At 37.2% G+C, this 144,179-nt stretch overlaps 2 protein-coding genes and 1 pseudogene across 8 annotated transcripts; 2 read left to right on the top strand and 1 right to left on the bottom strand.

Annotated features, from left to right (window-relative positions):
• Window positions 1-18,067: 18,067 nt before the first annotated feature.
• On the bottom strand, window positions 18,068-18,326 carry LOC124987683 (dynein light chain 1, cytoplasmic-like; annotated as a pseudogene).
• Window positions 18,327-47,218: 28,892 nt separating this feature from the next.
• On the top strand, window positions 47,219-56,200 carry Camlg (calcium modulating ligand). 2 transcript variants are annotated; one of them, XM_047555905.1, is made up of 4 exons: window positions 47,219-47,513; window positions 49,203-49,660; window positions 51,332-51,397; window positions 55,479-56,200. In XM_047555905.1, the coding sequence occupies exons 1-4, from the start codon at window positions 47,342-47,344 to the stop codon at window positions 55,668-55,670; spliced, it is 888 nt and encodes a 295-aa protein (XP_047411861.1). In that variant the 5' UTR covers window positions 47,219-47,341; the 3' UTR covers window positions 55,671-56,200. The 2 variants fall into 2 exon arrangements, with proteins under 2 accessions (XP_047411861.1, XP_047411860.1); XM_047555904.1 differs by having other exon boundaries at window positions 47,224-47,513; window positions 49,200-49,660.
• A 3,560-nt stretch (window positions 56,201-59,760) lies between these two features.
• On the top strand, window positions 59,761-143,435 carry Ddx46 (DEAD-box helicase 46). 6 transcript variants are annotated; one of them, XM_047555911.1, is made up of 24 exons: window positions 59,762-59,940; window positions 62,779-62,802; window positions 63,694-63,882; window positions 66,004-66,147; window positions 70,618-70,714; window positions 71,780-71,945; window positions 73,652-73,803; window positions 74,830-74,943; window positions 75,765-75,930; window positions 76,482-76,602; window positions 77,355-77,530; window positions 78,469-78,590; window positions 82,335-82,413; window positions 84,137-84,219; window positions 95,972-96,136; window positions 96,869-97,031; window positions 105,759-105,952; window positions 108,069-108,206; window positions 108,478-108,627; window positions 111,962-112,138; window positions 113,770-113,988; window positions 114,510-114,654; window positions 139,261-139,334; window positions 141,634-143,435. In XM_047555911.1, exons 1-24 carry the CDS (start codon window positions 59,924-59,926, stop codon window positions 141,679-141,681), a joined length of 3,123 nt encoding a protein of 1,040 aa, XP_047411867.1. In that variant the 5' UTR covers window positions 59,762-59,923; the 3' UTR covers window positions 141,682-143,435. The 6 variants fall into 6 exon arrangements, with proteins under 6 accessions (XP_047411870.1, XP_047411867.1, XP_047411869.1 ...); XM_047555912.1 differs by lacking the exon at window positions 59,762-59,940 and adding an exon at window positions 61,102-61,136 and having other exon boundaries at window positions 74,833-74,943; XM_047555910.1 differs by lacking the exon at window positions 59,762-59,940 and adding an exon at window positions 61,102-61,136 and having other exon boundaries at window positions 111,962-112,135.
• The last annotated feature ends 744 nt before the right edge of the window (window positions 143,436-144,179 follow it).

Genomic DNA, 144,179 nt, shown 5'->3' with positions numbered 1-144,179 from the left:
AATGTCAACTTCACCAGTCCTTCTGGGAACAGACACACCCAAAGGACTGCTGCTGTATGAGGAACTTGGGGTCTGAGCAGACAATGCTTGTCCTTCTCAGTCCCAAGAAATCCAACACTTACTTTCCTGTTTCAACCTCCTGAAAAACCAGAGCAGTCTCTGTTGAAATATATAAATTTTTTTTTTTTTTTTCAGTTCACCCCTTCTGGCACAGTCTATCAACCCTTCAGAAAACTTGTATCTAAGAACAAAAGAGCCTAGCCATGCTCATCCATCCCCCAGGCCTTTCCTTCTTCTGGAATGTGGAAAGAGATTGGGTGGGCCAGGTAAGGATCCTCATTCCTGGTCACTCCTTCTCCTCTCCCACGCTATGCCCCCTTCAACCAAACACGGACAAGGAGATTTCATGTTACAGAAGTGCCCGTGGGCCCCCAGGCTACAAATAAGAGAAAAGCTCAGTGAGATGCCGGATGGGATTAGCAGCTGTTTCTCCAGATGGATTTCCTTGCTCATCCTCCACCTTTTACTGCCCCCTGGTGGGCATTTGTTTCTCGTAGAGTTTTCTGAAACTGATTTCCCACCAAACCCACCGCATCACTGGTGAAAAAGTAAGTTGGACCTTCAAATCTTGCACTAGGACACTAGGCCAGTCTTAGATGAAAGGGAGACATTTAGCTCTGTGGTGGAAAAAAAACTTCCTCCTAAAGCGTGCTATATATGAGTATGTTCCAGTCAGTTTCTTAAAAAAAAAAAAAAAAAAAAAAAAGGGTTGAAAATTTTTAAAGTAAAAAGCTAGGGACTGGAGGTGTAGCTTGGTGGTAGCTTGGTGCCTAGCATACATGAGGTCCTGGTTTTGATTCCCAGCATTACAGCAAAACCAAATCAAAACACTGGGGAGAGAAGTTTTCTACTCTGGGAAGATGGCAGAGTAGGAAACAAAGAACTCATCTCTTGACCTAGACAACAGTCGCACTGGTGGAATCTGTCTGACATAACTATTTTGGATCTCTGGAGTCTATTAAAGGCTTCCAACTCCTAGGAAAAGTCTTAGATGGTGTTTTGTGTTTAATTTTGGTCAATTTCAGCTCGTGGTTCAGGAGCAGCTGCCCACCTCCCACTTGTCAACCCTATGGCAGGCAACCATGTGTGGGTTCCTGGAGTAGCGACTGGTGGGAGCAAAGGTGGGCAAAAAGGACCCTGCCCTCCAAATATCGGGGATCTGTGCTGTGATTGCTGCTTCCGATCACGGAGGTACAAAGAGGCGGTAGCCACTGCTTTTCTACTTTCCCCTATTATTGCAAGTTCCCTACCCCTCCTGTTGCAGTGACTTCTCAGGGACTTAAAAGGTCAAGGTCTTTGGTTCCCCTTTTACTTCCCCTTTTTCTCCTTTGGGAAGTCAGACACTTGAGACTAGAATATTCAAAAACAACTACACATATGGTGGAAATTAGACTCATTATGCACGCCTAGAAGGCAGAATAGGTTCAAAACAGACTTGAGAAGAACTTCAGGTTATACCTCAGGTTGAAGCAGTATATGAAAGTTAACATTAAAAAATTAAGGCAGGGGGATCACTTGAGCCCAGAGCTGGAGCAACACCCAACACCCCCCACCTCTTTTTTTTCTTTTTCTTTTTCTTTTCTTTCTTTCTTTTTTTTTTTTTTTTTTTTTTTTTTTTTTTTTTGATACTGGGGATTGAATCCAGGGGCACTTTACGACTGAGCTAAGCCCTTTTAAAAAATTTTTGAGATAGGGTCTCACTAAGTTACTTAAGTCCTCACCAAGTTGTTGAGGCTGGCCTTGAACTTTCAATCCACCTGCCTTAGCCTCCTGAATAACTGGGCGGGACCCCATTTCTTAAAAACAATTTTAACTAAAACAAATGAAAATAAAAACCCTGAGGAAGGGGAGAATGTGTTTTCCAGAGTTATCTGATTGTTAGAGTAAAGTATCCAGTTTTGAACAACAATAACAAAACTCCTGAAGGCATACAAAGAAATAGGAAAGTAGTCCACCCAAAACAACAAAAAAAGTAAATCAATAGAAAATACCCCTGAAAAAAGCCATGACATGCTGGGCACAGTGGTACATGCCTGTAATCCCAGTGACTCGGAAGGTTGAGAGAGGAGGATCACAAGTTCAAAGTCAGTCTCAGCAACTTAGCAAGGCCCTAAGCAATTTAGAGAGAATCTGTTTCAAAATGTAAAATTAAGGGGGAGATCCAAGATGCAGAATAGTTCCTGACTGCTCTGTGGAGTGAAACCAAGAAAGGCAGACAGGCAACTTCCCAACAAGGTGAAAAAGGGGGCTAAGAATTGACTCCCCCATCACACAAGTGGAACCCAGGGATGCCCTGGGGTAAAGTCTTCCAGCATGGACCAGCAACTACTGGATGCTGGAAGTGTGCTGATTTAAAATCTCCAGACCAATTGGCATTCAGCGAAGAGCCTGGAGCCCACCTAAGACCAAACCCTGCCTCTAGGAACTCCACCCATGGGATTGCCTCCTCACTCCACATTCCACAGGATGGAGCATCACACTCCAGAAGACCCCACCTGAAACTGCTGAGAAAAGAAGCTGAGAATATTTTGAGCTCCGACAGAAAGAATACTTGAACTTTTCCTCAAGTTTTTTTCAATTCTTTTTCACTGCCTAATTGCAACCTTAATGGTACCTGGACATTTTTATACAGTTTTTTTTTTTTTTTTCCTTCTCATCTCTAGTTTTGTTTGTTTGTTTGTTTGTTTGTTTGTTTTTTTCCTGGTGCTGGGGATTGAACCCAGGGCCTTGTGATTGACAGGCAAGCACTCTATGATCTGAGCTACATCTCCAGCCCTCTAGCATTTTTGAAGCCAATTATTTTACATGGATTAGTTTTTTGTGCACTAGGATGTTTGATTAGTATATTTTAGTTTTGTTTTGTGTTCTTTTATTTTTAGTTTTTATTTAAAATTTTCTTTATTATATTTTTCTCCTACCTATCTGTCTCCCCTGATTCTCTTTTCTTCTGCTAACAGCCAATCTCTATAGTTCTCTTTCACTCTTCCTTTAATCTCTTACTTGTGACTTCTCTCCTCCTCTCTCATAATCATCACATCCTATATCACTTCTCTTCTCTCCCTGTCCACATTTTGAAAATGTAAACCCTTTTGCAAACTTGCTGTTTTTATTACAGGCATAACTGATCATATCATTTCTCTTTATTGTGATAATTAACATTGTAGACATCATAATAGGAACTATTTGGTTTAATGCTATAAATTGTTTGCATTGGTTGTTGTTATTATTTGTCTCCCCTTAAACAGTGAGGTAAAGGAAGCCTTACGGAACACTCTAAGTTCACAGGCTAGAAACTCTACTGCCTCAGATCCATAACTGTTAGATGGATAGACACCCAAACAACATGAAAAAGCAAGGGAACAAATTACCCCAAGAAAACCAAGATACACCAATATCAGAATCCATTGACACCACAGTGGAAGAAATGTGAGAGAAGTAGTTTAGAATGTACATAGTTAAACTGATCTGTGAAGTAAAGGATGATATAAGAAAGCAAATACAGGTAGCAAAAGATCACTTCAAGGAAGAGATAGAGATTCTGAAAAGAAACTGAACAGAAATCCTTGAAACAAAGGAAATGATAAAATTAAAAATTAAAAATTAAGGCTGGGGTTGTAACTCAGTGGTGGAGCACTTGCCTAGCATGTGTGAGGCACTGGGTTCTATCCTCAGCAGTACATAAAAATAAATAAATAAATAGATAAATAAATAAATAAATGGTATTGTGTTCATATATATATATGAACACACACACACACACACACACACACATATATATATATATATATATATATATATATATATATATTTAAAAAGAAGGTTGAGTATGTGACTCAGTAGTTAAATGTCACTGGGTTCAATCTCCAGGACCCCCCAAAAAAGACCTGAGTGATGGTGAATCTATTAGATGAATACTTTAAGCAACTGCTTTAAAGATGCCAGAAGAACTAAAGGAAGAAAGTCAAGAAAATAGAAATATCAATAAATGGATGAGATAAAGTGATATCAATGAGGAGACAAAAACTAAAAAGGAAACTCATAAGAAATCCTGGAGCCAAAAAGTGTGATAACTGAAATGAAAAATGCACTACAGGGATTCAAATGCAGGTTTGAGCAAGTAGCAAAAAAGAATCAGCAACCCTGAAGATAGAAAAATGTGAACTACTGAATTTAATGAATTGAAAGAAAAAAAGATTGAAGAGCCTAAGAGACCTATGGGTCATGATCAGGTAGACCAACACACACTGTGGGAATTCTAGAAGTAGCAGTCCTGAAAGCTATGTTTTCCTAACATTTCTAGAGGAAACCTTGTCTTTCTAGCTCATGCTGCCCCAGCTATCCATTCAAGATCAATCCTAGAGCCTCAGGGAGTGAGGTGGGTACAGGGAAGAGATGCTTGAACTGGTTGCTAGAGGGTCCAAGATTCAAACCCCAGATGCCCAGTTCTGAAAATGATTTCACATCCTTGGGACTATGACTTTCTTTACAAAGCCTCTTTTCCTCATCTCTAAAAGAGAGTGAACACCAACACCCACTGCAAGCAGCAGGAAGGAAGTACGTGCATGGAGGATCAATGATAGCTGAGATTTATTTTTACCACTACTTTTACTTACTTTTTATATTTTGCGGTGATGGAGCTTGAACCCACAGTCTTGCACATGCTAAACAAGCACTCTACCTCTGAGCTACACCCTCGGCACTTATACCACTACTAAAATGTGAAAGAAAATGTAGTCAACTGAATCTTCACAAGCCACCTGGGTGTTGGGGTGTTTATCAAAACTTTAACTTTTCTGAGCACCTTTCTTTTTTGGGGGGAGGGGTGTACTTGGGATTGAACTCAGAGGCACTCAACCACTGAGCCACAACCTGAGCCCTATTTTGTATTTTATTTAGAGACTGGGTCTCACTGAGTTGCTTAGTGCCTGTGTTTTGCTGAGTCTGGCTTTGAACCAGATCCTTCTGCCTCAGCCTCCTAAGCTGCTGTGATTATAGGCCTGCACCACTGCACCAAACTCTTCTGAGCACCTTTCAAAGTTCAATTTGAATTAGGGAAAGTTTAAAGAGTCTGTTTTGAAGAACAGTCTCTTATAGGAAAATGTTCCATCATTTGGATAGAAATGTTATTGGATCCCCTCCTTGTGTATCTATTGCGGATGACATGATTCTATATTTAGAGGATCCAAAAACCTCCTCCAGAAAACTTCTAGACCTCATCAATGAATTAAGCAAAATAGCAGGCTATAAAATCAACACGCATAAATCTAAAGCATTTTTATATGCAAGCGACGGAACAGCTGAAAGGGAAATGAGGAAAACAACTCCATTTGCAATAGCCTCAAAAAAAAAAAAAAAAAAAAAAAAAAACCTGGGCATCAATCTAACCAAAGAAGTAAAAGATCTCTACAATGAAAACTACAAAACATTGAAGAAAGAAATTAAGGAAGACCTTAGAAGATGGAAAGATCTCCCATGTTCTTGGATAGGCAGAATTAATATTGTCAAAATGGCCATACTACCAAAAGTGCTATACAGATTCAATGCAATTCCAATTAAAATCCCAATGATGTACCTTACAGAAATAGAGCAAGCAATCATGAAATTCATCTGGAAGAATAAGAAACCCAGAATAGCTAAAGCAATCCTTAGCAGGAAGAATGAAACAGGGGGTATCACAATACCAGAACTTCAACTATACTACAAAGCAATAGTAACAAAAACAGCATGGTATTGGCACCAAAATAGACAGGTAGATCAATGGTACAGAATAGAGGACATGGACACAAACCCAAATAAATACAATTTTCTAATACTAGACACAGGTGCCAAAAATATGCAATGGAGAAAAGATAGCCTCTTCAACAAATGGTGCTGGGAAAACTGGAAATCCATATGCAGCAGAATGAAACTAAACCCCTATCTCTCACCCTTCACAAAACTCAACTCACAATGGATCAAGGACCTTTAAATCAGACCAGAGACCCTGCATCTTATAGAAGAAAAAGTAGGTCCAACTCTTCACTTTGTTGGCTTAGGTTCAGACTTCCTTAACAGGACTCCCATAGAACAAGAAATAAAAGCAAGAATCAATAACTGGGATAGATTCAAACTAAATAGCTTTCTCTCAGCAAAGGAAACTATCAGCAATGCGAAGAGAGAGCCTACAGAGTGGGAGAAAATCTTTGTCATTCATACTTCAGATAGAGCACTAATTTCCAGAATATATAAAGAACTCAAAAAACTCTACACTAAGAATACAAATAACCCAATCAACAAATGGGCTAAGGATATGAACAGACACTTCACAGAAGAAGATCTACAAGCAATCAACAAACATATGAAAAAATGTTCACCATCTTTAGTAATAAGAGAAATGCAAATCAAAACTACACTAAGATTCCATCTCACCCCAATTAGAATGGCGATTATCAAGAATACAAGCAACAATAGGTGTTGGAGAGGATGTGGGGAAAAAGGTACACTCATACATTACTGGTGGAGCTGCAAATTAGTGCAGCTACTCTGGAAAGCAGTGTGGAGATTCCTTAGAAAACTTGGAATGGACCTACCATTTGACCCAGCTATCCCGCACCTTGGCCTATACCCAAAGGACTTAAAATCAGCATACTACAGAGATACAGCCACATCAATGTTCATAGCTGCTCAATTCACAATAGCCAGACTGTGGAACCAACCTAGATGTCCTTCAATTGATGAATGGATAAAGAAAATGTGATATATATATATACAATGGAATATTACTCAGTTATAAAGAATGATAAAATTATGGCATTTGCAGGCAAATGGATGAAATTGGAGAATATCATGTTAAGTGAGATAAGCCAATCTCAAAAATCCAAAAGACGAATGATCTCACTGATAAGCGGATGATGACACGTAACGGGGGGTGAGAGGGGGGCAAGAATGGAGGAAGGAGGGACTGTATAGAGGGAAAAGAGAGGTGGGAGTGGTGGGGGGGAAGGAAAAAAATAACGGAATGAATCAAACATCATTACTCTATGTAAATGTATGAATATGCAAATGGTATGCTGTTACTCCATGTACAAACAGAAACAACATGTATCCCATTTGTTTACAATAAAAATAAATTAAAAAAAAATTGCATATGTGTGTGTGTGTGTGTAATGAATAATTACTAAGCACAGAAAGCATCATTTATTCCACACATGGTGGCACATGCCTATAATTCCAACTATATGGGAGATGGAGGAAGGAGAATCACAAATTCAAGGCCAACTTCAGCAAGTTTGTGAGACCCTGTCTCAAAATGAAAAATAAAAAGGACTTGGGATGTGGCTCAGTGGTTTAGTGCCCCTGGGTTCAATCTCCAGTATAAAAAAAATTAATTAATTGACTGATTAAATAATTAAATAAAAGGGCTGTGTATGTAGCTCAGTGGTAGCATGCTCCTGGTTTCAATTCTCACACACACACAACAGCAGCAGCAGCAGCATTTATTGTGGTATATCTGCTAAAAAATAATTGATCTAGTGCTAACGTATTCTTTTTATAACTGATGGAAAATACTGAATATTTTATAAGATGAAATAAGAGGAAGGATAAATATTTCATGATATGATTTGATAAAACAGGTTTGAAGCTGGGCACAGTGCCTATAGTTTCAGTTACTTGGGAGGCTGAGGTAGGAGGATCATTTGAGTCCAGAAGTTCAAGATCAGCTTGGACAACAAGGTGAAACTCTATCTCGGAAATCAATCAATCAATCAACCAATTAAAGGAAAAGAAAAAGAAAACAAAAAGCAGGTTTGCCTTCATTCATGAATATCACACAGAATATGAAAGAAGTTGCATAAAATATCGTCTGTGAGTTTCAGCCAATGTGTCTTGAATATGCTGGTGGTCTCAGGACAGGCCAGCTAGGCAAAAGATTGTATCACTACCCTCTGCCATTCCTGTTGTGCTGATACTTGTCCTGCTAAGGACCCATCCTAGCAGTATTTATTGAGAATAGGTGAGATAAAAATTTGGAGATACAGGAAAAGAAAGATATGCTGAATCTCAGAAGAGAAGCACCCATGGCCAGGCACGGTGATGCATACCTATAGTCCCAGCAGCTCAAGAGGCTGAAGCAGGAGGATTGAGAATTCAAGGCCAGCCTCAGCAACTTAGCAAGACCCTGTCTCAAAACAAAAAATAAAAAGGGTTGGGGGGGTGTAAGTGGTTAAGCACTCCTGGGTTCAATCCCTGGTAGAAAGAAAGAAAGAAAGAGAGAGAGAGAGAGAGAGAGAGAGAGAGAGAGAGAGAGAGAAACAAAGAAGAAAAGAAGTGCCCTTGAACCACTGGAATGCAGAAAATGCCCATGAACTGTTGGAATGTAAAACAAGCAGCAAGCACTCCTGAGCAACCCACACTGCACTCTTGGCCTGTGTCATTGCCAGCAAAAGGTATCATGATATGAGGGCAATGCCCACGTTCAGGAAAAACTGGTGAGAAGTTGTGCTACTGCACTGTGACTCCACTTCTAGTTCAGTCCTTAGCTACTGAACACCCCCAGCAAAGGGGTTGCTTCTTCTTGCTCTCAATATGTCCCAAATTCTTCCTTGAAATGTACAATACTTTTTTTCACTCCCCAAACATCTCACTTTCCATATGGCCTTCATTCTCCCTTGAATGTGTTTCTGCTTTCCTAAATAAATTTGTCTGCCTCTAACTGACATGTTCTTAAATTCATTTCTGTAATGTTTGTCAAGACCCTTGCTCAGTCTGAGGTGAGGTCTCTCTCGCCCAGAACTCCTAGGGACTGGAGCTGCTTCCTAATAGTCTATATTAGTCAGGGTTCTTCAGAGGAACAGAACCAAAAGAAAACATATAGTTGTTAAAAGGAGTTTTCTTTTCTTTTCTTTTTTTTTTTTTCGTGTGTGTGTGTGGTGGTGGTTTTTGGGTTTTATTTGTTTGTTTGCTTTTTTGTTTTTTTGAGATGGGGTCTTTCTGTGTTGCCCAGGCTGGGCTTGAACCGTTGGACTCAAGTGATCTTCATGCCTCATCCTCCTTAGTAGCTAGAACTACAAGCATGTGTCACTAACCCCAGCCTAAGAAGGAATTTATTATATTGACTCACACAATCAGAGGCTGAATAGTCCCATAATGACCATTTGCAGGTTGGTGAGCTGGAAAAACTGGTAGCTGTTCAGACCAAGAATTCAGAAGCCTCATAACAATGAGGACCAATGTTGTAGCCCTGTCTAGTGCTAGAAGTCTGGAAGCTCCCTGGAGAGGTCACTCCACCAGTTTAACTGACCCACATGCCAGTCTTCTCTGGAAATACCATAACAGATACATAGATATTTACTGCTAACTAGGAGGAATGTTTGTCCCAAAACACTTTTTCTACTTGGACTGTCAAAGGCTCTTTATATGTACCAGACTTTACATAAAGTACTTGGGGACCTGCCGACAAACTAGACTTGTCCTTTTCCCAGAGTGCTAATTTCATAAAGCTTGTGATGAACTTCTTATGCTTCTCTTTTTATTTTTTGTGATAACTTCACTACAAATCAAATACTCTTGGTAGAGTTAATAGAGATAAAAAGAGAAAGAGAGCAAAAGTACAGAGTTTGGGGTAGAGCACATGCTTAGCATGGGGCTCTGGGTTTGTTTCTCAGCACCGCAAGAGGGAAAAAAAAAAGTAAGAAGATATAAAATGAGACCTCAAAGTCAGGCATGGTGGCGCAAACTATAATCCCAGCTATTGGGCGGCTAAGGCAGGAAGATGGCAAGTTCAAGGCCAATTTTGGCAATTTAGTGAGACCCTATCTCAAAATAAAATAAAAAGAACTGGAGCCAGGAGTGTATCCCTGTATCCCAGCAGCTCAGGAGGCTGAGGCAGGAGGATCATGAGTTCAAAGCCAGCCTTAGCAACAGTGAGGCACTAAGCAACTCAGTGAGACCCTCCCTCTAAACAAAAAAAAAAAAAAAAAAAAATAGGACTGGGGATGTGCCTGAGTTCAATCCCTGGTACTACCTCCACACTGCCCACCCCCGCAAAAAACAAAAAAAAACAAAAAAAACAAAGGGCTGGGGACATAGCTTAGTAATAGAGCACCTCTGGGTTTAATCCCCAGTACCACAAAGAGAGAGAGAGAGAGGAGAGAGAAATCAAACTTAAATTCAGTGTGTCACACTCCACAGCAACTGTTCCTTCTCCTTTTCCTTCTCCTTTTGCAATGAGGTCTTGCTAAGTTGCCCAGGCTGGCCTTGAACTCACAATCTTCCTGGCTCAGTGTCCCAAAGAGCTGGGATTACAGGCACGGTTACCAGAGACTGGGGGATGTGGGTTAACAGGAAGATGTTGGTCAAAGTGTACAATGTTTTTAAACATTGTTAAACAGGAGAAATAAATCAAAGATAGTTGAGGTGTTGGATTGTTAATTAACTCTATTCAGTCATTCCACATTATATACAATATCATATCACTTTTTAAATTTTTTTTAGCCTTAAATTGCATAACTTTTAAAGTACAGTTTAGAATCCAGAGTGTAAGTTAACAATAATTATAGGTCTGCATGAGTCAATAAAAATCAAAGGATAACCTTAAATTTTATGTATTTATCAAGCAGTGCTAATCATCAGAAACTGACTTAGTCAAAGCAAATGGATATAAGGTCTCCAAAAGACAGTGTGGTCCTTCTATGTCAGATACAATGTATAAAAGAATACTTATTGGTTGTCTTGCCAGTAAACTTACATAAACTTTCTTTTTAAAAATATTTTTTAGTTGTAGATGGACACAATGCCTTTATTTTATTTATTTATTTTTAGGTGGTGCTGAAGATTGACTCCAGTGTCTCTCACATGGCAGGTGGGCACATTACCCACCTAGCCACAACCCCAGCTCATACTTACATAAACTTTCATTTTATAAACTTTTACATAACACTTAGACAAGGATTAGACAGATAGTTCTCAGATGCATACATATACTTTGCCACATATATTTTGGGTGTCAGCAATATTGTTATAACCTAAATAACCATTGTTTGTTTAAGCAGTTACAAAGTAATCATTTAAGTAATCATTTAAGTAATCATTCAAAACAGGTACAAACCCTAATTTCTTTAAGACTTAGTTTCCCCAAGGAATAAGACCTAACAAATACAAGGAAATTATTGATAGATTAGAGCAGATCAAGGTTTCAGGCTTTGCTTTATGTCAGCACATTAAAGTTCAAGTAACTTTAATTGACTGAGATAGTTATAGCCAATTTAATCACAAACACAAACTTTTTGAGATTTACCTTCCACAAACCTTCTGTGGCTTACTTAGACATTCACAAATTTACATTCTTAGTTTTGTCCTCTTTCATCTTAGTCTTTAACCCAAGAATATTACTTTACCAGACAAAATATTTTCTCATCGAGAAACATTTATTTTACTTTCTAATTTTCCATACTAAAGTATTTCCATACCTATAACTTTCTTTTATCTTTTTTAAGTTTCAGACCTCTTCTTTATTTTATTTTTTTAATATCCATGTACATTTTCACATACATATTCCAATATATGTTTATATACATTCATATATAAATGAATATACCCTAATGGCAACCAAATTCCTACTCATGAATTTTCATATATATTCAGTTACATAATCATAAACTATAACCAAAACAAATTATAAATATCCTTCTCAAAAGAAAAATAACTATATACAAATTTATATTCATTTAAATATTTTCATCCTCCTCACTTTTCCACTCTTTAGCATGCGCCCTTTCTTGTTCCCTTTCTTTTCCTCTCATTTTCTCTCTTACCCTGCAGGGAGACACTTTGCTTAATAAACTACCTTATGTGATTTTCTGTGTCCAGCGTGGTTTTCATGGGATCCCTTACATTGGTGCCACGACTCGGGATGGTTTCTTCCACTGTCTCTTAAGTGAGTGGAACCCCATCTGAGCCCCAGTACCCCCCGGACACAGCCCCACCTTCCATTCGCCTGGATGCTCAGCTTTTTGCATGCAGCACCGGACTTCAGATTGGTGAGTTCCCTTAGACAGGTCCCCACTCCAGACCACTTAAACACACCTCTGCTGACCTGAGAAGCAACCGTCAAGTGTCCGGGGCTCTCAAGGCAGCTGAGGTGTGGGGGTACCCCCAGCCACAACTTTTATAGTTATGGCTGGCCCCTATAGTCGGTCTTATCTGCTGGGTGGATTCCTGATTTTATGGTGGAGATTCTCTCTCAGGGTTGAGGCTCATCTCGCGTTCACACACTCGTACTTGAAAACCCTGATATCAGGTCCTCAAACCCTTCTCGGCTTTTGCCCAGCACACACATTAGTGCTTGTGTGATGACACAATCAATGTGCTGCCCCTCATCTCCAGCCCAGTACTCTGGCCTTGGGACACCCTGGCCACAGACTCCGCTGTATCAGTCCCCACCATGGGATCTGGGTCCTCCAATCTGGCAGATTCAACCCTGGAACCCTTTGCCCAACCCCCTGCTTAAGTCATCAAAATTCATTTGTGTAATGGCACACAGCTTCCATGAACGAGCGGGCAGATGGAAAGGGATTCCTTATCTTCAAGTCTCTTCTTTCAGGGCTGGGGAGATAGCTCGGTTGGCAGAGTGCTTGCTTTGTAAGCACAAGGCTCTGGGTTCGATCCCCAGCACCCAAAAAAAAAACCAAGTCTCTTCTTTCTTGCTTCTTGGCTCTTCCTGTAGGCTCAGGCGCCTCTGGCCCCTGTTTCTCCGTCTTCCCCTGCTTCTCTATCTCTTTTACTCCGTTCTGTTTCTGCTTCCATTCCCCGGCCCACCTAGTCCCCCTACCACGAGGTCCTGCATATGCCAGTGTGGAGGGAGTAACCAGCCCAACCATCAGTGGCATATCCCAGTAAGGAGTATTATATAGCAGCCCCATTCCCCACAAGTAGTGGGAGATAATTGTTTCACAATTTTCTGCGTCCAAACCTGAATTGATTACTAACCAGGAAAAAGGATTAAAATGCCCTAGGCATCAAGTTTCTGCTAGAATATTTTAGCCCCTTTCAGATCCAGTTCTCAGTCAAGGCTTCCATTGAAATGTAAATGGAGTAAACCAGAATGCTCAGTGGGAAACCAGTCTCAAACCCAAGGAAAAAAGTGTCCATTTTAAATTTCTCCTGGTCTGCATCTCAGAATACTTTTTCTCTCCCTTTTACCTTTTCTCTTTCTCATTTTCTCATGCTATAATTAATGACCATTATCATTTTTCTTCTAGGACTTTTGTTTTTCTTAAATGTTATATTTTTGAGCTCACAATTTTGATCCTACATACCTAGGTTAATGATTTTTGATCAGTTCTTTTTATCCAACTCTAGAGTTATTTTTGAACATCTGTTACATTGCAATGGAGATAAGCATTACAAGGCCTTTGCTTTTGTGTTAAATATAAGTGCACATAAAAATTAAAATTTTAAAAATGGATCCAAATATTTTTAATTCACATGATTTAAAAAGGTTCAATATAAATTGGGTAAACCAATAGAAGTAAAATGTTCTTAAAATTAACTCACAAGTCTCTAGGTGGTCAAACTAATAAAATGTTGATGTTTATAAAATGTCTAACATCAATTTTTCTAGGACTTTTCTTCAACAGGAAAGAGACAGCAAATACTGTTTACACTTGTCTGACATCTTGTTTTTTTTACACTTGTCTGATATCTTGGTTTTTTTATAATAAGATGAGTGAATTAGAGTTGACATGTATGGGATTACTCAAACGTGTTTGTTAGAGACATCTGATTAATTTACAAAGTTATTCCATGGGGTAACATACTTAAACATTATTCTTTGTATATTAAATGTGTTCATATTTTCCAGGTATAAAAGCCTTTAAAGCAGAAAATTTATCAAGCTGCTATTCTTCAAATTAAACTTGTCTGTAATGGTAAACCTATCATTTAATGCTCTATATAGGACCTATCATCAATAGGGTATATGTAAAATTTGTTAAATGTATTTCTAAAAGTTATTGAGAGCCTGATTTGTTTCAAGGTTAAGCATGAAAGCATTTTACCACTTTGCCACACAAAAGGAAACTTAAAAGCTCTCTCAGCCTTTCTTTAATTCACATTTTAGATACAATGTTAAATTGTGTTAACTAATGTTCATATAGACTCAGGAGTCAATATATGTAAACTTCTTAAAATGACATTTAAGAAAGAGTGTAATGCGCAGTAGCAAAAATGGGACAACAGTGACTGAGATTGGGGTCTCTGACCTCATGACTGTGGCATGCCTGGTGCCTGGGAGTGCTCCTGTGTAGGGGCACAAGATGCCTAACTGCTGTAGCAGTACATTGATCTCAGGCACACAGCTCTTGGGCAGGAAGGAATTCTTTTGCTAGATAACCAGTGTTTCATCAGCTCCCTTCTCTGGTTCCTGCCCACCTTACAGTAACTTTGGAACCTAACATTGCACATATATAAAAATTGCTGACATAACTCTTTAGATCTGCACTTCCATCAGAGAATAGAGCTAAAAGCCCCGCCTTACCTGAGATAAGACTCTGCCTCACAATGGGGCTGCACATTAGAATGGCTCAAAAGTAAGCCAGACTTTAACTCATTTAAAGTTGTGTTCAAAAGTTTGATGTTTGTCGTAAAGATTACTGTGATCTCAAACAGGGTATATAATGAATAACTCAGCCAAAATTCAAGATAGCTATTGCACAAGCTGAATGTTTTACTGTTGGTGATTCCATTTTGTATTTTCCTTATAAACTCTAATTGTAGCCTGATCAATATTTTGCAGAAGTATTGCTTCAAGAGCGAACACCATAAATTAAGTTGGAAGAGTAAACCCTCACCTATAGGACAGGTAATGTAGACCCCAATTAGATAAAAGGGGGTAAATAACTGTAAAGTTATAGACATTGAAGTTAAAGCCCAGGACTCTTGCTTTATGACTGGTGAGACTCGCTTGCTTGATGGTTAAGATCATACTTAGAGATTGAGATTAAATACAGAGGTCAAGAAAAGTCCATATTTGGGTCTTGCCCTCAAAGTCAGTCTGAACCCAGGGAACAAGAGGACTTCTCTAAGGAACTTTGCAACTCTGGGTCACACAACCTCCTGATCAAGGAGATTGATGAGGCCACTAGAGGAAAAGCCACTCAGTGCATCTGCTGCAGAGGAGGGTCAAGGAAAAAGGGAGACATCCCCAGTGCTTTCAAGGGAAGCCACCTCATCGAGGAGACCCTGCCTAACCAATGCCACTAAAGGAGCTAAGAAGCTGCTCTTAAGTTCTCTATGAGTGACCCCTGTGGGAACTCAGCTGACTCTTTAACAGACAGGAACAGGTCACTTTGACCAGTTTGATCTTAAACACCTAGCAAAACAGTTAAAACCAAAATATAGCCATTCTTGGGCATTTAAAAGAAATAATACTTAAATGTAACTTAAGATGTACACTTGTGTTAGCCCACAAGAATAAAGACTAAAAGCTACAAAAGAGAGATTCTTAGACAAATTTGCCTGATAACTATCAAGAGAAACTGCCAGAGTCAGAAGTTTTAGTCAGTTTAAGGCCTACAGACACAGGTAGGCTTAATCTATGTTTGCTAGTATCTCTACTAAATGTTGTGTTTACATTCCTGATAAGCTGGACAATATTAAAGTTCCCAAATAAAGGCCTTGTCCTCTCTAGCCTTTGCTAGGCCTTGTTATGGGAACAACTTCTCAGTTCTTCCACCCCCTGGTGAGAAATTATTGACTTTTGTCATCTTTATGATATTCATTGGCATGTTCCAGATTCTGCAACATTTATATTGTTATCAATCTCATTTCAGTACTCATGTCTTTTTGTTCTTCTCTCATAGAAGCACCCATCCCCAGAGGCCTTTACAACCTGCTCTTTCCCAACCAGACTTCTACCATGGACCCCTCAATTGACCCAATTTCTGAAAAGGGAACTCCAAACTGCTTGCCCCATGCTGCCCGCTTCCAGCTCGAAGAAGCCAGATCAGTCATCACCCCCTTTCCCTACAGCAGTGAAGGAGCTAAAATTAGAGGGGTGAATAAAGCCAGAATTGGGGACAGGCAGTTAATGTAGAAATAGGGGATCAGTCAAATCGAGGAAATGAAGCCCATGAAAACCATCTGCCTTTGGAAGTCTGGAAGGAGAATGGACTTTTTACATCTCACCTGCAAAACCAGCCCCAGTCTCTTAGGCAGGAAGGGGAGAAAAGGCTTCGGAAAGAACTGGAGAACAAAAGCTTTTCTTATAAAAACAGAAAAAGGGGAATGTAATACAAAGCTGCTCTTTCCGGTGCAGCCATTTTCCCTGCCTCCCAACCACTTGTCAATCTGTGAACATCCTAGCTAGATATTGGTTCATCAGTCAGCTTGCAAGTATCCTTCTCTGTTATTGGTCCCCTGTTAGCCCGGCAGAATTCAACTGCTTCACGGTAGCTACCCCGCCATCTTTTCTCATGCTTCTCTCTCTCCTACTCACTTTCTCTATCCTTCTCGCTTTTCCACTCTCTCTAGCATGTACCCTTTCTCGTTCCCTTTTCCTCTCATTTTCTCTCTTACCCTGCAGGGAGACACTTTGCTTAATAAACTCCCTTATGTGAAAAAAAATTCATGTGTATTTTTACATATATATTCATATTTGTATTCCTATCTATGGATAAAAAAGTTCAATCCCTAAACTCACCCTAACTGTTTTTCTATATTAGTACTATACCTTCCAATACACCTAAGAGTAACCTCTATACATATAACCATAACATTTTACATGAATGTACCTATGTATTTGGGGAGATAAATTCATAAATTCACATAAAAACCCATAGATATTTTATATATACTCATTTCCATAGACATAACCCAGATTTCACATGTAATATAACAATATTGCTTACCTGAAAACTATCCATGGAAAAAATTATATATGTATAAATTTTGATATATAATATTACCTCTATATTCATATATATTGATATATATGTTCCAAAGGTCTCCCATCCCATAAACCAAAGCCATAACTCAGAACTAAACCAGATACTACCCATAATTGTGAGTCTTTTAAACAAAAATTATAAATATTACTTTGAATATCTGTATATATTTTCACATATATATTCTGTGTATGTTTATATACATTCATATATATATGTATGTATGTACCCTAAGAGCAACCAAAATCCTACCCATAAATTTTCATATATATTCAGTTACATAATCATATCCTATATCTTACCAAACTTGTAAATATCCATCTAAAAAATAACTAGGTACAATACAAATCCATATCTATTTAAATATTTTTATGTATATTTTTACATAAATATTCATATTTGTATTTATATATATGGATAAAAATATTCAAACCCAGTATTATTGTGTCGTGATCTATTTGATTCTTGAAGTTCTGAAGGGTTTGTTTGATGTATATAAATACTCCATTGTTTGGGACATAAATATTTATGATTGTTATGTCTTGTTGATATATAGTTCCCTTAAGCAGTATGAAATGTCCTTCTTTGTCCCTTCTGATTAACTTTGGCTCAAAATCCACTTTTTCTGATATGATGATAAAAACACCTGCTTGTTTAAGTGATCTATGTGAGTAATATATTTTTTCCTCTCCCTTCACGTTCAGTCTGTGGATGTCTTTGTCTTTAAGGGGAGTCTCTTCAAGGTAGCATATTGTTGGGTCTTGTTTTTTAATCCAATCTCCCAGTCTATGTCTTTTTTTTTTTTTTACATCTCCAACAGATTTACTTTTTAAAGGAATGAATTGAGAGAAAAAAACATGGGGTACAGAAGTATGGAATATAAAATAAATACAAATGTAAGCTGTTTTGCTAATTTATTTTATAACCATAACAAACAGAGAATTCCCTGTACAAAACACAGTAAATGTTCAAAGATCAAGCTGTTCCCTTAGCAAGGCTAAAGATTTCAGTCTCTGGTATTTGGAATTCAGGCTGCAGTCTTTATTTTTGGATGGATCACTGGGTGTGTGGCATAGTCTATACTTTTAACCAGATACGAACAGAAGAATGGCCACCTGGCCCAGGTAGAAGTAGATGAAGCGTTTGTGTCACATAACTACCAAAGTTCTGCCCCACAATGCAGTGCCAGGTGGGATTGTACTTCTTATCACACTCCTTGATGTGGGCTGCAATATCCTTTTCTATGTTATATTTCTCCAACACCTGAGTAGCGCACTCCACGGAATCCTGTTGCATCTCTTTTGACATGTCGGCATTTTTTATCACTGCCTTTAGGTCGCACATGGTTACCGAGGGGCAGTGGCTAGGCGACTGCAATGGTCTCCTGAGGGAGGGGCTGGCACAACTCAAGCTCAGAGGGAGTTGCTATCACTACTGCTACTGAAGTCATGGCGCACCTAAGCAGCCCCACGCCAGCTGCCACTGCCTAGTGCTCAGGCCCTGCCCCAGTCTGTGTCTTTTGATGGATGAATTTAGGCCATTAATGTTCAAAGTTATTATTGAGAAATGATTTGTGTTCTTGGTTCTTTTGGCTTATTTCTAGTTTTTAATCTGAATTAGTCTCTCCTTTGATTGACTATTCCATTAGAGTAGTTCCTCCCTTTGCAGGTTTTCACTTTTTTTTTTTTTCATTTCATCTTCATGGAATATTTTGTTGAGAATATTCTGAAGTGCAGGCTTTCTGGTTTCAAATTCTTTTAATTTTTGTCTATCATGAAAGGTTTTTATTTCATCTTCAAATCTGAAACTTAATTTTGCTGGATATAGGATTCTTGATTGGCATCCATTTTCTTTCAGAGCTTGGTATATGTTATTCCAGGACCTCCTAGCTTTGAGGGTCTGAGTTGAGAAATCAACAGAGATCTGTACTCGTTTCCTCCTATATGTAATGTGATGTTTTTTTCTCACAGTCTTTCAGATTTTATCCTTATTCTGTATGCTAGGCATTTTCATTATAATGTGTCTTAATGTGGGTCTATTGTAATTTTGCACATTTGGGGTCCTGCAAGTCTCTTGTATTTGATTTTCCTATTCATTCTTTAGATTTGGAAATTTTTCTGATACTATTTCATTGAAAAGATTGTGCATTTCTTTGGTTTGTATCTCCGCCCCTTCATCTATCCTGATAAATCTTAAATTTGGTCTTTTCATGTTATTCTATAATTCTTGGAAGTTCTGTTCATGGTTTCTTAACATGTTCTCTCTGTGGTTGACTCTATTTTCAAGATTATGTATCTTGTCTTCATTGCCTGAGGTTCTGTCTTCCAAGTGGTCCAGTCTGTTCGTGATGCTTTATATTGAGTTTTTAATTTGGTTTTTGGTTTCCTTCATTTCAAGGATTTTTGTTTGGTTTCTTTTCAGAATTTCTATCTCTTCCTTGAAGTGATCTTTTGCTACCTGTATTTGCTTTCTTATATCATCCTTTACTTCACAGATCAGTTTAACTATGTACATTCTAAACTACTTCTCTCACATTTCTTCCACTGTGGTGTCAATGGATTCTGATATTGGTGTATCTTGGTTTTCTTGGGGTAATTTGTTCCCTTGCTTTTTCATGTTGTTTGGGTGTCTACCCACCTAACAGTTATGGATTTGAGGTAGTCGTTTCTAGCCTGTGAACATATAGTGTCCCTGAAGGTTTCCAATATCTCACTGTTTAAGGGGAGACAAATAGTAACAACGACCAATGCAAACAATTTATAGCATTAAACCAAACAGTTCCTATTATGATGCCTATAATGTTAATTATCACAATAAAGAGAAATGATATGATCAGTTATTGCCTGTAATAAAAACAGCAAGTTTGCAAAAGGGTTTACATTTTCAAATGGTGGACAGGGAGAGAAGAGAAGTGATATAGGATGTGATGATTATGAGGGAGGAAGAGAGAAGGCACAAGTAAAAGATTAAAGGAAGAGTAAAAGAGAACAATAGAGATTGGTTATTGGCAGAAGAAAAGAGAGAATCAAGGGAAACAGGTAGGAGAAAAAAATATATATAGAGAGAGCAAAAATTAAAAATAAAAATAAAAGAATACAGGACTGGGATTTTGGCTTAGTGGTAGAGTACTTACCTAGCATGTGTGAGGCACTGGGTTCAATTCTCACTACCACATAAAAATAAATGAATAAAATAAAGGTCCTTCAACATCTAAAACTATATATATTAAAAAAATAAAAGAATACAAAACAAAACTAAAATATACTGATCAAACATCCTAGTTCACAAGAAAATAATCCATGTAAAGTAACTGGTTTCAGAAATGCTAGACATGATAAGAAGAAAAAAATAGGAAACTATAAATGTCCAGGTACCATTAAGGTTGCAATTAAACAGTGAAAAAGAATTTTTAAAATTTTGATGAAAAGTCCAAGTATTCTTTCTGTCGGAGCTCAAAATATTCTCAGCTTCTTTTCTCAGCAGTTTCAGGTGGGGTCTTCTGGAGTGTGATGCTCCATCCTATGGAATGTGGAGTGAGGAGGCAATCCCATGGGTGGAGTTCCTAGAGGCAGGGTTTGGTCTTAGGTGGGCTCCAGGCTCCTTGCTGAATGCCAATTGGTCTGGAGATTTTAAATCAGCACACCTCCAGCATCCAGTAGTTGTTGGTCCATGCTGGAAAACTTTACCCCAGGGCATCCCTGGCTTCTACTCGTGGTGGGGGAGCCAATTCTTCATCCCCTATGCCACCTACAGACCCCACATTTCCTGGGCTCAGTTTCAGTCTCCAGTCTCTCCCATCCCTGCCCTTCCAAGTTCCCAGCCGGACCTGTCTCTCCTAGCAGGTCCTGCAAACAGTAAGATTGGAGGGGAGAATTAGAGCTGGGTGGGTTTCTGTGACCAGTTGTCTCCTGTGTGAACCTCTCTTCAAGTTTGATTTTCTTCTGGTCACTTAAGCACACTATGTCATGCAATGTGCATTTACTGGGCCTGGATTTCAGGCAAACTTGGGTTTGCCAGCAGTCGGGTTTCTCAGTTGCTGGCCTCTGTGCTGCCCCTTTCAGCAGCTGCAAAATGATTCCTTCCTTTGTCATCCACACACCCTGGAGAGATGGTGATCTCCTCTATTCTGCCATCTTGGATCTCCCGTCATATCACTTTCTACCTCATAAATATATACAATTATAATTTGTCAACATTGTAAAAATTAAATTTTAAAAGAAGGGGGTGGTTTCTGGGCATAATGGCATATGCCTATAATCCCAGCAACTCAGGAGGCTAAGGCAGGAGGATTACAACTTTGAGGTCAACCTTTTCAATTTAGTGAGACCATACCTCAAAATAGAAAGTAAAAAACATTTTTTTAAAAAAGGGAGGAGGTACATATGTGATTCTATCTTTAGCTCTTTTCTGCTCCCTCCCTTCAGCAACATTAAACTTCTTAATCTTTAGATCTGCTTTCTCTCTCTTTCTCTCTCTCTCTCACTAGGGATTGAACCCAGGGGCATTTTACCACTCAGCTGTATTCCCAGCTCTTTTTCTTTTTTTAGTTTGAGGAAGGGTCTTGCCAAATTGCTGAGGCTGGCCTTGAACTTGCCAAGGTTGGCCTCAAACTTGCCATCCTCCTGCCTCAGTGTTCTGAGTCACTGGGATTACAGGTGTATGCCACTGCTGCTAGCTTGTCTAAAGATATTCTTTTAACAACTGACATTAACAAAGTTCTGGTGTTTTGTTTTGTTTTGCTTTGTTTTGTACTAGGAATTGAACCCAGGGGTACTTAACCTGAGCCACATCCCTGACCCTTTTTATTTTTAATTTTGAGACAGGATCTTGCTAAATTGCTGAGGCTGGCTTTGAACTTTCAATCCTCCTGCCTCAACCACAGACTATGGTCATGTGTCACTGTGTCTAGCTGCATTTTTTAAAAATGTCTTTTCCTGAGGGGTGGGAGGGGTTGGGGGAAGGAAAAAATAACAGAATGAATCAAACCTCATTACCCTATGTGAATGTATGATTACACAAATGGTATGCTGTTATGTACAAACAGAAACAACATGTATTCCATTTGTTTATAATAAAAATAAATTTTAAAAAAATTTCTTTTCCTGAGGATATAGGGATTTAGTTTTTGTAACACAAATCATTCCAGGTTGGGACAAATGTGCATCTAAAGAAACACATTTTTGCTATGTGTCAAATGTAAAAGCAGCCCTTGGTCTGACTTTGGGGAGTCTCACAGATCAGATCAGGCCATTTACCCCAGAAACCAAACAGAAAAAAAAATAATGGTGAAAGGTATGAAAATAATTTATTCACTACAACTGTATTAGGAAGAGAAGGGGGATCAAACATCTCTGGTCTTATTTTCTGGAGTACTGACATAAGCTTCAGAATTAAATAGAGGAAGATTTGGGGCATGGGAAGAGAGGCATATATAATTAAGCAATTCTATTCAAACCGTGGTTTTGTTGAATTATCTCAAGTCTGGTTCTGTGGGTGGTTGCAGAGAAATCATTATTGCTTGAAGGGGCAATTCAGGTTTCATCATGAGATTGAGATGATTATCCTTCAAGGAGGAGGCGATCTCATTTCCTGTCCTGGACTGATTGTTCCCAGGTAGGCAGGTTATCTGGTCATGGGGTGATCTGCCTGCAAGGCTCTGCTGTTTCTGGAACGTTTAGGGCAATGACTGGAGACTTCTAGGCACCACTCCAGGGGTGTGGAACAGGCCCTGAGAAAGTTGGCAGTTGACAATCTTTTGATTATGATGTCCCTGCAAATCTTGAAAATACCTTAATTATTCTTATCTTGGTGTCTTCAGGCTTGAAGGCAGAGGATCATCAGTTTTAGATGAACACTCCTGAAAGGATTAGCATGCCTATGTGCAGAGTTAAACAGGAATCTGATGTAAAGTTGAAGATAATAAAGAAGACAGACACAAAATAATGGCAAAGATGCAAAGCTTTTTATTCTCCTTTTTAAAAAATATTTTATTTAGATGTTGATAGACCTTTATCTTATTCATTTATTTATATGTGGTGCTGAGAATCGAACCCAGTGTCTCACACATGACAGGCAAGCACACTACCACTGAGCCACTAACCCCCAGCCTTTATCCTCCTTTTAGTTACCCACCAGACAGCTGTGGGTCCAAAAGAAGAGTCTGTTTTTTAGCAAAAGCAGCCTCTAAGTCCCTCTCATAGATTTATTTTATGTACAGAATGCACCCCAATTTGTATAGAGTTGACAATCTCTCATCTGAGGTGAGACTGATTCCTTTTTTAGTTACTTTTCCTTGAAGGTTTTATGCTTGATCATATTCAGTCCCTTACACAAACAAGGAAGCATTTGTTTATTATTTAAAACTTTATACTTTGTTTCTTTTCTAGGTCTCTGTCAAGAAAGTTTGGTTTAGGGATGCTTCTGAAAATAGTGCCTTCATTTCAGTTTTCTAAGACTTAACAAATCTCTAAACAAATCCAAGAAATGAAGGTCTTGTCAAATTAACCAAAGCAAACTGTTATTTGTTTATTGAAGTGAATTGATCTGAAAGAAGTATCCTGAGAATCTAATTACATATAAACACTCTAGGTCAGTGTTAACAGGGTCCTTGAAATAATTTGTAATAAATTTTTTTGCTTTTGCTAGGAAATTTATGAGGGTTAAAAACTTAAGCATTAAAATGTTAAATCATAATATTTTTTTCTAAAATTATGATCAAGTTAAGATGCATATACAATGGCTATTTCAGTTAAAATCTCTCAAAAATGTAAAGAATTTAAAACACATGGGGACCTGGGGTTGTGGCTCAGTAGGATGCTTGCCAGCACGTGTGAGGCACTGGGTTTGATCTTCAGTACATAAAAATCAATCAATCAATCAATCAATGTATTGTGTTCACCTACAACTAAAAACCAACCAACAAACAAAAAAACAAAAAATATATAGCACACACCTGTAATCCAAGCTACTATGGAGGTTTAGGCAGGAGAATCAGGAGTCAAGGCCAACCAGGGCAATACAGTAGGCTATTATCTCAAAAAGAGAAAAAATGATGGGCTGGGACTGTAACTCAGTGGCAGAGCTCTTGCCTTGCACACACGAGGCACTGGATTTGATCCTTAGCGCCACATAAAAACAAACAAATGAAATAAAGGCATGTTGTCCATCTACAACTACAAAATTTTTTTAAAAAAGAGAATAAAAAAACTTAATACTTTGCATATATATACATTTGTGTCAGCCATTTGCTGTCTCCGTAGCTTCCTTGTTTCATGCCATGCATGAAATAGCTTGAACTTGCTCTTCTCCTGCCTCAGCCTCCCCCATCGCTGGGATTACAGATGTGGGCTACTGCACTGGGTCTCCTTTTGTTGTTTTAAAAATTACTTGATGGTAGGCTCACTATTAGGCTATCTCTCCAAATAATTTTATTCCTGTTTACAGGTATTGCTGCTTTGGGTTGGAAAGAACTGTACACAGAATTTCTCAATTAAGTTGTAGGAATCCAAAACTATGCATGAATTCCGCAGACTATGGTAAGAGACTTATTTTAGTGACTATAGAAGACTTAAAAGACATTTCAAAAGTGGCAAAACATGAAAATACCAGTTTGAAATTGAAAATGACTACAGTAAATTTTCCAGAACAGAAAATATTCCCATAGATTGTTTTTCTTCTAGATAAAAATACTCATTTTATGTTTTGGAGTGTTGGGATTTTGTTTGTTTGTTTTGAGGTAGGGTGTCACTATGTTGTCCAGGATGGTCTTGAACTCATAGGCCTAAGTGATCCTTTTGCCTCAGTCTCCCCCATAGCTGGGACTAACGTGTTTCACCACACCTGGCTCATTTTAGGTCTTAATGTCATTCTTTATATTACTTTGCATTGTTGACTTGTCTGTCTGTTCTTATGTGTTTAAGATGGTGTTTTGGGAATAAAGCAATGATATTAGTTAATGACAGAAAGGGGGGTCTGCTACAAATGGCATTAGTGTTGTGACTTTTTTATTTTTCAGTTTTTGGCAAGTGATTTCTTGTTCTTTGGTAGGATCTTAAACTGCTGCTTTAGAGTAAGAACTAAATTAATTGCCACAGTGGTTTGCCTGGCAAATAACAGATGGTCAGTCAGTTAAATTAATATTTGTTTTAAATTTGTTTTTTATTAGAGATGGACACTATACCTTTATTTATTTATTTATTTATTTATTTATTTATTTATTTATTTTTTATGAGGTGCTGAGGATCGAACCCAGTGCCTCACACATGCTAAGCAAGCACTCTACCACTGAGCTATAACCCTAGCCCCTTGAATTTATATTGATTTTTTTTCCCTGTGGTGCTGGGAATCAAACCCATGGCCTTCTGCTTGCGAGGCAAGCACTTTACCGACTGAGTTATCTCCCCAGACCTATATATTGATTATTGAAGAAAGTAACAATGGGCTCCAGTCTATCCCTAGATGTGTGATCTTAGAAAAGTCACTAAATCATCTTGTTTGTAAAATAAGAACATTCTTACTTATGAAGGAATAATTGAATAATCTATGAGAAACCACTTATAAAATTGTATAGCATTTGGATAGTTTGAATTATAAAGTTAGAATTATTAATATATGGTCTTATTTAAAGTCATTTTTCAATCCCTACTTCCAGTTTATAGCTAACTTTCAAAATGTGTTTTATTTCATCATTTTTACATATTGATGGGTTCTGTGATTGAATTCATGGAAGACATTAGGGGATTCATATATTTAAAAAGACATGGTGTACTAGTTTTCAATGACCAATATTTGGGTGAGTAATTATTGTTAAGTTTTAAGTAATAAGGAGATAAGAAATTATCATATTTATAGTAATCAACTGAATGAACCAATTGTTTTAGTCAGGTTTTTTTTTTTTTTTTTTTTTTTTTTGCCATTGTGATCAAAAGATCTGACAAGAACAACTTTAGAGGAGGAAAAGTATAGTTGGGGCTTATGGTTTCAGAGGTGTCAGTTCATGACAGCTGACTCGTTGCTGTGGGCCCAGGGTGAGGCAGAACCTCAGGGTGGAACTGTGTGATGGAGGAGTGCTGCTCAGGACATGGAACCAGGAAGCAGAAAGAGCTCTGTTCACCAGGGACAAAATACATACCCCCAAGGCTTGCCTCCAGTGACCTACTTCCTCCATCCATACTGTACCTGCCTATAGTTATCACCCAATTAATCCATTCAAGTGAATTAATGCACTCATTGGGTTAAGGCTCTCATAACTCAATCATTTAACCTCTAAAGTTTCCTGTGTTCTGTAACACATGAGCTTTTAGGGGACATCTCATATCTAAACCATAACACTAATTAATTCTAAATATCACAAAATAAAGAGCTAGGAAGTTCCCCTAGACCTGGGTTTGGCAAACTATACCCTAGTCACTGTCTTTGTAATTAAGATTTCATTAGAAGGTAGCCAATTCATTTCATTTATCATTCATTTATACCTACTTCAGTGCCACAACTATAGAGTTGAGTAGTTGGAACAGAGGTCAACTGATCTAGCCCAAAGTATTTACTATTTGGTCCAACAAAATCACTAAGTGGTTCATACACATGTTACATTGTGAGGAATACTATAGGACATATATTTGGTATATAGTAAGAGTAAATTGGATTTTGTTGAACAAACAGATCTTTTAGAACACAATACACCATAATCTGCCAGAACAATAGCACCATCTCTTGGCTTACTAGGAAGAAACCATCTTCCCCAATGCTTTATGCAATAAGGTAAGTTAATTTTTTCATATACAAAACAATTTGTTTGGCCTTACATGGACCTGTTTTTAATCCATAGATATATGTGACTAAATGCTTAAGCAAATCTTTCACAAGAATATAGAAAAAAAAAGAAAAAAGAATTATTTTCAATAAATAGTAATAAATTGTACTTTATTATCAATTATTAGAATTACTAAACTTTTAATAAAGTACTTAGTAAAAAACTTAACTATTTATCCTGACTCCACCTTAAGTTTTTACCCAAATGACATGAAGTCATAGTCAGTCAAATATTCTCAGAGACAGCCTCTGGAAATAGCTGTTTGATAAATATTGTAAGAGTTATCATGGTAAGTCAAAACCCTGTAACATATCTGCTGCTTATTTTACTTTTACATTTTATTTGATGTATACAAATGTTTTTGTCCTTTATTCCTAAGGGATAAGAATCCAATGAAAGCAAACTTCCTTCAAGTCATGGCATAGTGGTATATGCTTATAATGCCAGTGACTTGGAGGCTGAGACTGGAGGATCATAAGTTCAATGCCAGCCTCCACAACTTAGCAAGACCCCATCTCAAAATTTAAAAGTGTTTAGAAGTGCTGGGGAGATAGCTCAGCTGGTAGAGTGCTTGCCTTGAAAGCACAAGGCCCTGATTTCGATCCCCAGTACCGCAAAAAAAAAAAAAAAAAAAAAAAGAAAAATGGAAAAATGTTTAGAGATTAGTTCATTGGTAAAGCAACTCTGGGTTCAATTTCCACACACACACACACACACACAAAGACATGGTAGAAAACAGAACAGAATCTACATTATCATATTATCATACTGAGTGAGTACTTGGATAACAGCAGCAAGTGGATAAATGAACAAATGAAGAAATTTGGTTATTAGTAAGGAAATTGCAACCATGCAGAATTCCTGGAAGTATAATACCTTCCTTTTGTAGGTAAGTTTATGAATGATATTGATGATTAAGATGTTTTCACTGTGATTTCAGTAAGCTACAGAAAATAAAAGACAATAGCAGAAACTAAAACAGGTGACTCTAAAATACTGTTTTTTTTCTCCCCCAATCAAAATATATCTACAGGACTGGGGCTATAGCTCAGTAGCAGAGCACTGTTGCACCCCCAGTGCCACAAAAACAAAATATCTACATATGATTAGATACCTTTTTTCTTTGTCATCAATTATGTTTGAGTTATTATTGATTGAAATAAGAAAAGGTAATATTGCAGAGGCAAAGAATATTTGGCAAAATAAAGACTTTTGTGTTCCACATATTTATTTATCATTTTTTAATTTTTCTGATATTTTGGTTGTTATATTTAAAATCCCAAAAGACCAAGCATTACAGGGAAGTTACAAATTCATTGACAATGACTTTTTTTTTTTTTTTTTTTTGTACCAGGGATCAAACCCAAAGGTGCTTAGCCACTGAACCACGTTCAGTTTTTATTTTGAGACAGGGTCTTGCTAAGTTGCTGAGGCTGGCTTTGAACTTGTCATCCTCCTGCCTCAGCCTCCCAAGCCACTGGGATTATAGGTGTGCCCCACCATGCCCAGCAACAATAATCAAGTAAATAGAAATGTAGAAAAACTAGAATTCATTCCCCATACTTCTTTTTTTAAAAATTGTTTTTAGTGGTCAACAGACCTTTAATTTTTGTTTATTTATGTCTGGTGTTTAATGGCATCAGATATCTATTTTGCTGCTGCCATTATTCTGCCTCCCCCACACCACTTTACAACCCAGATTGTTAGCCTGCAAACTTCCTAGCCAGTCATTGGTCCAGAGTTAGCCTGCGAAATTCCTAGCCAGTCACTGTTCCGTGTCGTCGTGTCCGTCCCCCCCCCCCTCCCCGCTCCAGTCACCCTGCAGGCAGAGACTCTGCCAGTCCACTTAATAAAATCTCTTACGTGAGTTCCCACATCTGGAGTGGTTTTTCTGGGTGCTCTCATTGGTGCTGTGACTCAGATGGGTCTCTTCTACTGCCACTTAAGCAAGTGGAATTCCATTTGTCACCCCCGCCCCAGACTCTGGTCTCGCCTTCCATTTGCCTGGATATTCTCCTCTACATCCAGACACAGGCCTCATTCAGTAAGTGGCTTCTCCCCACTTACTGGGAGAGTGATTCCATGGGGGTCGAGGGACACCTTGCCTCTACATTCACAAATTTCTCTCTTGAAATGGGCAACTCACTCTCAATCTCTACCCATAACCCCCTGGGTTGCCTCTTAGTTTTAAGAGTTCCTCTGCCTCACCCCAGACCTCAAACCAAATAGCACTTTAGATCCCAACATTTTTAGGGATCTTTTTAATTTCTGAGAGTGCTCAGAGAAATGGAAAGAGATTTCCCTACATTAAAGTTTTCTTTCTTGTGATCTTTGCTCTTCCTGCAAACCCGAACTTTCTCTCTCTATCTCTCTCTCTTATTCTCCCTTCCTCTCTCTGCCCCAATTAGAGTACTGTACATAACAAAATATTTCACCTTATTATCTAAATTCAGAAATTGCATAAGAGTTGTTTCAGTATGTGAACAAAAAGGGGTCAACATATAGGAAATAAAAATAAAAGGTTCTAGGTATAGAAATATATTTAGTAAAAGGGAAAAGAAAATGTTTCTGGGTAGGAAAGTCTTTTTGTGATGAAACCTGGGATGGGATCCACAATCATTGTTTGCTGGCTGTCCCCTCATGGGGATCCAAGTCACCTGGACCATGCCCCCTCCTCTCTGGCCAATATCCACCATAGGGTGCCTATTGCCGTTGCCAACCTCCTCACCCACCACAGAATTCAACTCTGGACAGACTTCTCTCTACTGGCGGTGAGTCCTCAGAGATCTTCTACAGTGGCCCTGAACTCTCTCTCTCTCTCTATGAAAACCCCAGCGCTGAGTCAGGGTCTCCCTCCACTTTGACTGCAGACCTCTCAGGGATGGTGATGACCCTCATTGGTTGTTTGCTCCTACATGGGAAATCAGAGAGGTTGTGGGGATGCCCCTTCCTCTCCTGTTTCCCTTCTCCATGCTCCTGAGAACGCTTAGCCATGGGCTGTGCCCAATCTAAAACTCTCTGCAACCCCTAACCCCTTGGCTGTCCCCTCGAAAACATTTGGACTCTCCATTTGACTCCAGATCTCAAACCTTGCAGGCTCATTTTCTATTGCAACACAGTCTGACCCCAACATAAGTTAGATAATGACTCCTCCTGACCAGGGAATGGGACTTATACAACTTCTGTCACTGCAGCAACAAGTGGATAGAGATTCCCTATGTTCAAACCTTCTCTTCTCTTCACTCTCACCCCTCTTTGTGTCAGTAAGAATAGTATTGGGGATTTATTTATATCATTTAATGTTCTATAACAGGACCTGTTACAGCCCAATTTATTTAAAGGTTAATATTCTGAAATATGAAAGCATTTTGCCACTTTGCCACACAAAAGGAAAGTGAAAAGCTCTCTCAGCCTTTCCTTGATTTATGTTTTGGATGTAATGTCATTGCGCTAACTAACACTCGCATAGACTCAGGAAACAATATATGTAAACTTCTTAAAATGACATTTAAGAAAGGGAAAGAGCAGCTTGAGGACTGGAACATTTTACCTAAGATTTGTAAAGAGCTCCGCCTTACCTGAGATAAGACTCTGCCTTCTACCCTGCTGCATGTCAGAATGGCTCCAAAATAAGCCAGACTTCAACTTACTTAAAGTTATATTCAAAAGATTGTTTTTTGTCACAAAATTACTGTGATCTCAAACAGGGGATATAATGTATAGCTCAGTCAAAATTTAAGATAGTTATTACACAAACTAAATATTTTACTGTTGTTAATTCCATTTTGTATTTTCCTTGTAAATTCTCTGTTGCCTGATTAATGTTTTGCAGAAGTACTACTGCAAGAACAAACAATCTAAATTAATTTGAGATAATAAGCCATCACCTTTAGGACAGATAAGATAATATAGACCTCAATTAAATAAAAGGGGGTAAATAACTGTAAAGTCATAAACATTAATGTTAAAGCCCAGTACTCTTACTTTTGACTGGTGAGACTGCCTTGCTGGATGTTTAAGATCAAGATTAACACAAAAGGGGCCAAGAAAACCAATATTTGGCTCTTGTCCTCTGAGTCAGCCTGAACCCAGAGAACAGGAGAGCTTCTCTAAGGAGCTTTGCAACTCTGGGCCACATGACCTCATGATCAGGGAGATTGATGAGACCACTAGAAGATGAAAAGCCAATCAGTGCACGTGCTGCAAAGGGGAAGGTCATTGAAAAAGAGAGACATCACTGATGCTTCCAAAGGAAGACACCTCATCAAGGAGACCCTACCTAGAAAATGGCACTAAAGGATCTATGAAGCTGCTCTCAAGTTCTCCACAAGTAACCCCTGTGGGAACTCAGCTGACCCTTAATGGTAGATAGGAACAAGGTCAATTTGACCAGCTTGGTCCTGAACACCTAACAAAAACATTTATAACCCAAATACAGACATAACTGGGTTTAATAGGAAAGACAATTGTTCCTTTATTGGAACCTAAGATCTACACTTGTGTTAGCACCAAGAATAAGTAAGATTGGAGGTTATAAAAGAGATTCTTAGGCAGGAGTGACTGATAACTATCAAAAGAAACTGCCAGAGTCAGAAATTTTTGGTCATTTTAAAGTCTACATATCTTCCTAAACAAGACCATGCCTGCTAAATTGCCTACAGAAGTTCCTACAAGATCAGATACACAAGTTCACCAATCAATTTGTCAATCAGCTGCTTCTCCTTCAAGACTACCAGCCCCTGACACCCAAAGCTGAGACCTGCAATTCACTATTGACACCTCCAGCTCTAAAAACTCTGCTCCCACCTAAAGCCCTCCCTAATTCCTTTTTTTTTTTAAACAGGAATGAGACTATTCACTCCTAACTATCAGGAAGAAGCTACAGGATAAAGACCATCGTCCCCAAAAGAGAGGAATATTAGCATCAGATCTGCTATTTTGTTGCCACCATTATTCTGCCTCCCCCACACCACTTTACAACCAGAATGTTAGCCCGAGAACTTCCTAGCCAGTCACTGATTTGTTGTTATTAGCCTGCAAAATTCCACTACTTAAGAATAGCTCCACTACCATTCTCTCTCTCTCTCTGTGTCTCACATCCTGAGGGCAGACACTCTGCTGTCTGCTTAATAAAATCTCTTGCATGAGTTCCCACATTTGGAGTGGTTTTCTGGATGCTTTCAGTGCTGAGAATTGAACCCAGTGCCTCACACATGCTAGACAAGTGCTCTATCACTGAGCCACAACCCCAGCCCTTCTTTTCTTTTTTAAAAGAAGGGAAAGGAGCACCATGTTAACTAAAACTAGGATAAACTAAGTCTAGTCTTGCTTGAGTAGAATATGAAGAAAAGCATTCAAGCTTTAAGTGCTCTCTGTAATTGAAGAACAATGTCACTTTGATTTGAAGTGAAAACTGTAATTAGGTGGTTTTCTGATTTGGCTGCAGAAGACATGCACACACTATTTTATTCTGCAATGAAAAGACTTTCAGCTGTCTTCATAGATATATTAGAACTGACAATGGTAATAGGGAAATGAGAATTTTTAATTATCTTCATTCTTTAAGGTTTTTTTTTTTTTAATTGTTTGTTTCTGGTACTGGGGATTGAACCCAGAGGTGCTCTACCACTGAGCTACAGTCCCAGTTCTTTTTTATTTTTTATTTTAAGATAGATCCTTGCTACATTGTTTAAAGCCTTGCTAAATTGCTGAAGCTGGCCTTGAACTTGTATTCTTTCTGCCTCAGCCTCCTGAGTCACTGGGATTATAGGCATGTCACCACTCCCGGGTCTCATGGGTTTTTGTTTGATACATTTCTGCTTTTGGATACAAATAAGTGGTGGCAAAATGAGGATCAATGAAAGAAGTCAAAATTTTCTTAATTGCTATCTCAAATATATCAGTGACATTTTTATTAGGTGTTTAATAATTAAATTTTATTGAAACTAACTTTCAGATTTATGTCCATATGGGCTGACTTTAACTGAAATGTTTAGGATGGGTCCCATCAGAGTATACATCTACTGCTTACCAGATGGATCAAAATAATTGAGTTTTATGAAAATACCATCTTCCTTAAATAGTATTAAGATTTGTTTTCATTGTGCAAGTGGTGCATTGAACTGAAAATTTTCTTGCAAGCTGCTTGATATATTAGGTAGCAATTTTCAAAATTTTGACAAATAAGAATAAATTTATATTTCTCCTGCTTTTTTAAAAAGCAAAGTCATAACATACTGATGTTCCATTAAAGAACTAAAATTTTCTTCTCAATGTAATTTGATATATTGACATTTATAGGTCCATTCTTAATAGTAGTAAAGACTTATAGAGAGAAACATTGTGCTTATAGGGATAATCTTCCTTGTACCTCACTGCCTCCTAAATAAATATTACTTTTTTTTCTTTTTGGTACTGGGGACTGAACTCGGGGGCACTTTACAACTCAGCTACATTCCTAATCCTTTATATTTTTTATTGAGATAGGGACTCACTAAATTATTTAGGGCCTCACTAAGTTGATGAGGATGACCTCAAACTTGTGATCCTCCTGCCTCAGGCTCCTAAGCCAGGGGGATTACAGGCATGCCACCACCATGAGGTGCTTGGTTATGGCTCCTGTTATTGCGCATGCTGCGTTAGTATATTTCACAAATTTACTTTTAAAAATATGTTAGATATTGTGTAACATGCATGATCCAAAATAGTTTTATAAAAGGTCATAAAAGACATAAATTTTAACCATATGTGGTGGCAAATACTTGTAATCCCAGTGACTCAGGAGGTTTAGTAATTTAGCAAGGCCTTGTCTCAAATTAAAAAAAAAAAAAAATAAAAAGGGCTGGGGGTGGAGTTTAGTGGGTTCAATCCTCAGTACCAAAAAAACCAAAAAAAAAGACTTTAGCAAGTTTTCACAATATTTGTTCTCCAGATAATAAAAGAATGAATGAGCTTTGGGGACTATTGCTATAAAATGATGATTTTTTTGCAAAATTGAATGTTTTTTAGGGTTTTGCGGGGGGACAGTAAGGCATTATCTGCAGTCATCTTCCACTTCTTTTGATGTAAAGCAAACAATACTTCTACTATGCCATATTTTAAAAAATGGAATTGTGAATTATGAAAGATACTTGAACTTTCTACAGCTCTACAACTAAAAAAGTAACAGACAAACAGAAATCTTGGTATATAAAATCTGAGCATGTCAGTTCTATAATAAAAGTACTCTATTTTTCTAATTTCTAGAATTTTTAAAAAAACATTTCTGTAAGTCTGATCCTAACATTCACTCAAACAGTAGCATTTATTTTAAATTGTGAAAATTTTATTGTTTTTAGTGTAATGTATTGAGTCTATTAGACTGTTTTGCAACAATTAAAATAATAGGGTTGTTTTTGTTTTTGTTTTTTGTTTTAATACTATGATTGAACCCAGGGCAGCTGCTCTATCACTGAGTCTTTCTTATCTCTAGCCTAGAATTAAAAAAATTAATTTCTTCTAATCAAATATGAACAACAGGTATTATCTAGAAAACAACCAAATGTGATTTCAAGATTTTGTTAACTAGGGCTGGGGTGGTGGATCAGTGGATATGTGCTTGCTTAGTACATGTGAGGAACTGGGTTTGGTCCTTGGCACCACATAAAAATAAATACAAATAAAGGTATTGTTCCATCTACAACTAAAATATATGTTTAAAAAGATTTTGTTAATGATTGCATATTTAATCTTTGTACAGAATTTTAAATTTTGTAAAATAGTATATAATGTAAAATTAAATTCTTATTCTCAAATTCAAGTGTTAATCATCAAGTATTATTCAAGTATTAATCATCAGCGTTAGGGTTAAATCTTTATTTTCTCAAGTGTTAGAAAGATTTGTCTTCCTTTGTCCAGTTTGCAGTTTTCAATGTTTCATTCTTAAATATAAAAAATAAGGCCTTTGTGACAGGAGTCCCCTGTGTTTCGGCTTTGCTAGCAAAGCAATAAATCTTTCCTTTTTCTCAAAATTGTGTCCTCACTATTGAATTGGCATCTGAAATAAGGACCAAGCTTTTGGCAACAAAGAAACTGGAAGCCCTTGAGGGGTTTCATTTGCAGCAGTCAGCAAACTGACTGCAGACTGCCAGTGGAGCGCCAGCTGCCTGCTGTTGCCTGGAAGTTCACTGTCACAGTACCTGCAAGTTTGGTTACACATGGCTGCTGCCATTTTGAGACAATAGCCAGGCCCCATAGGACCCCTGGCCAGACTGACTGAGCCCCCCATCTCCAGGATCACTCCGCCCAACCAATCACTCCCTGCCTCCAGGGCCCTCACACTGACTGACTGCTCCCCACCATCAGGACCCCCAGACCTACTGATTGCACCCCGCCTCCAGGATCCCACAACCGGACCAACCACACCCCACCTCCAGGACCTCTGCCGACCATGCTCACACCCCAAGCTACAGCTCCCCTTTTGCCAACACATTTGGAAACCAGAGCCGGCATCTTGGATAATCCTGGAAGCCGTAGCTCTGATCTTTATGTGAGGCATATCACATCCTGAGACTCCTCCAGGAGATTGGAAGCTCATTGTCAGGTACCTCTCATACATCAGGCTATTAAAGATTGGGAGGTTTGAATATTATATGACTGTTATAGTGTGGATTTTCTTTTTTCTCCTTATTGAAAAATTTTGTTCTTATTTCTTTACTTTTCTCGCTCTCTTTTCCTTTTGTTTACCTGTTCCCTCAGAGTCTATTTCTCCCTTTTTGCATGCTAACAACCAACTTCTTTGGATTATACTCTCACTATTTCTATTATCTAGAACTTCTGTATATTCTTTTCTTATCCCATTAACAGCTACATCCTATACCCCTCCCCATCCTCTTTATCCTCCATTAGAAACTGCAGACCTTATTGCAAATCTATTTGTTATACTGTAGATAATAGTTGAACTCATTATGTTTATTATGTCAACATTGTTAACATCCTCATAGGAGCTATTTGGTTTAGGGCTGCATATTGTCTGAACTGGGCACTGCTAATATTGATCTACCCCTTAAAGAAAAGATTTTGGAAACCTATAGGGTCACTCTAAGCCTATAGGGGGAAAACTGCAATACCCCAGATCTGCAGTACTAGAAGGGAAGATACACAAACAACATGAAAAAACAAGGGAAGAAAATGATCCAAACAAACCTAGATTCTATATTAATATAATCCAGTCACAGTATGGTAGAAGAAATGTCAGAAAAGGAGTTCAGATTATACATAATTAAAATGATTCATGAAGCAAAGAATGAGATAAGAGAGCAAATGCAGGCAATGAATGATCACACCAATAAACAGTTGAAAGAGCAACTGCAGGAAGCAAAAGATCATTTCAACAAAGAAATACAGATTCTCAAAAAAACAAAAACCAAACGGAAATCCTTGAAAAGAAGAAAACAATAAACCAAATAAAAAACTCAATGGAAAGCATCACCAACAGATTAGACCACTTGGAAGACAGAACCTCAGACAATGAAGACAAAATATTTAATCTTGAAAATAAAATTGCCCAAACAGAGAAGATGATAAGAAATCATGAAGAGAACCTCCAAGAACTTTGGGACATCATGGAAACACCAAATTTAAGAATTATCAGAATTGAGAAAGGCACAGAGATACAAACCAAAGGAATGAACAACCTACTCAATGAAATAATATCAGAAAATTTCCCAACCCTGAAGAATGAAATGGAAAATCAAATACAAGAGGCTTACAGAACACCAAATGCACAAAATCTATGCCGGGTCTATTTCCTTCCACTCCGACATTTGAGACGGCTATGTTGGAGTGGAGGATCCGACACTTGACACAGTCTGTTGGAATAGAGGACTCAACACTTGACACAGTTCTGTTGATCATCCTCCCTCTTGGGGGCCATAGGAATGGCATGTCTCCATGTGTACTTGCTTTTTAATATTAATAATCAATATATCATTAGAAACTTATTGAAAAAACATTGGGAAGGTTTTACTGCATTGGGACACAAAGTAGTACACAATAAAAATTTAGCAGTAATACGTAGATAAAATATATGAAAATAAACAATTGTAGCTGTGCTCAAGTTAAAAGGAGCCTATAATTGCTTTAGTATAATAGTAGATGGATAAAGAGGCATTCCTCTGAGCTTGGATGCGGTATTTAGCCTTTGTTGCTTTCCTAGTTTTAATAGTTGATTCTAGAGATACTTTACATAATAAAAACATTTAGTTTAGTCATAAGTACAATTTGTGCTTTTCCTATGTTAGTCTAATTCTTTCAGAATCAGAATAAGATTATTGTCTGCCATTATATGAAATTAGAATAGACTAAATATTAACTATAAGTTGATTATTTGCCCTTTAATAATAGTAAAAACTTTTCACTGTTAAACACCAGAGTTCATGGTGGGGGAGGTTTCTCAAAAAATCTAGTGATGTGTTTGTTCTGAAGGTTGAAGTCTGGCAGATCATTGTGCCCTCAGTTTACCTGGGAGACAAGTTTGTTTCAGTTTAACTGGGAGACAAGTTTGTTTTAATCTAGCTGGGAAATAAGGTTGTTTTGGTCTGGGCTGTCATACAGAGAGAGTGTGTACTTTGAGAAGAAGCATAGATTGTACTTTTGAAGGTTTTTCTTGTTTTAAATGAACCATAAAATGATATAATCATTACTAAAGAAAAATATCTATAAAAAGGCTGGCAGAAAAAAATGAAGATGGATTCAGCCTCAGAACACTTGGTGACTCTGTGTGCTGTTTCTCCACTACGCTGATGCCTCCCATCCACCTAGGACCCCCGACCCCTGCTAGGGCTGGACCCTGGTAAGATCCACACCAAGTGACATTATAATGAAAATGCCTAACATACAAAATAAAGATAGGATTTTGAAGGCTGTGAGAGAAAAACATCGGATTACATAGAGGGGGAAACCAATACAAATATCAGCAGATTTCTCAGCCCAGACTCTAAAAGCTAGAAGGGCCTGGAACAACATATTTCAAGCTCTGAAGGAACATGGTTGCCAACCAAGAATCCTATACCCAGCAAAACTAACCTTCAGATTTGAAGATGAAATAAAATCCTTCCATGATAAATAAAAGTTAAAAGAATTTACAAATCGAAAGCCTGCACTACAGAATGTTCTCAACAAAATATTCCATGAGGAGGAAATGAAAAACAACAATGTAGATCAGCAAAGGGAGGAACTACCTTAAAGAAAAATCCATTCAAAGGAGAAACTAAGCCAAGTTAAAAACAAAAAATAAGGCTAAATAACTGGAAATACAAATCATATTTCAATAATAACCCTTAACATTAATGGCCTAACTCATCAATCAAAAGACATACACTGGCAGAAAGGATTAAAAAGAAAGATCCAACAACATGCTGTCTTCAAGAGACTCATCTCATAGAAAAAGACATCCACAGACTAAAAGTGAAAGAATGGAAAAAAAACCTACCACGCACACAGACTCAATAAAAAAGTGGGTGTTTCCATCCTTATTTCAGATAAAGTGGACTTCAAGCCAAAGTTAGAAGGGATAAAGAAGGATATTTCATATTGCTTAAGGGAACCATAAATCAGGAAGATATAGCGATTGTAAATATTTATGCCCCAAACAACGGGGCATCCATGTACATCAAACAAATCTTTCTCAATTCCAGGAATCAAATAGACCACAACACAATAATTATGGATGACTTTAACACACCACTGTCACCACTGGATAGATCTTCCAAACAAAAACCAAACAAAGAAACCATAGAACTCAATAACCTAGCCTTAACATATATAGAATATTCCATCCATCAATGAGTGAATTCACTTTCTTCTCAGCAGCACATGGAACCTTCTCAACAATAGACCATATGTTATGCCACAAATCAGCCCTTAGGAAATGCAAAAAATAGAGATACTGCCTTGTGTTCTATCAGATTATAATGGAATGAAATTAGAAATCAATGACAAAATAAAAAACAGAAAATACTCCAACACCTGGAGACTAAATAATATGCTACTGAATGAAACATGGATAACAGAAAACATCAGGGGGGACATAAAAAAATTCTTAGATGTAAATGAGAATGATGATACTACATATCAAAATCTCTGGGACGCTATGAAAGCAGTACTAAGAGGAAAATTCATTGCATGGAGCACATTCAAGAAAAGAATAAAAAGTCAACAACTAAATGACCTAACATTACAGCTCAAAGCCCTAGAAAAAGAATACAACAACAACAAAAGTAGTAGAAGACAGGAAATAATTAAAATCAGAGCTGAAACCAATGAAAGTGAAACAAAAGAAACAATTCAAAAAATCGACAAAATAAAAAGTTGGTTCTTTGAAAAAGTAAACAAAATGGACAAACCCTTAGCCACATTAACAAAGAGAAGGAGACAGAAAACTCAAATTACTAAAATTTGTGATGAAAAAGGAAATATCATGACAGACACCACTGAAATACATAACATAATGGGAAACTACTTTGAAAATCTATATTCCAACAAAATAGAAAATACCGAAGGCATCAACAAATTCCTACAGACATATGATCCTTCCAAACTGAACCAGGAGGACATACACAATTTAAACAGATCAATATCAAGCAATGAAATAGAAGAAGTCATCAAAAGTCTACCAAACAAGAAAAGCCCAGGACCAGATGGATTCTCAGTTGAATTCTACAAGACCTTCAAAGAAGAACTCATTCCAATACTTCTCAAAGTATCCCAGGAAATAGAAAAGGAGGGAACCCTACCAAACTCATTGTATGAAGCTAATATCACCCTCATACCCAAACCAGGCAAAGACACATCAAGGAAAGATTATTGTAGGCCAATATCTTTGATGAATATTGATGCAAGAATTCTTAACAAAATCCTGCAAACCACATCCAAAAACATATGAAGAATATAGTGCACCATGATCAAGTGAGTTTCATCCCTGGAATGCAAGGATAGTTTAACATCCATAAATCAATAAACGTAATCCATCATGTCAATAGACTTAAGGATAAGAATCATATGATTATTTCAATTGATGCAGAAAAAGTGTTCGACAAAATACAACACCCCTTCATACTCAAAACACTAGAAAAAATAGGGATAGTAGGAACATACCTCAACATTGTAAAGGTATTTATGCTAAGCCCATGGCCAACATCATTCTTAATGGAGAAAAACTGAAAGCATTCCCTTTAAAAACTGGAACAAGACAGGGATGCCCTCTTTCATCACTTCTATTCAACATCATCCTTGAAATACTAGCCAGAGCAATTAGAGAGACTAAAGAAATTAAAGGGATATGAATAGGAAAAGAGGAACTCGAGCTGTCACCATTTACTGATGACATGATTCTCTATTTAGAGGATCCAAAAAACTCCTCCAGAAAACTTATAGACCTCATCAATGAATTCAACAAAATACCAGGATATAAAATCAACATGCATAAATCTAAAGCATTTTTATATATAAGTGATGAAACATCTGAAAGGGAAATGAGGAAAACAACTCCATTCACAATAGCCTCAAAAAAATAAATAAATAAATAAAATACTTGGGAATCAATCTAACCAAAGAGGTAAAAGATCTCTACAATGAAAACTACAAAACATCGAAGAAAGAATTTGAGGAAGAACTTAGAAGATGAAAAGATCTCCCATGTTCTTGGACAGGCAGAATTAATATTATCAAAATGGCCATACTTCCAAAGGTGCTATACAGATTTAACGCAATTCCAATTAAAATCCCTATGACATTTCTCATAGAAACAGAAAAAGCAGTCATGAAATTCATCTGGAAGAACAAAAGACCCAGAATAGCCAAAGCAATCCTGAGCAGGAAGAGTGATTGCAGGAGGTATCACTAGAGCAGATCTTAAACTCTACTGTAGAGCAATAGTAACAAAAACAGCATGGTACTGGTTCCAAAATAGACAGGTAGATCAATGGCACAGGATAGAAAACATGGAGACAGGTCCACATAAGTACAGTTATCTCATACTAGACAAGGGTGCCAAAGACTTACAAGGGAGGAAAGATAACCTCTTCAACAAATGGTGCTGGGAAAACTGGAAATACATATGCAGTAAAATGAAATTAAATCCCTATCTCTCACCCGGTACAAAATTCAATTTACAATGGATCAAGGATCTAGGAATTAGACCTGAGACCCTTCACCAAATAGAAGAAAAAGTTAGGCCCGAATCTCCATCACGTTGGCTTAGGACCAGACTTCCTTAACAAGACCCCCATAGTGCAAGAGATAAATGCAAGAATCAATAAATGGGATAGATTCAAACTAAAAAGTTTTTTCTCAGCACAGGAAACAATCAATAATGTGAAAAGAGAGCCTATAGAGTGGGAGAAAATCTTTTGCACACACACTTCAGACAGAGCACTCATCTCCAACGTTTATAAAGAACTTAAAAAACTTTACACTCAAAATACAAAGAACCCAATCACTAAATGGGTTAAGGAAATGGGCAGACACATCACAGAAGATATACAGGTGATCAACAAACACATGAAAAAGTGCTCATCATCCATAGTAATTAGAGAAATTCAAATTAAAACCACTCTATGATTTCATCTAACTCTAATTAGAATGGTTATTATCAAGAACACAAGCAATAATAAGTGTTGGCATGGATATGGGGAAAAAGGCACACTCATGCATTGTGGTGGAGTTGCAAATTGGTGCAGCCACTCTGCAAAGCAGTATAGAGATTCCTCAGAAAGCTTGGAATGGACCCACCATTTGACCCAGCTATCCCACTCCTTGGTCTATACCCAAAGGACTTAAAATCAGCATACTACAATGATGCAGCCACATTAATGTTCATAGCAGCTCAATTCACAATAGCTAGATTGTGGACCCAACCTAGATGCCCTTCAATTGACAAAAGGATAAAGAAACTGTGGTATATATACACAATGGAATATTACTTGGCCATAAAGAAGAATAAAAAATTATGGCAAAAGTTGGAAAATAAAATGCTAAGTGAAATAGGCCAAGCCCAAAAAACCAAAGGCTGAATGTTTTCTCTTTTAAGTGCATGACAATATATAAGGAGGGGAAATGGTGTGGGGAAGAGAAGAATGAAGGAACTGAGTGAAGTAGTGTAGAGGAAAAAGGGGTGGGAAGGGGTGGGAGTGGAAAAACAGTAGAATGAAACAAACAGTATTACCCTATATATATGTATGATTACATGAATGGTGTGAATATACATTGTGTACAACCTAGAAATGAAAAGTTGTACCCCATTTGTGTACTCTGAATCAAAATGTGTCTGTAAAAATAAAAAATATTTTAATAAAAAATTTTTTAAATAAAAATAAATAAATACTGTGGGTGTGGTGACTGTGTAATCCCAGCAATTTGAGAGACCAAGGCAGGAGGATTGCAAATTCAAAGCCAATCTTTGCATTTAGTGAGGCCCTAAGCAATTTTGTGAGACCCTGCCTCAAAATAAAAAGGGCTAGGGATGTAGGTCAGTGGTTAAGCACACCTGAGTAAAATCTCTAGTACAAAAAAACAAAAAAACAAACAAACAAAAAAAACAACACTTTGTAATCCAAGTAAGCATTTGATCTGGCTAATTTATCAACTTGGCTATTCAGTAAAGTCAATTGAAAGAGCTTACAGTAACTGGCTGTTTAAAGCAATGTGAATAACTTGCCAATCACTGAGTAGTGATATGTTGTATATCCATGCACTGTCCCCTGTAATCCCAGAAATCTGGAAAGCTGAAGCAAAAGGGTCTCAAATTCAAGATTAGCATGGGCAATTTAGAGACACCCTATTCTGAAATAAAATTTTAAAAAAGGGCTTGGGATGCAGTTCAGTGGTACAGGGGTTCTGGGTTCAATCCCCAACACTGTAAAAGAAAACAAAACCAAAGTCAGCCTGAACCCAGGAAACAAGAGGACTTCTCTAAGGAGCTTTGCAACTCTGGGTGGGTCACACAACCTCCTGATCAAGGTGATGATGAGTCCACTAGAGCATGAAAAGCCACTCAGTGCACCTGCTGCAGAGGAGGGTCAAGGAAAAAGGGAGACATCCCCGGTGCTTTCAAGGAAACCACCTTATCAAGGGGACACTGCCTAATGGACAGCACTAAAGCTAAGGCTCTCAAGTTCTCTATGAGCAACCCCTGTGGGAACTCAGCTGACTCTTTAACAGACAGGAACAGGTCACTTTGACCAGCTTGATCTTAAACACCTATCAAAACAGTTAAAACCAAAATATAGCCATTCTTGGGCATTTAAAAGAAATAATACTTAAATGTAACTTAAGATGTACACTTGTGTTAGCCCACAAGAATAAAGACTAAAAGCTACAAAAGAGATTCTTAGGCAAATGTGCCTGATAACTATCAAGAGAAACTGCCAGAGTCAGAAGTTTTAGTCAGTTTAAGGCCTACAGACACAGGTAGGCTTAATTTATGTTTGCTAGTATCTCTACTAAATGTTGTGTTTACGTTCCTGATAACCTAGACAATGTTAAAGTTCCCACATAAAGGCCTTGTCCTCTCCAGTCTTTGCTAGGCCTTGTTATGGGAACAACTCAGTTCTTCTAGCCCCTGGTGAGGAATTATTGACTTCTGTCATCTTTATGATATTCATTGGCATGTTCCAGATTCTGCAACATTTATATTGTATTAATCTCATTTCAGTACTCATGTCTTTTTGTTCTTCTCTCATAGAAGCACCCATCCCCAGAGGCCTTTACAACCTGCTCTTCCCCAGCCAGACTTCTACCATGGACCCCTCGGATTAACCTGATTTCTAAAAAGGGAACTCCAAACTGCTTGCCCTTTTGCTGCCCCATTCCAGCTCGAAGAAGCCAGATCGGTCATCTCCCCCCTTTCCCTACAGCAGTAAAGGAGTTCCTAAAATTAGAGGGGTGAATGAAACCAGAATTGGGGACAGGCAGTTAGTGTAGAAATAGGGGAATCAGTCAAATCAAGGAAATGAAGTCCATGAAAACTATCTGCCTCAATCTGGAAGTTGAAGACTGCCCCTGGGAGAATGGACTTTTTACATCTCACCAGTTACTTAGGCAGGAAGGAGAGAGGAGGCTTCGGAAAGAACTGGAGAACAAAAGATTTTCTTATAAAAACAGAAACGGGGCATTTAAAGCACAATGTGCAGGGCCGGGTGGAGAGGGGGCGTCTGTTGGCGTCAGATCCTCCATTTTAGGTCAGGAGTCATTTTACCTGGGGACTCCTGAGTGTCCGTCCTGAGGCAATGCTGCTTAGCTTTCTGTAAAACATGTGACTACTACTAATGAAAAGGGAGCTGAACCGTGGCCATGACAGGCTGCATTTAGGGCATGAAAGATTTCAGGTCTAGGTTTCTATTTCCTGGAGCTCAGACAGCCGATTCTAGGAAGGCCATTAGAACAAAGAGCATACCACATGAGTCAAGATTAGGACTGGCCTTTGGCAAACATCCAATTGGGAGCTAACAAGCCAATGTCTAACATTCCAAACCATGTGTCAATATGTTAAGACCTGGGTACCCTAAGCCAATGGAAACATGCCAAACCACACATACTGAAAGATCAGCCAATCGTGTACTTTGTTTTGTTCAAATTTCCCGCTCTACGGTGGAGCTCATAAAAATCCGCTGAATTGAGACTGGGAGCTCTCAGCCAGTACCTGCTGCATCAGTGAACACTGTGAGTCTGAGCTCGAGCTTGCAATAAAGGCCCTCTTGCTTTTGAAAAAAAAAAAAAAAAAAAAAAAACCAGAAACGGGGGAATGTAATGTACAGAACTGCTCTCCCCACCCTTTCTGTTGCAGCCATTTCCCCGCCTCCCAACTACTGTCAGTCTGTGAACAACCTAGCTAGCTATTGGTTCATCAGTCAACTTGCAAGTATCCTTCTCCATTATTGGTCCCCTGTTAGCCCGGCAGAATTCAACTACTTAAGGGTAGCTACCCCCGCCATCTTTTCTCTTTTGCTTTTCTCTCCCCCTGACTCACTTCTTTCTCCTCTTCACTTTCCACTCTCTCTCTAGTGCATGCCCTTTCTCTTTCCCTTTCTTTTCCTCTCATTTTCTGTCTTACCCTGCAGGGAGACACTCTGTTTGCTTAATAAACTCCCTTAATGTGGAAAGAAAGAAAGAAAACAAAACAAAAATAAAAACAAACTTAAATTGACCAACAAAAATTCCACAGATCTTGTACTCATGATTCTTTTCCCTCAGCCTCCTAGGATTACAGGTGTGTGACACTGTGCCCAGTGATAAACTGTTTTGTTTTGTTTGTTTGGTACTGGGGAATGAACTCAGAGGTGCTTAACCACTGAGCCACATTCCCAGCCCTTTTTAATTTTATTTAGAGACAGAGTCTCACTGAATTGCTGAGATTGGCTTTTAACTTGTGATCCCCCTGCCTTAGGCTCCCAAGCAAGGGACAAGAAGCAACCCTTTTTCTTGGGGGTGTTAATATTTATAGAGGAACAATAGCTAGGGACTGAGCTAGAGGTGGAGTCACATAATTTCTGATCAGTTTTCCCCTGTGCTTGTATATTGCCTTCACATCATGTTACTTTTGTGAGCTATGACAGGTCAAGTGTGCAGGCTGGGTTGCTCACCAGTGTTTGCTGCTTGGTTTGCATTCAGTTCATGGGCACTTTCCTTTTTTGCAATGGTGCGGATTGAACCTGCGACCTTGTGCATGCCAGGCAAGCACTCTACCACAGAACCACGTTCTCAGCCCTGACACTTCTCTGTTGATACTCAGTTTATCTTTTCTTGTTGGTAACCTCAAATTCCTATCTCAATGTGTAGCATGTTTCCTTGCAGGACTTCCTTCCTTTCCCTATCGCCTCAGGTGTGACCTGGCCTGGTGCCCTCCAGCAAGTGTTAATGGAGTCCTTCATGTAGTGTCATTACTGAATGCAATGATTACCTTATGACTTTCCTGTGCCCCTTGTGTTATTGTCAGGGTCCAGATCCTTGGTATCCAAAGAATTGAGCAAAACACACAGAAATCACAGGCAAAGCACAGATTTATTAAAGGCGAAGGTGGAAGTATACTGCACTCCCTAAGATAAAGCAGTGGGCCAAGCATGAGAGGCTCAAGGCCGTAATGTCTGGAAATTAGTGTCTTATACGCTGAGCTGTGAGGTGTTCCCTTCCCTATACCAACCTAGTTGAAGTCCTTACCCTATTTGCCCCCCTTTGGTTACTTTTTGATACCTGAGTAGAATATTGTCCAATTCTCCCCATTGGTTACTTTAGAAAACCTAATTAGAATACTACCCAATTTACCCCCATTGGTCATTTTAAAATACCAAACCAGGGGCTGGTGTTGTCATGGTAATGGGACTTATGGTAAACAGGGACAGGCCTGTCTTCCTGGCTGGTCCTCCGGCCACATTCTTCTTATTACACCCTGCCTATGTATGCCATCTTGGCGTCCTGAACCTAACACTGGCATTTTTGCCTGGGGGCTCCTGCCTCCATGTAAACTTACTTAAAATTATATATTATAACTGCTGCTAATAAGGACAACTATAACTCTAATTTGGTTCATTATTATATGATAATAATTGTTTCTTCTGATATTAAGAAAAACTAATGCCTTGCAAGCATGAGGCCCTGGGTTCAATCCCCAGCACCTGAAAAAAAAAAAAAAGAAAGAAACTAAAATTGAAGCGTTTTCAGGGGCTCCTAAATTACAATGGCTTTTCAACATTGGGCCTACTGTGCTTAGTGAATAAGTGGGCCCTGTTGTGCGTTCGTTGTTCTAGGAATTGCAGCAGTGAATAAAACAAAAGGCTTGCCTTCATGGAGCGTGCATTCTTGTTAGTGAGAAACAAATACAATTAGTACATTTAGCGTGTGAGGCGACTGAGTGTGAAGGAGAAACTGAAGACAGAACAAGGGAATAGAGAGTGCTAGGAATCTAATTAGAATGGACAGGTAAGGCTTTCTCCGGAAAGCCTCATTTGAACAAGAATGTGAGTAACCCTAAGAAGAAACCAGGCGTGTTTCCGGAAGAAGTGCAGTTCAGGGTGGGAATGGACACCACCAACAAACACGGGTCAGCGCTCCCCAACGCGTCGCTCCCGCAGTTACGAGTTTCCCGGATGGAGAGCTTGGCCGCACAAGGTCTGGAGACAAGTTCCTGCCGCCGCAACCTCCATTTTGCTTCCTGGCAACGATGTAGCACGAACCCGCTCCTCTCTGGCATCCTTTCCCACCGGTCAGTCCGGAGGCCGGTTCTCTTTACCTCCGCGTGAACAGCAGAGAGGTCCCAGTAGTGGGGAGGGCAAGCAAGTAAAAGCCAGCCAAGGCGGAGAGGGACCGGGTGTCCGCGGTGCCCTCACTCAATATGGTGGCCAGAGTCTTGAGCGCGGTCCCTCCGGACGGCGCGCGCGTGCTCAGCCCGCAGTCTCGGGCACAGCGCTCGGGGGCGGATCTACCGTGGGAGGGTGACGTGCTTTCTGCGGCCCTAAGTCATCCGTGCCGACACCTCCTCTCTCACCAGTACCCGGTCTCCCTCACTGTGGAGGGGAGGATGGAGCCGGGGACCGTGGCCACCGACGGCGGGGACAGACCGGGGACCCCGGCGGGCTCGGGCATGTCTGCTTCCCAGCGTCGGGCGGAGCTTCGGCGGAGAAAGCTGCTCATGAACTCGGAGCAGCGCATCAACCGCATCATGGGCTTTCACAGGCCCGGGAGCGGCGCGGGTGAGAGCCTCGGTTTCCCCTCAGCCTCCCGCCCACCCTTTTGCCCTCACTCCTCCACTCCTCCGACGTTGCGGACCAAACCCTGCTCGCTGACCTCCATTCTGCTCCTGCCCGTTTAAGTGATGCCCCACGTTCTCACACCTCAACCCCAGGACGTTCCTAGTCGCTCCGCTCAGTTTTCCCGGAGCTTTGCTCTGAGACTGTCCCCACCCGGCTGCAAAGCCTTGGCCTCTGAGTCCCTCCGCACAGTTACCCTTTGCTACTCTCTTGCCTTTCTTGAAGGGCGTACATTTCATCCGCTGACTGCCCTGTCCACTGCGCCCCTCCGGGCGATTGTTTTCCTTCTCATCTGTTCCAAATGCTTTTCCTTCCCATTACCTTCCCGGCCTTTACCTTCTTTTGCCCTTCGCTGTATAACTCTTATGTTTATGAACTGCCTGCCCGCCTGTCCTACGTGGATCAGAGACTCATATCTTGGTGTCAGTGTTCAGTGCTTTCAACACTGTCACCAACAGATCTTCTAGAAGAGGTGGAAGGAAAAAAAAAAAAAGAAGTGATCATTCTTTATAGACCCAACAGGTGTGACATCCTCACCTGAGATTTACTCTCATTAGGTAAGGTTACAGCAGTTTTTTTAGGGAACCACGTTTCACCCTAAAGGAAAGTACATTCTCATCCAAAGACTTGTCCAATAAAATTTTTTAAGTTAATATAATTGAGCACTTAGAATGTCCTAACATTGTCTAAGTTTCCATTTTAAGTGTGTTCTTTAGTAATTGACCCTTTGGTAGAGATTGCAAGCTCCTTAGATCTTTGTGACTTCTGTGAGGCTTGGATAGTGTCAACTTTGGACAGTTCAAATGAGATGTAAGAGCACCATTTTCAGATTTTTCTAAAATAGTAGAACTGTTTTTCCATTAATAATTAATACCAGCATCTTTATTCTTTCTCAGAGCATTATTTATTGTCTTTTTTTGGTATCAAGGATCCAACCCAGGGGTGCCTAATTTCTGAGCTACATCCCCATCCCTTTTTTACATTTTACTTAGAGACAGGGTCTCCCTAAGTTGCTTAGGGCCTCAGCCTTCAAAACCACTGGAATTGCAGTGCCCAACTATTTATTATCTTTCTGTATTTTGTTATTTTGCTTTGAAAATCTTAACTATTTTGTTTTGTTTTGAATTGGAACAGCATCCTAAAACTATGTAAGTACTTTTTAATGGCTGCTCTAATGTCTGCCTAATGGTAGTTGTAGGCTATGCCACACCCTATGCTCACAGGACTCTGGATTCAGAAATCTAATTTTAAAATTCAGATCCTATAAAGCTTTAATGACTTTATATTTTTAACCGGGTAGGTTAGTTCAAGCAATGCAGTCATACTTCTGGAATGTATTATCCATGAAAAGTTGCTTTTGATAGCTTCTTCCATTCCTGAATATCTTTCCTAGTTTGTTTACTAGTCTTATTACTTACCCACAAAATTTGGATTATTTCCTCTGCAGGAATACTCTTGGGGTGATATATTTTGATGGTATAGAAAGAACTTGTTTTTATTTTATGCAGAATCAGTATTTTGATTCAGTGACTGCGAGTTCTAGCAGCAGCAACATATTTTAAAAATATTAATAAATAAGTTGTTTGCCAGTGTGTAATACAAAAGGCTTATTAATTTTTTTTTCCTCAGAAGAAGAAAGTCAAGCAAAATCAAAGCAGCAGGACACTGATAAACTGAACTCCCTTGGCATCCCTTCAGTTTCAAAGCGAGTAGTGCTGGGTGATTCAATCAGTACAGGAACAACTGACCAGCAGGGTGGTGTTGTGGAGGTAAAGGGGGCCCAGCTGGCAGAAAAACTGGACTCTTTCATTAAACCACCGGAGTGCAGTAATGATGTCAACCTTGAGCTCCGACAGCGAAACAGAGGCGACCTGACAGCAGACACTGTCCAGAAGGGTTCTCGTCATGGCCTAGAACAGTACCTTTCCAGATTTGAAGAGGCAATGAAATTACGGAAACAGTTGATCAGTGAAAAACCCAATCCGGAAGATGGAAGTACATCAGAAGAATTTGACTCTTTTCGAATATTTAGATTGGTGGGATGTGCTCTTCTTGCTCTTGGCGTCAGAGCTTTTGTTTGCAAATATTTGGTAAGGAAAGAGCTGTAAGCTAACTAAACTTGGAAAATGCAAGTTGGCTATATATAATAAGTACTTTTAATCCATAGAATTAGTTGCCAATATTAAGTTAATATCTGCCAGATTCATGGGGCTGTTTGGAGTTGCATTATAAACTTTATTATTTTCCTTAGTTACAAAATGAAAGCCTGTTAGTAATCACTAAAGTTGTTCTTCATGCCAGGTACCATTTTAAGTGCTTTGCTTGTACTAATTTATTTAATTTTCATCCTTATGAACTAGATCATTTGAATCTGTAAAGGAATGAAGACTCAGAGGTTAAATCATTTGCCCAAGGTCATGCATCTAAGTGACAGCTGGGATTAAATCCAGGTGGTTTCATACTAGAACCAAAGGTTTAAGTGCCTGTATATACAGTATATTAATTATTCATTTCCAAGTAGTTTGAAATATTAAATAGTTTATGTGGTCCTGAATATGAAGTAACTTTTTTCTGTGGTTCCAAAGGTATTTCAGCATTTTATAATGTTGAAGAAGTATTATAATGACAGTCCATTTGTTGTACTATGATGTGGTCCTGTTATTTTACAGTAGTGGTAGAATGCAGAAAAGTATAGACCACAGTTCAGCGTCTTGCTCTTAGAGCTACTTCCATTCAAAAGACATTTTTATTTTTTTTAATTTTATTTATTTATTTATTTATTTATTTATTTTTGCGGTACCAGGATCAAACTCAGGGCCTTGTGCTTGCAAGGCAAGCACTCTACCAGATGAGCTATCTCCCCAGCCCCAAAAGACATTTTAAGAATATCTACCATATATCAGACACACAAACCAATTTTCCAGATAATTAAGATTTATATCATTAAGCAAAACAGTTTTTAAAAATCTGTTTTTATGCAAATATTTTCTTAAATAGTATCTGTTCAACAGATCTGATTTTTTTTCACACTGTTGATAAATTATCATAGCAAAGATTGATGATGCTTTTAACATTTAGTGAGCTGGGTAGCTGCTTTGATCTCTCTTATCTGAAGGACTCTCTGCTCTCATGCTTTTAAAGTGTCGTCTTGCTTTCATGTCTCATTTTTTTCGAGAGTTTGTTTTTCTAGTTTTCTTCACTATGAACTTTTCAACTGTAGTTCTCTCTGCTCTCACTATACTGCCATCTAGTGATCTGTGCTCCTTTGTTCCCATAATATTTTTAACTTTAGAAATAATTATGTAAGTTAAATGTTACTTTGATCTTTTCCATTTTGCCCAAGAAGCCAGATCATCAAGTCGTTTTATCTATATTTGATAAAACTTGGACCCTCATTTGAGGGCCCAAGACTGTAGCCACCTGAGTTCTTTGCCCCAAAGTCTGCAGATTGAATGGTTTTCTGGACCTTTTAGGTATGCTTCAGGTGATCAGTTGGTTCCCTCTAGGTGAAGGAGATTCATAATGTATTATACATCTAGCATGGGTTTATACTCTAAATAATTTAAACGGTAAATTTTTATGAGAGAAGACCTTTTTGGGGAAATTGAAAAAAAATTGAAAAAACTATATGACTTTCAGCCACTAAATTAGTATTTCATTATAGTTTGTTGCTTGGAATTTTATAACTTTTAGTTAGTTCAATGTATTGTGGTTCAAATGATTATGTTGAAAATATTTAATTTTATCTTTTATCTTCACAGTCCATATTTGCTCCATTTCTTACTTTACAACTTGCGTACATGGGACTGTACAAATATTTTCCCAAGGTAAATTAAAATTTTTCTAAGTTTGGTGATGTATTTAAATTGATTCACGACTAGCTAATTTTAAGAACTTTGAGAAAAAATGGTCCTGCTGGGCACATTGGATCACTGATGTAATTCCAGCTGCTCAGGAACCTGAGGTAGGATTGCAAGTTCAAAGACACCCATGGCAACTTACTGAGGCCTTAAGCAACTTAACAAGACCTCAGCTCAAAATAAATGAAAAGTGTTGGGAATGTGGCTCAGTGGTTAAGCACCCCTGGGTTCAATCCCCAGTACCAAAAAAAAAAAAAAAAAACACCTGGTTCTACTTGTAATCTGAATCAGTGCTACTCAAAGTGTGGTTTGCCTGCCTGAGCTGATCTTCAAACTAATTGTTTATATTTCATGATGTATTAAGTTCAGAAAGCGAGTAATCAGGAATTTTCGTTGTGCTTTTACATTGCCATACACTTTCGTTATATTTTACAAAAATATTGGTCCATGGTGGTTTGGGGTCCATAGGGTTTTAATAGTACTTGTCTAAGAAAAGTGTTCAATTTTATTACTAAGTAAGTTTGCTAATTCATTTTGTTTATAATAAAATTAATTTTTTAAATGGGTTTGATTATCTTACTGTGTCCCATTAGTGGACACTTGATAACAATGCACTTTATCTTTAATGTGGAGAACAAGAAATATCTGGCCAAAATTATAGAACAGAATATGATGAGGTCTATATATGTGGTCTGCTTGACTGTAGATATATTTAGTCTTATGGGGCTCGACTTGCCTGACATCCAAGATAACTTTACTTGTGTGATCAAGTTTCATGTGAATTTTTTTTGCTGAAAAATGGCTACTTGACTGTTTGCTTAGTCATTTTTCTTGCAGTGCTGGGGATCCAACCCAGGGCCTCATGCATGCTAGGCAGTGCTCTACCACTGATCTATGCCCTCAGTCTTTTTTTTTTTTTGGGTACTGGGGATTGAACCTGGGGTGCTCAACCACTGAGACACATCCCTAGCCCTTTTAATATTTTATTTAGAGAGGTTCTTGCTGAGTTGCTTAGGGCCTCACTAAATTGTTGAGGCTGCCTTTGAATTTGTGATCCTCTTGCCTCAGCCTTTAGCCACTGGGATTACAGGCATGCGCCACCACACCCTGCATGCTTAGTCATTTCTAATAGGCCCGCAGATCTGTTTGTGGTTTGAATGGATTTGAAACATCTGTGTTTTCGAAGCTCATATTGGTCAAATACAGAAAGTAAAACGGTAAAGAAAGAAATGTCATTTTTAATTAAAGCATTAGCTTAGAAGTTCATTCTTGGATTGGGAATGTAGCTCAGAGTTAAAGCACTTACCTAGCATACATGAGGACCTTGGTTTGCTCCCCAGCACCACACACACAAAAGAAGTTTTCCCTGTACTCATAGTGGTAAGCTCTCCAAGAAATATTAAGAGAAAAGACAAAAATGGAAAAATAGGATGGGTAGCATACTCCTTTTTTGTGAAAAGGAGGCAAAATAATTCATATTTGATTTTGTTTATATATGCATGAAACTATTAACAGTAATAGCATTAACAGTAATAGTAATAGAGCTGTACATAGGTTACTAGGTAACTGGGGGGAGAAACAAGAAAGGGAGACTACACTTTCAACAAAATAACATTTTGTTATGGTGGTTTCTTTCCTTTTTTTGGTACCAGGGATTGAACCCCCAGGGGCGCTCAACCATTGAGCCATATCCCCAGCTCTTTTTTCTATTTTCTTTAGAGACAGGGTCTCACTGAGTTGCTTAGCACCTTGCTTTTGCTGAGGCCGACTTTGAACTTGAAATCAGTGCCCCACTGTACCCATCTTGTTATGGTTTTTTTTCCCCTTTTTTTGATGGTGCTAGGGATTGAATCTAAGGGCACTCTACCACTTAGCTACATTCCAGCCCCAGCCCTTTTTATTTTTCACTTTGAGACAGGGTCTCACTAAGTTAAACTGCTTGTGCTGGCCTCAAACTTAGAATCCTTCTGCCTCAGCTTCTGGAGAAGCTGGGATTACAGGCATGTGCAGTGTTGCAGTAGTTTTTAAACACACAAAGAATTGTGCAGTGAACACTTTTTATACTTACTATGGAGATTCTGTAATTAACATCTCATATTTACCATGTATCAAATTTTCTATTTTCAATTTGTCTCATTTTTCTTGCTGCACTTCAAAGTGTGTTAAAGATGTACATATCTGTATACTTCACTCCTCTAACATAGCATTAACTACAAGTCAATGTTTATGGTTCTTTTTTACTTTTGGGGGGTGGGGGCTTCTGAGGATTGAACCCAGAGGTGCTTTACCCCTGAGTTATATCCCTAATCCTTTTTTTTTTTTTTTTTAATTTATTTTTTATTTTGAGACAAGGTCTAGCTGAGTTGCTTAGGGCCCCACTAAATTGTTGAGACTGTCCTTAAACTTGCAATCCTCCTTCCTGTCTCCTTAGTCACTGGGATTACAAGCGAACATTCCCTTGCCCAGTGGGTTCTTGTTTTTGTTTTGTTTTTGTTTTGTTTTTGTACTGGGGATAGAACCCAGGGATGGTTTCACACTGAGCTACATCTCCAGTCCTTTTTATTTTTATTTTTCATTTTGAGAGAGGGTCTTGCTAAGCCACTGAGACTGACCTGCTGGTTCTTTTTATTTAAGGTTAACTTTTTGTAAAGGAAATGCTCACGTTCCAAGTGAATGATTTGATGTTTTGGCAACCTTCAAAACTCAAGGTTTAGAACTTTGTTTCATCCCAGAAAGTTTGGTTGTGCCCTTTTCCAGGCACTCCCAGTTCCTAACCCACAAAGGTCTAATTTTCTTTTTCCCACCATAAAAGTTTTGCCTGTGTTAGCAATTAATATAAATAGGATTATATTCCTTTTTATGTTTTTACAAGCTTTCTTTAAGTCTGCATGACATTTTTGAGATTCATCCAAGTTTTTGAGTATATTTGTAGTTCATTCCCTTTTATTTTGGTGAGTAATAGTCAAGGGTACAAATATATCCATTTGTTTATCTGATTTCTTTTTGATGGACATCTAGGTTGTTTCCAGTTTTGGGGTATTTTGACTAAAACATTGAAGAACTTTTCTTCTGTCTTTGTGGACATAGGCTTTCATTTTTCTTAGTTAATTATAACTTTAATTTTTATTTATTTATTTATTTTTAGATAGGGTCTCTCTGTGTTGCCCAGGTTGATCTTGAACTCCTGGGTTGAAGTGATCCTCCCACTTCAGCTTCCTGAATAGTTGGGACTACAGGCATGCCACCATATCCAACCTAACTTTTTTATATTTTTAAGATTATTGAACCATGTGAGTGGTTTTCTTGATACCAGTTTAATAACTTTTTTTGAAAAGCAACTTTGAATTTTTTTAAAAAGTGAGATTAGAAAATTATATTAGGAAATAAATGTTCTCTCTTTCCCCAAAAGTATTCTGAATTGTTCAGTTATAGCCTATTGCGTGTATAATCAGGCACAAATTTCTTAGCATATCATTTAGGACCATTAAGGATGCTTCTATGATTTATTTATAAATTACTCACTGTTCTTCAATATGATCAGCATTCTTCTGCCTTTGGCTTTTGTTATGAGACTTAAAATAGGATTTCTCATTAATTTCTACCAATCAAAGTGCTACTCGTTCTTGAGAAGACCTATTTTCTGCCTCCTCTGGAATTATTGCTTGTGCCTTATTTATACAAAACTTCAGCAATTCCTATCTCCTTTGAGCCCTTATGCCACATCATCCATGTCATTCATTTAACAGTTATTGAAGTCCTAACTAATAATGATTTTCCTGTTTTTTGCCTTGTGCCATCATACATATTTTAAAGTATTTGTGTCTTGTTTCCAAGATGATACCTTTTAAAAACTTTGAATCTTGTCTGCTATTGCATATAGTTTACTGATTTACCTATTATATTTTCAGTAAACGTTGGCATATTGTTTTGAAACTTCCTTAACAAGTTCTAAACCAGTTAGGCAAAAATAACAGAATTGATCATGTTTTTATAGAGTTTATGTAGTCTGCTGAAAATGTAAAGTTAATTTGAATCTTTGTCTTTACAGAGTGAAAAGAAGATAAAGACAACAGTATTGACAGCAGCACTTCTATTATCTGGAATTCCTGCTGAAGTGATAAATCGATCAATGGATACCTACAGCAAAATGGGCGAAGTCTTCACAGATCTCTGTGTCTACTTTTTCACTTTTATCTTTTGTCATGAACTGCTTGACTATTGGGGCTCTGAAGTACCTTGAAGGCTACAGAACTCAGAAGAAGCTTACAAAAAAACCCAAACAAACAAAAAAACCCAGTTTCTCTTCTATATTACAGTGTCTCTAAGAGAGGCATATCAGTTTACACCTTTATGTAATTTTATTTCATAGGGATTATAAAACCAATAGGAAAGGAATGACAGGTTCCTTGATTTGAAAGGGTTGCGTTTGTATTAGTACTGCTATGAAGAATAGAGTACCTATGTCATTAATGATTTTCCTTGTTTAATTAGAATCCCTAGTCTATATATCTTTTCCCTAAATTCTCAGATTTGTAATCCCTCTTTTGGGGGCTGAGCTAGTGCTTTTGGGAGAGCAGATAAATATGGTCTCAGCCAACCCTGAAGATTGTTTCCTCTATTTGTGTCATTCTGTCCTAAAAAGTGAAACCATCCTAAAAATAAAATGAAAGAAACTGAATTGAGTGTTAAATCACTTGATATTACATTTCCTTACAGATTTTTGTATGGTCTATTTGGTTAATACTTATGATATTAAAAACATACTTTCATTGCTCACTAAGTCTTATTTTTTGTAATTTTATTTTAAACCAGAGTAATGGAGAATAAGTATTATAATTTAAGTCTGTTCCTTTGATTTGGGATTAAGATTACAAGCACACATGTTTCTTGATTTCTTAAAGAATCTAGAATCTAGAGAGAGATACAGAGCATCCTTAGAGTTGTCACTTACCCCCCTTAATCCCTGGGGAGACACTAGTGGTCTTGAATTGCATGTTTACCACTTTTATTTCCTTAAATAAAAGGGGGGGGGCAGGCATGGTGATGCATGCTTGTAATCCCAGTGACTGCGTAGGTTGAGGCAGGAGGATTGCAAGTTTGAGGCCAGCCTAAGCATCTTAGCAAGACTCTCGGCAACTAAACAAGACTGTGTTTCATTACCAAATTTTTATTTCAAGAAGATCTCTAAGATACCTATTGTTGCCACTTTTTCTCTACAACTGATTGACATCCTCCTGATTATGTTGAATAATATCAGATGGAAATGGAAATCTCTTAATGTTCAGAATAATTTAAAACCTTTTTAGAAATTTCAGAATTGACATGCATATGAGTTAAAATGACTGACACAGATGGTCATTTAAAGAGGACATCCTTCAACCATGTTACCCAGTGGTTTTTTAGTCTGTTTAACTGTGTATCACCCATTGGTATTAAAAACAGTAAGATGATTATAAGTTTCTCAGAACTGGGTCAGAATCAAAATCTGCTTTGGAAGCCCAGGGCTGTTTGCTCTAAGTGATGTATTCACCTGTGATAATAGATAAAAGCAGCGTCCTTCAGGACAGAGAAGTAATGTGAATTTAACCATCATTTTATTGTGGACGTGAATTATTTATGGCAGTGAGATTGCCTTGTTAATGGGTTCTCTCAGAGGGGAGTTAAAGTTTCTTGAAATGAGCTCAGGTCTAAGTTGTCAGATGCCTAGATTCTAGTTCCAGCAAGATGAGTGAGCTAGGACTAAATGTGTTTCTTGAGTGTCTGTTTTCTTAAAATCATGAAATTTGAGTATGTGACTTAAAAATCTGTTCCAGCTATTAACATTAATTCTGTGACTAAGCAATATTTGAATTTTGTTACTTCCATTCCCTTCCATGTGACCTCACCCAGTTCATGGCTGTATTATAAAACGCTAGTAGCCCAATTCTCTCCCACTTCTATTTCTCCCTTGCACTGCAGATTCATATAACACCTTATATAGCCATTTGTTCCTGGAAGTCTAGTAGGCATCTCAAACATCTCACAAGCAAAACAACTGCTCATTTCTTTCCTTCCCCACAAAATGCTGCTCCCAAGCCTTTCTCATCTCCATACATTTACCACAATCAACTATTGCTCTTCAAAACCTGGGAGTCATCTATCTTCTTCCCTTTCCCTCACAGCTTACAGCCAGTCGATCAGTTTGTTTTGAGAGCTGCCTCTAGAATATATCTGGAATCTATTTCTTGTCACGATTGTTTAAGCCTCTAGTGGTTTTCTATTTCTTTTTTTTTTTCCCTTCCTCCCTCTCTCCCTCTTCCCTCCTTCCCTCCCTCCCTCCCTTCCTTCCTTCTAGTTCCTGCTACTTTGTCCAGGCTGGCACCTAAGCCTCTAGAGCAGCAGAGCAACTGGGACTATAGGACTCTAGATGGCCTGTTTTTCTATTTCTCTTAGACTGAAATCCATACTCCTTGCTTACAGCCTACATCCTAGCAATTTATGTGGCTCTGGTGCCTGTCCTTCCTTGGTGTTCCTCTGGTCATATTAGTTGTCTTTCCTTACCCTTGGCATGGTGCCAAAGTCTCCACTCTCCATCTTCCAATCCCTCTTCAATGCAGCTCACTGCTCACACAGGTAGGCAACAGCCATAGGGGTGAGAGCAGGAATGCAGCTTGGAATCTTAGTCTTTGATTTCACTTTTTTTTTGAAAAAAAAAATCTTTTTATTTGAGGTTAAATTTTAAATAGAATAAAATACCAATTCAAATTGTGTAGTTTGCTAGGCATAGTGACTAGGCATAATCCCAGCTACTCAGGATGCTGAAGCAGGAGGATCACAAATTTGAGATCTGCCTGGGCAATCTACTTAGATCCTGTGTCAAAGTGAAGTAGGCAGTGGATGTAGCTCAGTGGTAGAGGGCTTAACATGCATGAGGCCCTGGTTTCAGTCACTAATACCACAAAAATTAAAAAGTGTAGAGTTCAATGAATTTTAACAAATGTACATACATCCACACAATTGCCATGATAAGGATATAGTACTTTTCTACTTAGGTGTAAGAAAGTAAAACAGCACAGTCACATGCAAGGTAAAAATGAGAGATTCTTCCCCAACTTCATGACAGCTTTCTGCAAAAACTTGGGCATGTGTTCCACCAGATTATTAATTTCCAATCTTGGCTGCTTCAGGGTCTCCTGGGAAGCTTAAAAATTCCCAATGTTGCTGGGTGTGGCACATGCCTGCAAACCCAGCCACTCAGGAGGCTTAGGCAATAGGATCCCAAGTTCAAGGCCAGTTTCAGCAACTTAACAAGGTCCTAAATAGCTTAGTGAGACTCTATCTCAAAATAAAACATTGAAAGGGCTGTGGCTGTAGTTCAGTATTAAAGTGCCCCTGGGTTCAATCTCCAGTTAAAAAAAGAAAAATGAAATCCCTTGTGCACAAGATCCAGACCAAGTAAGTCAGATCATCAGTGGAACCCAGGCATATTTATATTTGATTTGCCCTAACCATTCCCAGGGCAGACAATGTTGAGATATGCATTTTTTTTTTTTTTTTTTTTTTTTTTTTTTTTTTTTTACTGGCGATTGAACCCAAGGACGCTTTACCATTGGGTTACATTCCCTTTCTATCCCCTACAGGTATTTTTATTTTGAGACAGGGTCTCCCTAAATTGTTGAGGATCTACTCTAAATTTCAAAGGTTTTTCTTGAACTTGCGACCCTCCTGCCTCAGCCTTCCCAGTCGCTGGGATTACAGGCATGCACCATCATGCGGGGCAAGAACTGTTACCGTCTTTTGCTAATATATTTTTAGCTCGTGTCTTCTTCACCAGGTTAACTCCCAGTAGGTGTTCAAATCTCGCCTGCAAGCTGAAAGGTCACTCCCTTAGGGAGCTCTTCCTTTCTAGTATGCACCCTCCTTACGGTATTACATCCTCTTTGTTTTCAGTCATATGTATCCCCGACCCCCATGAGACTGTAGGATCTAGCACATGCCTGGCACACGACAACACATACACATAAATGAGTATAAAGGAATAAAAAGCGTGAATGCAGAAGGCTGTAGCATTATTTAAGATAGATTAGGTGGACATGAATACACCCTCTGGGACAGCAGACTGTCCAGGAGGCGTCGGTGGCCTCTGCAGCAAAGTCACTCCTAAGGCCCGCGAGGCTGAAGCGCTGCCCTCCAACGCACCATCCAGACTCTCTTGTGTTGCGCAAACCTGGCAAGGGCATGTCCTTCCGGCTTGGTCGGCGCTGCGCGCCCTCCAGCCGAGAGGCGGCGCTGTGGAAAGACAGCTGCTTCCGGCCGGCAGTTTCCTCCCTTCTGCGGTAGGCGCCAGCACGTCCTGTTGTCGTTGGCTGCGTTGGGATGGCTGCCTCTGCTGTCTCTGCTACCAGTTCTTAGTGCTAGTCTTCGCCTGGCGCGCCGAGGGTAGCGGGTCTTTTTCCTTTGTTCCTTTCGCTTGCGGGTCGTCCTAAAAGACGCGGCTTTCCTGCAGTCGGCAGAATGGGCAGGGAGTCGCGGTGAGTTAGTGCGCCGAACGGGCGAGCGGCTTTTTGGGGTAGGAAGAAGAGGCGGGAGTCGAGGTGGTGGCGGGGCCAGGCCTGGGGTGGCTACACGTGCGGCCACTTTGCTCCCCGGCCACTGGACGTGCTGGAGACTTCGGCTGAGGGAATGGCTGTGCTTGGGTCCGTGATGGGCACATTCTTACCCTGCACTGCCATCAGCCGTTTTGAGCCCCTGGAGCGGGAGCAGCCCTCCAAGACGCCTGGGACGGGGTACCACATCAGGCGACTTTTTACCCCGGTCTCCTCAGACAGTAGTGAACCCAGTTGAATTTTTTGTCGCTTCGCATTTGCAACATTTCTCGGCTTCTTTCACTCTGTATTTTAGTTCTTTGTGCGCTGGTTGTCTTTTCCCAAGTCGGTTGAAAGGACTGTGGGCATTTTTACCGCACCTTCAGCACTGTACATGACTAGCGCTTACTGGGCTGCAGTATTTGTTGCATGCATTTTTGCTACGCAAATGGGTTTCTTATTTCTTTGTCATCTGCTTTCTATCTTCTTGAAACTGCGATATCTCTTAAGATTGTTGATAACTGGTTCAGGACCTTAACTTTTTTTATCTTAAAGATAATTATTTGATATGTTTTTAGCAGTAAGTGAAAGATACTATATATTTAGGGACAGTGAGGGTTTTAATTTGTTTTTAATGCTTAGTGTTTTATCGTGGCATAACTAACGTTCAGGGAAATGGACAAAGTGTGAGTAGAGCTTGATGAAATTTAGCAAAAATATGAATCGTGTAACAATCATCCAAATAAGGAATATTTCCTTAGCTACGGAAAATTTCCTGTGAAGACTTTTAAATTTCCCTAAAGGCATTGCCATTCATCTGTCTATTCAGACCAGAAATCTAGAAGTGCTATTTCTCTCATTCTTCTCTTTTGTTGCCTACATCTAGTTAGATTCTGCATCCTTTCCCCATTCCTGATCTCCCTGACTTGTGGCCCTTAATCCGTTATTGCCCAGACTCCTTGCCCCTGCTTCAGATCGATTGCTCCTTGAATTATCATTCTTTGACCTGACTTTTCTAATCATTAGATCCCTCATACTGCAGCCAGAGGGACACTTGTGAAATAAAAATATAATCAGTGTCATCTCTCTGACTTGTTTACAGTAGCTCCTTTTGCTTCCAAGATGAAATTCAAACTTCGAAGGTAGGCTTCAAGGCCTCATTCTAGCCTCTTAGTCTTCTGCCTTACCTTGTCTCCTAGGGCTTGTGTATTAAATTTGTTCAGGAGATAATGAAAAGGCTAATATGGGAAAGAGCAAGGTGTTAGAGAAATACCTAAAGAATCCAGTTTTCCTACATATATGGATTTCATGAAAGATTGAGAAGTAGGAGGTAGGTCTTGAAAAGACTCAGAAAGTGAATCGATTATCGACTTAATTTTGAAGATAAGAATTTGTGAGCTTTTGAATAAGAAGTATGTAATAGGGTCGGAATTCTACTTTAGGAAGATGATCCTAGAAGTAGGAAGACCAGGAGTCTTTTAAAGAAAAATTCTGACTGGTCACAGTGGCTCACACCTATAATTCCAGTGACTGAATGCTGAGCCAGGAGGATCACAAAGTCCAGGCCAGCCTCAGCAACTTAGCAAGGCCCTATGCAACTTATTGAGACACTTTCTGAAAATAAAAATAAAAAAGACTGGGGATGTGACTCATTGGTTAAGTGCCCCTGGGTTCAATTCCCAGTGCCAAAATTTAAAAAATTTGCTGACTACTTAGATCTGATATGGATTAGTGACAGTGAAAACTCTGAAGAGGTGATAGAATGTGAAAGGAATTACAGAGGTGAAACTGGTAATGCTTGGTGTTTTATTGATTGTGTAGAATGAGAAAAAGAAAAATATTGGAGATAACTGATGTTTTGAGCCTAGCGACTTGAAGTTGGGATGATAAATAGTTTGGGAGGGAAAGGTAACAACAGATAATCAGGTGCAATCATTCCCTAATTGTCTTATCCAAGTTTATAGCTTTGAGTAGCCTTCGTACATTGATGGCTCTCCAGTATATTTTTCAGACCAAACCTCTTCAATTCCAGACTCATATTTTACCTATGTATTGTATATCTCCACTTGGATATCTAATATTCTGATTTCTTGCCTTCCTCCTAAATGTATTTCTTCGTTCTTTTCATGTTAGTATATAGCAACTTTATTTTTCTTTTTGGTGCTGGGGATTGAACCCAGGACCTCATGCATGTTGGGCAAGCATTGTACCACTGAGCTATATCCCCAGTCTTACTTATTTTTATTTATTTTTTGAGATGGGATCTTGCTGTGTTATTCAGACTGGTCTTGAACTTGTGAGCTCAAGTGATCCTATCTCCTCAACCTCTAGTAGATGGGACTCCGGGCACTGGTCACCATGCCCAACCTAATAGCTTTCATCTTCCTCAAAATAAGTCCTTTATAATGTCATATAGGGGTCTCCATAATTGACAATCTTGTTATTTATTTGACCTCCTCTTCTGGCACTGTCTAGCTGATTCAACTTTGGCCTCAGCTGGCTTCCTTGCTGTTCCTTGATTGTGCCAAACTTCTCAATGCACTTGCCCCTTTTGCCTAGAAAACTTCTCCCATATGTATCTACATGGTTCCTACCTTTATTTCCTTCAAGCCTCTATCATAAATGTCACTTTATTAGTGAGACCTTCTCTAGTCACCTGGAGTAAAGTAGCAAGCTTCCCAGTGTCCATTCTCTTTTTCCTTTGCTCTGATCTGTTTTTCTCTGTTGCATTTCTTGATATATTGCATATTTGTTTCTTTACTTGTCGGGCATCTCCTTTACCAGAACGAAGCTGCCTGGGACTCGAAGGTAGGAGCTTGGTCTATTTTGTTTGTTGTCCTTGCTTCCCTTTCAAGACAGTTTTCCACCTCTATATGTGCTGTAACAAAAGAGTTAATTCTTTCCTTTTTTTGGAACTGGGTATTGAACCCAGGAGGTGGTTTACCACTGAGCTATTTCCCCAGTCCTTTTTATTTTATTTTATCATTTTTTTGAGACAGGGTCTCACTAAGTTGCTGAGGCTGGCCTTGAACTTGTGATCCTGCAGAGTTGCTGAGATTACAGGAGTATGCCACCAAACCATCACACTTGACATCTAATTCATTGTTTTGTCCAATCAGAGCCAGATTTTTATTTTTTGTTTTTCCACATTTCAACCATTCTTAGTATCTCTACTTGCCATTCTGACCAAAGCCATGAATATATTCTATTCATTTTGGTTCTATTTTGATTCTTCCCCAAGAGAACTGACCATTGGGTTCAGAGCAGCCACTGAATACACAGGAGGAGTCAGGGCAGAGCTATCTCCAAGCCCTCCTCCTGTTTTAAACTGCTTTAATAAACTGTTTTAGATTTAACTGAAGAACAATCTAATTTTTATTATATAATTACTTGATTACATATTCATTATGCCTGACTTTTTTTTTTTAATTTTGTAATTGTAAATGGACAGCATACCTTTATTTTATGTTTATTTTTATGGGGTGCTGAGGATCAAACCCAGTGCCCCACACATGCTAGGCAAGTTCTCTGCCACTGCGCTATAGCCCCAGCCTCCTAGCTTCTTCATTTTAAAAAAGTTTATAAAAAGACCTTTCTGTTTTTAATTTGCCTCATGAGATTTTATTGGAAAAAACTAATAAAACAGTAGAATGCAAACTGTGTTTCCTTAGCTTAATTTTTGATTCCATACCTTCATAGCCATTATCGGAAACGATCAGCATCACGGGGACGTTCTGGAAGTAGATCTAGAAGTCGCTCACCCTCAGATAAAAGAAGTAAACGTGGAGATGACAGAAGATCTAGAAGCAGAGATAGAGACCGAAGGAGAGAGAGGTCTCGGAGCAGAGATAAAAGAAGATCTCGGTCAAGGGACAGGAAGCGTCTAAGGTAAGACATTAATCTTTGCAAGACCACATATAAAGTAGGCCTTCTGAACTAAATCAATCTTTTCAAAAAGCATGTTTTGGACTGCAATTTACAGACCCGTTTGTGAACTCACAGCTTTATCCGTGTTTGGTTATAGTCAGAAGGATTTGCCTACCAAGATTCTCTCTAACATTATTTTAAGTTTGGAAACTTAGTATTTCCTATAATCCAGAGAGAACCCCTGAAACCTACTGAAATAGGTAAAAAATGAAGTTTAAAAAAAAAAAGCAGAGGCTCTATTCTTACTCTGCCCCAAAGGAGCTGACTACTTGGGTTCAGAGCAGCAACTGAAGGAGACAGGAGAAGGAGACAGCATAGAACTTTCTTCAAGCCTCCTTGCTGTTTTAAACTACTTTATTAAACTGTCTTAAGATTTACATTGAAGAGCAGTCTAATTTTTATTTTACATTTTGTTTGTATAACTACTGGCACTAGTTGAGAAGCGGACCTTTCTGGAGATGAAAAATAGTCATTAAAAAATAATATTCTCTACACTAAAAATGTTTCTTCTGATATGTTTTCTCATGAAAATAAGAAATGGAAACATGAGGCTCTGGGTTCAATCTGCCGTACAATGACAAAAAAGAAAAAAAGGAAAGGAAGACAAAGTTGTACCATGAACAGATTACAGAGCTGTGAACTGGTACTGTGAACAGATCACAGAAAGAATTTGACAGTATTTTTCAGACATTGGAAGGAGAGGATGCAATAGTATTATCTAGTACTCAGGGAAAGTATTCACCTATAACAATGTGGCTAATGCTAACTATTTAGCTTCATGTTATGTGGTCCCTCGAACAATTTCACACAATCACTTAAGTAAAATTGATCATTTAACATTTGGTCTTTGACTTTTTAGCGTGAAAGCAGAATCACAAAATTTTAAATCAAGAAGTATTTTGAAAATATCTAGTTAAGTCTTCCTATTTTATAGATGAGGAAACTGTGACCCAGAGAGTTGGAGATCTGACCATTGTTATTGTAACTGGTTACTAGCAGTACCAGTGAAATTCTTGCCTCCTAATTTTCAGATCAGCGATCTTTTCATAGTCTCATCCTGTTCTGCCCATCCTTCCACTTTTTTTTTTTTGTTTGTTTGGTGCTAGGGATCAAACCAAAGCCTTGCACACTATAGGCAAGTGCTCTACCTCTGAGCTATAACCCGCAGCCAATATAAAAGTAATACCGTAATATTTTCATTGAGTATTTGCTAGACTTGACTTGACTTGTTTTTTGGGTGATGGGTAGGTGAAAGGCAGGCGATGGGCAGGCAAGAGGCAGGCAAATGGTGAATGATAGGTGCCAGTCAGTGAGCAGTCTGCACTCAAAAAGTAGTCGATGTGCTGGCAGACTGCAGATAATCGCAGTGGACAAATGGGGTAAACAGCAGGGGACTGATAAGCAGCAAAAACTGCCCCACTGAGAAACAGATATCCTCTGCTTGAAATCTGAGTTACGGAGTGACAAGGAACGCAGCCTCCCTCTAGTCCACCATCTTGGATCTCCTACTTGTTTCTTTTTTAGTTGTTTTGATCATTAATTGAGGCCTCTGCCTTTAATAATTGTAAATTTATTTATTTATTTTTGATACCGGGTATTTAACCCAGGGATGCTATTACTATTGAGTCCCCCCATCCCCCCTTAAACATTTTTTTTGTGAACAGGATCTTGCTAAGTTGTTGAGGCTGGCCTTGAACTTGGTGATCCTCCTGTCTCAGCCTCCCAAGTCTCCTGGTTCACAGACATGTGATACTGTGCCAGGCAACAATGGTGATAATTAAGAAGCTTTGTTCAGCAGAGTGCTCTGGTGTATACCTATAATCCCAGCAACTTGGGAGGCTGAGGCAGGAGAGGATCATATAACTGAGGCCGATCAGAACAACTTAGCAGGATCCAGTCTCAAAATAAGAAAAGAAAAAGAAAAAGGACTGGGGATATAGCTTGGTGGTGGAGTACCACACCTCCCCGTGTGCACTTACAAGCAGCACACAAGTAGCAGTCCTTTTCAAATGGCACAGAATCATGATCTGAAATAATAACTCCCTTTGGTTGTAGAATAAATGAAAATTGTCTCCCTTTCAGGCGTTCCAGAAGTAGAGAAAGAGACAGAAGCCGAGAGCGAAGAAGATCTCGCAGCCGAGACAGGAGACGTTCAAGGAGTAGAAGCCGGGGCCGGCGATCCCGATCTTCGAGTCCTGGCAATAAAAGCAAGAAAGCTGAGAATAGGTAATGTCGTGTAGGTTGGGAAACCGGCTCTCTTCCCTGTGACTCTTTTTTCTTCTCCTCCTTTTAAATTTATTCTTATGGACAATTATTGAATTTGGCTCCTACTATGAACTGTTGGCAGAATTTTAACCTAGTAGGTTATGATGTTCATAATTTAATTGGAAAATACTAGATTCTATCAGTTTTAATAATTAATGCAGTTTACCCTTATTTAATACATACCATTAATGGTCAGAAATATGTTTTGTAGACATCTTTCTGGGCATTACGAATCTTCCTTTGAAATTATTTTCTTAGGTGATATTTCTGACATTTGTTGACCAATAACTTTGAATTTTTGGTATACATTGCTGAAGTGATATTTAGGAAGGGTAAACTTTGCTTGTATAAATTAAATGTATATATTTTCTGGAGGTGCCAGTAACATTAAGTTTGAGATGTAATTTGTTTGTTAGACATAATACATTTACTATATTTCTTTATTCAATAGTTCTTTTTTGTTTTTGGGGTACTGGGGATTGAGCTCAACCACTGAGCCACATCTCCAAGCCTATTTTGTTGAGTTGCTTAGTGCCTCACTTTTGCTGAGACTGGTTTTGAACTCATGATCCTCCTGCCTCAGCCTCCCATGCCACTGGGATTTCTGCACCAGGCTCAATGGTTTGTTCTTTACCTATTGTTTCTTCACTGAGTCATAGGATAGTTACTATATGGGCTTATAAGTTTGTTTTCTGTAGGATAGTTACTATATGGGCTTATAAGTTTGTTTTCTGTATATTCTTTACGTAGTTATTGGCATTTTTTCTATGTTGCTTATTTTAAAATTTACTTTTATTTCACTGTTAGTGTTATACTATTGGAATTTTTAAAAAATTAAGAATAATCAGAAAAGGGAATGAAATATTAACATACATCTTGTTAAATAATTTATAAAGCAAACACATACAGATCCACCAACAAGGAAAAGATAAAATAATGGTAGCAAGGTTTGGTGGTACATGCCTGTAATCCCAATGATTTGAGAGGTTGAGACAGGAGGATTGCAATTTCAAGACCAGGCTTAGTACTTTATTGAGACTCTTGTCTCAAATTAAAACTAATATAAAAGGTTGGAGGTTGTAGCTCAGTGGTAAAGTGCCCCTGAGTGAAATCAAATCCCAAGTACCAAAAAAAAAAAAAGAAAAAAGAAAAGTAAAGAAAGGAAAAAGATAATATTGTCAGTATCCCAGCAACCTTTTCTTTTCCTTTTTTAATTCAGCTATCTACATCCCTAGATAAATCACTATTGATTTTTTAAAATATTTTTAATTGTAGATGGATTCAATGCCTTTATTTATTTATGTGGTGCTGAGAATTGAACCCAGTGCCTCACACATGCTAGGCAAGTGTTCTACCACTGAGCCACAATCCCAGCCCCACTATTGATTTTTATGCTAGTAATTTCCTACCTGTGTCATCTGGAAAAATAGTTTGAATTCCTGTTTCTTAACTTTACATGAATGGAGTCCTGTACTTTATGTCTTTGCTTAATATTGTTTAAGATTCATTTTTGTTGCTTCTGGCGTTAGTTAATTTTCATTGCTGAATAGTACTCTGAGGTATAAATAAACCTCATTTTGTCCTTTCTATTGAGATGGATGTTTGGATTGTTTTAGCTTTGGGCTATTGTGAACATTTTTGTATATATATCCTACAGAACACATGTACCAGTTTACCTAGGTTATGTATCTAGAATTGAAATTGCTCCATCACAGGTATAGCTTTGTTTTTAGTAGATAATTCCAAATTGCTTTCCAAAGAGTTTGTACTAATTATACTCCCACCATCAGGGTCTGAGAATTCTGTTGCTTCATACCTTTTCCAATGTTCAAAATTGTTAGTCCTTTAAATTTTTGCGTGTTGGTTATATGTGTAATAACAATATCATTGTGGGTTTTATTGTTGTTTGTTTTTGTTTTTTAAGATATGTTCTCATGGGCTGGGGTTGTGGCTCAGTGGTAGAGTGCTTGCCTGGCACATGCGAGGCAGTGGGTTTGATGCTCGGCACCAAATAAAAATAAATAAATAAATAAAGGTATTTTTTCCACCTATAATAATAAAAAAAAAAAGAAACGTTCTCACAGTGTTGCCCAGTCTGATCTTGATTTCTTGGGCTTAAGTGATCTTCTTGCCCCAGTCTTCTAGGTGCTAGGACTGTAGGCATGCAAGGCATGCCTGGCATTTTCATTGTTTTAATTTGCATTTCCCTGATTACAATTGAGATTGGGGACTTCTCATATATTTATTGGCCACTTGGATTTTCTCTTTTCTGACGTATATTTCATTTTAAAAATTGATTTATGGGGGCTGAGGATCTAGCTCAGTTTGTCTAGCATGTATGAAGCCCTGAATTCAGTTCCCAGCACCTCAAAAAAAAAATAAGTAAAAATAAAAATTGATTTATAGGAGGTTTGTTTTGTTTTTGTTTTTTTGTTTTTTGTTTTTTTAAATGGCCAGGTTGACTCCTTCAAAATGTTTGGGACCAGAAGTGTTTAGAGTTTTGATTTTTTTTGTATTTTGGTTTATTTATATATTCATGATGAGATGTCTTGGGGATGAGACCCAAGTCCAAGCATAAAGTTTATTTGTGTTTCATGTTTTATGCACATAGCCCAAATGTAATTTTATACATTATTCGTAGTGTATCTGTATTTAAAAAAATTGTTTTTGTAGTTGTAGATGGACAGCATGCCTTTATTTTATTTTATGTAGTGCTGAGGATTGAACCTAGAGCTTCACACGTGCTGGGCAAAGTGTTCTGCCACTGAGCTCCAGCTCCAGCTCATTTCATCTGCATTTTGAGTACAAGTTGTCATATGAAGTCAGGTGTGGAATTTTCCACTTGTAGTGTCATGGGTACTTGAAAGTTTTGGATATTGGAGCTTTTCAGATTTTGGATTTCAGATTAGTTTTTACTTCATTCAGATGATCAGAGATCTTATGCATTGAGAATAACATAGATACAACCCTAACAAGGGCAATATGAGAAAAGAAAATTCTAGGCTCCATTTAATATAAACATAAAGATTAGCATGTCAGATCCAACAGTCTACATAAAAGGTAACATATCATGAATAAATTAGGTAATTTCAATAATGGAAGCATGGTTTAATTTTAGAAAATCAATCAATGTAATATTCTGTGTTAGTAAGACTTAAGGAGAAAAGTCATGTGTTAAATAGATTAAGGAAAAATGTTTCATTAATTTAGCATATAGTCATGTTTTAAAGTTTCTTAGCAGAAGTGAATAGAAAGGGCATTTTATGATCTCTTCATAAAATTAGAAATATAAAGGAACATAAATATCCTTGAAGAACAAGGTTGGAGGACTTCTGAAGTCTCCGAAGATTGTCAAAAAATTATAGAAATCAGGACTGGGCAAATAGATCAGTGGAACATGTAAAGAGCCGAGAAACAGATCTACATGATCATTTGATAAATGAAAGAGGGGCCACTGGGAGTCATTGAGGACAAGTTTTTATGGTGTTAGTTTCATTTGCTAGTCCACGATGAAATAAAACCATCTACCTCACTGTGTGCACACAAAGCAATTCCAGGTAGATTAAAGACCAAAGTAGATGGCAAAATTAAACCTTTACAAGTTTATGCTGGAAAATATCTTTTTTGTCTCTGTCTTCATCAAATCCGCAAGTATTTCTAAACTCAGAAAAGCACCAAAAAGTGGGGGGAAGATTGACTAATTTGATCACATTAACATTAAGACATTTTTATTCATTATAAGAAATCATAAGTCAAATGCAAACCCATTGTGTTTTTTTTTTTAATATTTTTATTAGTTGATGAACCTTTAATTTATTTATTTGTATGCAGTGCTCAGAATCAAATTCAGTGTTTCACACATCTAGGCAAGCACTCTACCACTGAGCCACCATCCCAGCCCCCCATTGTGATTTAAAAAAAAATTAATTTTTTATTTTAGTTGCTGATGGACAAAATACCTTTATTTTACTTATTTATTTATTTGTTTTTAATGTGTCCTGAGAATTGAACCCAGTACCTCACACAGGCTAGGCAAGTGCCCTACCACTGAACCACAACCCCAGCACCCCATTGTGATTTTAAATCTTACTATATACATAAATTACCTTGCAAAACGTGAAGATCTTAGTGTATTTCTTTCATTATTTAAGTTTTCATTTTCCTATTTAAATTTCATAATTGTTTTTTAAATGGTATATTCACATTTTCTTGGTTAGATTTCCAAATAGTATTCCTTGCCATTGGTGTCAGGGATTAATTTTTTCATTATTATTTTCAGGATGTTTTTTAATGTAATATGAAAATGCAGTTGATTTCTAGAAGTTTATTTCTTACCTAAAAAAGTGAAATACTAGTCTGTGAAAGCATTTTAAAATGAATGTTTCCAAGGACAAATAGATGACATCTCTCTCTCTTTCTCTTTTTTGGTAGGTCTAGGTCCAAAGAGAAAACAGAAAGTGGGGAAGGTTCTAAAGAGAAGAAAAAAGACAAAGATGACAAGGAGGATGAAAAAGAAAAAGATGCTGGCGTATGTTTACTAACTTACAAATAATCCTGTGATATCAGTCTTGTTTCCATGGTGACAAATTATTTGTTTCCTTAATGACATATAGCTTAATCATCCCCCACTTCTCCCCCGCAGCTTCCAGTACTCTAGGGATGGAACCCAGGGCACTCTACCACTGAGCTACATCCTTAGCCCTTTTTTTTTTTTTTTTTTTTTTTTGTGGTACTGGGGATCGAACTCATGGCCTTGTGCTTGTAAGGCAAGCACTCTACCAGCTGAGCTACCTCCCCAGCCCTCTTAGCCCTTTTTATATTTTATTTTGAGACAGGATCTTGCTAAGTTGCTTAGGGCCTTACTAAGTTGCTGAGACTACCTCAAACTTACAATCCTCCTGCCTCAGCCTCCTGAGTTGCTGGGATACAGGTTTGCACTGCCACACTTGGCACTTTTTTCCCCTTTTGGGTTGGGTACTAGGGATTGGACACAAAACCTCATACATCTAAGACAAGTACTTTCTGAGGTACATTGCCAGCCCTGTGCTTAATTTTTAAATATATTATGACAATAAGATAAACAGGAAGATGACATAATAGTTGTCCCCATGAGAAACTTCTTCTGGTAAAAATTGCATTTTATACATATCATCTGTTTTTATTTGTAAAATGTGATTAGACCATGTAAATGTCAAATTGACCTCCAAAAAAAGTTGTATGTTTGTACTTCCGTATTTATTCATTTTTGTTACTGGGGATTGAACCCAGAGACACTTTACCAGAGAGCTATATCCCCAGTCCTTTTTATTTTGAGATACAGTCTCACTAAGTTGCTGAGGCTAGCCTCAAACTTGTAATCCTCCTACTTCATCCTCCCAAGTTGCTGGAATTTTAGGCTTGTGCTACCTGGCTTACGAGTTTAGTTTTAAAGATACATAATCTAGTAAATCTGGTCTACATTTAGCAGTTTAAATTTGTACCTATTTTTTTTTTCCTTATTTATATTTGGAGAACTTATTTGGACTATCTATTGGAGTAAAACTGCTAATATTGGTTTTGCTTTTTATTTTCCCTCTCTCTTTCCTTTCCCAAGAACTTCGACCAGAATAAGCTGGAAGAAGAAATGAGAAAGCGAAAAGAAAGAGTTGAAAAATGGCGAGAAGAGCAACGTAAAAAGGCCATGGAAAACATAGGGGAATTGAAAAAAGAAATTGAAGAGATGAAACAAGGAAAAAAATGGAGTTTAGAAGATGATGATGGTATATTTATTTGTTATATTCCAGAATTATTAGTAAACTTCATATTAGGATTAGGGGGCTTTTTTTTGGAATTGTGGAAAATATACATGATATATTTACAATTTAAAAGTAGACAATTCAGTGGTAATAAGTGTTGGAGAGCTGTTGTAACCATTTATTTTCTGGACTTTTTCATCATTCTAAACAGAAACTCTATACTCATTAATAACTTACCATCCTGCCTCCTTCAGCCCCTTGTAACCTTTATTCAATTTACTTTTTAAAATATTTTTTCAGATGTAAATGGACATAATACCTTTATTTTATTTTTTTATGTGGTGCAGAGGATTGAACCCAGTGTCTCACAAGTGTGCTAGGCAAGCGCTCTACCACTGAGCTACAACCCCAGCCCCCCTTTTTTCGACTTTCAGTTTCAAAGAATTTGCCCATTTTAGGTAACTCATAGAAGTGGAATCATTCAATATTTGTTCTTTTGTGTCTGGTTTGTTTCACTGAGCACGGTTTCTTAAAGGTTCATCCATATGAAACTTGCTTGTGTCAGAATTTCTTTAAATGACTAAATAATATTTCTTTGTGGTATATGCCACATTGTGTTTATTCATTTGTTATTGGACATTTAGGTTGTTTTTGTATTTTGGTTAGTGTGAATAATGCTGCTGTGAGCATTGGTGTGCAAATATATATATTTGGGTACTTGTTTTTTGTTTTTTTTTTCCTTTCTTCCTTTCTTATTTTGTACTGGAGTTTGAACTCAGGGGCAGTCTACCACCGAACTACATCCCTGGCCCTTTTTAAAATTTTATATTTTGAGACAGGATCTTGCTAAGTTGCAGATGGTGGCCTTGAACTTTTGATTCTCCTACCTCAGCCTCCCAAGTTGCTGGGATTACAGGCATGTACCACCACAAGGGACAGCTCTTTAATTTTGTTGTTACCAGTATGAATGTTATAATGAGAGTAAATGAAGGGCATGTTTTCACGACCCTCATCTGAAAGTTCCAAAGTGGTTTAAATAAATGCATGGATTATATCTATAAATGATCATGATGTCTTCGTTACATAAAATTATTTTGAGTTAAGAGTGATGTGCCATTTTTTCTTCCTTTGATTAGGTTACTTGAAAGAAAATAAATGATTGTAAATGTCATTTAGCAGAGAAAGTTTTTAGTTCTGCTTCTAGTAATATAACTATAAAATCTGAAACTGGATGTGGTGCTAAAGATCGAACCCAGTGCCTTACACATGGTAGGCAAGTACTCTACTACTAACCCCAGCCAATTTTTCCCCCTTTTCAGTTAAGTAACTTGTTAGCATTTCTTTTTCTATCATTGATACATTGTTGGGTTTGATGTGCAGACTTATAATCCCAACTGCTTGGAAGACTGAGTCAGAAAGACTGCAAGTTCAAGGGCAGCCTGGGCAAATTAGTAAGACCTTGTCTTAAAATAAAATATAAAAGGCTGGGGATATAATTCAGTGGTTGAACACTTGCCCTAGGTTTAATCCCCAGTAACCACCCAACCCCCAGCAAAAAAATAGTAATGCATGATTTAAAAGTTTAAAAACTTCTAAGTGTAAGTATTGAACTGTAGCGTGACTGGAGTAATTGGAAAGGGTGGACGTTAGCAATGGGAGAAAAGGTTAGAAAGGTAAGATGGTCTGTGTGAAGTATTTTAAAACACAAAGAATATATTCTGATATTTTAGATGATGAAGATGATCCTGCAGAAGCTGAAAAGGAAGGAAATGAAATGGAGGGTGAGGAATTAGATCCATTAGATGCGTACATGGAAGAAGTGAAAGAAGAAGTGAAAAAGTTTAATATGAGAAGTGTAAAAGGTGGTGGGGGAAATGAAAAGGTATGGCATTTTTTTCTTCTTTTTAAAGATTTATATCCCACTTGGAAAACTTAATTTATCCTTGCGTTATCCAACTATTGATTTGTATTTTTAATTGAGTTGATGTTTTGTTTTTTTTTCCCTCACCTCAGAGATGACAATACTTTTTCTAAGTACCAGAGAAACTGATGAATTTTAGTTGTAAATATACATCAAAAGTCCTTCTATTACCACCATCTTTGTTTAGTATCTTTGTTTATATATTACTGTCTCATGTCCTTTCCAAATTCTCAGTGATCCCCTCACACTTTTCTTAAGAGCATTTATTACCTTTTCATATATTATATAATTTTTATTGTGCTTTCTCTTTTTTCCTCCTGCCTTCAAAATAAACTCCCAAAGAACAGTGACCTTGACCTGTTTGATTCATCCAAACTCCCAGAACAGTGCCTGGCTTGTCTAATGAGTGAAAAGTATCATTTAATAGTATTTTAAAAATATATCATCATATCATGTGAGATATATTGTGGAATAAACCATGTATATATAAATGTGTTACACAATGTAATGTAATTAAACTACGCATGGTAGCGCACGCCTGTAATTTACTCCCAGCGCCTTGGCTGGCTGAGGCAGGAGGATTGCAAATTCAAGGCCAGTCCATCCCAGCTACTGGGGACACTGATTGAGGAGGATTGCAAATGTAAGGGCAGCCTTGGTAACTTAGTGAGACCCTGTCTCCAAATAAAAAGTGAAAAGGGATTGGGGTGTAACTCAGTGGTAGAGTGCCCCTGAGTTCAATCCCTAATACTGTCAGGGAGAGGTGGGGGATTGTGTGTGTATGTGTATACATACACATATAAAATGTAAATTATATTACATTTAAAAGTTTATACAAATTAGAGGGGAAAACACACTGCTATTTGTCTTTTCAATAAATTGTCACTAAATTAATTTGATTATAAATTGTGATACAATTGTTCTGAATTTAGTGTATAACTTGTTTTTCCCTTTTGCAAAACAATTTATATTGCTTTTTTATTTTAGAAGTCTGGGCCAACAGTCACAAAAGTTGTCACTGTTGTGACAACCAAAAAGGCAGTTGTAGATTCTGATAAGAAGAAAGGTGAGCTGATGGAGAATGACCAGGATGCCATGGAGGTGATTTTTTTTTTTTTTTTTTTTTTTTAATTTTGACTTTATTCATGGCAGTATCCTACAAACATTTATTGTATACCATTGATGGAGTCGTATTATTCAGTGTGCAGACTATTATGAGGAATCCTTGCTCCTCTTAGTAATATAGTAGTATTTAAATATGGTAGAACATTCTGAAGTCTTTTTTTTTTTTTTTTAATTTTTTTTAGTTGTAGGTGGACACAATACCTATATTTTATTTATTTTTATGTGGTGCTAAGAGTTGAACCCAGTGCCTCACACATGCTAAGCAAGCGCTCTATCACTGAGTCAGGACTCCAGCCCCCTGAAGTCTTTCATTCTTTGCTCTATGTCGATTTTTTCATCCCCTTCCCTCTTATCAACTCACATCAAGTATACAATATGGAGAGAAATGAAATGACAGAATGAATTAAATTTCTTACCATTAACATATGCTGTGAAAATTTATATAGTCAAAACAATAGCAAAATTTCATTAAGCCATCTCTGAGAATTACTGTAATTTTATATTGCAATATAGCTTTCTATAAGGGCAAAGAAAAAAGATTATGTTGTAAAACTTTGCAAGAGGTGTTATTTTTACTCTAAATGACAGGAGTCATTTGAAGTGATTTTTGAAATTAGGTTTTAAGTTCTGGAGTAGCACAAAAATCTCATGGGTTAAGTAGTCTCTTTTAGAAAGTATAAAAGCAAAAAGAGCCCAAGAGTAGTTTCTAGGAGAGGAGACTTTTAAAAGCTGGAACTGTTGCTTCCTATAAGAGGACAATAATAATGAACTTTTTCCTTTTTTTTGGTCAACTAAAGTATTCTTCAGAGGAGGAAGAAGTTGATCTTCAGACGGCCCTTACAGGCTATCAGACCAAACAGAGAAAACTTTTGGAGCCAGTTGATCATGGAAAAATTGAATATGAACCTTTCAGAAAAAACTTTTATGTTGAAGTTCCAGAACTAGCAAAAATGTCTCAAGAGGGTAAAGTTCTTTTATTTGTTTATTGGTTATCGTGGGATCAAAGGAAGGTACACTTCACTCTGCTTAGGATTAATGTGGACAAACCTGTGAGTTGGAGGGTTTTATGGGAAATATTTTTTAAATGAGCAAAATTAATTCAGCTCTGTACTTGATTTTAGGGTTTAAAAACGATTCATATGAGGTTGACATTAAATATTTCTTTTAGTCCTTCTGGTACTTGAGAGGAGACATGGTGAATATGAGTGCTGTTGGTTGAATAAGGGTAATTGGACAAATCATGGTAGAATAAATAGCTGTATTACTTGTCAGTTGTTTGTTATTGTTATTGTAGATTAAGAAAAAAATGAAAATCAGGCTATTGAAATTAGAATCATCCTTAGTTGTTTGCTATAGTAATTGCTTTAACTGACTCACTGCTTCCTCCTATAACTCTTCTATAAGATTATGTTTGTTAATATTGGGGAGAAAAATATAGCTCATGATTTTTAGTCCTACCATGACTAATTGAAATAGAAGGCACCAGGAATTTTGATCTGGGTTTTGTTTTGTAGAGGTGAATGTATTTCGATTGGAAATGGAGGGTATCACAGTCAAAGGAAAAGGTTGCCCCAAACCAATTAAATCGTGGGTCCAGTGTGGAATTTCCATGAAAATCTTAAATTCTCTCAAAAAGTAAGTGGTTGTCCACATTTTTCAATGTCTTGCTACTCAAAATTGCCCTTTCAAACAAATATCTCTTCGTTACATTTTTACTCTAATGATAAAAACTTACTTTTGTTTTGCTGGGTATTGGTGATAGAAACCAGACCCTCAAACTTGCTAGGCAAGCACTCTACCACTGAGCTACACCCCCAGCCTCAGTCTTTCTTTCTTTTTTTCTTAAATGGCTTTATTGAGATATAACTTAAATATAAAGCTTACTTTTTAAAAAATGTTTTTATTTTTTGGTTTTGGGGATCGAACCAGGGCTTTGCACATACTGAACAAGTACTCCACTGTTGAACCACACCACCAGCCCTGAAACTTAACATTTAAAGTATACAATGCAATGATATATTTATGGAGTTGTGCACCCATCTAATTTTAGAACATTTTCATCATCACAAAAAGAAACCTGTATATTCCCATCACCTCTACCCTGGGCATTCATTCATGTTCTGTCTCTATGTTTTGTTATTCCAGACATCTTTATATAAACAGTATCATATAATATGTAGTGTTTTCTGACTTTTCACTTAGTATAATCACAGTGTTTTCAAGGTTCATTCATATTGTAGAATCTCTGAATACCTCATTCCTTTTTATTGCCAAATAATACTTTCTTGTATGAACTTGCCACATTTTGGAAGAACTTAATTTTATGGGATTCTGGGGCAATAGGAGATCTCAATTCTTACCTTATCTTTCTTTTCTTTGTTTCTAAGGCATGGGTATGAAAAACCCACACCAATCCAAACACAAGCGATTCCTGCTATAATGTCTGGACGAGATTTGATTGGCATTGCCAAGACGGGAAGTGGAAAGACCATTGCTTTTCTGTTGCCCATGTTTAGACACATTATGGATCAGAGGTCATTAGAAGAAGGAGAGGGGCCAATAGGTACAATTCTTCTCATTAAATTAATTTTTGACATATCCTTATTGCCAGTTAATCAGAAAGACCTGATAGTCTATATTGTTCTTAAATATAACAATAAAGATGTCTTTATGTACAATTCCTTTATCATTTTGGCACTTTGGGGCTGATTTCCCCTTACCAGCAGGTGGAGTGAGAATCTTCAGAGCTCTGGAGTGACATCTCAGAAGTACAAAAACAGCCTCTCCTGGCACAGCTCAGTTTTTAAACTCTGACTCGGCAGGTAGTCCCCTCATGCATATATCTGTTTAATTTATGTTGAGGTCTGTTCTTAGCCCAGTATCAGTGGATATATAAACTCAACATGGAAAGATAATATGGAAATGTATTTTCCTAAGGTTTTTTTTTTTTTTTTTTAATGACATTATAAGTCTCTAGTATCAGCATTTCATTCAGGATTAGGTCTTCAGATTCAGATCTTGATTCATTTTGGCAGAGATATATTCTGCAAATTTGAGTAGGGTTTTGGAAAATTGTTTGGCTCCTTTCTTGGAAATGCAGGGCACTGTATATTTCTTCTCTGTCTGAGCCATTCAGACCAAGGTTGTTTCTGGAAGCAGCGATATGGCTTCTACAACACAGTGAGTCACTTGATTTTCTTTGTTCTGTGATTTGCAGTTGAAAATTATGCATTCTGTTCAACCAAGTATTTTCCTGAAGGTTGAGTGTGGTATTTTTAACTTTCATTTATTTTCCTATAGCATGTTCTTAAAAATTTGCCTACCCTTCACCACAGTCTCTGCCATTACAAAGCTTTTGAAATAAAATTTTCAGAGTTGCATAAGAAAAAATTTTTTTTGACTGAGAGATCTGACTTTTATTTCAGAAGTAAAACTTAACATTTTTAAACCTAGTCTCAAGAATTTTGGTACTTAGGCTTTTGACGTATTTTATCTTTTCAGCTGTCATCATGACTCCAACTCGAGAACTGGCTTTACAAATTACTAAAGAATGTAAGAAGTTTTCGAAGACATTGGGACTTAGAGTGGTCTGTGTTTATGGAGGAACAGGAATCAGTGAGCAGGTAGTTATAACAGGAACTTTCAGTTTTTCCATCATTTCTCAAATTGAATGATTCAATGAAGTAAGAGTGATTTTTACTTGAGTGTTTTGAAAAGTGACTCTTCTAAAACCTTAAAGAGAATTAGGTGTGAAAATAGTTTTAAGAATGAGTCATGTTGTGCAAAATAAATATGTTCTGGAAGTCTAAGTCTTAATATGGTGACTGTGGTTAATATTGTATTATGTACTTAAAATTAACGAAAAGTAGTGTTTTTTTGGTACCTAGAATCAAACCCAGGGGCACTTAATCATTTAATCACATCCCCAGCCCCATTTATTTTTTATTTTGAGATAGGGTCTTGCTAAGTTGCTTAGGACCTCACCAAGTTGCTAAGGCTGACCTCGAATTTGCAATCATCCCGCCTTAGGCACCCAAGTTGCTGGGATTATAGGCGTGCACCACAATGCCCAGCTCCCCAGACCTTAATTCATTCATTGTATTTATGTTTTTACTGGGGATTGAATCCAGAGATGCTTTACCATCGAGCTGTATCTCCAGCCCTTTTTATTTTTATTCATTTATTTCACTTATTTATGTACTTACTTACCCTGAGGATTAAAACCAGGAGTACTTTACTACTGAGCTAATCCCCAGCTCTTTATTGCTTATTTTGAGATAGAGTCTTGTTGAATTGACTTGTGATCTTCCTGCCTCTGCTGCCCATATTGCTATTACTGACAAGGTCCACCCAGCTCTAATAATATTTTTTGTTGATTATATCTCAGTAAACATGGTAGAGCCACACACAGTGGCACAAACCTATAATCTCAACTACTTGGGAGGTTGAGGCAGGATGATTACAGTTCATCAACTTAATGAGACTGTCTCAAAATAAAAATAATATGTAAAAGGGAGTACCCTTCTACTAGAGTGCCCCTGGATTCAATTCCTAGTACTGCATGTGCCCTAGTGCTGACACACCCACACACAAAAGCTGGGTGGGAGGAGAATGATTATGTTAATGCTCTGTTTTTAAAATTTGGAGTCATTTTATGTTAGCATGTTCTTCCTCTTCTACTTGAGGAAGTCAGATATATTTTCCATCTTATAGATCAGAAAATATTGAGAAGGATTAAGTAAGTTTGACCAATTAGATTAATAAGAACTGGAATTTGCCCCAGGACCTAGGTCTTCTGATTCCCAAACCAGCATTTATTGTCTCTAATGCATGTTGACATCTTCAAAAGTGGCAATGTATGGTATGCTGTAATATCACAGTCTCATCTGCATTCGTAAATGATTTTAGAAAGAATTATTTAAACCATTTTGGCTCTCTGGTTTGGCATTTCTCCAAGTGTCTTCTAAAGAATAATAGTGAAATAAAAGCAAGAATCAACAACTGGGATAGATTCAAACTAAAAAGCTTTCTCTCAGCAAAGGAAACTATCAGCAATGTGAACAGAGAGCCTACAGAATGGGAGAAAATCTTTGCCAATCATACTTCAGATAGAGCACTAATTTCCAGAATATATAAAGAACTCAAAAAACTCTAGGGGCTGGGGAGATAGCTCAGTCGGTAGAGTGCTTGCCTTGTAAGCACAAGGCCCTGGGTTTGATCCCCAGCACCCAAAAAAAAAAAAAAAAAAAAAAAAAAAACTCTACACCAAGAATACAAATAATCCAATCAACAAATGGGCTAAGGAAATGAACAGACACTTCACAGAAGAAGATCTACAAGCAATCAATAAATATATGAAAAAATGTTCACCATCTTTAGTAATAAGAGAAATGCAAATCAAAACTACACTTACAATTGGGGTAAGATTCCATCTCACCCCAATTAGAATGGCGATTATCAAGAACCCAAGCAACAATAGGTGTTGGAGAGGATGTGGGGAAAAAGGTACACTCATTGCTGGTGGGGTTGCAAATTAGTACAGCCACTCTGAAAAGCAGTATGGAGATTCCTCAGAAAGCTTGGAATGGACCCACCATTTGACCCAGCTATCCCACTCCTTGGCCTATACCCAAAGAACTTAAAATCAGCATATTACAGAGATGCAGCCACATCAATGTTCATAGCTGTTCAATTCACAATAGCCAGATTGTGGAACCAAACTAGATGTCCTTTAATTGACAAATGGATAAAGAAACTGTGGTATATATATATACAATGGAATATTACTCAGCCATAAAGAATAATAAAATTATGGTATTGCAGGCAAATGGATGAAATTAGAGAATATCATGCTAAGTGAGATAAGCCAATCTCAAAAAACCAAAGGATGAATGATCTCGCTGATAAGCAGATGATGACACATAATGGGGGGTGGGAAGGGGGCAAGAGTTGAGGAAGGAAGGACTGTATAGAGGGAAAAGAGGGGTGGGAGGAGTGGGGGGAAGGGAAAAAATAGCAATGAATCAAACAACATTACCCTATGTAAATTTATGATTACACAGATGGTATGCCTTTATTCCATCTACAAACAGAGAAACAACATATATCCTATTTGTTTACAATAAAAAAATTTTTAAAAAAGAATAATAGTGATATTTTTGTTTAATTAGAAGAAAATTTGTGGGTTTTATGAACAAACAAGTTCTGGAAATGTTGGATTATACAAAGTTAAAACAGGTTTTTTTTTCTGCAAGACTTTGTAGACTGATGAACTATGTGTATTGTGATACCAGGAAAATAGATGTAGTTAAGTGGCATTTTCTGAACTTATTTAAAATAAAATTCTTTCTTAAGACTAGTATCAGAAATATTTGATTTCCTTATCCTAATGCTATTTTAAATATTTAAACTTTTTAAACTTTTTTTCTTTTTTTAGAAATTATTTTTGTAGTTATAGATGGACAAAATGCCTTTGGTTTTTTTTTTTTGCTTGTTTGTTTGTTTTTGCTTATTTTTATGAGGTGCTAAGAATTGAACCCAGTGCCTCACATGTGCTAGGCAGGCACTTAGCAACTGAGCTACACCCCCAGGCCAAACTTGGTTTATTTTCCAAGTGTATCTTTGTAATTTTTTGGAGCACATCCTGTAGTAAGAAGTGCATTTAAAAAACAAATTAAAAAAATAAGAATACATTTGTAAAATAACCTGGTACATGTATGCATATTAGATTTATATAAATCAAACAAAAGTTTTATCATGTGCTGAGTGTGATGGTCCCTACCTGTAATCCCAGTGACTTGGGAGTTGAGATGGGAGGATCACAAGTTTGAGGCCAGCCTCAGCAACTTAGCAAGTCCTTGACTCAAAGTAAAAATTTAAGAAGGGGTAGAAGCATAATTCAATGGTAAAGTGCCCCTGGGCTCAAAATTTTTTTTTTTTCCGTGTCTAGGGCCCTGGTATTTTCTATTCTATTTCATTATTTAAATGTCTGGTTGTGACTTATGAAATTGATTTAATGACATACTGATGGTAGTAACCCTAAATTATAAAAACGTTGATATGTTTCTGTGTGTTTTACAGTATTTTCTTTACCTTCCTTTCTTGGTTTTGAGGGACAGTGGTAAATTAAAATTGGTAAAATTTTATAGTTTCATTGGTTTCAAATTTATGGCACCACGTGGTCATGCTACTCTTAAATATTCCATTAGTAGTGCTCCAGCATGCCAGAGAATTAAGTAGGAGGTTTTAGAGTCTTCTAGTCAGACCTTGTTTTGCTTGGTAAAGCCATGCAAGGACCAGATGCAAGATGTTTTAATCTGTTTAAGCATTAGTGATGATTGACTGGAAAATTTCATCTTTTTAATTAGATTGCTGAACTGAAAAGAGGTGCTGAAATTATTGTTTGCACACCTGGTCGAATGATTGACATGTTAGCAGCTAACAGTGGTAAGTCAGAGGTATTTTTTTCTTGTTCTGTTTTATTTTTGAATTTTATACATTTTTGTCAAAGCAGATATAAGAAACCAATAAAGGGTTTCTGTGTTTCCTCTTAAAGCTGTAATATCTTAAATTTGTATTGTAATAAGTTTATTATCATATACTGTAGGTTTTTTTGCAATTCAATTTACAATTTTTTTTTCAGAACCAACTACATCTGTTCTTTTTCAGCTTTTAGATTCTAAATCCATTTTTCACCTAGCTTTGCTTTTAAAATATTGGGAATACTATCCTATTTGTTATTATAAAATTTAGACTTTTTTCTTTGCAGTATTTTACAATACTAGATAAATTAAGATATTGCAGCTTCAAGAAATTTTCTCTTTTGTAAATACTGCATGTTTTTAGCTCAAATGTGCTTTGTTAAATTATTCCCTATCAAAACTGTTACTAAACTGTTGACATTATTTAACTTCTGTGGAGAAAGGCCCTTCAAGATTTATAGAACTGGGCTTCCGAGACTTAAACCATCAAAGGTAGGTAATTTAATGCTGTTCCCAACCTTGCAAAACTAATTGGGGCTGCAAATGTTAGTGTGAAATACTTAAATATTAGGAAGTACTTATTTTGGCTCATTTCTATTTTTTGATGAAAATGTTTTCAAAGGTTTCCATAGTGTTCAGTGTATACATAATAGGATAATAAAAGCTGAGTAATGCATGTTTCTAATAGCATTCTGCTTGAATTTCTGTATGAACTTAATTCTAATTCTACATAAAGTTGGCAAAGTGACATTGAAATTGTTTGATAAGTCATTGTGCTTGTTTAGCATATGAAAAGTTTTGGGATGAATGCTGATTAAATAATCCCTTGTTTTTTCTCAATGCTGCATTGATTAAATCTCCTGAAATTCATCTTGATTAATTTTACCTTTTTCCTTTATCTGTCCTTTTTGGTTTATCTTTAATAACTATTTTATATGTGTTTTGCCAGGTGATTGATTCAACATTTGATAGCAATGCTTATATTAAAGTCTTTCGAAAGAGATTCCTGTATATTTAGCATTCACTGGTTAAGAAACCAGGAACCTACTGGTTTAAATACAATTATAGTTGTATCTTTGTATAGAAAAATAGAAAAATATATTTATATAATGTATTTTGTATTTAAAGTTTTTATGTAATATATTAGTTACTTATGACGTTAAATAGCTTCTCATTAATGATTTGACCTGCCCATTTAAGGAACTTCTAACTATATGGAAGTAGATGATAAAGTAAGATAAAGAAATTTTCTGCGTCTGAAGTAGTTAGCACTGGAACTTGCTTTCCACACATACGCTGTAATCTCTAATATGTTTTTTTCTAGGTGATGCTGTCAAATAATGGCTGATGTGGCTCGATGCTTCATCTCAGTCTTAGTTTTATGATGTGTTTTGGAGAGGGCTGTTTTCTGAATTTTACAGGTTCTTCAGGCCCTATGATGGTATGCAAGAGACGAGTTTGACAAAATAAAGGGCCTCATATACCCATTGTCAGAAAGTATTTGTCACTAGATTAAGATATTGTAGACCAAAATTTCTTTTCACTGTTTAAAAATACCTAACCTACCCCTCTGGTTAAGTCAGGCATTTTAGTTCCCTTTACAGTTTTTTAAGTTCTTGGTGGTCATAAAATGAATTGGGACTGATTTTTAGTTTTTCTTTTTGTTTTTATTTTTCTTCTCATCTTAGGTCGGGTCACAAATCTTCGAAGAGTGACTTATGTTGTTTTGGATGAAGCAGATAGAATGTTTGACATGGGTTTTGAGCCACAGGTAATTGTTAAGTTTCTTAAATGTTTTGAAATGTAATTATAACTGTGTAACTGCCATAAGAATGAAATATTTATGTGGTTTCTGAAATTCACACACATTTCTGTTGCCTGGAAATATTACGGACACATGGAATTGAAATAGATATTTATGTTTCAAATTACTTATAAAACTTGTTCAGGCGGTATTTGTGTAAGTTTTCCTTAGAAATCTAAAATCATCTTTAGTCGAACCAGAATTAGAAAATGGATAGAACTGGAGACTGTCAAAATAAGCCAATCCCAAAAACAAAGTTTGAATGTTCTCTCTGGTATGTGGATGCTAAAACAATAAGTGGGGGAAGGGTAGAATAGAGGCTAATTGGATTAGACAAAGGGTAATGAAGGGAAGGGAGGGGAGATGGGAAGAGTAAAGACAGGAGAATAAATTGGACATAACTTTGCTATGTTCATATATGAGTACACCACCAGTGTAACTTTACATCATGTTCAACCACAAGAATGGAATCCTAGAGTAAGTTATACTCCATGTACATATAACAAGTAAAACATTCTATAGTCATGTATATCTAAAAAGAAAAAATACAAAAACTAGAATTAGAGTACTAACCTTAAACTTTCATACTTTCTAGTTGTTATTGTCTTCCCAAATAAATTGTTTTAATTGCTGCCTTTAACTACCCTTATGATCTAGGTAGCATGTGATATTTACATTTTCCAAATATAAAAACTAAGGTGCAAAGCATTGTCCAGCTTAGGTTTTTTTGGGAGGGAGTACCAGGGGCACTCAACCACTGAGCCACATTCCCAGCCCTATTTTGTATTTTATTTAGAGACAGGTCTCACTGAATTGCTTAGTGCCTAGCTTTTGCTGAGGCTGGCTTTTAACTTGAGATCTTCCTGCCTCAGCCTCCTGAGCTGTTGGGATTATAGGCATGTACCACTTCACCTGGCCAGCTTAGGTTTTTATATTTCTCTTATATGCAGTTTGCTTAAATGCAAAATTTCAGTGATAGAAATTTATAAAAACTTTTTTTTGGAGGGAAGGGGTGCTAGATTTTTGAATCCAGGGCCTTGTACACGTTAGTCAAATACTGTCCCACTGAGCTATACCCCAGCCTTAGAAACACATTTTTGAAAGGTAGTAGAAATTTAAGAAGAGCAATGTGCGTTGTCATATTTTTTTAATAAAAATTTGTAATCTCAGACTGCAGTAACATATATCCCCAGTATGTTGTTTCTAGGTACTATACACAGAAAAGAGCATACCATATTTTTCTCCTACCTACTTATTCCTTTTCAATCGTTGAAAAATATTTGAAAGTTATCTTAAATTTAAGCATTTTATTTTCCACAAATTTTCTTAAATTCTTAGCAAAAAGCACACAAGTGCCATTTAGTCTCTCCTCCTAAACCTACTTACATTCTTTTCTCTAATACATGCCACACCTTAAAATCAGTGGATGAACCAGAAAAAAAAATTTTGGGGGGGGTCTGTTTTTTTATACTGGAGATAGATCTGAGGGGCACTTTACCACTCAGCTATACCCCTAGCCTCCCCCTTTTAAATTTTTGTTTTACTTAAAAATAATTTTTTTTCATACATGTATATAGGGTAATAATGTCTGTCTCATGCTACCATCCTTCCACCCCTAGCCCTTTTTATTTTTTATTTTGAGACAGATTTTGCAAAGTTGCTGAGGCTGGCCTCAAACTTGCAGTCCTTCTGCTTCAGTCTCCTACTAGCTGAGTTGGTAGGCATACATCACTGTGCCTACCTAACCAAGGAACTCTTGAAAAAGACAAAGAAAATACTCTTCATGGGTCACAGTGGCACGTGCCTGTAATCCCAGCCTCTGGAGAAGCTAAGGCAGGAGGATCCCAACAAGATTAGCCTCAGCAGCTTTGTAGGACTCTCGGCAATTTAAGGACACCCTATCAATATCACTTTTGCTGTTTTAAAAATATCCTATTATCTTCTATCTCCTTTCACACTCATAGGCTAACATTTAATAAGTCCTACCTCTTAAATTGCAAAATTAGCAATTTTCATTGATTCATACTCTTCAGACTCTAGGTAATTGTCATATGCTTATTTTAAAGATCCTCTAAAAGTTTAACCCATTAATCACAAAAATGGTCCCTGTGATGTTAATATGTATTTTGGAGCCAGGTATATAATTCCAACAGCTCAGGAGGCTGAGGCAGGAGGGTCACAAGTTGGAGGCCAGCCTAAGCAACTTAGTGAGATTCTGTCTCAAAATAAAAATAAAAAGGGCTGAGGAAGTGGCTTAATGGTTAAGCACCCCTGGGTTCGATCCCCAGTACCAAAAAGAAACCCAATATATATTTTGATAAAAATTTCCTCTGGCTGAGATCCAGAAAGTCAAAGGTCAACTATTTTCTCTGATATGCATTAGCTAGTTCAAAATAAAGGAAAAAAAGAAGAGAAAAGCCTTTGTGGGGGAGAGGTTCTATTAAAATAGAAGAAAGATCAGATCAGTGAAGTAGAGGAAGGGGATTGAAGGGGAGGGAGGAGGGACAGGATAAGGGAAGAACAGTGGAATGAATCTGACCTAACTTTCCTATATACATATATTCATGTGCCACAGTGCAACTCACCATTATATCCACAAGATATTAATTAAAAAAACAAAACTATAAATAAATAGCAGAAAGATCAGTAGAGGGAAGCAAACAGAGTGAGGGAAAAAGGGAGGTAAAGGAGAAATGCTGGGGACTGAATTAGAGCAAATTATGTTCTGTGCCTTTATAATTATATCAAAGTAAATCCTAATGTATAACTTAACCAATTTAAAAAATTCACATATTAAGAAAAAAAAAAATTGTCCTGACTGGACTTGCAGGATGTGAGGACACTCACCTGTAACCCCATCTCAGGAGGTAGGAGGATCTCAGATTTTCTAAAAAAAAAATCACATTATCTTACCTGTTTTTGTCAGGGTTCATTGTGCTGTTTCCCTACATAGCTATCATCTGGTGAACTTCATCATTATGAGGCTTCCCTTTGTTTCTCCTTTGTGTTGGGAGTCCCAACATTCTGTATCCTAAGAGTTAAATCTTTTCTTTATTGATTCATTTTAAAAGATTTGTTCTGCTTATAAGTTTATAGTCTCCAAATTGATTTTCTCTATGTTTTGGTCTCTGAGCTTAGAGGCTTTCTGTGGTAATCCCTTGTTACCTACCTACATTAAAGGGGTGGGGAATTGGTGGCCTAAAAAGTAATTTCAAAGCTTGTGCTAGAATGAGACCTAATGACTTTGAGGTTCACTGTAGTAATCTGGTAGTGTTTTGTAGTTAGAGACCTTTCAAGGTTAGCATTTTCTGCCTATCATCTTGAGCTGGGCAGTTTTCCCCCGAGAAGTCTTAGCCAGCTTCTTGCCTGGAGTGGAGTCTGCTAGTTCTGAGACTGGGAAAGAAGACTTGGGGGAGTGTTGGGATTTCTTACATTTCCTTCTAAGAGTTTTATAATTTTAGGTCTTTAGGTCTTTAATCCATTTTGAGTTAATTTTTTTACATGTTGTTAGTTTCATGTTCAGTTTCATTCCAGCATGTGGATATCCAGCTTTCCCTTACTTGAAAGTTTTATCTTTGTCTCCTTGAGTGGTTTTGAAACTCTGGTCAAAAATCATTTGAGGGCCAGGCGTGATGTTGCACACCTGTAATCCCAGTGATGGGAGACTGAGGCAGGAGGATTACAAGTTTGAAACTAGCTTCAGCAATTTAGCAAGGCCCTAGGCAATTTGGGGAGACCCTTTCTCAAAATAAAAAATAAAAAGGGCCGTGGATGTGGCTCAGTGGTTAAGCACCCTGGGTTCAGTTCCTGGTGTCTGCCCCCCACCCCACCCAAAAAAAAAAATCACTTGATCATATATGCAAGCCTTTATTTTGGGGTTTTCTCTTGTATTCTGTTGGTTTATATGTGTTTCTTCATGTTAGTTACTACACTTGTTTTGATTACTGTAAGTTTGTAATAAGTTTTAAAATTGAGTTTTCCAGCTTTCTTCTTTTTATTTTTGTATCAAGGATTGAACCCAAGGGGGCTCAACCACTGAGCCATAACCCCTGTCCTTTTTATTTTTCGAGACAAGATCTCACTTAGTTGCTTAGGATCTTGCTAATTTGCGGAGGCTGACTTTGAACTTGTGATCCTCCTTCCTCAATCTCCCAAGCTATTGGATTACAGGTGTACACCACTGTGCCAGGCTCCAGCTTTGTACTTTTTTAAGGTTGTTTTGGTTCTCAGGGTCCCTTTATTATCCCAGTGGTAGGATGAAGTAGCTAGCTAGCTTTCTTTTCTTTCTTTTTATTGTGTATAATGGTGTTAGGAATTGAACCTGGTCTCTCATGTGCAGACATTCTTTCAGTGAGTAACATCCTCAGTCTGTGTTTTTATATTTCTGCAAAAAATGTCATTAGGATTTTAATAGGTATTACATTGAATCAGTAGATTGCTTTGGATAGTATTAACATCTTGGCAATGTTGTCTTCCAATTTGTGAACATGGAGTATATTTCCATTTATTTATGTCTTTATTTCAGCAATATTTTGTAGTTTTCATCTTAAAAGTCTGTTTTTATCCCCCCCCCCCCCGCGAACCGGGGATTGAACCCAGGGGTTCCTAACCACTGAGCCACATCCCCAGTCCTTTTTTTTATGTTTTATTTTGAGACAGGGTCTCACTAAATTGCTTAGGGCCTCACTAAATTGCTAAGGCTAGCTTTAAACTCACAATTCTCCTGCCTCAGCCTCTTGAGCCATTGGGATTATAGGTGTGTACCACCTCACCCAGCTCATCTTAAATCTTTACCTCCTGGGTTAAATTAATACCTAAGTATTTTATTCTCTCTCTTTCTCATTTTTTTTTTTCTTTGTGGTGTTGGGGATGAAACCTAGGACTTCATACATGCCAGCTACTTTTCCACTGAGCTATATCCCCAACTCCATTTTCTTTCTTTTTAAAATTCTTTTGGATGCTATTGTAAATAGTATTTTTTATAATTTCCTTTTCAAATTATTTATTTTTAGTGTATAGATTTGCAAATGATTTTTTGTGTGTTGACTATGTGCCTTGCTACTTGCTGAACTCATTTTTTAGTGAAATCTTTATGGTTTTCTACATTTAAGATTAATTGTAAACAGTTTTAATTCTTCCTTTCCAGTTTGGTTGCCTTTATTTTTCTTGGCTACCTCCTCTGCCTGGAACTCCTATCCTAGTTCTATGTTAAATAGAAGTGGTGAGAATGGGCATACTTGCTGTGTACTTGGATCTTAACTTTCAGTTTTTCTCCATTAAATATGATGTTGTAGGTTTTTCATATGAGTTTTCTTTTGTTGAGGTGCTTCCGTACTACTACTAGTTTATTGAGTGTTTTTATCCTGAAAAGGTGTTGTATTTTGTCAAATGTTTTTACTGCATCAATTGAAAGGATCATGTGATTTTATTCCCTTCTAACATTCTTGTTAACATAACATTAACATTAGTTATTTTTTGTATCTTGAACCATCCTTGCATTTCAGGAATAAATATCACTTGGTTGTGGTGTGTGATCCTTTTAATATGCTGCCAAATTCAGTTTGTTTTTATTTTGTTGGAGATTTTTGCAGTAGTGTTCATAAAGGTATTGGTGTATAGTAGTGTGCTTGTCTGACTTTGGTGTCAGGGTAATGCTAGCTTCGTAGAATGATTTAGGAAGTGTTCTTTACTTTTTTGGAAAAGTTTGAGAATAAATCATATTCTTCTTTTAATTTTTGGCAGAATTCACTAGCAAAGCTATAAGGTCCAGAGCTTTTCTTTTATGGAAGATATTTTTGCTTAGCAACTCATTCTCCTTAGTAGTTGTAGCTATTCAGATCTTCTGTTTGTTCAGTCTTGGTAGGTTTTGTGTTTCTGGGAATTTGTCCATATCGTTGAGGTTATTCAGTTTGTTGATATGTAATTATTTGTAGTACACTTTTATAATCCTTTTAATTTTTGTAGAATCAGTCATGTCCCCACTTTGATTTCTGATTTTAGTAATTTTAACCTTCTCTCTTCTAACCGTTTGTCAGTTTTGTTTCAAAGAACCATCTTTTTTGGTTTCATTGATTTTTTTTTTTTTTCTCTTTTTTTCTATTCTATTCTATTCTCTAATTCACCGATCTCTCCTCTTAAACTTTTTTTTTTTAAAACTGCTCTTTATTATTTTCTTCCTTTATGCTAGCTTTGGGTTTAGTTTGTTCTTTTTTCTAGGTACTTAAGTTGCAAAATTATCTTATTGGTTTGATGTGTTTCCCCCCCTCCCTTCTTGAGACATGGTGTCACTGTGTTGACCAGATTGGTATCCAGCTCCTAGGATAAAGTGACACTTCTGCCTCAGCCTCCCAAGTAGTGCCTACAGGCAAGCATCATCATGCCTGGCTGTTTTTCTTTTTTGGTCCTGGATTGAACTCATGGATGCTTTGCCACTCAGCTACATCTCTCATATCTTTTTTATTTTTTATATTGAAACAGGGTCTGTGTCTTGCTGGGGATCTCAGTAAATTGCTAAGACTGACCTGGAATTTGGCAATCTTCCTGACTTAATTTCCCAGATCCCTGGGATTACAGACATGCACCACCTCACCCAGCCTGTCGTTTTTTAATCTAAGCATTTATAGCTGCAAATTTCCTCTTTCGGGGCTGAGTGTGTAGCTCAATGGTAGAGCATGCGTGTTATATCCCCAGCACCCCTAACCCCCAAACTTGCCCCTTATGCATTGCTTTTGCTAGGTCCCATAATTTTTGGTATGTTGGATTTTCCTTTTCATTTATCACATTTTCTAATTCCTCTTGTGATTCAAGAATGTGTTTAATTTCCACAAATTTGTGAATTCTCCAGTTTTACTTCTGCTAGTGAGTTCTAATATCCCATTGTGATCGCAGAATGTACTTTGATACATTTTGTATCCTAGAGACATACTATGCCACTGAGCTTCACCCCCCTTTTAAAATCTATTGAGATTTAATTTGGCCTAACATAATACCCATGTGTACTTGAGAATGGGTATGCCTTTTTTAAATATAGTATTCAGTATATGCCTGTTAGACTAGTGGCTTATTGTATTAAGTCCTGTTTCCTTACTTTTATATCCTTTCTATTCGTTAGTTTACATAAATGTGTCATGTTGAATCTTCTAGCTATATCAAACCTTTTATTAAAACTATCCTTTGTCTGTGGTAACCTTTTTTCATTTAGTCTATTTTTTCTCATATTAACATAGCCACCTCTGAAATATTTTTTCTTTATTTTCAGTTGCATTCAGTTTGCATTTTAAAATCTAAGATATCTTGTAGACAGCATATTATTGGATCATATTTTATGCATTTTCTGTCTTATGATTAGCGTTTAATCCAACTACATTTAAAGAATTTGTAATAAGAAAGGTCTTTAATTTTACTGTTTGTTTTTTATATGCCTTATAGTTTTTTGTCATTCCTTACATGTATTACTGTCTTTTATCTTTAGTTGATTTTTGGTAGTGAAATATTTAAATTCTTTTCTCATTTCCTTTTGTGTATAATCTAAGTTATTTTCTTTGTGGTTTCCATGAGAATAACATCCTAGAATTATAACACTGATTTTAATTTGTATCAGCTTAACATCAATAACATAAAAAATACCTGCTTTGGCTGGGGATATAGCTCAGTTGGTAGAGTGCTTGCCTTGCAAGCACAGGGCTCTGGGTTCAAATCCCCAGCACTGCAAAAACAAAACAAAACAAAAAAAAAACCTGCTTTATAACTCCATCCCCACCTATTACAGTTGATGATGTCACTATATTACAGTTGATGCCACTAAATTACATTGTGTGCTACAAAACATAAGCTAATAGTTCTATTCAATGTATTAGTCTCTTAAATTATATAGAAAACAATGTTACAAAGTGAAGTTACATAGTACTAGCTTTTAATAAATTTACAATATGTTCTTCTTTTTATGAAGAAAACAAAAAATGTAGTTACAAACAATTGTTAAGATAATACTAATGGCCAGGTGTCATGGTGCACATGGGAGAATGAGGCAGGAGAATCCTAAGTTTAAGGCCAGCCTCAGCAATTTAGTGAGACCTAGAAACTTTGTGAGACCCTGTCTCAAAATAAAAAATAAAAAAGACTGGGGATGTAGCTCAGTGGTAAAGCACCCCTGGGTTCACTCCCCAGTTCCCCTGCCAAAAAATATAATATTCCTAGCTAGCTGCCTGCATACTTCCCTTTTTTGAGTTCTTTAGTTCTTCATTTGCCTGAAAGTTATTGTCTCCTGTTTTTTCATTTTACCTTGAGGACTTCCTTTTGCATTTCTTGCAAGGCAGACCTGGTGGTCATGAACTCCCTCAGCTTTTGTTTATTTGGGAGTGTTTTAATTTTTGTTTTGTTTGTCCTGACTTTTCTCCTCCAAAGTTTCTGGTGAGAAATTTACTGATAATTTTGTTGAAGTTTACTTGTCTGTGACAAGTCCCTTCTTTCTTGTTGCTTTCAAGATTATCTGTCTTTATCTTTAGAAAGTTTGATTATGACGTTTCTTTTCTTTCATCCTTTCTTTCCTTCTATTTCTCCCTCCCTCCCTTCCTTCCTTTTCCTTTTCCTCTTCCTCTTCCTCTTCCTTTCCTATTTGAGCCTGAATGATGCTATGTTGCCCAAGCTGGCCTCCAGCTGGTGGATTCAGGTGATCTTCACTCCTCAGCCTCTTGAGTGGTTGGGACTATGGGCTTGAGCCACTGAGCCTGTTTGTTGGGTGTGTCTTTCAAAGTACAATTTTGCTACCTACAGAATTCTTGGTTGACAATATTTTCTTTCAGCACTTTGAAATTATCTGTCCACTGACTTCCTGCAAAGTTTCTGGTGAGATATATACTGATAATTTGTTGAAGTTCACTTGTAGGTGACAAGCTCCTTTTTTCTTGTTGCTTTCAAGATTTTCTGTCTTTGTCTTCAGAAAGTTAGATTATGGTGTATCTTAGTGAGTGTCTTTCTGAGTTCCTTTTACTTAGACTTCACTTAGCTTTTTGAATGTTTAAAGTCATGTCTTTCATTAAATTTGGAAGTTTTTGTTTTTAATTTATTTATTATTTTAAAAATTTTCAGTTGTCAGTGGACCTTTATTTATTTATTTATATGTGGTGCTGAGAATTGAACCCAGTGCCTCACACATGCCAGGCAAGTGCTCTACCACTGAGCCATAACTCCTGCCCCTGTACTTTGTTTTTTGTATGACTAGGGATTTATCCCTAGGGCACTCTACTACTGAGCTACATTTCCAGCCCCTTTTCGCTTTGATACATGGTCTTGCTGAGTTGCCCAGGGTGTTCTCCAACTTTTTATCCTCCTGCCTCAGCCTCCGGAGTCGTTGGCATTATAGGCAAGTATCACTGTGCTTGGCAAATTTGGGAAGATTTCAGGCATTATTTTTCAGATTTTTTTTTTCTGCCTTTCTATCTCGTTTCTTCTTTTGGGGCACCCATAATGTATATTTTGGTCTGCTTGATGGTGTCCCAGGGGTTCCGTATGTTCTCTTTTCTTAAATCTTTTTTTTTTTTTTTTTTTTTGCTCTGCTTCTCAGATTTAATTCTTTCCATTATCTTGTTTTCAAGTTCATTGATGCATTCAAATCTGCCTAGATGACTAGTAAATTTTTCATCCATTGTACTTTATAGCTCTTTTTGTTTTCTTTTAGGTTTTTCTTTTTTTTGATGTTTGCATTTTGTTCATGCACTGGTTTCTTGATTTTTCTCTTTATCTTCCTGAAGTTTTTTTTTTTTTTTTTTTTTTTTGGTGTGTGTGTGTGTGTGGTACTGGGGACTGAACCCAGGGGTGCTCTGACTGAGCTACATCCCCAGTCCTTTTTAAACTTTATTCTGAGACAGTTTTTGTCTTGCTAAATTGCTCTGACTGGCTTTGAACTTGTGATCTTCCTGCCTCTGCCTTCTGTGTCACTGGTATTATAGGGATGCATTACCATGAATAGCTCCTGTAGTTTTTTTTTTTTGTTTTTTTGTTTTTTTGTTTTTTTAATTCTAAGACAGTTGTTTTAAAGTTTTTATCTAGTAGATCTGCCACTGGGTCATCTCCATGGATAGTTTCTATTGATTAATTTTTTTCCTTTGGTCTGTACTTTCCTGTTTGTGTATCTTGCAAGATTTTGTTGAAAACTGGACATTTGAAACTAATAATATGGTAACTCTGGGAATCAGATTTTTCTCCCTCCCTAGGGTTTACTTTTTTTTTTTGTTGTTATATTCTATATTTGTGCCAAGGGTTAGACTGAGGCATAAACTTAAGGTCTTCTAGTGTCTTCTCTGCACTTGTACCTTCTCCTGAGTATATGTGGTCATTTTTTAATTTTCTCTGTGTATTTGGTTGGTTTTGAATGTCCTAGTCTTTTTATTTAATTTTATTTTGGTTTTTTTTTTTTTTTTTGCAATAGGGTTTCATTTTGCCCAGGCTAATCTTGAATTCCTGGGCTCAAGTCCCTCCTGAATATCTGGGACTACAGGCATGCCCTGCTGTGCCTGACTGAATGTCCTAATCTTGTTTTATTCATTTATTTATTTTTATATGTCCTAATCTTTAATGTTTGGGTGCTAAAGGGGGAAAAGGAGAACAATGAAAGGAAGAAAAAGTGGGTCTTGAACTTTAAAATCTCCTGGAATTCTCTTCAGCTGTAGGGGGAGGATCTCACAGCAGTTTGAGGGGATGGGTGGAACAACAGAAACTGCCTCTTTGTTTCTACCTTAGTGATGTAAAGTAGCCGGCAGAGCACATATCCATGATATTTAGCAACTCTGGATTCCAAAAAGCTATGTGTAGTCTGCTCCAGGAACATATTCAGGGGACCTCCGTGCAGTGGGGCAGAGGGCACAAGATATAACTACTACTGTGCTTAAAGCTAAAAATATCCATAGTTTACCTTCCAAACCCTCCCCTGGAAGTTGTAAACTTTCAGAACTCAAAAAACCATTACAGATTCTGCCATTGAAGTAGTTGGAGAGAGAGAGAGAGAGAGAGAGATAGATAGATATTGATTCTTGGTGCATCCACTCTGCCATCTTTCTCTTCCTGTGTGTGTGTGTGTGTGTGTGTGTGTGTGTGTGTGTGTTTGGAACTGAGGGTTGAACCCAGGGGTACTTTACCACTAAGATACATCCCCAGTTCTTTTAATTTTTTAAAATGTTGGGACAGGGTTTCACTAAGTTACTGAGTCTAGCCTCAAACTTAAGATCCTCCTGCCTCTGCCTCCCGTCTCTGGGATTACAGGTGTGTGCCACTTCGGATGGCTTTTGTGTGTGTGTGTGTGTGTGTGTGTGTGTGTGTGTGTGTGTATTTGTTGCACTTAGAACAGTGCCTGGTACTTGAGTGCTCAATAAAAATGGGTTAAATAAATGAAGGAAAATGGTGATAACTGTAAGTATTAGTTGCATCCTAGATATAGTTTGAAGATGAGACTACTGAATTTGTTGATGGATTATGATGAGATGAGTGACAGAGAGAGTTTATAGATGACATCTAGACTTTTGACCTAAGTGTGCAGTTGTCATTTCTTGAGATAGTTCAATGGAGAACGTCAAATTAGGGGAATAAAGTGAACTGTGATATTCTAAGATAACAAGTTTAAAAGTAACTGAAATAGTTGGTCTCAAAAGTTTCTTCTACTTGACTTTAACATTGTATGAGCTTTGGAGACTACACTTAACCATATTTATTTGTGTTGTTTTCTCAGGTCATGCGCATTGTGGATAATGTCCGTCCTGATCGACAGACGGTTATGTTTTCAGCTACTTTCCCAAGAGCTATGGAGGCTTTGGCTCGCAGAATCCTGAGTAAGCCCATTGAAGTACAGGTTGGAGGCAGAAGTGTGGTTTGCTCGGATGTGGAGCAACAAGTGGTGGGTACTATCTTAGGAAATCCCTAATTTCTTTGATGTTTAGGCAGCATTTGTGATCTTTTTAGAATCATCGTTTGTGAGCTGGATAGATAGTTTCTAAAATTTTGCCACGTATATTTGATTATATTTTTATGTGGAATTCACTGTTTAAAATGCTCTTTTTATTTTCTTTCTCCAGAAGTGGGAGACTGGTAAATAGAAATGTAACACACCTATCTTAATCTTTGATTACTTATGAAGTTAAGAAATGAGCAAACAGATGATTGCTTGCTTGTATTTGCAAACCTGTTATTCCATGAAGATTAAGAATTTCTTTCTTTTTTTTTTTTTTTGCTACCAGGGATTGAACTCAGGCACTTGACCACTGAGCCACATCCCCAACCCTATTTTGTATTTGTTTTAGAGACGTGGTCTCACTGAGTTGCTTAGTGCCTTGGTTTTGTTGAGACTGACTTTAAACTCGCAATCCTCCTGTCTTATCTTCCTGTCTCAGCCTCCCGAGCTACTGAGATTATAGGTGTGCACCTTTGCTCCAGGCTAATTCCTTTTTATTTTTTTTTTTAATTTAACTTACTTGTTTTCCAATTAAAATCAACATTTTTCTAGCTCTTCCTTAAAATATAGAAAGGTATTATTTTGTATTCATTCATCACAAACTAAATGAGTATTTCTGTCTAAAGGAAGTATTTTACATTTTTACTCCAATAAGTTGGTGCAATTTGGTGTTTTCAGATTGTGATTGAAGAAGAAAAGAAATTCTTAAAGTTACTTGAGCTTCTAGGCCATTATCAAGAATCAGGATCTGTCATTATATTTGTGGATAAACAGGAGCATGCTGATGGTCTATTGAAGGATTTAATGAGAGCATCTTACCCTTGCATGTCTCTTCATGGAGGTAATGTTTAATTCTATTCACACATGGTTTTAGATACTTAACTTGCCAAGCAGTGTGCTGTTTTCAGAATAATAATATTTGCTTTGTTCTCTGTAATTTAGAATTAAATTTTATATTACTTATTTCCATTTTTACTCATAGAAGCTTTCTGAGATCAGCAATCAGAAAAAGTAAATGAGACAGGCATACATTGGATTTTTGTGTAACTTTAGGTATAACTTCAACATTGTTATGTATACATGGGGCTTAGAACGTATGTGGAACAGGTACAGTTTTAATTACCCTCAATTAGGTATTCTGACTATATAGCTTTGTATTGTACTACTTTGGAATTTAGAGGCAACAGTCATTTATTTTCTTATAATTCTGTAATTTGGGCAGAATGTACATCTATTTTGTGTTTCATGGCTTTGTAGCTCATTTGGGTCTTGAATAAGGGGCTTGGGATCTACTTTCAATTTGCCTCACTTACATGGCTGGCGAGTTGGCACTGGCTGTTGACTGGGAGATTAGTCAAGCTATTGGCCAGGTGTTCTTTTGGCCTGTTAGGTTTTATAAAGCCCAAGAGGCAAGAAGCACAAGCTGGCAGGCCAATAAGGACAGTCCTGGAAATTAACAGAGCTTTTACTTCTTCAGTATACTGTAGGTCAAAATAGTTCCAAGACTGGTCCAAATTTAGGGGGATGGAGATATAGACTTCACCTCTTAACAAGAGAGTATCTTACCACATGCAGAAGATCATGTGGGACAGGAGATACTTGTGCTGTCATCTTTGGAACAGTCTACCATACCTGGCTTCCTATGGGATAAATTAAATTAAATGGGCTTGTATTCATTTACCTTTGTAAAAGCATTTGTTTTATTTATTTGCTTTACTGGGGATTGAACCTAAGACCTTATGTATGCTAGGTAAGCACTCTACCTCTGAACTACATCACCAACTTGGCTAGTTAACTTTTATTGTTTGAAAATGAGTTATATTTTCCTTTTTTAAAAAGATTATGGTGAATATACATTACATAAAATTTGCCATTTATTTATCGGTACTGGGGATGGAACCCAGGGACGTTCAACCACTGAGCCACATCCCCAGCCTTTTTTAAAAAAATATTTTATTTAGAGATAGAATTTCGCTAAATTGCTTAGGGCCTTCGTAAGTTGCTGAACTGGCTTTGAACTTTGAATCCTCCTGCCTCAGCCTCCTGAGTCACTGGGATTACAGGCCATGTTCCACTGTGCCTGGCTCAGATTTCCTTTTAAGACTAAATAATACTCCATTATGTGTATATACCACATTTTCTTTATTCATCTGTTGATAGAGACCTGAGTCTCCTTTTGGCTATTAGATATGTTGACACTGAATGTGGTGTACAGGTATCCTCTTATGTCTTCAGTTCCTTTGGATGTATGCCTAGGAATGGAATTCCTTGGTCATATGGTAAGTCTGTGTTTAAATTTCTGAGAAATTATCAAATTGATTTCCATAATGGTGCTACCATTTGATATTCCTACCAGCAATGTACTGGCGTTCCAGTCTCTCTACATCTTGGCCAACACTTGTTGTCTTCGTTTTTTTGGCAGGGTGGGGGAACTGGGAATTGAACTCAGGGACACTTGGCCACTGAGCCACATCCCCAGTGCATTTTTAATATTTTATTTAGGGATGGGGTCTTGCTGAGTTGCTTAGTGCCTTGCTTTTCTGAGGCTGGCTTTGAACTCGCAGTCCTCTTGCCTCAGCCTCCTGAACTGGGATTATAGGTGTACAACACTATGCCCTGCTGTTTTCCATTTTTTTGATAATAGCCATACCAGTGGGTGTTATGGCATATCTCATGATTTTGATTTGTACTTCTCTAAGAGGAAGTGATGTTAAACATCTTTTTTATGTCATTATTGGCTATTTGTATATCTTATTTGGACAAATGTATATTTGAGGCCTTTATCCACTGTTTAATTGACTTGTTTTGGTTTTTGCTATAGGGTTTCTTTCTATATTCTGTATGATAATGTGTTACCAGCTGTATGATTTGCAGATGCTTTCTCCCATTCTGAGAATTTTTTTCTCTTTGGATACAGTCTCCTGAGTACCAAAGTTTTACATTTTGAATCAGTTTACTTTTCCTTTTGTATCTGTACCTTTGTTGTCATATCAAAGAAATCATTGCCAAATCCAAGATGATGAAAATTTTACCCTTTGTTTTTCTTCTAAAAGTTTTATAGTTTCAGCTTATATATTTAGAACTTGGAAGGATTTTTCTGTGCTTTTTTTCTTTTATTTGAAATCAAGCCAGGCTGGTCTTGAACTTCTGGGCTCAAGTTATCCTCCTACTTCAACCTCCCAAATGACTGGAAATATGGTGCCACTATACCTGACTTGACACATTTTTATTTAATTTTTGTATATGGTGTAAGATGGGGTCCAAGCTTTTGCATCTGGCTACTTGGTACCCTGTTAATTAATTAATTAATTGTGTTTGTGAGGATTTGCTTCTGGACTCTGTGTTCATTTCCATTGGTTTATATGTCTGTCATGTCTTGTATGCCAAGGCCTTTCATTATAATTTGATCTTTTTTGCATTTACTTACTTTAAAGAGCAATTTTAGTTTCATAGCAAAATTGAGCAGAACTTTGGGTTGAGTACTTAGGGTTCTCATATGTCTCCACCCCTCCCCCAGCCTTCCTCACTATTAAAATCCTTACTTGAGAATGGTACCATTGTTAAAAAATCAACAAACCTGGGACTGGAGTTGTAGCTCAGTGGTAGAGTACTTGCCTAGCATGCATGAGGCACTGGGTTTGATTCTCAGCACCACATATAAATGGTGCACATGCTTGTAATCCCAGTGGCTTGGGAGGCTGAGACAGGAGGATCATGAGTTCAAAGCCAGCCTCAGCAACGGCAAGCACTAAGCAACTGAGTGAGACCCTATCTCTAAATAAAATACAAAATAGGACTGGGGATGTGACTCACTGGTTGAGGGCCTCTGAGTTCAATCCCTAGTACCCAAAAAAATAAATAAATAAAGGACCATTGACAACTAAAAAAACAAAAATAAAAATAATCAACAAACCTACACTGATATATCATTGTCATACAAAGTCCATAGTCCATTAGGGTTTACTGTTGATGTTGTACATTCTATAGAGTTGACAAATTTATATTGATTTTTGTCCATCATTACAGTATCATGCAATATAGTTTCACTGGTCTAAAAATCCTTCATCACACCTTCATCACACTCTCCCCTTAACATTGGCAATTCTAGTCTAGTCACTCTCTTCATACTTTTACTTTTTCTAGAAAGCACTACATTTATTTTTTAAATTAATCTCAAATAACCAGTATAATTAATACTGATACATATAACTTTAATTTTTGCACTGGCATCCTTGTCTTAATTTTTTTTTTTTTTCTATTTGCAGCAAAGATTCTAGTCCAGAACTTTTGTTGTTTCATACATTTGAAACATGGGCTTAGGTTTCTCACCCATGAAAATTTCTTTTCTGCTACTTGTTATTCTGTACTTTTAAATTTTAAACGTTTTGATTAAAACTGGTTTGTCCATGTATATTTTGTGCCTCGAAGTCAGTTCTTCCATTTTGCACATAAAAGAATGATATGTTAGGTGAGATAGTTTTATCACATCACTTCTTAGTTGTGATTGTTCTGAATCTTTATGAAGGAAAAGTAGAAGATTGGATTTGATTATATCTTCTTACCAAACTCTGTTCATGTACAAGTAAATAAAGTCCTAGTTGATTTAGATGTTTATAAATGTAGAAATTCTTTTAAGACCCTTAAAGAAATGGTAGAGGTGTAAACATGAAATTTCTAATGTGCAGATGGAATTTTATGTATATTACATAAGTGTGCTGGCAGTATTGAGAAGTGTGGGTGTTCACATATCTGAAATGCATGTTTTTTTTTTGTTGTTGTTTTTACCTTTGTAGAAGAAAGAAATAACAAACATCAAAACATATGGTCCATTCTTCCTAGGATTTTTAGAATTGCTAAAGATGCTGACGACTTTGGAATGTGACTAAACAAGAGAGAATATATTGAATATGTTCATTTGTGAGAATGCAGACTATGATATTTTTATTCTTTCTTTCAAGATTGAGCTCCATAAAGGGCCAGCTTTTTTGACAAAACTAGCATCTAATGACTTAATAGCTCTTTATTTCTGCTTATTCTGTATAATGAAGAGGAAGCTTAAATATATAGGACTGTCTTCTACAGAACTGCCTGAGTTGCTCAGGTCTAGAGGGGAAGGGGTAAGTGGTGGGAGATAATAGGAGTGTGCATTATGTGTTCTACCCACTGTTAGCCTTCTTAACTGGAGAAAAATTTCTCAGTACCACAGTCAAAACATTTCACGGTTGCTTGACTTTTTCATTAAGAGATTTGTCAGAACAAGACAATTGTGGTTTATGAACAAAATATATGAAGAACATGTTGTTCTTGATACTATATTTTTTACTTATCACATGCCAACACTCACTTAAAGTGGATTTAAAAATGAAAGAAAAGATCTGAAAATATTTTGATTAAACCATGACTGAAAATTCTGTCAGTCATCTATTTCTTTAATTTTGCATTAACATTGAATAATTAAACTTTTTCTTTAAAGCATCCTTGCATGTAATATGGTAAATTAAATTTGGAAAGCATTCCAGTGGTTTCTGCCTCTTCATAATTATGGTGTACAAGAACAGAGACTCGGACTGGGGTTGTGGCTCAGTGGTAAAGCGCTTGCCTAGCGTGTGTGAGGCACTGGGTTCGATTCTCAGCACCACATATAAATAAATAAATAAATAAAGGTAAAAAAAAATTTTTTAAATGTTTAAAAAAAAAAAGAACAGAGACTCTACAGGGCAGAATGCTTCTTTGAGGTGTTTGACATGCACTATTAGTATTAATTTTTTTGTTTTTTGCAACTAACAAAATATGTACTTAACTGCCTTAAATTGTGAGAAAATTTTATTGTTTCCACAACAGGAAATCGCAAAGCCAGATGATTCCAGATTGTACCATATGAGTGGGTTCAGCATCACCAATGTTTAGTTTCTACACTGCCACCTTAGACTGTGCTTAGTCTTTGGGTAGAGTCTTTTGAGTACAAGTTGTACATTTTGAATCCTAGTTTACTTTTCATACTGTGTATGCATTTGTTGTCTTATCAAAGAAATCATTGCCAAATCCAAGGTTATGAAAATTTTATCCTTTGTTTTTCTTCTAAAAGTTTAATGGTTTTAGCTCATGTGTTTGGAAGTTGGAGGGGGTTTTTTTGGTCCTTTTTTTCTTGTTTTGAGATCAACCCAGGCTGATCATGACAGCAGGAAGGCTGCACAAATGCAGTCGTCACTTCCAGAGAAAGCAAGTTTAAAGAAGAGACTATTTCCATGTGTGTATATGTTACACACAGACACACAGACACACACACACACTTTTTTTTTTTTTTTTTTTTTTTTTGCTTTTGTCAGTACTGGGGATTGAACCCAGGGGGCACTACCATGGAGCTACATCCCCAGCCCTTTTTTATTTTTTATTTTGAGACAGGATTTTGCTAAGTTGCCCAGGCTGCCCTCAAACTTGGAATCCTCTTGCCTCAGGCTCCCAAGTTGCTGGGATTACAGACACAAGCCAACATACCTAACTCTCCTAATTTTTAATTACCAAAATTTTCAAACATAGAAAAATCTGGAAAAAAAAAATATGGTAAACACCCTTATGTCTAACAGTAGTTTCTCACAGTTAACCTCCGTGTGTGTATATGTGTGTTTTTCTGGTGTTCAAACCTGCTAGGCAAACTATCACTGAACCACATTTCCAGCCTTATAGTTAACATTTAAAAAAAATAAAAAAAAATTATCACATCTTTAGCTATCCATTTTTATTAATAAAACTCATCAAATTTTATGTATAAATTTTATTAATATATTTATTTTATTAATATATTTGTAGCATCAGTTCAGCAGTTCTACTTCAATATTATATCATTAACACTATTTCAAAATTGTTTTCTAAAAATAAAATATACATATATCTATATGGGCTGGACTTACAGCTCAGTGGTGGAGTGCTTGGCTACCGTGTGTGAGGCACTGGGTTTGATCCTCAGCACCACCTAAAAAATAAATATAAAGTTATTGTGTCCATCTACAATTAAAACATTTTTAAAAGTAAAACTATACGTGAACTGTAGTGAAATATATGGATCTTAAGTGTACGAATTTAATGAATTTTCATCAGTGCACATAATTTGTGAAATGCAAAGCCCTGTTAAGATATAACCTCAGAAGTTTCCCTCTGTTAATCCCTCTTCCTGCCCACAAGAGTTAACCACTTGAAACTTTTTTTTTTCATATAGATTAGTTTTATCTGTTTTAGAGTTTCAGACAAATGGAATCATACAGTATATGTACTGTTACTTTTATGAGGTAGCACATTCTTTTTAAGATTTGTCCATGTTGTTGCATGTGTCGGTTCTTTTTTCTTATTGCTAAATAATATTATAGTTATTTCTTCAGGACACCTGGGCTGTTACTGGGATTTTGTCTGCTTTAACCACCCCAAAGAACACACCATAATTAGCATACAGAACTTTTCCATTACCCCACAAAACTCTCTCATCTTGTTCCTCTAAAGATTTGTACCCTCTGGCAACCCTTGTAGCCTTTTTGTTTGTTTTGTGTGGGTTCTTTGTTTCATTTTCTTTTGTTTGCTGTGGCTGAGGGTACTGCAATTTTCTTACAAGAATTTTTTCTAAGTAGTATCAGTACATAACCTTTTTGCAGTTGGTTTTTCTTTACTCAACATAATAACTTTGAGATTCATCTAAGTTGTTGCCTACCTCATTTTGTTTATTGTCATATTTGTTTATTTTGTATTCATTGTTTGGCTGTACCACTTCTTGTTCATCCATTTAAGGACATTTTGGTTGTTTCTAGATTTTAAAATTAAATGGAGCTGCTGTTAAATATTCAAGTAAAAGTTTTATGTGAATCTAGATAACCAATGATGAAATTACTGGATCATATAGTAAATGTATCTATGGCCGGTCTCAGTGGCACACACCTGTATTCCCAGCAGCTCTGGAGGCTGAGACAGGAGGACTGAGAATTCAAAGCCAGCCTCAGTAATGGCAAGGTGCTAAGCAACTCAGTGAGACCCTGTCTCTAAATAAAATACAAAATAGGACTGGGGATGTGGCTTAGTGATTGAGTGCCCCCCACAAAAAAATGTATCTGTGAATGATTTCCTTTGTGTGTGTGTGTGTGTTTTTTCCCCCCCTTCGGTGCTGGGGATTGAACCCAGGGCCTTGTGCTTACAAGGCAAGCACTCTACCAACTGAGCTATATCCCCAGCCCTGTGTGTGTTCTTTTGTTCATTTAGCTTCTAGATTCTACATTTATGTCTTATACCTGATTTGGGAAATTCATGACTTGTTATTTCTTCAGTTTTTTTCCTGCCTTTCTCTCCTCTTTTTTGTGCCTCCAATTTTGTATGTTTTACCTTTTAAAATGATTTCACATGTGATTTATTCAGTCTTTTTTTTAGCCTCTCTCACTTTGTAATTGAGATTGGGTAATTTTTTTTCTTCTATCTTTAGGTCCACTGACTATTTTTGGTTTTCTTCATCATTTTTATTCTACAGGCAGTTAAGTCCTTCTAATGAGGATATTTTGTTATTATATTTTATAAATTTATTTTAGTTGTTGATGGACCTTTATTTTTATTTATTTTTATGTGTGGTGCTGAGAATTGAACCCTGTGCCTCACACATGCTAGGCGGGTGCTCTACCACTGAACCACAACCCCAGCCCCTGTTGTTATTTTATGATGCTAGGAATCAAGAACAGGACCTCATGCATGATAGGCAAGTGCTCTACCACAAAGCTATAACCCTGTACACACACACACACACACACACATATAAATATATATATATATATATATTGTGTTTGTGTATTTATATATATATATATACATATATATATATATTTTTTTTTTTTTTTTTTTTTAATGCGTTGCTGAGGATTGAACCTAGTCCCTTGCACATGCGAGGCAGGTGCTCTACCACTAAGCTACAACCCCAGCCCCAGTGAATATATTTTTAATTCACTTGTATTTTGTGTGTGTGTGTGTGTGTGTGTGTGTGTGTGAGAGAGACAGAGAGAGAGAGAGAGAGAGAGAGACACTGGGTATCGAACCAAGGGCCTCATGCATGTATTTTGTTAGTTCTAAACTTTCCAGTGGGTTCTCTTATATTTTCTTGTTTTTCTGATTAGATTTTTGAGACATTCATTATGAGCATTAAAAACTCTTTGATCATTGTTGTTATAGGTACTTCAAAAAAATCCATTAAATATAGATAGCATCTGCGTTATTTTGATGTCACTCTCTAATGATTGTCTTTTCTCTTGATTTTGTTTTCTGTTTTTCTATTTGTATGTCTAGTAATTTTGTTTTTACACTGGACTTTGTGAACAATACATTGTAGAGATTCTGAATTCTTACATGTTCCTGAAGTCCCCACCTCACTACATCCCAAACAGCCTCCCAAGTTGCTGGGGTTACAGGTGTGCATAACCACACCCAACTCACCATGGAATTGTTTTAGTCTGTGGATTTATTCTTTCATCCACATTTAGATTCTTTCTCTGTCAAAGGGAATGGGAGATTTAATTTGAACACATTCTATAGCTCTTCTCTTTACTTGCAGGTATTGATCAATATGACAGAGACAGCATTATAAATGACTTTAAGAATGGGACCTGCAAACTTCTTGTGGCTACTTCTGTTGCTGCCCGAGGTCTAGATGTGAAACATTTGATTCTTGTAGTAAATTACAGCTGCCCCAATCATTATGAAGATTATGTACACAGAGCAGGACGGACTGGAAGAGCAGGCAACAAAGTAAAAAGAATTTTTTAATACTTGATTTCTTCTATATTACAATATAGCTGTTACTTTAGTGTTTTAAGGAGTAACTAACAGGAGTTATGGCCACAGTTTAAAAATTTTTGATTATCATGGTGTGGGGAATGGATGAGGTTAATCACTTACATATATATATATATATATGTATATATATATATACACACACATATATACATATATGTATGTAATATATTGTTACATACATATTTATATGCCTAAGTCTTGTTGAAATGATGAGATACCTAGATATTGTTAACAGTTTTATCTCCTTTTAGTTTTTTTCACCCTTGTCTAACTAACAATTTGTATATGCACATATGTAAGTATATAGTATGGGATGTTTCATGGCCTTTTCTTTAAAAAACATGAGATTATAAATAAACCTATCCACATACATATCACACATAGATATATATGTTTGTCTTCCCCCTGCCCTTTCTTTTTTTTAAACTGGGCTAGGGATCAAATCCAGTGCCTTGTGCATATTAGGGAAGTGCTCTGTCACTGAGCTACATTCCCAACCTTGTTACTTGCTTTTTTGACTCACTGTATTCTGGTAACTGTGTGACCATAAGTCATTCTTTTTGAAGGCATCAGAATTTTGTTATTGGAGACATTGATTTTGACATATTTGACTTTCCAACTTTGGACATTTCATAATGGAGTAACACTACTGTTAATTGTAGTAGCTTACATTTATGGTATACTTATGTGCCAGGCAGTATCCTAAATTCTTTACATATATCATCTCATTTCATTCTCCAAACTTCTCTTTGAGGTAGATAATGACTTCATTTTATAGATGCAAAATTATGGCTCATAAAACTTAAGTCATTTGCCCAAGATTTCATAGCTCATAAGCTGTAATGACATTTATTCTTTTAAAAACCTGAGATATTTTGGGAACTTGGTAAACTTTCTATTAAAGATCAAGTACTAAAAACTCTAGCCTTTTGGGAGCCATATTCAGTCTCTTTTACATTCTTTTTAATTTCTTCCTCTATGTCCTCTATGTGTTTATGTGTGTTTACAACCCAGTAAAAATTTAATATTTTTAACTCATGAGCAGCACAACAGCAGGTCATGGGTCAAATGTGTTGACTAGATATTTCTAAAGTAAAATCTTAAACCATGCCTTAACAGGTTACTGTTGGAGGCAGTGTATTTGTGAAGATGACAACCTGAATATAGTCTACTACTCTTCTACTTCCACTCCAGTCTTTCTCACCTACACCAAATGCTGATGGAGGCATGAGAAGCCCTGGGCTTTAGAGATTCTCATGGAGATCATAGAACTGTTTGTTTTGTTTTGCAAAGTAGTTATAAAAATGAATAAATATATGTAAACAACTAATTTGTGTATATAATCAAATGTGTTATACACACATACACGTTTTTATCTTTCTTTTTTCTTTTGCAGTACTGGTGATTGAACCCAGGGTCACTTTACCACTGAGCTACATGCCCAGCCATTTTTATTTTATTCTGTATTTTGAGACAGGGGTCTTGCTAAATTGCTGCAGTTCGCCTCAACTAGTTAGTTGCTTTCTTCCTGCCTCAGCCTTTTGGTCTCTGGGATTACTAGCATGTGCTGCTGTGCCTAGCCTCTTTAGTCTTAAAGAAATATACAGAATGCTGTATCCTAGGAAGTTAAAATGGGTTAAAGTGGTATAGCAGGTAGTAAAAAGAAGATGATATTAAGCAAAAAAGAGAAAAATAAAATGTTATATTAAAGAAAATTAATATGGTAATTCTATTATATATGTGTGTCAGGTTTTATATTTTTTACTTATTCACAAAGAAATTAGAAATTTTCTTGTTTTATGTGTCTTTGGGGACCGGGAGCATTGAGCTTGGGACCTTGCACATTCTAAACAAGTATTCTACCATTGAACCACACCCAGCCTGCTTATTTTATTTTTAAATGTTGAACGTAAATATTTTCCTTTGAACTATTTAAGAATTTAATAGGGCTTAAAGTTCTTTAGCATTGGTGTCAGTCTCAGGATTCATTAGGTGGTTCATATTTTATCTTTTAATAAGTAGGATTTGTCTTACTAATGTCTAACTTTACTTCTTCATCATTCATCAGGGTTATGCCTATACTTTTATCACAGAAGATCAAGCTCGCTATGCTGGTGACATAATTAAAGCTCTTGAATTGTCAGGGACTGCAGTGCCTCCTGATCTAGAGAAACTTTGGAGTGATTTCAAAGATCAACAGAAAGCAGTGAGTTTTTTTAATTTGTGTTTCTTTTATGCAAATCACAATTGTGAATACTTGATACTTGCACATCTTGATGGAACTGTTTTCATTTATTTATTTTTAAAGAGGAAAAAGTGAAAATAATCCTTTTGCTTTCCTTGAACTTAGTGTTTTGTGAAGTCCTGTGGAGTTCTTAGTTTTTCTTATAGGCTAGGTGAAGCATTTCTATTATGGTGACATGTACCACCTTAGAAAATATTCAAAATCTCTAACTTTTAAAATTTTTCTCTGAAAGGAAGGAAAAATAATTAAAAAGAGTAGTGGGTTCTCTGGTAAGGGATTCAAATTTGATGAAACCGAACAAGCTTTGGCTAACGAGAGAAAGAAATTACAAAAAGCGGCTCTTGGTCTTCAAGATTCAGATGATGAGGATGCTGCTGTTGATGTAAGTATTATTCTAAGTTTCATTCATGTTAATTAAAGTAATATTCCTTTTGTACAAGAAGTCTGGCTATAGGTTTGTTGAGAAAGCCAGTCCCTAGAAACCTTGGCATGTACCTTCCCAATATTATTCTCTCTGTATATATTTTTATTTACTTATTTTCATTTAAAAAAAGATTATATTGTTTTGTAACCTTTTCAACAACAGTTTGTAGAAATACTTCCATTTTAGTAAATTCACTTATGTTATTCTTAGTGACTTCATAATATTTATTATGTGGATGTTTCAGAATCAAATGAATCAATATATGGATTATTTTCATATATTCACTATTTGGAATATACTATTATAAACTATTTCACTGTGCATCTTGCATGTTTAACTTTTGCACACCTACCAGATTAACTCTTGAGGATTAATTAATAAGTAGAATTGCTAGGCCAAAAAGTTTATCTTATTTGGTCTTAAACATTATCAGATTGTCCTCCAGCAAGGGAGTATCAGTTTATCCTCATTGTATTGGTATGAAAGAATGCCTGGCTCCCGTACATTTAAAAATATTGTATTCGTATTGTTTTTTGATGTTGTTGCTGCTGCTATGTTGATTTCAGGTCTTTCTATGTGGCCCAGACTGTCCTTGAACTCCTGGGCTCATATGGTCCTTCTTCCTCACCCCCCAACCTCACCCCCCATCCCCAATAGCTGGGATTACAGGTGCATGCTACTGTACCTAGCTACCAATGTTTTTTATTCTTTTCAAATTGGGTAATTATCAAATATCCTTATTGATAGTAATACTCAGCATATATTGAGTGCTACTAAGTAGCACATGTTATGCCAAGTGCTTTCCCAGGGATGCGTCATTTACTTCCTCACAGTCGGCATACAAGGTAGATACTCTCAAAGGATTTGCCATTTTATAATTGGACAGACTGAGGATTAGAAAGAAATAACCTTTTCAGGTTTACACAGTTAGTGTTGTTCTTATCAAAGCCTATGTTCTTAGCAGGTTAAAGTTTTCACAGAAAATTTTAGAACCCCAATCCTAGGAGCATTAGAAAAGAATATGTCTGTTAATAATAGTGGAAAATCTGTCTAGTATATACAAATAATGTACATCGAAGGATATGAAAAATTCTTAAGGAAGCCCATTTAATTTGCTTTAACCCTGAAAATTTCCAGTGCATTTGATCATCCAACAGTTTTTTTTTAAAAAATTATATTAAACCTTATCTTGCTTTTGGGAATTAGGAATTCAGTTTAATCTTTGCACTGAGGAAATTGAGGCTCTATAAAAGTATTTGGTCCAGGTCTACCCAGGGAAGTAAGCCTAGCCAGGACCAGAACCTTACTCTCCTATTATTACAAGACCATTTCTTTTTAGTATACCTATTAGCTCAAAATTCAAAAAAGTCAGTGTTTTAGTTATCTTTCACTATGTAAGAGATCAATACAAAACTTAGCAGGTTAAAATAATAAGCAGTTATTATCTCATAGTTCCTGAAGGGCAGGAAATTGGGTGTTTAGCCAATTACTTCTGACTTGGACTCTCATGGGTTGCGGCCAGATGGTTGGCCCAGGCTGCAGTCCCCTGATAATTTGACTCAGGCTTCTGTAATTGCTCACTCACTTTGATATTTACAGGATAGCTCTTTTCTCTAGTCAGTCTGTGTGTCCTCAGGCAGCTGGCTTCCCCCAGAGAGAGTGATCCAAGAAAGAGGAGAGGAAGCTTTATTATGACTAGTCTTTGAAGCTACACACTGACACTCCACTTTGTTCTGTTAGAAGTCACATTTCATCTCACACTCAAGGGGAGGCTCCACCTCTTAAATAATTTGTAGCTATGTTTTCAGACCATCTTTTGTTACTTTTTATATTATTTTTAACAGTTTTTAAAATCTTGTGATTAAATGTTGATTGTTTCTTTGATCATTAAAGTAATAAGTAACTTTTTTAAAAAAGTGAGTAAAGCCAAAAGTAAAATTACACCCATTGATTAAGGACAGTGCACATTCCCCTTTACTGATTTCACTTATTATTTGTTTAGGTTTTTATACCGTACATGCTATTTAATTTAAAACAGCCAAATGTTAGGTTTAAAACTAGTTGATAATTAAAATCTTTGCATAGATAATGAAAGTTTTAAAAAAAAGCTGTTGGCTTTTGGTAAAAGGGCTTTCTAAATTAACCTTATTCATCTTTAACCTCAGAGAAACTTTTCTCTGCATTCAAAATTGAGAAAATAAAACCTTATTAATCTAATGTGAATTTATGAGGGAATTTGTGTCTCTAAAGAGTGCCATCAATCATGGTTGGGCAAGAGGCAACTTTTTAAAAGAAGTGCAGTATCTAGGCGTGATGGCTGGTGCCTGTAGTCCCAGCAGTTTAGGACTCTGAGGCAGGTGAATCACTTGAGCCTAGGAGTTCTAACCCAAGCTGGGTAACATAGTGAAACCCTGTCTCAAAAAGAAAGTGCACATATCCTTGCCTTTAACTGCATGAGGGTTCATGTGAGTTCTGGAGTGTTGAGGCCTTCATCACTGCTCTTAACCATTATGGGGAAACCAATCTTCATTTCTTTACTTTATTGATTGAGAAGAATAAAGCAGTAAGCCCTCTTTTTTGATTGTGTTATCCAGTTTTTAAGGCAAATCTAGTTGCATTTTAGAAGTTAAGACTGGATATCCTGCCTGCAGATCAAGTTGTGCCATCCTGAGATTCATTCATTTTTACATATTTTTTAGTTGTAGGTGAACATAATACCTTTATTTAATTTTATGTGGTACTGAGGATCAAACCCAGGGCCTCACGTATGCTAGGCGAGCACTCTACCACTGAGCCACAACCCCAGCCCCCTCAGAATTACTGTCTGTACTTCTGCTTGTTTCAGGACATGAGTTATAGCTTCTTCTAGCCTCTTTCTTTGCAATATAATTTGGCCTCAAGGTCTAAACCCTAGAACAAATCAGTTGCATCATAAGGACTATTTTGTATTGGCAGCACATGTTTCCTCCTTTACTAAACTGGAGTATGTTTTCTGTACCTCTTAGAAGTTTGATTAAATGGTTCTTGCAGCATTATATCTCTTCTTGCTTGCTTGCTTGCTTGCTTGCTGTCCATCTATCTTTCACTATAGACAACAGATTATTGAAATGAAATATATCACCCTCAACAAATAACATCCATTTTCCTATTGATCTGCATAACTGAATTTAAATAAATATAAATGTCTGATTTTATCCTTTTGGTGGAATCATTTCTCACTTGTTCTGTAGAAATTAAATTGGCACTTCTAATCTAGTTTTTACTAATTCTTCCCGTTTTTTCCTTGGTCTAGATTGATGAACAAATTGAAAGCATGTTTAATTCAAAGAAGAGAGTAAAGGATATGGCTGCTCCTGGAACATCTAGTGTTCCTGCTCCGACTGCAGGAAATGCTGAGAAATTAGAAATTGCTAAGAGATTGGCTCTTAGAATCAATGCTCAGAAGAATTTGGGCATCGAGTCTCAGGTATTAAGTAATTTATTCCAAGTCTCAGTCAGTACTTTTCCTGATTCTTCTTTTTTGTTTGTTTGTTTTGTTTTGTTTTGGTGATACTGGGGATTGAACCCAGGACCTGTGCATGCTAGGCAAGTACTCAACCAGCTGAATTATATCCCAAACCCCTCAGTCAGTACTTTTGATTTAGATGTTTTTCAGGAATTATGCTGAACATGAATGAACAAGTTTTCCTAGAAATTGAGTTTGTGAGAATATAGGATTCTTTGATGATTGCATTTGAATGACATTGCTAATATAGTTAACTGAGCAACTTCATACTTCTTCTGGAGAACCAGTTAGGCATGTTAGCCATAGATAGTTTTTATGGAGCAGGTGAGCATGTTCTAAAAATCCAAAACCCAGGGGCTGGGGATATAGCTCAGTTGGTAGAGTGCTTGCCTTGCATGCACAAGGCCCTGGGTTCAATCCCCAGCCCTGCAAAAAAAAAAAAAAAAAATCCAAAATCCTGGGTTGAGAATGTTACTCAATGGTAGAGCATTTGCTTAGCATTGCTCAAGGCCCTGAGTTTATATCCCCAGCACTTCAAGAACAAAATCAAACAGAATGCTCCAAAATCTGAAACTTTTTGAACACCAACCTAATGTTCAAAAAGGTTTGGATTTTGTAGCATTTTGGATATCAGATTTTTTTTATTAGCCACGTCTACCTTAAAGTCTGTGCAGATATTCTTAAAATATTCAGATAAAACTCTGAAATCTGAAATACTTCTGGTCTCAAGCATTTCATATAAGGGATATTCAAACTGTACTAGATTCTGATTGCTCTTCCCAAAATCCAAGGTAATTCTCTCTTTCTTAATCTGTTCTCATTGACTTGAGTCTTTGGGCATGCAAATAACTCCTGAATATGTAAGCACCTGGTTACATGACTCAAACTAATGTGTGTTTAAACTGTACAGAAATGTGTTTTTAAAATATTTCATGTGGCATCTTTTTCTTGGAAGCATTTGTTTTAAGTAAGAGTAAGTTTTCATAGTATTCCCAAAGAATGGCTTGTTAATTTCAACAGTATTTTGAAAATATTGTGTAAGTCATTTACTATAATTTCTTGAATGTTAGTTGGGTCAGTGGGGAAGGCTCAGTCAGTTAGTTGGCTCAGTGATGTTAGTGGTACAAAGATTCTAATTCCAAGGAGATACCTAGGAGTCAGAGAATATGTAAAACAATTTTGGAAATACCAACTTGTATCTACTCTTAAGAGTTAATGTACTGATCCAGAGCATATCTGAGACCTAATAGAATGTTTAAAAGAGAATTGAATGTTTCTCAGTTTTCTCATCAAGGATAAGGGAAATACATTAAACTTTTAGTTATATATAATGCTAAATTGAGCATATGAGTGGGACAATAAGTAGAAAATGTTTTTTTGATGGGGGGGGGGAATAGTGCTGGGGATAAAAACCAGGACTTTGTACATGGTATGCAAGCATTACACCACTTTGCTATAACTCCAACCCCCAAAAGATGCTTTTATTTCTTTATTTAAACAGAATTAGTGACTTTTCAGAGAAAATTTGTGGTGAGTTCTCTGGTTTTGTCTCTGTCCTCATTTGAGATTTGACTGTAGATCTTCTTTAACTACAGGATGTGATGCAACAGGCCACCAATGCAATTCTCAGAGGTGGCACCATTCTGGCTCCCACTGTGTCTGCAAAAACCATTGCAGAACAACTTGCTGAAAAGATCAATGCAAAGCTCAATTATGTGCCTTTAGAAAAACAAGAAGAGGAGAGACAGGATGGTGGACAGAATGAATCTTTTAAGAGATATGAGGAAGAATTGGAGATCAATGACTTCCCACAGGCAAGTAATAGATCTAAACATTTTTTAAATTGTGAAGTAGAAGCTCTTGCTTCTTTAGGAACAGAAATCCTTCCTTGAAACACATGAACAACTGGACCTGAAGACACACACCTATAACCCTAGTGATTTGGGAGGCTGATCAGGAGGATCATTAACTCAAACTAAACCTTAACAACTTAGTGAAGCCCTGTCTCATTTAAAAAACAAAAATAAAAAGGGCTAGGGATGTAGTTTGGTGGCAAAGGGTCCCTGGGGTCAGTCCTCAATACTGCAAAATAAATTAAACATGTGAACATTTTAATAGCTACTTCTTTTTTGCCTAGATGGGGGAGGCAGCAATTGAAATTCAATTTTTATGAATATGTTCTAGGTATATTAAGATCTAAAGGAACTTATGATGTGTGCATGTGTTATGATCTTAATATTGACCATAATATTTTAGCCAACCTAATCTGTGTTAGCATACCAGATTTTTAAAATCTTTGTTATGAAGTGATTTTTTTCTCCCACCCTTCTTTTAGACGGCTAGGTGGAAAGTTACCTCCAAGGAAGCTCTACAGAGAATCAGTGAATATTCTGAAGCTGCAATTACAATCAGAGGAACATACTTCCCTCCTGGCAAAGAACCCAAGGAAGGAGAGCGGAAAATTTACTTGGCAATTGAAAGTATGTACTGTTGGTTCTGTTTCAGGCTTGAGTTGGATCAAAGTTGACATAGATGTATTACAGAGAATGTGAGGTCAGTTCTAGGAAGGACTGAAAAGAAGGAATACCTAAAAGAAAAAAATAGTTTCATATATTAGTTCATAAATATACAGAGGTAGAATGATCTGTGTGTGGGACTCAAATTTGAAAATCACACTAAAAGGAAGACTGACCCATTAATTCTTCTTAGAGGTTCAATATTCCAGCCAAAGTTTAGGTTAGAAAATAATGTTCAAACAAGTATTGCCTTTGAAGTTATACACAATGAGTTCATTCATAACTTTAACAAAACAACAAATGAACAACTAATACCAGCACCTAAAGGATATAAATAATGCTTTATCTAAGAGCAACCAGGATTGGTTTTCAACCCTAATTTATAATATTCCAGAAGGAATTTATTCCATTGGCATCTTCCATCTTGATTCCTGCCCCCACCTGCCCCGGGTTGTTCCATTGCATACTAGGGCATCCTGACCTATTTTGTTTATATTTAATCTGAACATCTTTGTAATGAACTTAAAAAAATGTTTTTTGTGTGGATTTTTTTTTTTAAAGTTCATGTGCAAGAGAAGCAAGGCAGAAGGAACTGAACCATTTGATAAGTGAACCACTTATGCTGGCATCATCTCTGCTGCATCATAGCGTTCTTCTTAGTACAGAACCCAGATTGCTAATTTGTTCTAAATGTCCCCATTTAGAACTGGTTTTAAAATTTGTCAGCAGTCTTGTTCCATTTAAGACTTAAAGCTGAAATAATGTCTGTTTTAGGTTTTAATCACTATTGGAACTTGTAAAATTAAGGTAAAATTCAGATTACATAGAACTCATTATTTTGTTTATATTTAATCTGAACATTTTAAAATGTGCAATCTAGCTGGTTATGGTGGCACACAGGTATAATCCCAGCTACTCTCTAGGCCAAAGCAGGAGATCACAAGTTCAAGGACAACCTGGGCAATTTAGCAAGACCTTATGTCAAAATAAAAAATAAAAAGAACTAGGGACGTATCTCTGGTAGATCACTTGCCTAGCATGTGTGAGCCCGTGGGTTCAGTCCCAATTATCAAAATGAATGAAGTGGATGAAAGAAAGAAAGAAACAATTCATCGGGGTTTTTTTAGTGCATTCATAAAACTTAGCGAGATGCAATGACAGCAGTGTTCAGAGAGAAATTTATTGCTATGAGTGCTTAAATTATAAAATGTCTTAGTTACTACCTTCTTTTGTGCTAGATAACTATTTTCTTTTGTGCTTTGTGGGATGCTATGGCTCAAACTCAGGGTCTAGGCATGCTAGGCAGGTGCTCTACCACTGAACTACATCCTCAGGCTGACATCAAACTCCTGGGCTCAAGCAATTACTCTTCCATAGCTTCCTGAATATTTGTGTGCCATGTTGTTTTGCCCTTATTTCCTTCTCTCTCTCTCTCTCAATATACATGTATATTTGTTGTTGTTTATTTTTGTAGTGAGAATCCTGGTTTACAGTTAACATCTTAATATATAATAGTGTAGTTCAATTAATACCAACTTAGTTTTTGTTACTTTTTGTTTTATATACTGGAAATTGAAATCAGCCTTGTGCATGATAAACATGTGCTGTACCACTGAGCCATAGCCACGATCTGTGATCTTAGTTTTATAGCCACAAAAACTTTGCTTCTATAGTTCTGTCCCATTGCTTTTTTGTTACTATTGTCACAAAATACATCTTCATATGTACATTCTAGTCCCTTCAAGGTAAGATTTATAATTTATGAGGTGCTATAAACTAAAAAGAATACTGACTTAAATTTACCTATGTAGAAATTACCTTTTCCAGTATTCTTTATTTCTTTTTCTTAATATATATGTGTGTGTGTGTATATATATATATATATATATATTTTTTTTTTTTTAAGATGTTGATGGAACTTTATTTTATTCATTTATTTGTATGTGGTGCTGAGAATCAAACCCACATGCTAGACAAGCACTCTACCACTGAGCCCCTATGCTTTATTTCTTCATGTGGATTCAGATTACTAATGTCTTTTCATTCAGTATGAAGGATTCCCCTTAGGATTTCTTCTAGGACAGGTCTACTAGCAATGAACTCTACTTTTTTGTTTAACTGAGAATATTTTGATTTTACCTGTAAAAATAATTTTTTCTACTTTCATTTTTGGTAGTTGGTTTGTTTTTGAGAGGAAGTCTTGCTAAATTGCCCAGCCTGGCCTTGAACTTCCAAGTCTTGCTTTATTTTCCTGGTTAGCTGTTGTGAATACAGGCTTGTACCATCATGTCCAGCTACACCTTCATTTTTGAAGTACAGTATTCTGGATATAGAGTTGGTTGACAGTTTTTTCTTTTGGCACTTTGTACGTCATCCTCAGCCTTCTGACTTCTGTGGTCTCTGCCAGTAGGTGATGAGTTGCTTTTCCAGGATTCTTTCTTGTGTGTGTGTGTATGTGTGTGTGTGTGTGTGTGTGTGTTTTGGTACTGGAGATTGAACGCAGGTTTCTCTACCACTGAGCTACCTTTGCAGCCCTTTTATTTTGAGACAGAATCTTGCTAAATTGCCCAGGCTGATCTTGAACTTGCCATTCTCCTGCCTCACCCTTCCAAGTAACTGGGTTACAGGCATGCGCTTTTGCTCTGGGCTTCTCATTATGTTTTGACACTTTGATATTTTTTGAGAATGTTCTACTTGGATTTGGGGCAGGGAGGGAAGTATTTAACCAGGGCACTTAACTACCTCCCTCCCCACATTACCTCACCAGCCTTTTAAAATTTTGGGACAGAGTCCCACAACTTGCCCAGGCTGGCCTGCTATCCTGCTTTAGCCTCCTGAGTAGCTGAGATCAAAGTCATGTGCCACCATACCCAGCTCTACATGGTTGGGGTATTTTGTTTTGTTTTGTTTAAGATTTTTGGGAGGAAGGACGAATGATATCGCTAATAAGTGGCTGATGACACATAATGGGGGGTGGGAGGGGTTAGTGTTAGGGTTAGAGTTAGGGTTAGGGAGGGGGGCAAGAATGGAGGAAGGAAGGACTGTATAGAGGGAAAAGAGGGGTGGGAGGGTTGGGGGGAAGGGAAAATAATAACAGAATGAATCAAACAACATTACCCTATGTAAATTTATGATTACACAAATGGTATGCCTTTACGCCATGTACAAACAGAGAAACAACATGTATCCCATTTGTTTACAATAATTTAAAAAAAAAAAAGAAAGAAATATATTCAAAGTTTAAAAAAAAAAAAAAAAAGATTTTTGGGAGGGCTGGGATGTAGCTCAGTGTTAGAACACTTACCTAGCATGTATGAGACCCTGGGTTTAATCCTCAATACTGGGAGGTGGCAGCGGGGGCGGGGCGGGGTGGCGGGAATGCTGGTCATGTGGCATGTACCTGTAATCTCAGTGACTCAGGAAGCTGCAGTAGAGGATTGCAAGTTCAAGACCAACCATTAAATTTAAGAAGATGCAGTCTCAAAATATAAGGCCAGGGATGTAGCTGAGGGTGAAGCACTTCTGGGTTATTAAAAAAAAAAAAATTTAGATGTATAGATTTCATGTTTTCATCAAATTTTTGGTCATTTCTTCATGTATTATTTTTCTCCTTTTGCACTTCTCTGAAACTAGTTATGCATATGTTGGTACATTTGATGGTGTTCCACAAGTCTTTTAGGCCCTGATCATTTTTCTTCATTCCTTTTAATTCTGTCTTCTTGACTCAATCTTGATTGACCTATCTTCAAATTTTGTAATTCTTCTGTTTGCTTAAATTTGCTGATGAACCTCTCTAATGCATTTTTTTTGTTCCAGTTACTGTACTTTACAACCCCAGAATATTTGGGGGGAGGTGGGGATACCAGGGATTAAAATTAGGGGCACTCAACCACTGAGCCATATCCCCAACCTATTTTGTACTTTATTTAGAGACAGGGTCTCACTGAGTTGCTTAGCACTCACTTTGCCACTGAGGCTGGCTTTGTACTCATGATCCTCATGCCTCAGCCTCAGAGCTGCTGGGATTACAGGCATGCACCACTGGACCAGGCCCCGAATTTTTTTGGTTCCATTTTCTCTCTCTTTCTTGGGTGCTGGGAATTGAACCCAGGACTTTGTGCATGTTAGGTGTATATTATTACCACTGAGCTATACTCCCAACCCTATTAATACATTTTTTAATTTGTTCTTTTTAAATATACATGACAGTAAGTGTATGTGAGGATCCATTCTTGTGGTTGTCCATGATGTGGAGTTACACTGGTCATATATTCATATATGAACCTAGGAAAGTTATATCTGATTCATTCTATTATCTTTCCTATTCCTATCCTACCTCCCTTCCCTTCATTCCTCTTTGTCTAATTCAGTGAACTTCTATTCTCTCCCCCCTATTGCTTGTTGGCATCCACATATCAGAGAGAACATTCTATCTTTGGTTTTTGGGACTGGCTTATTTCACTTAGCATGAAAGTCTCCAGTTCTATTTGCTGGCAACTGCCACATTCTTCTTTGAGGCTGAATAATATTCCATTGTGTATATACCACATTTTCTTTATCCATTCATCCATTGTAGGGCACCTAGGTTGGTTCTATAACCTTGCTATTGTGAATTAAGCTGCTGTAAACATTGATGTGGCTGTGTCACTGTAGTATGCTGATTTTAAGTCCTTTGGATATAAAACAAGGAATGGGATAGCTGGGTCAGATGGTAGGTCCATTCCAAGCTTTCTGAGGATCTCCATACTGTTTTTCAGAGTGGCTGCACCAATTTACAACTTCACCACAATGTATGAGGGTGCCTTTACCCCACATTCACACAAACACTTATTTATTATTGCTTGTGTTCTTGATAATAGCCATTCTAATTGGAGTTAGATGAAATCTTAGGGTGGTTTTAATTTGAATTTCTCTAATTACCAGGGATGATGAACACTTTTTCATATATTTGTTGATCACCTGTATATCTTCTGTGATGTGTCTGCCCATTTCCTTAACCCATTTATTGGTTGGGTTCTTTGTACTTGGGTTGTAAAGTTTTTTAAGTTCTTTATAAACTTTGGAGATGAGTGCTCTGTCTGAAGTGTGTGTGCAAAAGATTTTCTCCCACTCTGTAGGCTCTCTTTTCACATTATTGATTGTTTCCTGTGCTGAGAAAAAACTTTTTAGTTTGAATCTATCCCATTTATTGATTCTTTCTTTTATTTCTTGCACTGTGGGGGTCTTGTTAAGGAAGTCTGGTCCTAAGCCAACGTGATGGAGATTCGGGCCTAACTTTTTCTTCTATTTGGTGAAGGGTCTCAGGTCTAATTCCTAGATCCTTGATCCATTGTAAATTGCATTTTGTACCAGGTGAGAGATAGGGGTTTAATTTCATTTTACTGCATATGTATTTCCAGTTTTCCCAGCACCATTTGTTGAAGAGGCTATTTTTCCTCCATTGTAAGTTTTTTGGCACCTGTATCTAGTATGAGATAACTGAATTTATGTGGATATGTCTCCATGTTTTCTATCCTGTGCCATTGGTCTACCTGTCTATTTTGGTGCCAGTACCATGCCATTTTTGTTACTATTGCTCTATAGTAGAGTTTAAGATCTGCTATAGTGATACCTCCTGTATCATTCTTCCTGCCCAGGATTGCTTTGGCTATTCTGGGTCTTTTGTTCTTCCAGATGAATTTCATGATTGCTTTTTCTCTTTCTATGAGAAATGTCATAGGGATTTTAATTGGAATTGTGTTAAATCTGTATAGCACCTTTGGAAGTATGGCCATTTTGATAATATTAATTCTGCCTTTCAAGAACATGGGAAATCTTTCCATCTTCCAAGGTCTTCTTCAATTTCTTTTAGGTTCTGTAGTTTTCATTGTAGAGATCTTTCACCTCTTTGGTTAGATTGATTCCCAAGTATTTTATTTTTGTTTTTTGAGGCTATTGCAAATGGAGTTGTTTTCCTCATTTCCCTTTCAGATGTTTCATCACTTATATATAAAAATGCTTTAGATTTATGCATGTTGATTTTATATCCTGGTATTTTGCTGAATTCTTTGATGAGGTCTATAAGTTTTCTGGAGGAGTTTTTTGGATCCTCTAAATAGAGAATCATGTCATCAGTAAATAGTGACAGCTCAAGTTCCTCTTTTCCTATTCATATCCCTTTAATTTCTTTAGTCTGTCTAATTGCTTTGGCTAGTATTTCAAGGACAGTGTTGAATAGAAGTGATGAAAGAGGGCATCCCTGTCTTGTTCCAGTTTTTAAAGGGAAAGCATTCAGTTTTTTTCCATTAAGAATGATGTTGGTCATGGGCTTAGCATAAATACCTTTACAATATTGAGGTATGTTCCTACTGTCCCTATTTTTTCTAGTGTTTTTAGCATGAAGGGGTGTTGTATTTTGTCGAACACTTTCTCTGTGTCAATTGAAATAACCATATGATTCTTAACCTTAAGTCTGTTGATGTGATAAATTACATTTATTGATTTCCAGATGATGAACCAACCTTGCATTCCCCAGATGAACCCCACTTGATCGTGTTGCACTATCTTCTTAATATGTTTTTGGATGTGGTTTGCCAGGATTTTGTTAAGGATTTTTGCATCTATATTCATCAAAGATACTGGTGTAAAATTTTCTTTCCTTGATGTGCCTTTGCCTGGTTTGGGTATGAGGGTGATATTAGCTTCATACAGTGAGTTTGGTAGGGTTCCCTCCTTTTCTATTTCCTGGGATACTTTGAGAAATATTGGAATGAGTACTTCTTTGAAGGTCTTATAGAACTTGAATGAGAATGTATTGGGTCCTGGGCTTTTCTTGGTTGGTAGGCTTTTGATGGCTTCTTCTATTTCATTGCTTGATATTGATCTGTTTAAATTGTATATGTCCTCCTGGTTCAGTTTGGGAGGATCATATGTCTCTAAGAATTTGTCTATGTCTTCGGTATTTTCTATTTTGTTGGAATATAGATTTTCAAAGTAGCTTCTCATTAGGTTCTGTATTTCAGTCATGATATTTCCTTTTTCATCATAAATTTTAGTAATCCAAGTTTTCTGTCTCCTTGTCTTTGTTAATGTGGCTAAGGGTTTGTCCATTTTGTTTACTTTTTCAAAGAACCAACTTTTTATTTTGTCAATTTTTTGAATTGTTTCTTTTGTTTCACTTTCATTGATTTCAGCTCTGATTTTAATTATTTCCTGTCTTCTACTACCTTTGCTGTTGTTGTATTCTTTTTCTAGGGCTTTGAGCTGTAATGTTAGGTCATTTAGTTGTTGATTTTTTATTCTTTTCTTGAATGTACTCCATGCAATGAATTTTCCTTAGTACTGCTTTCATAGTATCCCAGAGATTTTGATATGTTGTGTCATCATTCTCATTTACCTCTAAGAATTTTTTTTTATCTCCTCCCTGATGTTTTCTGTTATCTATGCTTCATTCAATAGCATATTATTTAGTCTCCAGTTGTTGGAGTAATTTGTTTTTTATTTTGTCATTGATTTCTAATTTCATTCCATTATGATCTGATAGAACACAAGGTAGTATCTATTTTTTTGCATGTACTAAGGGCTACTTTGTGGCATAACATATAGTCTATTTTTGAGAAGGTAACGTACTGCTGAGAAGAAAGTGTATTCACTTGTTGATGGATGGAATATTCTATATATGACTGTGAAGTCTAAGTTATTGATTGTGTTATTGTGTTCTATGGTTTCTTTGTTTAGTTTTTGTATGGAAGATCTATCCAGTGGTGACAGTGGTGTGTTAAAGTCACCCATAATTATTGTGTTGTGGTCTATTTGATTCCTGGAATCAAGAAGGATTTGTTTGATGTACATGGATGCACTGTTGTTTGGGGCATAAATATTTACGATCATTATGTCTTCCTGATTTATGGTTCCCTTAAGCAGTATGAAATGTCATTCTTTATTCCTTCTGACTAACTTTGGCTTGAAGTCCACTTTATCTGAAATAAGGATGGAAACCCCCGCTTTTTTACTAAGTCTGTGCATGTGGTAGGTTTTTTCCCATCCTTTCACCTTTAGTCTGGATGTCTTTTTCTATGAGATGAATCCCTTGAAGGCAGCATATTGTTGGGTCTTTCTTTTTAATCCATTCTGCCAGTGTATGTCTTTTGATTGATGAATTAAGCCATTAATGTTCAGGGTTATTATTGAGATATGATTTGTATTCCCAGTCATTTGGGCTTATTTTTGGTTTTTAACTTGGCTTGGTTTCTCCTTTGAATGGAATTTTCTTTAAGGTATTTCCTCGCTTTGCTGACCTACATTGTTGTTTTTCATTTCCTCCTCATGGAATATTTTTTTGAGAATATTCTGTAGTACAGGCTTTCTATATGTAAATTCATTTAACTTTTATTATCATGGAAGGATTTTATTTCATCTTCAAATCTAAAGGTTAGTTTTGCTGGGTATAGGATTCTTATTTGGCAACCATATTCTTTCAGAGCTTGAAATATGTTGTTCCAGGCCCTTCTAGCTTTTAGAGTCTGGACTGAGAAATCTGCTGAGATCCGTATTGGTTTCCCCCTGTGTGTAATCTGATGCTTTTCTCTCGCAGCCTTCAAAATCCTATCTTTATTTTGTATGTTAGGCATTTTCATTATAATGTGCCGTGATGTGGATCTGTTGTGATTTTGTGCATTTGGTGTTCTGATAATCTCTTGTATTTGATTTTCCATTTCATTCTTCAGGGTTGGGGAATTTTCTGATATTATTTCATTGAATAGGTTGTTCATGCCTTTGGTTTGTATCTCCGTGCCTTCCTCAATCCTGATAATTCTTAAATTTGGTCTTTTCATGATGTCCATAGTTCTTGGAGGTTCTCTTCATGATTTCTTATCATCTTCTCTGTTTGGGCAACTTTATTTTCAACATTAAATATTTTGTCTTCATTGTCTGTAATTATGTCTTTCAAGTAAGTGGTCTAGTCTGTTGGTGATGCTTTCCATTAAGTTTTTTATTTGGTTTGTTTTCTTCATTTCAAGGATTTCTGTTTGTTTTTTGTTGTTATTGTTGTTTTGGGGTTTTTTTTGTTTGTTTGTTTGTTTTTTAGAATCTCTATCTCTTTGTTGAAATGATCTTTTGCTTCCTGCAGTTGTTCTTTCAACTGCTTATTGGAATGATCATTCATTGCCTGCATTTGCTCTCTTATCTCATCCTTTGCTTCATGAATCATCTTAATCATGTATATTCTGAACTCCTTTTCTGACATTTCTTCTACCGTGCTGTCACTGTATTCTATTATAGAATCTAGGTTTGTTTGGATCATTTTCTTCCTTTTTCTTTTCATGTTATTCATGTATCTTCCCCTCTAGCAGTGCAGATCTGGGGTATTGCCGTTTCCCCCCTATAGGCTTATAGTGACCCTTTAGGTTTTCCAAAATCTTTTCTTTAAGGGGGAGATCAATATTAGCAGTGCCCAGTACAGACAATATGCAACCCTAAACCAAATAGCCCCTAGGAAGACGTTAAGAATGTTGTAATAATAAACAGAATGAGTTCAATTATTATCTACAATATAAGAAAAAGATTTGCAATAAGGTCTGCAGTTTCTAATGGAGGACAAAGAGGATGGGGAGGGGTATAGGATGTAGCTGTTAATGGGATAAGAAAAGAGTATATAGAGGTTCTAGATCGTAGAAAGAGTGAAAGTGTAATCAAAAGAAGTTGGTTGTTAGCATGAGAAAAGGGAGAAAGAGATTCTGAGGAAACAGGTAAACAAAAGGGAAATAGAGCAAGAAAAGTTAAGAAATAAAAACTTAAATTATTTTCAAAAAAGAAGAAAAAAAGAAAAAAAAAATCTATTCTATAAGAGTCATATACTATTCACACCTCCCAGTCTTCAGTAGCCTGATGTATGAGAGGTACCTGACAATGAGCTCCCATCTTTAGGAGCTTTAGTAGCTTCCTAAAGATGGGAGCTACTGCTTCCAGGATAATCCAAGATGTCTGCTCTGGCTTCCAAATGTGTTGGCAAATGGGGAACTGCAGCTCGGGATGGGCATCGTCGGCTGGAGGTCTTGGAGGTGAGGTTGGTCTGGTTGAGGGATCCTAGAGGCTGGGTGCAGTCAGTCGGTCTGGGGGGCCCAGAGGCAGGGAGTGGTTGGTCGATCTGAAGTGTCCTGGAGACAGGGTCAGTCAGTCTGGCCAGTCATCCTACAGGTTCTGGCTGTTGTCTCAAAATGGCGGCAGCCACGTGTAATCAAACCTGCAGGTACTTTGACAGTGGACTTCAAGGCAACAGCAGACAGCTGGCGATACACTGGCGGTCTGGGGTTGGTCTGCTGGCTGCTGTCTGACGATCAGCAGTTGAACCTCAGGTAGTGGGTAATGGGTAGGAAAAGGCAGGTGATGGACAGGCAAGAGGCCAGCAAATGGCAAATGATAGGTGCCCATCAGTGAGCAGTCTGCACTCAAAAATTAGTCTATATGCTGGCAGATTGCAGTTGATCGCAGTAGACAATGGGGTAAACATCAGGGGATTGATAAGCAGCAAAAACTGCCTCACTGAGAAACAGGTATCCTCTGCTTGAAACCTGAGTTATGGAGCGACAAGTAATGCAGCCTCCCTCTAGTCCACCATCTTGGATCTCTCCCCTGTATATTTCTTGACTATTGGTATATTTCTTCTTCTGTGAAGTGCTTGTTCAGTTCTTTGCTCATTTGTTGATTGGGTTATTTGTTTTTTTGGTGTTAAGTTTTTTGAGTTCTTCGTATATCCTGGAGATTAATGCTCTATCTGAGGTGCAGGTGGCAAAGATTTTTCTCCCATTCTGTAGATTCTCTCTTTAAGTTCTTGATTGTTTCCTTTGCTATGAAGAATCTTAATATCATCCCATTTATTGATTCTTAATTTTACTTCTTGAGGTTTAGAAGTCTTGTTGAGAAAGTTGGTTCCTAAGCCAACATGATCGTTGGGCCTACACAGGGTCTCTGGTCTAATGCCTAGGTCCTTGATCCACTTTGAGTGGAGTTTTGTGCAGGGTGAGAGGGGTTACATTTCATTCTACTACACATGGATTTCCAGTTTTCCCAGCACCATTTGTTAAAGAGGCTATCTTTTCTCCAATGTATGTTTGTAGTGCCTTTGTCTATTATGAGATAACTGTATATATGTGGGTTTATCTCTGTGTCTTCTATTCTGTTCCATTGGCCTTCATGTCTGTTTTTATGCCATTACTATTCTGTTTTTGTTACTATAGCTCCATAGTATAATTTAAGGTGTATAATTATAATTATAGTATAATTATGATGCCTCCTGCTTCACTTTTTGCACTAAGGATTGCTTTGGCTATTCTGGGCCTCTTATTTTTCCAAATGAATTTCTTTATTGCTTTTTCTGTTTCCATAAAGTACATGATTGGTTTTTTGTTGTTGTTGTTGTTGTTGATGTTTTTGTTTTGTTTTGTGATGCTGGGGATTGAACCCAGCACCTCATGCTTCCAAGTTAAGCACTCTACCATCTGAGCTATATCCCCAGCCCTCAACATTGGAATTTTAATAGGAATTGCATTAAACCTGTATAGTGTTTTTGGTAGTATGGCTATTTTGACAATATTAATTCTGCTTATTCAAGAACATGAGAGATCTTTCCATCTTCTAAGGTCTTCTTCAATGTATTTCTTTAGTGTTCTGTAGTTTAACATTGTAGAAGTCTTTCACCTCTTTTGTTAGATTGAGTTCCAAGTATTTTTTTTTTTAAGCTATTTTGAATGGGATAGTTTTCCTGATTTCTCTTTCAGCTGATTCATCATTTTTGCATAGGAATGCAATTGAATTTGTGGTTAATTTTATATCCTGCTACTTTGTTGAATTTGTTTATGAGTTCTAGAAGCTTTCTGATGGGAGTTTTTTGGGCTTACATAGAATTATGTTGTCGGCAAATAGGGATAGTTTGAGCTTTTCTTTTCCTATTTGTATTCCTTTAATTTCTTTCTTCTGTCCAATTGTTCTGTCAGCCCTATTATTTCTGTCTCTTCAATGTGATATTCTCTATTTTGGTAGTTATGATTTTCCTGGTTTTCTTTAGTTATTATTTTTTTAATAATAGTATTTTTTTGTTGTTGTTTTTGTTTTTAGTTGTCGATGGACCTTTATTTTTATTTATTTATATGTGGTGCTGAGAATCAAACCCAGCACTCCATACATGCTAGGCAAGTGCTCTACCACTGAGCTACAACTCCAGCCCTCTTTACTCTTTATAGTTCTTTGTCTAAGGTTTCTTTTAGCTATTTGAGCTAAAAAAAAATTTTTATTATTAATTTTTATTACTAATTTTTTTCACTGGTATATGGACCTTGTTTTCTTTTTCATTTGCATGACTTTGAATTTTTTTGTTGAAAACTGGGTTTTTTTTTTTTTTTGCCATGCTGGGGATTGAACCAGGGCCTTGTGCTTGTGAGGCAAGCACTCTACCAACTGAGCTGTTATTACAGGCATGAGCCACCGCCCTGGGTGAAAACGAGAATTTTGTATGTATTGACTATAAACCCGAATCTCCCGTCTCCCTGTTCTTTATTACTGCTACTCGTGGTAGTTGTTTGTTTAATGACTTTTCCATACTAGTTTTGTATAGTTAGTATTGAAGTCATCTAGTGATAACAGATTTCCTTAAATGCCTGTAAAGGAAAAAATATATTAGTGTTTTTAGATATGCTGTCTGTCTACATTGGGGCAAGCATTCATATCTCACCCAGAAAGTTTATAACTGCATTATCTTTTACACTTTAACTTGCAGAGTCTGCTGGTCTGTGTACGGTGAGAGCTTAGGATCATCTCTATCTTTTCTAAGCATAGGCTCAACTGTGAGCTTGCACATGGCCTTCTAGATGCTCACGAATTGTGGGAGCTTTACAATGGCTTTATTCCCCAAAGGATTTCAGTCGCCAGCCTTTTCTCCCTAGCTTTTTTGTCTTTTGCCCCAGCCATTTTCTCTTGTCCCACAGGGTAGTGGCTAATGCATTTACCTTTTGACAAATGTGTCCTCCGCACTGAGTAGCTAACTGTCTTCGCCCTTGGAGAGTTTAAGTTTTGTGAAATACAGGCAAGCCTTTGAGCTGGTCTTTCAGGGAAAACCACCAGACAGATCAAAACAAACATTTCTTTGAGAATAGTGTTCTTTCTGATACCAGAAATGTAGACTGCTTCTATCCTGAAGGCTTTTAGTGGGGAGTGGGTGAGGGTGTTTGAGGGGTTGTGGGGTCAGGATAAGTTAAAACACTGAATAACTGTTACTGAGATGCAGCTGTTTTTGTTTTTCCTCGAGTGTTTGCTTGGTTGCTGCAAAACTTTTGATTAGTTCCCAGAGTTTAAATAAACTCTGACATGTTTTGCACTTTTATTCCCAGTTTTTGTAGAGGGACTGACTTGGAGATTTATACTCTGCCATTTTTACTTAATACAGTCTTACTGATAGATTTTTTTGAGTTAATGATGAATTGTGGCAAAAGTAAAACTAAAATGCAACCTTTTTATTTTTCATGTATTCTGCCAGTGTGTTGTTGCTATATATATTGTTTCTTACATATTTATAAATATATATAAAGGATGAGGGTCCATAACTAGGCAGACTGCATTTTTTGTTCATGCTTGTAGCAATGAGAAAATGATATATCTATTTCAAGTAAGATTTTTTGGGGGGTTTTTGTTTGTTTTTGTGTTTAACAGTACTTGTGATTGAATCCAGGGCTTTGAGCCTGCTAGGCAAGTTCTTTACCACTGAGCTACATTCCCAGCCCTTTTTTTAAAGTTTCATTTTAGGTCAGAGTCTCACTGAGTTGCCCAGGCTGACCTCAAACCAAAAATCCTCTTGCCTCAGCCTCTCACGTAGCTGGGTTTACAGTAGTGCTGCACCATGCCCATCTTTAAATCAGGTTTTAAAATGGCATCCTTTCATGTATCCTGAAAGAATTTTGGTCTGCCAGTGGCTCATTGTGTTTCTAAATCATGTGACACCATTCATTAAAGAGTAGAAAATGGCACCTAGATCTTCAAGCAGAGAAAATTAAACTGACATCTTCCTGTCCTGGCAACTGGACAGGTTTTTGCTATTGTATCCATTAGGCCATACAAGATGGAGACACAATGATATGCAGAGGAATCTGATAATACAACCTCTGGTATACATGGAGCCAGACCTTTAGTCTGTGCTTGAATGTTATAGTAATCATTAATTAAAATCCATATTTTATTTATTTATTTATTTATTTATTTAGGTGCCAGGGATTGAACCTAGAGGTGTTTAACCCCTGAGCCACATCCCCAGTCCTTTTTAATATTTTATTTAGAGACAGGGTCTTGCTGAATTGCTTAGGGCCTCGATAAGTTGCTGAGGCTGGCTTTGAACTTGTAATCCTCCTGCCTCAGCCTCCCAAACCACTGGGATTACAGGCATGTGCCACCACGCCCTGCTCAAAACCCATATTTTAAATGTTTGCTTTAATGAAGAGGTAAACCAGAGATATGATTATTTGCTTTGAAAAGGGATCTTTTTTCCTGTGTGATTGATTTATTAAAAGTAGTTTCCTTGTGTAGTATAGTTAAATTTACATATCATAGTTCAATTTACATATAACTTTATGAAAACACATCTCCTGTACTACCAGTTGCCATAAAGTGAAATACCTACTACTGTATTCAGTCTACAGCTTCTGCTTGCTTTTCTTTCCATCTAGTATGGTTCTGGTCACTTCTCTCCACTGTCAGCCACACTCAGGAAATAACATCTAATTTTTATAATAATCTAGGAAAATTTTTTTCCCTTTAAAAAGTAACCTCATCAAAAACAAATCTTAAAGAGTAAACTAGAGACATAATGATGCCGAATAAGAGTTGGGGATTGGTAATTAAAATGATCTAAAGCTTTTAGAATTTTCAGAGATAATTAGATTTTTTAAAGGATCATGTAGTTTTTGAAACTCCAGGCAAACTCAGCTAACAGGATGAAAACAGGTGTTGGTAGTGTGGAAGGAGCCTAGTATCATCTGTTTCTAGTTCTGTAATTGGAGGGACCCCACTGCCTGGCTCCTTGAAGGCTCTGTGTGGCTCAACAGCTCCAGGCCTCCCACCAGGCAGAGGGAAGGAGAACAGGAAGGACTTACATGCTTAAGTCAGCCTGTATAATTTATATAGCCTGTTGTGTGACCCTCTCTTTTTACTAGTGGAGAATCCCTTAAAAACAACCAGAGTTGTTTTAGGACCAATGAAAGGAAATGCCCCTTTCTCATGGCTACCTATAAACATGTGTAACCTATTACCTAGAAAAATTACATAAGTCAGAAATTTAAACATCCAAATTGTCAAGCTCTAACTAAAGCAGGAATGTTATATTTTTGAATCTAGGTAAGCTGTGATTTTTTTTCTTTCTTTTAAAAATACTTTTGGTTGTAGATGGGCACAATACCTTTATTTTATTTATTTATTTTTATGTGGTGCTGAGAATTGAACCCAAGCGCTCTACCGCTGAGCCACAACCCCAACCCCTGATTTTCTTTCTTTTTAAAATAACACAAGAATGTCAACAGTAAGCTTCCCAGCAACTCATGCCAAGCAACTTATTTTCCTCTCAAATTTCACTTTGGTTGTAATTTTCATTCTGACTTAGCTCTTACTTCTACCCCACCAGCACCCTTATCCACTTCTTTTTCTTTCCAACACACCACCTTCCTTACGTGCTTTAAAAAAGTTGTGCTTAGTGGTGGTGGAAGTGTAGGGCTTAAATGAAATATATTGCTATGACTTTACAGCCATCCCCTTGGCCTTTTCCTGTTTGTTAAACTGTTGCCTCATCTCTCTGGAGTCAGAAAGGTTAGTCGCTTCTAATAAGGGGGGAAATTTATCTTGTTTCTTGTGAAATCTTTCCTTGTGAGAGATGAGAAAGAGAGAATTAGCTTTCTATATTGCAATACAACTTATCTATTTACTCTTTGACATTTCAGGCTCTCTTCTATTTTGTCCAGCTCTTTTCCTATTATGAATGTGCCCTGTGCTTTTTTATTTTATTTATTTCATTTTTTATTTTATTGTAAACAAATGGGATACATGTTGTTTCTCTGTTTGTACATGGCGTGAAGACATACCATTTGTGTAATCATAAATTTACATAGGGTAATGTTGTTTGATTCTGTTATTTCCCCCTCCCCCCACCCCTCCCACCCCTCTTTTCCCTCTATACAGTCCTTCCTTCCTCCATTCTTGCCCCCCTCCCTAACCCTAACTCTAACCCTAACACTAACCCTTTCCACACCCATTATGTGTCATCATCCATTTATAGCGATATCATTCATCCTTTGGTTTTTTGAGATTGGCTTATCTCACTTAGCATGATACTCTCCAGTTTCATCCAATTGCCTGCAAATGCCATAAATTTATCATTCTTTTTGGCTGAGTAATATTCCATTGTATATATATACCACATTTTCTTTATCCATTCATCAATTGAAGGACATCTAGGTTGGTTCCACAATCTGGCTATTGTGAACTGAGCAGCTATGAACATTGATGTGGCTGTATCTCTGTAGTATGCTGATTTTAAGTCCTTTGGGTATAGGCCAAGGAGTGGGATAGCTGGGTCAAATGGTGGTTCCATTCCAAGTTTTCTAAGGAGTCTCCACACTGCTTTCCAGAGTGGCTGCACTAATTTGCAGCCCCACCAGCAATGTATGAGTGTACCTTTCTCCCCACATCCTCGCCAACACCAATTGTTGCTTGTATTCTTGATAATCGCCATTCTAATTGGGGTGAGATGGAATCTTGGGGTGGTTTTGATTTGCATTTCTCTTATTACTAGAGATGTTGAACATTTTTCCATATGTTTGTTGATTGCTTGTAGATCTTCTTCTGTGAAGTGTCTATTCGTTTCCTTAGCCCATTTGTCGATTGAATTATTTGCATTCTTGGTGTAGTTTTTTGAGTTCTTTATAGATTCTGGAGATTAGTGCTCTATCTGAAATATGATTGGCAAAGATTTTCTCCCACTCTGTAGGCTCTTTCTTCGCATTGCTGATAGTTTCCTTTGCTGAGAGAAACCTATGTAGTTTGAATCTATCCCAGTTATTGATTCTTGTTTTTATTTCTTGTGCTATGGGAGTCCTGTTGAAGAAGTCTGGTCCTAAGCTGACATGTTGAAGCTCTGGACCTACTTTTTCTTCTATAAGATGCAAGGTCTCTGGTCTGATTCCGAGGTCCTTAATGCATTTTGAGTTTAGTTTCGTGCATGGTGAGAGATATGGGTTTACTTTCATTCTGTTGCATATGGATTTCCAATTTTCCCAGCACTATTTGTTGAAGAGGCTATCTTTTCTCCATTGCATATTTTTGGCCCCTTTGTCTAGTATGAGAAAATTGTATTTATTTGGGTTTGTGTCCGTGTCCTCTATTCTGTACCATTGATACACCTTTCTATTTTGGTACCAATACCCATGCCGTTTTTGTTACTATTGCTTTGTAGTAGAGTTGAAGATCTGGTATTGCGATACCCCCTGCTTCACTCTTTCTGCCAAGGATTGCCTTAGCTATTCTGGGTTTTTTATTCTTCCAGAGGAATTTCATAATTGCTTGCTCTATTTCTGTAAGGTACATCATTAGGATTTTAATTGGAATTGCATTGAATCTGTATAGCACTTTTGGTAGTATAGCCATTTTGACGATATTAATTCTTCCTATCCAAGAACATGGGAGATCTTTCCATCTTCTAAGGTTTTCTTGAATTTCTTTCTTTAGTGTTCTGTAGTTCTCATTGTAGAGGTCTTTCACCTCTTTTGTGAGATTGATTCACAAGTATTTTATTTTTTTCGATGCTATTGTGAATGGGGTAGTTTTCCTAATTTCTCTTTCTGAAGATTCATCACTTATGTATAAAAATGCATTAGATTTATGTGCATTGATCTTATATCCCGCTACTTTACTGAATTCACTTATGAGATCTAAAAGTTTTCTGGTGGAATTTCCTGGTTCCTCTAAGTATATAATCATATCATCAGCAAATAGGGATAGTTTGAGTTCTTTTCCTATTCGTATCCCTTTAATTTCTTTGGTCTGTCTAATTGCTCTGGCTAGAGTTTCAAGGACGATGTTGAATAGAAGTGGTGAAAGAGGGCATCCCTGCCTTGTTCCAGTTTTTAGGGGGAATGCTTTCAGTTTTTCACCATTTAGAATGATATTAGCCATGGGCTTAGCATAGATGGCCTTTACAATGTTAAGGCCTATTTTTTATTTACAATGTTAAATCCCTATTTTTTCTAGTGTTTTGAGCTTGAAGGGGTGCTGTATTTTATCAAATGCTTTTTCTGCATCTATTGAAATAATCATGTGATTCTTGACTTTGTCTATTGATATGGTGAATTACATTTATTGATTTCCTGATGTTGAACCAACCTTGCATCCCTGGGATGAAACCCACTTGATCATGGTGCACTATCTTTTTAATATGTTTTTGTATGCGATTTGCTAAAATTTTGTTGAGAATTTTTGCGTCGATGTTCATTAAGGATTTTGGTCTGAAATTTTCTTTCCTCGATGTGTCTCTGTCTGGTTTAGGTATCAGGGTAATATTGGCTTCATAGAACGAGTTTGGGAGGGTTCCCTCCTCTTCTATTTTATGGAATACTTTGAGAAGTATTGGGATGAGCTCTTCTTTAAAGGTTTTCTAGAACTCGGCTGAGAACCCATCTGGTCCTGGACTTTTCTTTGTTGGTAGGCTTTTGATGACTTCTTCTATTTCATTACTTGAAATTGGTCTATTTAAATTGTCTATGTCCTCCTCGTTCAGTTTAGGCAATTCATATGTCTCTAGAAACCTGTTGATGTCTTCGAAATTTTCTATTTTGTTGGAGTATAGATTTTCAAAATAGCTTCTACTTATGTTTTGTATTTCAATCATGTCTGTTGTGATATTTCCTTGTTCATTCTGAATTTTAGTAATTTGGGTTTTCTCTCGTCTTCTCTTTGTTAGTGTGGCTAAAGGTTTATCAATTTTGTTTATTTTTTCAAAGAACCAACTATTTATTTTGTCAATTTTTTGTATTGTTTCTTTTGTTTCAATTTCATTGATTTCAGCTCTGAGTTTAACTATTTCCTGTCTTCTACTACTTTTGGTGTTGGTCTGTTCTTCTTTTTCTAGGGCTTTAAGCTGTAGTGTTAGGTTGTTTATTTGTTGAGTTTTACTTCTTTGATTAAATGTGCTTCATGAAATAAATTTTCCTCTAAGTACTGCTTTCATAGTGTCCCAGAGATTTTGATATGATGTTTCTTTGTTCTCATTTACCTCTAAGAATTTTTTAATTTCCTTCCTAATATCTTCTGTTATCCATTCATCATATAATAGCATATTGTTCAATCTCCAGGTGTTGGAGTAGTTTCTGTTTTTAACTCTTTCATTTATTTCTAATTTCAATCCATTATGATCTGATAAAATACAAGGTAGTGTCTCTATCTTCTTGTATTTGCTGACATTAGCTTTGTGGCATAATATATGGTCTATTTTAGAGAAGGATCCATGTGCTGCTGAGAAGAAAGTGTATTTGCTCTTGGTTGGATGGTATAGTCTATGAATGTCTGTTAAGTCTAAATTATTGATTGTGTTATTGAGATCTATGCTTTCTTTATTCAATTTTTGTTTGGAAGATCTGTCCAGTGGTGAGAGAGGCGTGTTAAAATCACCTAGTATCATTGTGTTATGGTCTATTTGGTTTCTAAAACTGAGAAGGATTTGTTTGACATACATGGATGAGCCAATGTTTGGGGCATAGATGTTTATGATTGTTATATTTTGCTGATTTATGCTTCCCTTAAGCAGTATGAAATGTCCTTCTTTATCCCTTCTGACTAACTTTGGCTTGAAGTCCACATTATCTGAAATGAGGATGGATACTCCAGCTTTTTTGCTGAGTCCATGTGCATGGTATGTTTTTCCCCATCCTTTCACCTTTAGTCTATGGGTATCTCTTTCTATCAGGTGATTCTCTTGCAGGCAACATATTGTTGGATCTTTCTTTTTAATCTAATCTACCAGTCTGTGTCTTTTGATTGATGAATTCAGGCCATTAACATTCAGGGTTATTATTGAGATATGATTTGTATTCCCGGTCATTTGGTTCATTTTTTAAATTTTATTTATTTATTTATTTTTTTGACACAAATTGGTTCCTCCTTTATTTGACAGTTCCTTTAGGATAATTCCTCCCTTTGCTGATTTACTTCTTTGTTTTTAATCTCTTCCTCATGGAATATTTTGCTGAGAATGTTCTGTAATGCTGACTTTCTTTTTGTAAATTCTTTTAGCTTTTGTTTATCATGGAAGGATTTTATTTCATTGTCAAATTTGAAGGTAATTTTTGCTTAGTATAAGATTCTTGGTTGGCATCCATTTTCTTTCAGAGCTTGAAAAATGTTGTTCCAGGCTCTTCTAGCTTTTAGGGTCTGGATTGAAAAATCTGCTGATATCCATATTGGTTTCCCCCTGAATGTAATTTGGTTCTTTTCTCACAGCCTTTAAAATTCTGTCTTTTTTTATATGTTAGGTATTTTCATTATAATGTGCCTTGGTGTGGGTCTGTTGTAATTTTGTGTATTTGGAGTCCTATAAGCCTCTTGAACTTGATTTTCCATTTCATTCTTCAGATTTGGGAAATTTTCTGATACTATTTCATTGAATAGATTGTTCATTCCTTTGGTTTGTTTCTCTCAGCCTTCCTCAGTCCCAATAATTCTCAAATTTGGCCTTTTCATGATATCCCATAGTTCTTGCAGATTCTGTTCATGATTTCTTACCATCTTCTCTGTTTGTTCAACTTTGTTTTCAAGGTTAAATATTTTGTCTTCAATATCTGAGGTTCTGTCTTCCAGGTGTTCTATCCTATTGGTTGTGCTTTCTATGGAGTTCTTAATTTGGTTTATTGTTTCCTTCATTTCAAGGATTTCTGTTTGGTTTTTTTTTCAATATCTCTAACTCTTTATTGAAATGATCTTTTGCTTCCCATATTTGCTCTTTTAACTGTCGATTGATACGGTCATTCAATGCCTGCATTTGCTCTTTCATCTCATCGTTTGTTTCCCTGATCATTTTAATTATGTACATTCTGAACTCCCTTTCTGTCATTTCTTCTGTCATGCTGTCATTGGATTTTATTGATGTAACATCTAGATTTGTTTGGGGTATTTTCTTCCCTTGTTTTCTCATATTGTGCAGGAATCAGTGGATCATTAAGATATTGCAGATTTCCTCTATTGACTTATAATGTCCCTGAAGATTGCTGGTATATCCCCTCTTATCCTTCAGTAGCTTGAAGTCTTGGAGGAAGTTGATAATGCGGTGCTCCACAAGGAAGCTGCCTCTCTAAGGGTGGTGACCCTCAGGTGGGGTATATTCCCTGATAGTGGTCAGAGGTGCCTCCACTTGTTGACCAATGGTCATCCAAAGGGGAACTAGGCTGCGGGCTGAGGCATGGCCTGTTTGTGCCTGTGTCTCTGGTTTTACCATCCTTGTGGGAAAACCTCACCCGGCAGGGAAGACTCACCCGGTGGGGAGGTCTCGCTGGTCAGTTCCCCTCCTAGAGGTTCCCCTCAATCTACAACTACCACCTGGGCTAGGCTGCCTTCCTCTGCAACGTTCCCAGGGGCCTGGACCTACCTCCTGGGCCTGGGAGCCTCACCCTTCGCAGATGAGTCTCCTTAGGATGCCTCTCCTCAGAGAATCTGCCTGCAGTCCTGGAACCTTCGCTCTGCCCCTAAGCATGTCTCTGTGCGGCTCTTCCACCAAGAAGCCGCCTAGGTCCTGGAACCCTGCTCTACACCTAATCGCCTGGCTATGCGGCCCCTCCTCTGAGCCGCCACCTGGAGCCCCATACAATAGCTCCAAGTCCCAGAGACCTGCCTCACACCTCTTCCTCCAGACAGCCGCGAGGTGTTCCGACGCAATCACTAGGAGTCCAAGCAACTCACTTCGCGTCTCCTCCTCCCGCCAACTGCCCGTAGTCCTAGGCAGTCACTCCGAGTCCAAGTGACCCGCCCTGTTCCTCCTCCTCCTCACGGTAGCCCCCCGGGCGTTCAGGAGCGGTTGCTCGGAGAACAAGCAACCCACCTCGCTCCTCCTCCAGGCAGGCCACCAGTGTTCAGGAGTGGTCGCTTTGAGTCCAAACAACTCACCACTTGCCTCCTCCTCTGGCAAGCGCCTGTGGCTCTGATGCAGTCACTCCTAGACCAAGCGACCTGCCGCGCTTCTCCTCTTCCTCCGGGCAACCCCCTGGTGTTCAGAAGCGGTTGCTCTGAGTCTAAACAGCTCGCCACGCAGCTCCTCCTCTGGCAACCGCCTGTAGCTCTGATGCAGTCACTCCTAGACCAAGCGACCTGCCGCGCTTCTCCTCTTCCTCCGGGCAGCCCCCCCGGTGTTCAGAAGCGGTCGCTCTGAGTCCAAACAGCTCGCCACGCAGCTCCTCCTGAGGCAGCCACCCGGAGCCCCAGTGGTTGCTCCGAGTCCAGGCACTGTGCTGAGCAGCCACCTCTACGATGTTCCCAGTTGTCCGTGTTTACCGCTCCAGCGGGGGAAGGGGCGTCTCGCCAGGCAACTCTACTTCACAAAGTTCCCTGCGTTCCGGGACTACCGCCCCATCCGGGACGCCTCCCCAACGGGAGAGTCTCACCCGGCGGCTTTGAGTTGGTCCCAAGTCTCTCACTATCTCCTCTTTTGAATCCTGCGTCCTGGAGCGACATGAAATGCAGCCACCCTCTAGTTGACCATCTTGAAACCCCTGCCCTGTGCTTTGTACCCATACTTACCTACTCCCTGGTATAGTTCCCTGCTTCAGATCCCACCACACTAATCTTTGATGACTTTTTAGTCAAAATTAAATTTCATCCACTCTTTGCTGAAAACACTTGGTCTTCCTCCTGGATTCAGTATCTTTCTTACAGCTTCTAACTTCCTTCACTTGCTAGTCAACTTCTAGTATCTAAATTTGTTCACTATTCCCATCCACTCAGAAAAACATCTTGTCCATTGTCCCGCAGAAATATGCTTTCATGGTGGTGTGAATATAGTATTGTGAGAACACTGAGGGAAAAAGCACTTTACTTGGAGAAGTTGGGGAAAGTTTCTTAGAAGTGAAATTTAAAGTTGTTCTAGGAGCCAGGAGCAGTGGCACACACCTGTAATCCCAGCTACTCAGGACGCTGAGGCAGGAGGATCATAAGTTCAAGGCCAGCCGGGGCAACTTAGTGAGACCTATATCAAAATATAATTTTAAAAGGGCTGGGGATGTAGCTTAGTGGCAGAGCACCACTTAGTTCCATCCCCAGCATCAGAAAAATGGGGGGAAAAGTTGTTCTGGTAAACTGCTTTCTACTCATGCTGTTGTAATAGCTTTACAAGTTTGTTTTTCTAATAGTCTGCAAGATTGTAAAAGGCATGAATGAGTTCTTTGTGTAATGAATCTCATAATATATCATACATGGTGTGTGCTAAACATTTCTGGAAATAGTAACCGAATGAGTGTCTCCAGCCCCCTCATCCAGAAGCTACCTTACAGTGTTCTCTAATGCTTTTTTTCCTGAGTGTGCCACACTTCTTTTACTCTTCAATAATTAAGCCTGCTTTTCTTAATTCTGTACCATTATATATGTGGTTCCTTTTGCAGAATACTTTTTTTTTTTTTTTTTTTTTTTCTTCTGGGGATTGAACCCAGGGGCACGTGACCACTGAGCCACATTCCCAGTGCTATTTATTTATTTATTTATTTGGTGCTGGGGATTGAACCCAGGGCCTTGTGCTTACAAGGCAAGCACTCTACTGACTGAGCTATCTCCCCAGCCCTATTTATTTATTTTTAAAAAATTGTAGATGGACAGAATGCCTTTATTTTATTTGTTTGTTTTTATGTGGTGCTGAGGATTGAACCCAGTGCCTCACTTGTGTTAGGCAAGCACTCTGCCATTGAGCTATAGCCCCAGCCCCCCAGTACTCTTTATATTTTATTTTGAGACAGGGTGGCACTGAGTTGCTTAGCGCCTTGGTAAATTGCTGACTTTGAACTTGAGATCCTCCTGCCTCAGCCTCTCAAGTTGCTGGGATTACAAGTGTGCGACACCTTGTCCAGCCCTTTTGCAAAATACTTTTTTCTGCTTCTCCCACAACCTGGAAGCCCTCTTTTTGTCTTTAAGACTTTGTTCAGATGACATCTTCCTCACGCATTTGCAGACTTCACAGAACACACAAAAAAGGTCCTGTAAATATTTGTTAAATGAATAAACCAAGGAAGTTGTATTTCCTCTTAGCCATATTCTTTTCTGGATATATTGCTAATCAGCTTTTCTCAGCTGTTTTTAATCAGTATACCAGAATTCTTAATGCTACAGCAGTGTGAACTCCATTGATTACATCTGAGACTCTAAAAGTAATCAACATAATGAGCAGCTATTATATAATGTGGTTGATATTCTACGAGACATTGAACAATTATCTTTGCAGGCAGTACAGTGTTCCTAAAAGTCACCTATTATATTTCCTTCATGATTCTTATCAATATCCAGTGCAGTTCTAGTAATGTGAATGTTTTCCATTACCAGGTGCTAATGAACTGGCTGTGCAGAAAGCAAAGGCAGAAATCACCAGGCTCATAAAGGAAGAACTGATCCGACTGGTGAGTAAAACACTTCTTAGGGGCTAGTTTGTTTTGTTTTGTTTTGTTTTTGCAGAGGGTACTGGGGATTAAACTTGGGCACTTGACCATCCAGCCCTATTTTGTATTTTATTTTGAGATAGGGTTTCACAGAGTTGCTTAGCGCTTCACTAAGTTGCTGAGGCTGACTTTGAACTCTCAATCCTCCTGCTTCAGCCTCCTGAGCCACTGGGATTATAGGCATGCATGACTGGCTTAATAAATGTTTTTATAATAAATGCTCAAGGCCCTGGGTTCAATGCCCAGTACCACAAAAAAATGTATATTTTATTGATCTATACTATAAATACAGTTAAGTACATAAATCATGAACATATAGTTCAATGAATTTTTTTTACATTGGAAACTAAGCACTTTTATGTAATCACTAACCAAATCAAGAAATATTACCAGCATGCAGAAGCCTTCTCCATGTCCCTTCTACTATTTATCCCCCTCAAATATTACCATATTGTAACTTTTAAAATTGTAGATTTGTTTTTGTCTGTTTTTGAACTTCATGTAAGTTGATTCATATGCTATGTACTCCTTTTGTATTATTATTATAATACAAAATATATTATTTTGAGGCTATCAAGCCATGTTATTGTAGTAGCAATAATTTCATTTTCATGACTATAGTATTTAGTTTTATGAATATGCAACAATTAACTTGCATAGTACACTTGGGGTTATTCCAGTTTGGGACTTTTATGAATAACACTCCTACTTCCATGTCTCTTTGGTATACATTAATATGCTTTTTTCTTAGATATATATTTTGGGGCAGCATTGCTTTCTGTAAAATATTCAGAGTTTAGCTTTTTAGTAGATATCACTAAATGTTTTTCCACACAAGTTATACTAGTTTACTCTCTTTCCTGCAGTTTATGAAAATTCCAGTTATTCTGCATCTTTTCCAACATGTGGCTTTGTCAGTGTTTTTAAACTTGTGTAACATGAATTTGATTTTGGAAAGGCAGACCTTTACAAACTACCTTTCCAAAAGAGACACATACATCCTTGTATCTTCAGTGCCAGTTAAAGCTTATAAATTTTTCTACGACACATATTTTGGGATAAGGGTTTATTTTTTGTTTGTTTTGGTACCAGGGATTGAACCCAGGGGCACTTGACCACTGAACCACTGAACTACATTTCCAGCCCTTTCTCTTTTCTTTTTTTTTTTTTTAAATATTTATTTAGTTGTCAATGGATCTTTTATTTTTATTTATTTATTTATTTGCTTATTTATATGTGGTGCTGAGGATCGAGCCCAGGGCCTTACACATGCTAGGCAAGCACTCTACCCCTGAGCCACAACTCCAGGCCCCTCAGGCCTTTTTTATTTTTTATTTTTTATTTTTTATTTAGAGACAACTTTCACCAAGTTGCTGAAACTGGCTTTGAGCTTGGATCTTCCTGCCTCAGCCTCCCAAGCTTCTGAAATCACAGGCTTGGGCCACTGTGCTCAGCAGATAAGGAAATTTTTAAAGGAAATCTTAGCCTTACTCTTAAAAGTGTTTTTGAGCAACCCAGTGTGAATCCTAGCAGTTCAGGAGACTGAGGCAGGACGATTGTAAGTTCAAAGCCAGCCTTAGCAATTTGGTGACACCCTAAGCAACTTAGAAAAACCATGTCTCAAAATTTAAAAATGAAAAGGGCTGGGGATGTGGCTTATGGTTAAGTGCCCCTGGGTTCACTCCCTGGTACCCAAATAATAAATAAATGTGGTTTTGAGGGCTTTTCTAAAATTGCATTTACAGAATATTGTTTTAGGGGATCAAGGGCTTAAGACTATTTCACCAATGAGTGATAGAAATAGAACCACATAGTTGCAGATGCTACCACCCTTGAGTTGATTTACAACATACTTGTTAACCAGACATAGTGATATACATGTACCACTGTAATCCCAGCTACTGGGGAGACTGAGGCAGGAGGATTGCAAGTTTGAGTCCAGCCTGGGGAACAGTGAGACCCTTTCTTAAAGTAAAATTTAGAAATGGGGGAGAGATATGTATCTTCGTGATAAAGTGCTTGCCTAGCATGCTTAAGGCCTTACGTTCAATTCCCAGTACTGCGCAAAATAATAATATAGATATAAATAGCTATCACAGAGTACTTGGGTGTATACAGAAAAATGATCAGTTCATTGAACAGTTTCTTCTGCCTCAGTGCAGTAATAGCAACTTTTTTTTTTTAACTATCTGATAGAGTTTTATAAGTTGGTAAAGGAAATGATCTTTTCTGACCATGTACCTTTTATTTTCTATTGCAGCAAAATTCATACCAACCAACAAATAAAGGAAGATACAAAGTCTTATAAACATTTAGAAAACACTTTTTACCTGTGCTGGTCTGTGATATATGTGGCAATTGTCTGAAGTTTACAATGTATTGTAAATTAAGATTTTTAAAATTCTGTCTTGCTGATTTTTTAAATACAAGAAACCAGTATTTGCTAAAGAAATTTTCTGTCAGTAAGTACCCCACAACTATTCAAACTGTATTTAAGCAGGTCTGTTTTCAGAGTATGGTGTCCTTTAATGTAAAACAAATATTAATATTTTAAATATCTGGATAATATTCCAGAGGTTTGAAAAATGGAAACATTGGGACTTTCTGTTGAAGGTATTAAAGCATACAAGTCACTAAGGGGCTACTCACCCTCTTTCAGTGAAATTGCAATCATCTGAGAAATGGTAAAATCCTTTGTTATATTTTGTGTCAACCCCCACCCCCTTGAGCTTAAATCTTACTTGACTCACTGGAACAAACGAACTGGATTTAAGAATGTTAAAATAGAGATTTTACAAAATAAGTTTAGACTTTTTGTTTTAATTGTTATCATTATAAATTGGCAACAGTTGGACTACTTGTAGTTTTTGTAAATTAAAGATTTGTAGTATGAGAATTTCTTGCATTTCCTTTCAGTGCAAAGAATTTTAGTATTTACTCCTTTTGGGTTCCCTTTGCAACCTCTGACTCTATGCCTAGGTACTAAATCATTTTTCATCTTTAAGAGAAAGTGATTGTAGCCTATAAATATTCAATATGATTCCTTCCCCCTCCAAAAGTGTTTATTTAGACATCTGTACATATGGTATGTACAAATGCCCTACTACTTTTAATCTGATTTTCCTTCAGGATTATTGAGTAGGTGGTGAATTTTTTTTCTTTAGGAATGTTAATATATACCAGTACCCAACTCTTAGATAGAATTTAGCATTTCTTGGTGAAATTTAGTGCATAAGGAATCAAAAATTATATTTTTGAGCCCTCAAGATCAAATTCCTAAATATTCTAATTTAAATGACTATAATTGGGTAATCTACTATTCTTTTCAAGACTCCTGGTGTATTAGAATTTCATATTGTAACTTCTTGAAAAAAATTTTTTTCAGGAAGTAAATAGGTGCATTTCTTAAATTAAGAGACAGAAAAGTTCTTTATTCTTGATTTACAGTTTTAGAAAAGAAAAAATCAGAGCCTACTTAGTTAAAACATTTTAATATTACCTTCAGTGGCTAAAATGGCAATCATTACTTCTTCAATATAAAAGTATCTGTACTAAAAACAGTAAGATATAATTGCAAAATATTCTGAGGACCCTCACACATCCATTCTTTCTTGAAGAAGAGATAAAATTCATGTAACAACACAACCAAATAAACCATTTACTCTAAAATTCCAGGCATCGTGGGCTCCTTTTTTCCCCCCTTGCTAGTTTATTTATTTACTTATCTTTATCACCAGTGGCAGTTTATTTTCGCTAATAAAATGTATCACAGTCCCACATTGGTGACAATTGGTGCTCCCTTCTGCCTACTGGATCACTTTGAGATTCAGAGGTTTACATCATTTTAGCATTTCCTTCATGTTTGTATATCTAGTCATAATGTGCCATTAATAGTATTTTGCTCTAAAATGAAACAATTCTGTTAGTACATTTTTTTAGTGTCAAGCTGACTGATTTTTAAAATTTGAATGATGTACAGACTTTAATTTGTTTTTTAATGCAAATCAATATTTGCTCATGTTTTCTTAATTCCTTATAAAAATAAAGTCAATTCAACCTGCATTTTTCTAATATTATCTTTTCCTCTAATGCTTTCTCTTCTACTGTTTCTCTAACTTTGTTTATATTTGTAGACACCTGAGAGAAGTATTATACTCAGTGTATCTTTATAAAAATTTTCTAACAGTTTACTATCTAAAATACTTAGATTTCTAGTTCTAAAAATGTCTTCCTGAAGAAGCCTCTTAGTCTTTGATATCCCCCCCACCTCCGCTGGGGATTTGAACCCAGGGCCTTGTGCTTGCAAGGCAATCACTCTACCAACTGAGCTATATTCCCAGCCCCTAGGCTTTGATACTCTTATTATTTAGCCTAAGCAAATGTAGATGAATTAATAGGTTAATTTGCCTGTTAGAGTTTTATACAGTGGCACTTTGGCTTACAAATTGGAGTTTGGGCTGGGGGTGTAATTCAGTGGTACAGTACTTGCTCAGCATATAAGGCCCTGGGTTTGATCCTCAGCACTGCAGAACAACAAATAAAAGTGGTGATATAGAATGAAAGGACACTACCAAAGTTCTCCCCAACTCCTTTTCATGTTTTTTTTTTTTTTTTTTTTTTTTTTGGTGCTGAGGGTTGAAACCAGGGACACTTAACCATCCTGCCATATCCCCAGCCCTTTTTTATATTTTTTTTAGAGACAGGATCTCACTAAATTACCTAGGGCCTCCCATGCCGCTGGGATTACAGGCCTGGACCACTGCACCGGCTCTTTTCACACATTCTTCATTGGCTTTGTTGGTGTAT

Source organism: Sciurus carolinensis, chromosome 6 (assembly GCF_902686445.1).
Source record: "Sciurus carolinensis chromosome 6, mSciCar1.2, whole genome shotgun sequence".
In the NCBI taxonomy this organism is placed as follows: Eukaryota; Metazoa; Chordata; class Mammalia; order Rodentia; family Sciuridae; genus Sciurus; species Sciurus carolinensis.
This window is presented reverse-complemented; position numbering and strand designations above follow the sequence as displayed.

Excerpts from the sequence above, each read along its gene's own strand:
- Ddx46 (XM_047555909.1), top strand. The coding sequence starts at position 61,117 with ATGAAATTCAAACTTCGAAG. Across the intron at positions 108,628-111,961 it reads ATGAGGATGCTGCTGTTGAT|ATTGATGAACAAATTGAAAG; the intron begins GTAAGTATTATT and ends TCCTTGGTCTAG. Across the intron at positions 114,655-139,260 it reads AATTTACTTGGCAATTGAAA|GTGCTAATGAACTGGCTGTG; the intron begins GTATGTACTGTT and ends TTCCATTACCAG.
- Camlg (XM_047555904.1), top strand. The coding sequence starts at position 47,342 with ATGGAGCCGGGGACCGTGGCCACCGACGGCGGGGACAGACCGGGGACC. Across the intron at positions 47,514-49,199 it reads CAGGCCCGGGAGCGGCGCGG|AAGAAGAAAGTCAAGCAAAA; the intron begins GTGAGAGCCTCG and ends TTTTTTCCTCAG. Across the intron at positions 49,661-51,331 it reads CTTTTGTTTGCAAATATTTG|TCCATATTTGCTCCATTTCT; the intron begins GTAAGGAAAGAG and ends TTATCTTCACAG.